The 144,179-nt window shown below is 31.6% G+C and overlaps 8 protein-coding genes and 5 long non-coding RNA genes across 18 annotated transcripts; 6 read left to right on the forward strand and 7 right to left on the reverse strand.

The window, feature by feature from the left end:
- Nucleotides 1–26,514: 26,514 nt before the first annotated feature.
- On the forward strand, nt 26,515–29,698 carry LOC107894256 (uncharacterized). 2 transcript variants are annotated; one of them, XR_005907385.1, is made up of 5 exons: nt 26,515–26,758; nt 26,881–26,958; nt 28,287–28,343; nt 29,167–29,221; nt 29,683–29,698. It is a non-coding gene; the product is annotated as an uncharacterized lncRNA (long non-coding RNA). The 2 variants fall into 2 exon arrangements; XR_001683201.2 differs by lacking the exon at nt 29,683–29,698 and having other exon boundaries at nt 26,517–26,758; nt 29,167–29,222.
- A 4,815-nt stretch (nt 29,699–34,513) lies between these two features.
- LOC107894257 (uncharacterized) lies at nt 34,514–35,932 on the forward strand. Its single transcript, XR_001683202.2, has 5 exons — nt 34,514–34,758; nt 34,839–35,039; nt 35,108–35,200; nt 35,278–35,379; nt 35,541–35,932. It is a non-coding gene; the product is annotated as an uncharacterized lncRNA (long non-coding RNA).
- Nucleotides 35,933–38,166: 2,234 nt separating this feature from the next.
- On the forward strand, nt 38,167–40,806 carry LOC107894255 (cell number regulator 1). The gene is made up of 4 exons (XM_016819520.2): nt 38,167–38,466; nt 38,564–38,635; nt 39,835–40,047; nt 40,298–40,806. The coding sequence occupies exons 1-4, from the start codon at nt 38,418–38,420 to the stop codon at nt 40,372–40,374; spliced, it is 411 nt and encodes a 136-aa protein (XP_016675009.1). The 5' UTR covers nt 38,167–38,417; the 3' UTR covers nt 40,375–40,806.
- A 5,100-nt stretch (nt 40,807–45,906) lies between these two features.
- Nucleotides 45,907–47,846, forward strand: LOC121212204 (pentatricopeptide repeat-containing protein At2g15690, mitochondrial). Its single transcript, XM_041084567.1, has one exon. It carries the CDS (start codon nt 45,907–45,909, stop codon nt 47,662–47,664), a length of 1,758 nt encoding a protein of 585 aa, XP_040940501.1. The 3' UTR covers nt 47,665–47,846.
- A 194-nt stretch (nt 47,847–48,040) lies between these two features.
- LOC121212205 (calmodulin-like protein 30) lies at nt 48,041–48,694 on the reverse strand. The gene has a single exon (XM_041084568.1). It carries the CDS (start codon nt 48,692–48,694, stop codon nt 48,140–48,142), a length of 555 nt encoding a protein of 184 aa, XP_040940502.1. The 3' UTR covers nt 48,041–48,139.
- On the reverse strand, nt 48,041–51,500 carry LOC107894260 (protein disulfide-isomerase SCO2). The gene is made up of 3 exons (XM_016819523.2): nt 50,790–51,500; nt 50,569–50,695; nt 48,041–49,223 (listed from the first exon to the last, which is right to left on the reverse strand). The coding sequence occupies exons 1-3, from the start codon at nt 51,162–51,164 to the stop codon at nt 49,150–49,152; spliced, it is 576 nt and encodes a 191-aa protein (XP_016675012.1). The 5' UTR covers nt 51,165–51,500; the 3' UTR covers nt 48,041–49,149.
- A 9,703-nt stretch (nt 51,501–61,203) lies between these two features.
- LOC107894261 (ethylene-responsive transcription factor ERF109) lies at nt 61,204–62,362 on the reverse strand. Its single transcript, XM_016819524.2, has one exon. It carries the CDS (start codon nt 62,244–62,246, stop codon nt 61,389–61,391), a length of 858 nt encoding a protein of 285 aa, XP_016675013.1. The 5' UTR covers nt 62,247–62,362; the 3' UTR covers nt 61,204–61,388.
- Nucleotides 62,363–65,389: 3,027 nt separating this feature from the next.
- Nucleotides 65,390–66,677, forward strand: LOC121212206 (uncharacterized). The gene is made up of 2 exons (XR_005907386.1): nt 65,390–66,298; nt 66,577–66,677. It is a non-coding gene; the product is annotated as an uncharacterized lncRNA (long non-coding RNA).
- Nucleotides 66,604–71,939, reverse strand: LOC107894263 (LAG1 longevity assurance homolog 2). The gene is given in 6 exon segments (NM_001326827.1): nt 66,604–67,050; nt 68,258–68,436; nt 68,525–68,710; nt 69,448–69,603; nt 70,436–70,644; nt 71,615–71,939. Coding segments are annotated over 6 exon segments (870 nt in total). The 5' UTR covers nt 71,735–71,939; the 3' UTR covers nt 66,604–67,030.
- An 8,461-nt stretch (nt 71,940–80,400) lies between these two features.
- Nucleotides 80,401–85,092, forward strand: LOC107894264 (uncharacterized). 4 transcript variants are annotated; one of them, XR_005907388.1, is made up of 7 exons: nt 80,401–80,578; nt 81,665–81,747; nt 82,932–83,000; nt 83,156–83,912; nt 84,007–84,121; nt 84,237–84,399; nt 84,547–85,092. It is a non-coding gene; the product is annotated as an uncharacterized lncRNA (long non-coding RNA). The 4 variants fall into 4 exon arrangements; XR_005907387.1 differs by having other exon boundaries at nt 82,932–83,912; XR_001683203.2 differs by lacking the exon at nt 82,932–83,000.
- Nucleotides 85,093–85,661: 569 nt separating this feature from the next.
- Nucleotides 85,662–89,016, reverse strand: LOC121212207 (abscisic acid 8'-hydroxylase 4). 2 transcript variants are annotated; one of them, XM_041084570.1, is made up of 9 exons: nt 88,563–89,016; nt 88,121–88,445; nt 87,662–87,811; nt 87,284–87,532; nt 87,096–87,185; nt 86,931–87,009; nt 86,726–86,832; nt 86,470–86,591; nt 85,662–86,033 (listed from the first exon to the last, which is right to left on the reverse strand). In XM_041084570.1, the coding sequence occupies exons 1-9, from the start codon at nt 88,766–88,768 to the stop codon at nt 85,928–85,930; spliced, it is 1,434 nt and encodes a 477-aa protein (XP_040940504.1). In that variant the 5' UTR covers nt 88,769–89,016; the 3' UTR covers nt 85,662–85,927. The 2 variants fall into 2 exon arrangements, with proteins under 2 accessions (XP_040940504.1, XP_040940503.1); XM_041084569.1 differs by having other exon boundaries at nt 86,470–86,588; nt 88,563–88,947.
- A 35,567-nt stretch (nt 89,017–124,583) lies between these two features.
- On the reverse strand, nt 124,584–125,860 carry LOC107894266 (uncharacterized). The gene is made up of 2 exons (XR_001683204.2): nt 125,331–125,860; nt 124,584–124,984 (listed from the first exon to the last, which is right to left on the reverse strand). It is a non-coding gene; the product is annotated as an uncharacterized lncRNA (long non-coding RNA).
- Nucleotides 125,861–139,622: 13,762 nt separating this feature from the next.
- LOC121212208 (ferredoxin--nitrite reductase, chloroplastic) lies at nt 139,623–142,144 on the reverse strand. Its single transcript, XM_041084571.1, has 4 exons — nt 141,493–142,144; nt 141,047–141,401; nt 140,674–140,962; nt 139,623–140,586 (listed from the first exon to the last, which is right to left on the reverse strand). Exons 1-4 carry the CDS (start codon nt 142,088–142,090, stop codon nt 139,846–139,848), a joined length of 1,983 nt encoding a protein of 660 aa, XP_040940505.1. The 5' UTR covers nt 142,091–142,144; the 3' UTR covers nt 139,623–139,845.
- Nucleotides 142,145–144,179: the final 2,035 nt, after the last annotated feature.

Below are 144,179 nucleotides of genomic sequence, written 5' to 3' on the forward strand. Positions count from 1 at the left end.
AGAGATAAGAAACTCCAAATCAAGTGCCGTTAATTTTCCCTGAAAATAGACTCATATATCTTCTATCCATAAAATTTTCATAATTTTTTGTTTGACCAATCAATACGAGATTTTTATTGAAGTTTCCCCTATTTCACTGTTTGACTATTCTGACCACTCTTCACTACGAATCAATTTTCTCATTATACAGAATTCAAAATATGTTATCGTTTATTTCATTTGAAATTAGACTCATTAAGGAGTCTAAGAATATAAATTTTATCTTATAACCATTTTTGTACCATTTATAATGATTTTCTGAAAACAGAACAGGGAACCTCTAAGTCATTTTGACTCTATTCCACACCACTTCAAATATCTCATTATTGGCAATTCTTTTGCTTACACGGTTTCTTTTATAAGAAACTAGAGTCATTAAGATTTCGTGAAATAATTTATTCAGCCTCTAACTCAACTCCCACAATTTATGGTGATTTTTCGAAATCACGTTACTGCTGCTGTCCCAAGCAGATTTATTACCTATTCTTTGCATTCATATTATTTAACATGTATATCACCAAATCAATCTCATATAACCTTTCACCATAACCGAATACACACATACACATATGATATTTTCACATATACTTCTCATTTCGCATTCATGATTCAATTCCGATAAATCTAACATATAAAAGTATATAATACATACCTGACCAACTTAATGTATTGAACATATTCAATGGTAGTTTACTATGAACATTCGAAATCAAAATCTTACTCCAATCATCGGAATTAAGTCTGCTAGGTTTAAAACCCAAATCCAATCACCACCACAAAGCATGCGGGACTTTAAGCCCGGATATAATACCAGCACAAAGCCTGCGGGACTTTAGCCTGGATATAACAGCAGCACGAATGCCTTCGGGGCTTAATCCAGATATAACACCAGCACGAATGCCTTTAGGACTTAGCCCGGATATAATTCTCCATTATCATGCACATATATATATCATAACACATTAGCATTTCATTTACATTACTTGAACACAAGCACAACATGCTTATCAACCATTCCACTTTGGGCTCAATAGCCACATACAAAGAACACGATTTCGTTTCGCTATCCAACATGATTTCTATAACCATTCGGCTACAAGTCATATGCACAAATTATTTATCCCACTACGTAATTCAAGTAGAACCAATAGGTCACAATTTATTTATTATGCTTATATACCATGATTTTATCAAATCATAGGCTAAGCTTCATTACTCAAAGACTTACCTCGGATATTTTGAACAGTTGTGGATAGGCTACTCGATTGCTTTCTCCTTTCCCCTATCTGATTTAGTTCCTCTTTGCTCTTGAGCTTTAAATTTAAACAAATGAATTTGTTTAATTACTTACTCAACTTTAATTCTATCTACTCGATTGCTTTCTCCTTTCCCCTATCTGATTTAGTTCCTCTTTGCTCTTGAGCTTTAAATTTAAACAAATGAATTTGTTTAATTACTTACTCAACTTTAATTCTATAATAGTCACATTTGACATCATATAATTTCAATGCATATTATGTTTTATAAAATATGTCATGACTCGATTTCATGCTTATTATATCAATAGCTAATTCGCATACACAAACAAAGATTCACATAACTTACCATGCTACCTTATACATGAATTCAACCATATATACGAATATCAACTTATTAAACATTTATCACATTTCCACTTGCTATTTATCAATAATGCCCCGCACACACAAATACATACATACTCATATGCATGCAACCCATTTTGATTAATATATATCCCATTCAGCCCTAACTACTCAATTTAACCTTCATATTCAAATTTATAGGTAATGCCGAATGCCCAAACTTAATCAATCTCAAAATTTAGCTTTCATCACTTTAATTAACTACTACTTATTCTTCCAAAACCTCAAATACAAGGTATTTAGCACCTATACACTTATACCGAATTAGCAAGCACATATGATCCTTGGCCGAATGTCATTAAACACAAGTCATCAAAATCTTATTATTTAACATCTTATATATTATTAGATAAATGGATTAATTATACATATATACTACCAAAGCCGAACATAAAAATTTTACCTATGCATAACATTACTCATATTCCAATACTCATATTATTCAAAATCATACTCTAAAAAAAATCATGTACAATGCCGAACACTTAGATGATCAAACATTTAATTTATTCATTTCAAAACACCCCAAACGGCATTTGTTCAAGACATTAAGCAAATCCATGTTCGGCTATTACACATATGAGTATTAGCAATTTATATTTTTAACAAGATCAACTTCTTTCATCAACAATTCTTCATCAAAACTTAAAGGCAATAATCAAATTCCTTCCTTATCTACCATAACCGAATGCTCAATTCATCACTCAAAATTCAAAGTTTTGGCATGGGCTAAGTAAGAAACATGATAATTAACTTAAAACAAGCTACAATTTCAAAACACTAACATAATTTACTAACCTTCCTTATGTTTCAAATGACCGAATGTCTTGCTCCTCTTTTTCTTTCTTTAAGTTCGGCTAAGAAGAACAAAGATGAGACTTTGTTTTCTTCACCATTATTTCTATTATTATTATGATTTTATTCATCTATATTATAAAATATAAAGCCACTTAACTAATAAATAATACATATATTTTATATAAACCATTATCATGGCCGGCCACTACTAAAAAAATGGATATTTGACATGCAAGTCCATCCTCTTTATTACATGCATTAATAGACCACTTTAAAATTAACCTATCACATTTCACAATTGTCTCACATAAGTCCTATTTAATAAATTTCACATACAAATGACAAAATTAAAGCATGAAACTTTTCACACATGCATTATCTCATATAATAGACATGAAATTTAACATTTAATTATTTTCATGACTCGATTTTGTGGTCCCGAAACCACTTCCCGACTAGGGTCAAATTAGGGCTATTACACCCACATTTAATAATTGCCTACAAAAATTAAATTTTTATTATATAATCTCGAATTTTCCATGCTAAGCTTAAAGCAAAATAAAAATCATTGCAATTAACAATTAATTAAATTAATTACTTGTTCTTAGTTTGGGTAAAGAAATGATAAAAAAATTTATGAGTTTTGTTTACCTTGGATAAAAATAATTAACTTAATTAATTACAAGGATTAATATTCTTTGCTTTTAGCTTGGCATGGAAGACTCAAGATCATATAATCAAAAGAATTTTGTGTCTCATAGATAATTTATTAAAGATGAGTTATTTGAGTTGATTTTTATTTAGAAACATAAAATAAATTTTAAAATTTTAAAATGAGATTACATTAATTAATTTAATTAATTTTAATATTATAGTAATAAATCAGTTGACACTATCAAGGGATAAATTTTTTTAATGATTTATTTATTTATTTTTGATATTTTAAAATTCAAAATTTCAATGTTACAAGCCCAATTTGACCGGCCCGTTTACAACCCCAAAACCTAATCCCGTTTACAACCCCTAAACCCAACACCCAAAACCAAACTAAATTAAAACAAGCCCACCACCCGTTTACAAGCCCAAAAAAATAAACCCTAGCCCATTCCCAACATTTTCTGAAAACAAAAAACCTAGCCCCTATTTCCCTTCAACGCCGCACTTGCTACAATATTAGTAACACATATTAGGCTAAAAAAAGGGGTCTTCAAGAAGTTCATACAGGGGAGTTTATGCGGCGATATTTAGGGCACCTATTTTCCTTTTGTTTATTTTGTCTTCCAGCAATGTTTATGTTTTGTGATTAACCTATTCCTTTCCAAATTTTCTTTCTAATAAATTTCTGTTCTATCCATTGTTACGATCTTTCTCAAGCATTTTTGCATTGAAATAACGACTAATGGACTAATGACACTTTTGCAAAAGGAGTTCTGTATATTACTCTAAAAGTTTCTAAATAATACAGGAACCTGAAACAAGACTATTATTTAGAACTAACCAAACCTAAGGATCGGAAATATTTGAGAAAGTAGAGTTAAGTTGGGACTACCACTTCAGATTTTTCGCCCAAAATCTAATATGAACAAGAAGACAGGATACAGTTTCGGTGACAGAACCTTGATGAACAAAAAGCAATGACAACCTAAACATTAAAAAGGGGATTCATGCTCACAACATGCTGCACTCATGCATTTGTAGATTATTCACAGCGTAGCTAGTTATAAACATTTGATTCATTTCGATCATAGCATCCTAATTCTTTGGTATAAGCATAAATACATGGAACTGACTCTACAGGTCTTGTCCCTAGAATCAGTGAATTCACAAGCCTTAAACCCCTAAGTAGTAGGGTAACAGGCTGAAGATTTACAGATCTTAACCCCCTAAGCAGTAAGGTAACAGGCTGAATTACCAATCACTTCTCCCTAAAATGGTGTTGGAGCGGCCAGAAGCCATAGCAGATCTCCTTGAAGTTTCAGTGAAGTAGATTAAAGTCACAAGTCTTATCTCCCTGAAGTTGCAGTGGAGCAGACTAGAGATAGCAAATCTTATTTCCCTGAAGTTGCAGTGGAACAGATTGAAGCTATAAACCACATATCCCATCTCTCTAAAGTTGCAGTAGAGCAGATCAACACAAGTCTTATCTCCCTGAAGTTGCAGTGGTGTAGACTAAAGATAGCAAATTTTATTTCCCTGAAGTTGCAGTGGAACAGATTGAAGCTATAAACCACAGATCTCATCTTTCTGAAGTTGCAGTAAAGCAGATCAATACAAGTCTTATCTCTCTGAACTTGCAGTGGAGCAGACTAAAGATAGCAAATCTTATTTCCCTAAAGTTGCAGTGGAACAGATTGAAGCTATAAACCACAGATCTCATCTCTCTGAAGTTGCAGTAGAGCAAATCAACACAAGTCTTATCTCCCTGAAGTTACAGTGGAGCAGACTAAAGATAGCAAATTTTATTTCCCTGAAGTTGCAGTGGAACAGATTGAAGCTATAAATCACAGATCTCATCTCTCTGAAGTTGCAGTAGAGCAGATCAACACAAGTCTTATCTCCCTAAAGTTGCAGTAGAGTAGACTAAAGATAGCAAATCTTATTTCCCTAAAGTTGCAGTGGAATAGATTGAAGCTATAAACCACAGATCTCATCTCTCTGAAGTTGCAGTAGAGCAGATCAACACAAGTCTTATCTCCCTGAAGTTGCAGTGGAGCAGACTAAAGATAGCAAATCTTATTTCCCTGAAGTTGCAGTGGAACAGATTGAAGCTATAAATCACAGATCTCATCTATCTAAAGTTGCAGTAGAGCAGATCAAAACAAACCCTATTTCCTTGAAGTTGCGGCGAACCGATGGAGCAGAGCAAAGCGACAAGATGCAGTGGGTTGAATGAGGCTGCCTAAAAAAGAGAGGCATCAAAAGTCGAGGCTTAGCGGGACTGGTCAAAATTGGTCTTTCTTAAAAGTCTTTGCTCTGTTCTCATTACACGACAACGAGCAAAGAGGGGTAGCTGTTACAAGCCCAATTTGCCCGGCCCGTTTACAACCCCTAAACCCAACACCCAAAACCAAACTAAATTAAAACAAGCCCACCACCCGTTTACAAGCCCAAAAAAATAAACCCTAGCCCATTCTCAACATTTTTTGAAAACAAAAAACCTAGCCCCTATTTCCCTTCAGCGCTGCACTTGTCCCATCACCCCATACTGTCTGCCTCCACCAACCCCTCTGTCACCGCCGTTGACCCTTAGCCTGCAAACAGATCAAAAAAAAAGGGGAGAGAATGGAAACGATAACATGCAAATGGTAGATAACAGAGACCAAATGGGGATAATATCATGTATTCGGCTATATATAGCCAAGGAGAAAATGTAACTTTACACACACAGACACAGATATTAGAAAGAAATAAAAAGCAGGAATTGAAAGATTTTAAAGGAAAAAGAAGGTTGTTTCTTCATTTCGATTGACCTGTTCTTTATTTTGCAAATTGCTTCAATCCTCTCACACATAATATATATATGCATATATATAAAAAAGAGAAAGGATATCGTTACCTTTTTAGGGTGATAGGAGAAGTCAGAACCGAATGGTTCCCATGGCTCGATCCGGTCCCCTAGGTCCCCTTTGCTTGTTTGGAATTCAAATATGGATAGAGGGGGACTAGAGGAATCGATTCGGGGCTCCTTTGCATCTCTGGCCGTCGTGCATGGCGGATGCCGGCAATGGACGGGTACCAATCCGGCGACCGAAAATCGCCTAGGCCGGATTCCCTTACACCTCTCTCTTTTTTTTTCCTCTGCACTGACGAAATGAAAATTTCACAAAAAAATTGTTGCTTTTATAGCCCCTTGGTACGGCGTCGTTTTGGGGCAAATACCCAATACCCAAAACGGCGTCGTTTAATCGCTTGACCCAGACTCCGACTCGAAAATCGCCTAGGATCCACGTGTTTCTGGACTGAAGGTCTATTTGCGCCCTCAGTCCCTCCGCTTTTGAGGCCGTTTTCAATGTTGTCCCATTCTCTTTTATTTCTTTTTAATTTCGCCCAGGAATTTCATTACTGTTTCATCTGGGTCCCTGATCGAACGGGGCGTTTTGAATGGAAGGGTTTTATTTCCCATTTGATCCTCCTTGGTTACTCGCGCATTCGTCCGAGTCCCTATTTTAACCCCAACAGCTTATTTTATTCATGAATTAGCCTCCTTATTTTAATTTGATTTCAATTAGGTTTTGTTTAAATTCCCTTTTTTATAGTTTTCTCTATTATTCGTGTTTATTGATATTGATTGTATCATTTGTATGATTTTGTTTATTTATTGAAGCCTGATTAATTGCAATCTCATTTGTTATATATTGTTCTATGTTTTATGCATTATTATATATATGTATGTATATATACCTTAAAAATGAAATTAACCTTATTTTATATCTTATTAGTATTATATTATTCATACATATAACCCTTGTATATATTTTAAATATATATGCTTGCTGATTAAAAAGAAATCATACGTTTTGCAACTTATTTAAATTATTATTTATGTACATATATCGCTAAACCCATGTATTATACCTATATTTTTGTATATATGAATATGTTTCTAAGTCCATTATAACTTATGGTAAAACACATCTAATTTTGCATACATATTCTTTTATTCTAAATTAATTTATATAGATATATATACGATTTGTAAATCCAATATGTTTTTAAAATTATTATATACTTGTATTATCTTTGCATATATATATTTTATTATTAAGATTGTTAATTTTAAACCGATATTCTTTAATACTTCGTATATTATTCGATTTAAATATTCATTCTATAAAATATATTTTAATGGTCATATGTGTACCTTCATTTTGTAAAAAGTTTCTAGTTTAATAATTCATACAATATATAATATGTCACTACAGGAAAATATGGCTTTAGCGGCGTTTTATCAAAAAACGCTGCAAAAATTGTAAAACACAGAGCAATAGCGGCGTTTTACCAAAAAAGCCGCTAAAAACTGAGCAATAGCGGCGCTTTTGGTAAAACGCCGCTAAAAGACAGATCTTTAGCAGCGTTTTAAGCTAAAAGACAGAGCTTTAGCGGCGCTTTTGGTAAAACGCCGCTAAAAGTCATATAACTCTTAAAATCTTAAACCCCCAAAAAATCATAAGCACTACTTTATAAACCCTAAAATAGTAAACCCCTAAATATTAACAAACCCTAAACACTAAACTATAACCCTTAAAACCCTAAACGACACAATAGGTGCATTTTTAACGGCGCTAGGTTATAAACGCCGCTAATGTTAAATTATTTTGTTCAAAACTTCGTCGTTTAGTTATCTTATTTTTACCCACACCTGATACACTTAACATTTTCTCCATTTTTCCCCAGTTCTATTTCCCCCTTCTTCCTCATCCTAAATCCCTAAAGTATTATTACCCATTCCCAAATTCGACATCCAAATCCCTAACGAATTTAATAATAATAATAAAAGTAATTTTAATAATTAAACTTAAATTCAGAAATTTGAAACATAGAGGAATTAAATTCTTAAGAATAGAAATATAATGACTAAATTTTAATTTTACAAAAAGTACAAATACTTATCTCATATTTTAGCTTTTATAGATTAAGTGGTTTAGTATTCAATTTGTTAAAGTATGTTAAGAGAATTACTTTTTCTTTTTTAAGATTTAACACTCCTATGTGAGAAGATATTATTTAACTTGTATATTTATTAAAGTTTATATAAAAATTAATTTAAAAGTCTATATAAAAATTAATTGTTATTTTAATCATAAAGTTAATTGTGTTTCGAATTTTTATTGTGGAGAAATATTTGTTAAAAATGAAAAAAATTAAAATACTATTATTTAAAATAATTTTAAAGCTTTTTGGGTATATGACTTATTGTTTTTTAATTTATATATTAAATAAATTCTTATATAATAGTAAAAGAGATAGCCTTAATTAATTTTAAAATATTGAATTAATTATCATTATAGTTTAAGATTTATGGCTTAGGGTATATGATTTAGGGTTTAAAATTTAAGAGTTACTATTTTAAGGTTTATGGATTATGGATTATGATTTACAGTTTATGGTTTAAGGGTTGGGGTTTAAGGTTTATGTATTAGGGGTTAGGGGTTATGGGTTTAAGGGTTATGTTGTATGATTTAGGGTTTAGGGGATAAAAGTTAGAGGTTTAGGTTTAGATTAGTTAATTAGTATTTTTTAATTTATATATTAAATAATTTCTTATATATTCGTAAAAGAGATAATATTAAATTTAAGATATTAAAATTATGATTATAGTTTAATTTATTTAAGAGATAATAGATAAACTTTATATATATTTAGGATTTAACTTGAGATTTGTTAAATGATGAAATTTTATGTAATCAATTAATGCTTTTATATTTAGAAATATTTAATCTAAACAATTTGATATATAAAAATATATAAAAAAATTAAAATTTAATCTAATTATTTTAAATATTACTTAAATTTTTTAAAAAAATTATTTAAAATTAATATAAAAGATATAAAAATTCAATATAAAAATTATAAAAAAGTCAAACATTAGCGGCGTTTATGATAAAAATGCCGCAAAAGACAAGCAATAGCGGCGTTTATATAAAAACGCTGCAAAAGGCAATCAATAGCAGCGTTTATGATAAAAATGCCGCAAAAAGTAATTTATTTTAAATAAAACGGTACCGTTTTGATAAAATACGCGGCTAAATTTTAGTTATGATAAAACGATTTGTAAATCTAATATGTTTTTAAAATTATTATATACTTGTATTATCTTTGCATATATATATTTTATTATTAAGATTGTTAATTTTAAACCGATATTCTTTAATACTTTGTATATTGTTCGATTTAAATATTCATTCTATAAAATATATTTTAATGGTCATATGTGTACCTTCATTTTGTAAAAAGTTTCTAGTTTAATAATTCATACAATATATAATATGTGTTCATCCTTTTAAATTTGCCTTATACATATATACATATTTTTCTTTAACTTTCGTTTTGTTTTGCATTTTTTTGCATTTGAATGTGTTGTATTAGGTTATATATATTATTGTGGTATATTATTTTTGTTTTGTATTGCCATCATATTGATTATTCTTCATCAATGATTAGGAAATTGATAATACTTTTAGATTGGTAGAATTTGGTTGTTATCTTGTTAGTTGATTAAACGAATTATATTATCTCCATTCATTCATCATAATATTTCATTTTATCCCGTGTTTTTTTATTTCCTTTCCGATTTACAAATGTCATTTTATAATTTCTAATTCTTTAAACTAATTATTCCATTTTATTTCAAGTCAAATTAGTGTATTTCAAGTTGTTTTTTATAATTTTTAAAAATTATTTAAAACGAAGGCGATGTTCGATGTTTGGCAATTTGGGGAATCGTGCCCTACCGTACTGGGTTGCAATTTCTCGTTTGCTCGAAATAATCGAGTGTCTCTTTAGAATTTCACTCATGTTTTCTAAAAAAATTTTAAAATGAAGGAAATGTTCGATGTTTAGCAATTCGGAGGATAGTGCCCTATCGTGCTGGGTTGCAATCTCCCATTTGCTCAAAATAATCGAATACCCCTTCGAAATTTCACACGTGTTTTCTAAGGAAGGCAATATTCAATATTTGGAAGTTCGAGGAATCGTGCCCTACTGTGCTGGGTTTCGATTTTTCGTTGGACTAAATAGTTGAGCATCCTTTTGTAATTCCCAAATTATGAATTTTTGGAAGTCGAAATCTATCGTATTCTCGAGGATATAAAGGATCGTGTCCTACCGTGCTGGATGTGGTGCTATATTCCTTTGAAACAAGAAGATTTTGACAACCAATTCGGGATCATTCAAATGTAATAAAAAAGGAACCTCATTTCAAAAACATTTTAAATCTTAGACACAAGGACAGTTATTTAATCGGTTTGGTACCAATTTTGGGCGTTACGGGGGTGCTAACCCTTCCTCGTATGTAATCGACTCCCGAACCCTTGTTCTCAATTTTCGTAGACCTAAAATTATTATAAATCAAATGTTTTATTCAAATGATCAACCTCAAGGTGATCCGATTACACCTAAAAAAAAAGGTCAGTGGCAACTCCATTTTCGCTTTCCAAAAAGTCGATCCACCGTTTTTAAATCAAAATAAAAAAATGGTTTTGACAGCTTGACGACTCCGCTGGGGACTTCAATAAGAGAGTCTAGCCATAAAATTGATTATCTGCTGTCCTTTTGTCAGTTGATTGAAAATTTGTTTTGAAAAATCATGATTTCTTCAATTGCATTCGATTGTATGATTGTTGTGGCTCGGGTCTTGTAGAATAACATTGCATTATATTGCATGACCGCTATGGTCGCACCTTCTAAGTGGGAGTAAGAAACTACGCTTTCGTGAGGTTTTCACCTCCGCATGGGCTAGTGGATTATTTCCGGGATACATCCGTACCTATGATTTCGTGAGATTTTCATCTCCGCATGGTCATAGGGAAATGTATTCCCCTGAACTGAACTCGATCCATATGAGCCTATAATGGGTGAGGATCGAGGAATCTGCTAGTTTGGGTACCCTTACTCTAGAACCAAACCACATATAGGGAACCCTAAGAGCCTTCATTAGGTGGAGCTAGGTTAAACTGTAGTGGTCGCCCATATAAGTATGCTTTGATTATCTTTATTTTGCTTGCATTTTATTATTAACACTTGATACTGACTCGTCTTGTTTTTATTGTATTTTGCATGACATTGCATACTAAAGGAGGTGTTGATTCGTATTCGATTACTAAGTTAGAAAGTTTAACATGGAGAATGAATTTCTTAGTAAAGTTGAGGATAATGCGGCCGTCCGCACATGGTCAGAGAAGTTACAATCGGAGAAATGGGATAGCTTGACAGAAGGATATACATCTGAATTGCAGGAATTAACTCGCGTCAATGTAGCACAGAATGAGTTGCAGGAATTGAGAGATATCTGGGCCGGTTGGGATGAAGAAACCAAACAGTTGTTCTATTAAAGCTATGGCGATATATCTTAGTTGTTAGATATTAAGGTGAACAAGTACCTGTTCCGAGTTATGGTTCAATTTTGGAATTCTGCTTACAAGTGCTTCACTTTTGGGGAAGGGGATTTAGTGCCTACCGTGAAAGAATATACTACCCTGCTCAGGTGTCCAAAAATGCAAGATAGAAAAGCTTATGCCAAGGTTTTAACGGTCAAACCTTTACGAAGAAGTTGATGAATATTTCAGGGATGAACGAGCTTTAGGTCACTACTCGGATTCAACAAAAGGGATATAGTAAATGTATCCCTTGGGAGAATTTGAGAGATTTGGTTTTAACACATCCAGATGAAAGAAAGAGGGTCGATATCTTCGCCTTAAGCATCTATGGATTGGTAATTTTTCCTAAGGCTTTAAGGCACGTAGATGAGGCGGTCACTGACTTATTCGATCGTCTTGAGAAGGAAATCACACCGGTACCGGCAATATTGGCTGAGACGTTCAGATCCTTGAGCACATGTCGGAAGACAGGCGGGGGACGGTTTATTGGATGCGCACAACTGTTGATGGTGTGGTTTCATGGGCACTTTTGGAAAGTAGACAAGGTTTCTTATCGGGTCTTTGCCGAAGGTTATTCCCCATTGAAAGAGGAGGCAGCCATACAAAGGAGAGAGGATATCTCGGATGAGAAGTAGATGGAAATTCTTCAAAACCTTAAGGAGGGGGATATCGAGTGGAGAGCATATTGGATGGTTCCAGATGAGATGATGTATCGATGTGGTAACTTTGATTGGGTGCCATTGTTAGGAATTTGGGGAGCTATCAGGTATACCCCATTACTTGCATTAAGAAAATATAAATCGAGACAGTTTTTACCCACGACCTACGGACTTGCTCAGTGTGAATTATCTTTTAAAGGTGCCTACTATAAGAAAAAAGTTCGGGAGCTATCCGATGCTTGGAAGCAAACTCGTTGGATGAAGAGGTTAGCTGTCGGTTCTATGGTGACGCCCGAGTACGATGGATGGTTTAAGAAGAGGGTTAATGATAATGTTCTTAGGCCAAACTTGGAGAATACTCAACCTATGGTAGAACAACTATGAGTCGCCTTGTCAGAATTGGAAATTATAAAACAAGACTTTGAGAAGAAGAGTTCAGAGCTTGGGAAAAAGATCGAACAATTGGAGGAAGAGAAGATGCACCTAAGATTAGACGTTGATGTCCAGAGGTCAGAGGCTGAAAGGTGGAGAAAAGGGAAAACTAAGGCCAAAGAAGATCTAGACAGTTTGAAGATTGACTATAAGAAGTTACACCTGTCCATGAGGACTGCGGGGTTAGGTAAGACTTCCAAAAAATGGCGTCATGAAATTCAAGAAGAAAAGTCCAAGGCCGATCGTTGGGAAAAGAAATTTTGAGAAGCTCAGGCACGAAATGAAGATCTAGAGAAGAGCCTGTCAGAAAGCAGAAATGAATGAGGAGAATTAAAGGCTAGAGTGGCAGAACTCGAGAAGTCTCTTCATTAATACCGAAACCGCAACACCGTAATGGAATTAAGGGCGAGCTTGAGCAAGATAGAAAAAATGAGAGGGAAAATAGAAGAATTAGAAACGTCACTACAAAATTGTGAGATGCGGATTCAGTTTTTCAAGGCAAATGAGGACCGTTGGAAAGAGTAGTTTCACCATGCCCAAGATCAAGTCAGAAATAGAGACTATATTATGGGAGAAGCCATAACCCAGATTCGGGAGGTAGCTGATTACTTGCAAGCTTTGGCAGTACAAGCGGACTGAAAGTGAAATACGAGTTGGAGTCAGATCGGGGGCAGGAGCTAGCCTCATTAGTTAAGAAACTTAAGGCTCTGAGCATTAGGGCGAAGTCTTATTTGTAACTCAATTTTATGTAAAGACTTTTATTTTCTAGTCAAGTTTTCTAAATGGAATTGAATCAAAATTGATACCTCATTTGCATTTATGCATTTGCATTACATTACTTTATATGCATTAAAGGCCATAAAAAGATTCTAATTAATTAAAAAACGTTTTAGTAATCTGGAAACCAATGAAAATCCCTCAAGTGCACATCCCTATAGTACAAGAAGAAAAACTCAAGCAATGGATAAAAAATTAAAAAGACTGGAACAAATGCAGGAGCAGATGCAAGCACAAGTACAAGAACAGTTAGCTAAAATCTAGCACGAAATGAGGGATCAAATGCTGGAATTGCAAAGAAGTATGATGGAAGAGCTAACCCAACTACTAATTAGTAGGACGGATAAAGAAAAGGGTCCTATGACCAATGTTGGAAATAATAATGAAGATTCCCTTTACCCCCTGGTTTTAATTTGGAAAACGCTCAAACGCAACATGAGAGGCCAGCCGTTACTGAGGATCCTCTCTACCCCACTGGTTTCACTCTGATGAATACTCAAATGCCACCCGAACCGTACATACAAAGGCCGTCTATGACAATCAGGCCCCAACAATTACAAGTCGATACCTCGATACCGATGAACTATCAGGCTGGTTCAGGTTCTAATCCAGGGGATAACCCGACTAACCCCGGTGTCCCCGATCTTCATGATGTAGCAGAGGCGGAAAAGACAAGGGTAGAGCTTCCGAAAGAACTCGAAGAACGGTGTAGAGGGTTGGAAGAAAAGTTTAAAGAAATAGAAAATGCTGACTATCATGGTGGAATTGATGCTAAGGAGTTAAGTTTAGTTCTGGACTTGGTGCTTCCCCCCAAGTTCAAAACGCCAGAATTTGAAAAATACAATGAAACTAGCTGTCCAGAGGCTCACATCACTATGTTTTGTCGAAGAATGGCAGGATACGTTCACAATGATCAACTGTTGATCTACTGCTTTCAGGATAGTTTGGTCGGGTCTGCGGCCAAATGGTACAACCAACTAAGCCGTGCTCAAATCCATTCATGGAAAGACTTGGCACAAGATTTCATGAAGCAATACAGCCACGTGACAGACATAGTACCCGATCAAATCACGTTACAAAACATGGAGAAGAAACAAAATGAAAGTTTCAGGCAGTACGCCCAAAGATGGAGAGAGGTGGCGACATAAGTCCAACCACCTCTTCTGGAGAAAGAAACGACTATGCTCTTTATCAACACTCTGAAAGCTCCATTTATCAACCACATGCTGAGGAGTGCTACTAAGAGCTTCTCAGACATAGTAATGTCAGGAGAGATGATAGAGAATGCGATAAGATGTGGGAAGATTGAAACAGGGGAAAATGCCAAGAAATCAACTCCAATGAGGAAAGAAAATGAGTTGAACAACGCGAGTGTATACAATAAAAGTTATAACAAGCCAGTTACCGTGAGCCAACCGAGGACGGTGACTACCAGCCATCAGGGCTCCGCAAGACAAGATTCCAATTCAAGGCCTAACACGGAAAGAGTCCAGTTTACGCCTAACCCGATGTCCTACAAGGAATTGTATCAGAGCTTATTTGATGCCCATCTGGTGTCACCTTTCTACTTGAAGCCTTTACAACCCCCATTCCTAAAATGGTACGACACAAACGCCCAATGTGAGTACCACGCAGGGATAACGGGGCACTCAATTGAGAATTGTACCGCGTTTAAAAAGTTAGTGGAAAAACTCATCGAAATAGGTGTCATAAAGTTTGGTGACTCATCAGGTCCCAATGTGGTAAGAAATCCGTTACCCGACCATGCTAATAAAGGGGTAAACGCGATAGTCAAAAGTGGGAGCAAAAGAATCAAGATAGATGTATCAGAGGTAAAAACCCCTCTTAAATGGGTTTGGGAGAAGATGGTGGAAGCAGGTTTAGTCATACGATATCCAAGGGAAAGGCCCAGAGAAACGAGAAGATACTGCAAATTTTATGCTAATGAAGGCCATGACATCCAAGAGTGCAATAAGTTCAGGTCCATAGTGCAAAATCTGATGGACAATAAGGAGATGGAATTTTATGAAGAAACCAGAGGATCAGAGGAAGAAGAAGTTTACGTTGCAGAGGAGGGAACAACAGAAGGGGTCCAAAGAGTTAATCATCCTGTAGTGATCATTTCGCGACCTAGGAAGAATGAAGCAGGAGTGCAACTAGCGCCGAGAGTTATAATTCAGAAGCCGATATCCTTCCCATACAAGGATAGCAAAAAGGTTCTTTGTAGTTACGATTGCAACGTGACAATTCCTGGGGGGAAAAGTACGGCAAGTGCTTCACAAGGGAACTAAGATATAGGTTTCTATACACGCAGTGAGAGACATTATGATCCTGCGAGTACAAAAAATGAAATCGTTAAAGAAAAGGCCCCAATGGTTGAGCAAAGGAAGGAGAAGACAATCAGGTTCGAATAACCAGTCAACGAGTCGGTAACCGAGAATGAAGCTAGGGAATTTTTAAAATTTTTAAAGCATAGTGAGTACAGCGTCGTTGAACAGCTATGCAAGCAACTGGCTCGCATATCGGTGCTAGCCTTACTTTTGAGCTCGAAAACACATCGGAACTCGTTAATGAAAGTGCTGAATGAGACTTATGTCGTGAATGACATCTCTGTTAACAAACTGGATTGTCTGGTCAACAACATCAGAGCTGATAATTTTATTTTCTTTAACGATGATGAAATACCACCGGGAGGTATGTGGTCCACAAAGGCTCTGTACATTACCACACATTGCAAGGGATTCAGATTGCCGGGGGTATTGATTGATAATGGATCGGCGCTGAACGTCCTGTCTCTATCCACATTAAATAGGTTGCCCGTGGATAGTTCCCATATGAAAACATGCCAAAATGTGGTGAGGGCTTCGATGGTACCAAAAGAAAAGTAATGGGGAGGATCGAAATACCCCGTTTAATCGGCCCTAGCACGTTTGAGATAGATTTCTTGGTAATGGACATCAAGCCCTCTTACAATTGCTTATTGGGAAGGTCTTGGATTCACTCAGCGGGGGCAGTGACGTTATCGTTACATCAAAAGCTCAAATTTGTAACGGAAGGTCAATTGGTGACCATAAATGCGGAAGAAGATATCATTGCATCCGTTACCAGCAATACACCGTATGTGGAGACAGATGAGGAAGCCATAGAGTGTTCTTTTCGGTCATTAGAATTTGTAAACGCGACCTTTGTTGTCGAAGGAAATAAGATCCCGACGCCCAGAATCTCTAAAACTACAAGAATGGGCCTACAACTGACGGTTGGGAAAGGAGCTTTGCCAAGAAAAGGGCTTGGAATAAGCCTACAATGAAGGGTTGAAGCACCTATGCTCATGGATAAACGATATCACTTTGGCTTAGGATTCAAGCCAGATGCAAAACAAAAGAGAAAAGAGGAAGAGAAAAAACAAGAAAGGAGAAGAGCGCGTTTAAGCAGGAAAGAGGTTAAGGGGGAGCTGATGACCTTTCCTCACATATCCAGAACATTTGTGTCGGGAGGGACTATTCACGCTGAAGGAAGATCGACAAGAAAAGGATCTGTCAAAGAAATGTTGGAAAACTTAAGCATTAATGCCACATACGAAGAGGGAGCTGGAGTAGAGAATTTGTCGGGCATTAGCCCTTACAAGCCGGGGAGTGTTCTGAATAATTGGACTGTGGAAGAGATTCCTATAGTCTTTAGAACTAACATAGAGTAATGCTCAAAACACACCTATTACTCCAGGCCTGGAAGTAATAAGTGTCCTTTTGTGAAATAGGCTTGTGTTCAAAATCATTATTTCAATGAAATGCATCATTTTGTCTTATCTTGTGCAAATATTTTTTTATTCTTTCATTCATAATCATCCTATACACATCATTATTCTTAGATTCTTTTTTTCTTTGTATTTTCCTTCATGTCTACAACAGGTCTCTAGATATTAACGATATGAGCGACGTTGCTACTAACTCAGAGTCTCCTTTTGAGCGGGATATGTGTTTAGAGGGATCTCAGGACTTTGAAGATGACAAAGACTGTAGCTTTTCCCCTGATTTGTTAAGGATGGTAGAACAAGAAGATAAATAGATTCTACTTCACAAAGAGTCAGTAGAAGTCATGAATTTGGGAGATGAACTAGAAAAGAAAGAAGTAAAGATCGAAGCTGACATAGCCACAGAAACAAAGCGGGACCTTATTGAGTTACTCCAAGAGTTCAAGGATGTCTTTGCATAGTCATATCAAGATATGCCTGACCTAAATACTGATATTTTGGTACACAGGCTCCCTATTAAAGAAGAATGCAAGCCAGTCCAACAAAAGCTCCGAAGGATGAGGCCAGATATTTTGTTAAAAATAAAAGAGGAGGTCATGAAGCAATTCGATGCTGGATTCTTACAAGTGGTTAAGTACTCGGAATGGGTAGCTAATATCATCCCTATTCCCCAAAAAGATGGAAAAGTACGGATATGTGTAGACTACAGGGATCTGAACAAAGCCAGCCCGAAGGATAATTTCCCGTTGCCTCATATTAACATCTTAGTAGACAATACGGCAAGTTACTCACTATTTTCCTTCATGGATAGTTTCTCAGGGTACAATCAGATTAAGATGCATCCTGAAGACATGAATAAAACCACATTTGTAACCATGTGAGGAACCTTTTGCTATAAAGTGATGCCTTTCGGATTGAAAAATGCGGGAGTAACATATCAGAGAGCCATGGTAACCCTGTTCCACGATATAATGCACAAAGAAATTGAAGTCTATGTTGACGACATGATCGTCAAATCCCAAACAGAAGAGGAGCATGTGCAAGTCTTGAGGAAATTATTTTTGAGGTTGAGGAAGTTCCAACTGAAACTCAATCCAGTAAAATGCACCTTTGGGGCTAGGTCAGGGAAATTGCTAGGATTCGTAGTCAGTGAAAAAGGAATTGAGATTGACCCAGATAAAGTGAAAGCCATACAAGAGTTACCTCCGCCGCGTACTCAAAAGGAAGTTAGGGGATTCTTAGGGAGATTGAATTATATCGCTCAATTTATTTCACAGCTAACCGAGAAATGTGACCCCGTATTCCGTCTTCTTAAGAAACATAACCCTGGTGTTTGGGATACAGAATGCTAGAAAACTTTTGACAAGGTTAAACAATATTTGTCTAATGCCCCAGTGTTGACACCACCTAATCCAGATAAACCACTGATACTATATTTGACAGTATTTGAAAATTCTATGGGATGTGTACTTGGCCAACACGATGAGTCAGGAAGGAAAGAAAGAGCGATATATTGTCTCAGTAAGAAGTTCACCGAGTGTGAGACGAGATACTCGCCAATTGAAAAGTTGTGTTGTGCATTAATTTGGACAACCCGAAGGCTGAGACAATACATGTTGTACCACACAACTTGGCTGATTTCTAAATTGGATTCTCTGAAGTACTTGATCGAATCAACTGCTTTAAATGGAAGAATGGCCCGATGGCAAATTCTACTTTCTGAATTTGATATCGTCTATGTGAATCAGAAAGCTGTAAAAGGGAGTGCAATAGTAGATTTTCTAGCCAGTAGAGCTCTAGAGGACTACGAGTCTCTGAACTTTGATTTCCCAAATGAGGATCTAATGTACGTGGCAACCACTGAAGAAGACCTTCAAGAAGGTCATCCTTGGAAACTAAGCTTCGACGGAGCATCGAATGCTGTGGGTAACGGGATTATAGCAATCTTGGTATCACCAGACAGAGATCATTATCCCTTCACTAGTAAATTAGATTTTGACTGCACGAACAATATGGCGGAATACGAAGCGTGCATCATGGGCATCTGTGCAGCCATAAAACGCAAGATCAAAGCACTAGAAGTATATGGAGATTCTGCGCTAGTGATTTATCAACTCAAAGGTGAATGGGAGATGAGAGATCCCAAATTGATCAATTACAGAAATCTTGTCCTTGAATTAATTAAAGAATTTGATGATATCGTCTTCTGCTATTTCCCTCGAGAAGAAAATCAGATGGCCGATGCCCTAGCAACTTTAGCCTCTATGATCAAGGTGAACAAACAAGAGGATGTGAAACCGATCCAAATGAGTATTTACGAGGCTCCAGCTCATTGTTACAACCTCAAAGAAGAAGCAGAAAATGATGATCATCCATGGTACCACGATATCCTGCGGTATATAAAGAATCGTGAGTACCCCGACCAAGCTACTGAAAACGACAAAAGAACGTTAAGAAGACTGGCCAGCGACTATGTCTTGGACGGGGAGATCCTATACAAAAGAAGGAAGAATCAATTACTGTTAAGATGTGTAGACGCTGTTGAGGCTAAGAAAATCTTGGAAGAAGTTCATGAGGGCATCTGTGGGACACACGCTAACGGCTTCACAATGGCTAGGCAAATTATGAGATTTGGTTATTATTGGTCTACTATGGAAGGAGACTGTATTAACTATGCCAAAAGATGTCATAAGTACCAAATCTATGGAGACAAGATTAATGTGCCTCCCTCACCTCTGCATGTTATGACTTCTCCATGGCCTTTTTCGATGTGGGGCATGGATGTAATCGGGCTAACTTCACCAAAAGCTTCAAATGGGCATTGATTCATCTTTGTGGTTATCGATTATTTTACCAAGCGGGTAGAGGCCGCTTCATATGCTAATGTTAGAAAATCAGCAGCTAGCAAGCTCCTAAAGAGGGAGATTATCTGTCGATATAGAATGCCAGAAAAGATCATATCTGACAATGCATTGAATTTGAACAACAGTACAATAGCAGAAGTTTACAGTCAGTTCAAGATTAGACACCACAACTCGTCGCCGTATCGCCTGAAAATGAATGGTGCAGTCGAAGCAGCCAATAAGAACATCAAGAAGATTGTGGGAAAGATGACTGAAACTTACAAAGATTGGCATGAGAAACTACCGTTCGCCCTCTATGCTTATCGAACATCCATCAGGACCTCTACTGGGGGGACTCTTTTCTCATTGGTCTATGGAATGGAGGCGGTTTTACCCATCGACGTTGAGATTCCTTCCCTTAGAGTTTTGGCAGAAGTAAAGCTGGATGAGGCAGAGTGGATCCAGTCTCGATACGATCAGTTGAATTTGATCGAAGAAAAGAGGCTAAAGGCAATCCGTCATGGTTAAATGTACCAAAAATAGATTATGAGAGCCTACAACAAAAAGGTTCATCCCAAAGAATTCCACGAAGGAGACCTGGTATTAAAAAAGATCCTGCCTATACAAAAAGACTTCAGGGGAAAATGGATGCCAAATTGGGAAGGACTTTATGTGGTGAAGAAAGCTTTTTCCGGAAGAGCATTGATATTGACTGAAATGGATGGCAAGACTTTGCCCAATCTTGTGAATTCAGATTCGGTCAAGAAATACTTCGCCTAAAAAAAAGAAAAAAAAAGAGGGAGAGGCCAAGGTGAAAACTCACAAAGAGCACCTTGAGACCAAAAAGATTTTCAATTGAAAAACCGTAAAGGGCGATTCAAACTTGGATCAGAGGTTGAGCCTGCGGTACTCTTGTAATATCTGAATTAGAAAAGAGGAGAGATGTTACATCTTGGGGCATCGACGAGAGTACTCTAGATTCCCTAAACACATATTAGGCTAAAAAAAAGGGTCTTCAAGAAGTTCATACAGGGGAGTTTTTGCGGCGATATTTGGGGCACCTATTTTGTTTATTTTGTCTTCCAGCAATGTTTATGTTTTGTGATTAACCTATTCCTTTCCAAATTTTCTTTCTAATAAATTTCTGTTCTATCCATTGTTATGATCTTTCTCAAGCATTTTTGCATTGAAATAACGACTAATGGACTAATGACACTTTTGCAAAAGGAGTTCTGTATATTACTCTGAAAGTTTCTAAATAATACAGGAACCTGAAACAGGATTATTATTTAGAACTAACCAAACCTAAGGATCGAAAATATTTGAGAAAGTAGAGTTAAGTTGGGACTACCACTTCAGATTTTTCGCCCAAAATCTAAGATGAACAAGAAGACAGGATACAGTTTCGATGGCAGAACCTTGATGAACAAAGAGCAATAACAACCTAAACATTAAAAAGGGGATTCATGCTCACAACATGCTGCACTCATGCATTTGTAGATCATTCACAGCGTAGCTAGTTATAAACATTTGATTCATTTCGATCATAGCATCCTAATTCTTTGGCATAAGCATAAATACATGGAACTGACTCTACAGGTCTTGTCCCTAGAATCAGTGAATTCACAAGCCTTAAACCCCTAAGTAGTAGGGTAACTGGCTGAAGATTTACAGATCTTAACCCCCTAAGCAGTAGGGTAACAGGCTGAATTACCAATCACTTCTCCCTGAAATGGTGCTGGAGCGGCCCCATAGCAGATCTCCCTGAAGTTGCAGTGGTGTAGACTAAAGATAGCAAATCTTATTTCCCTGAAGTTGCAGTGGAACAGATTGAAGCTATAAACCACAGATCTCATCTCTCTGAAGTTGCAGTAAAGCAGATCAACACAAGTCTTATATCTCTGAACTTGCAGTGGAGCAGACAAGAGACATCAAATCTTATTTCCCTGAAGTTGTAGTGGAACAGATTGAAGCTATAAACCACAGATCTCATCTCTGTGAAGTTGCAGTAGAGCAAATCAACACAAGTCTTATCTCCCTAAAGTTACGGTGGAGCAGACTAAAGATAGCAAATTTTATTTCCCTGAAGTTGCAGTGGAACAGATTGAAGCTATAAATCACAGATCTCATCTCTCTGAAGTTGCAGTGGAGCAGATCAACACAAGTCTTATCTCCCTGAAGTTGCAATAGAGCAGACTAAAGATAGCAAATCTTATTTCCCTGAAGTTGCAGTGGAACAGATTGAAGCTATAAACCACAGATCTCATCTCTCTGAAGTTGTAGTAGAGTAGATCAACACAAGTCTTATCTCCCTGAAGTTGCAGTAGAGCAGACTAAAGATAGCAAATCTTATTTCCCTGAAGTTGCAGTGGAACAGATTGAAGCTATAAATCACAGATCTCATCTCTCTAAAGTTGCAGTAGTGCAGATCAAAACAAACCCTATTTCCTTGAAGTTGCGGCGAACCGATGGAGCAGAGCAAAGCGACAAGATGCAGTGGGTTGAACGAGGCTGCCTAAAAAAAAGAGGCATCAAAAGTCGAGGCTTAGCGGGACTGGTCAAAATTGGTCTTTCTTAAAAGTCTTTGCTCTGTTCTCATTACACGACAACGAGCAAAGAGGGGCAGCTGTTACAAGCCCAATTTGCCAGACCCGTTTACAACCCCTAAACCCAATCCCGTTTACAACCCCTAAACCCAACACCTAAAAGCAAACTAAATTAAAACAAGCCCACCACCCGTTTACAAGCCCAAAAAAATAAACCCTAGCCCATTCTCAACATTTTCTGAAAACAAAAAACCTAGCCCCTATTTCCCTTCAACGCTGCACTTGTCCCATCACCCCATACTGTCTGCCTCCACCAACCCCTCTGTCACCGCCGTTGACCCTTAGCCTGTAAACAGATCAAAGAAAAGGGGAAAGAATGGAAACGATAACATGCAAATGGCAGATAACAGAGGCCAAAGGGGGATAATATCATGTATTCGGCTATATATAGCCAAGGAGAAAATGTAACTTTACACACACGGACACAGATATTAGAAAGAAATAAAAAGCAGGAATTGAAAGATTTTAAAGGAAAAAGAAGGTTGTTTCTTCATTTCGATTGTCCTGTTCTTTATTTTGCAAATTGCTTCAATCCTCACACACATATAATATATATATATACGCATATATATAAAAAAGAGAAAGGATATTGTTATCTTTTTAGGGAGATCGAAGAAGTCAGAACCGAATGGTTCCCTTGGCTCGATCCGGCCCCCTAGGTCCCCTTTGCTTGTTTGGAATTCAGATATGGATAGAGGGGGCCTAGAGGAATCGATTCGGGGCTCCTTTACATCTCTGACCACCGTGCATGGCGGATGCTGGCAACGGACGGGCACCAATCCGGCGACCGAAAATCGCCTAGGCCGGATTCCCTTACACCTCTCTCTCTTGTTTTTTTCCTCTGCACTGACGAAATGAAAATTTCACAAAAAAATTGTTGCTTTTATAGCCCCTTGGTACAGCGTCGTTTTGGGGCAAATACCCAATACCCAAACGGCGTCGTTTAATCGCTTGACCCAGACTCCAACCCGAAAATCGCCTAGGATCCGCGTGTTTCTGAACTGAAGGTCTATTTGCGCCCTCAGTCCCTCCGCTTTTGAGGCCGTTTTCAATGTTGTCCCATTCTCTTTTATTTCTTTTTAATTTCGCCCAGGAATTTCATTACTGTTTCATCTGGGTCCCTGATCGAATGGGGCGTTTTGAATGGAAGGGTTTTATTTCCCATTTGATCCTCCTTGGTTACTCGCACATTCGTCTGAGTCCCTATTTTAACCCTAACAGCTTATTTTATTCATGAATTAGCCTTCTTATTTTAATTTGATTTCAATTAGGTTTTGTTTAAATTCCCTTTTTTTATAGTTTTCTCTATTATTCGTGTTTATTGATATTGATTGTATCATTTGTATGATTTTGTTTATTTATTGAAGCCTGATTAATTGTAATCTCATTTGTTATATATTGTTCTATGTTTTATGCATTATTATATATATGTATATATATACCTTAAAAATGAAATTAACCTTATTTTATATCTTATTAGTATTATATTATTCATACATATAACCCTTGTATATATTTTAAATATATATGCTTGCTGATTAAAAAGAAATCATACGTTTTGCACCTTATTTAAATTATTATTTATGTACATATATCGCTAAACCCATGTATTATACCTATATTTTTGTATATATGAATATGTTTCTAAGTCCATTATAACTTATGGTAAAACACATCTAATTTTGCATACATATTCTTTTATTCTAAATTAATTTATATAGATATATATACGATTTGTAAATCTAATATGTTTTTAAAATTATTATATACTTGTATTATCTTTGCATATATATATTTTATTATTAAGATTGTTAATTTTAAACCGATATTCTTTAATACTTCGTATATTGTTCGATTTCAATATTCATTCTATAAAATATATTTTAATGGTCATATGTGTACCTTCATTTTGTAAAAAGTTTCTAGTTTAATAATTCATACAATATATAAAATGTCACTACAGGAAAATAGGGCTTTAGCGGCGTTTTTAGCGGCGTTTTATCAAAAAACGCTGCAAAAATTGTAAAACACAGAGCAATAGCAACGTTTTACCAAAAACACCGCTAAAAACTGAGCAATAGCGGCGCTGTTGGTAAAACGCCGCTAAAATACAGATCTTTAGCGGCGTTTTAAGCTAAAAGACAGAGCTTTAGCGGCGCTTTTGGTAAAACGCCGCTAAAAGTCATATAACTCTTAAAATCTTAAACCCCAAAAAAATCATAAGCACTACTTTATAACCCCTAAAATAGTAAACCCACAAATCCTAACAAACCCTAAACACTAAACTATAACCCCTAAAACCCTAAACGACACAATAGGTGCATTTTTAACGGCGCTAGGTTATAAACGCCGCTAATGTTAAATTATTTTGTTCAAAACTTCGTCGTTTAGTTATCTTATTTTTTACCCACACCTGATACACTTAACATTTTCTCCATTTTTCCCCAGTTCTATTTCCCCCTTCTTCCTCATCCTAAATCCCTAAAGTATTATTACCCATTCCCAAATTCGACATCCAAATCCCTAACGAATTTAATAATAATAAAAAAAGTAATTTTAATAATTAAACTTAAATTCAGAAATTTGAAACATAGAGGAATTAAATTCTTAAGAATAGAAATATAACGACTAAATTTTAATTTTACAAAAAGTACAAATACTTATCTCATATTTTAGCTTTTACAGATTAAGTGGTTTAGTATTCAATTTGTTAAAGTATGTTAAGAGAATTACTTTTTTTTTTTTTAAGATTTAACACTCCTATGTGAGAAGATATTATTTAACTTGTATATTTATTAAAAGTTTATATAAAAATTAATTTAAAAGTCTATATAAAAATTAATTGTTATTTTAATCATAAAGTTAATTGTGTTTCGAATTTTTATTGTGGAAAAATATTTGTTAAAAATGAAAAAAATTAAAATACTATTATTTAAAATAATTTTAAAGCTTTTTGGGTATATGACTTATTGTTTTTTAATTTATATATTAAATAAATTCTTATATAATAGTAAAAGAGATAGTCTTAATTAATTTTAAAATATTGAATTAATTATCATTATAGTTTAAGATTTATGGCTTAGGGTATATGATTTAGGGTTTAAAATTTAAGAGTTACTATTTTAATGTTTATGGATTATGGATTATGATTTACAGTTTATGGTTTAAGGGTTGGGGTTTAAGGTTTATGTGTTAGGGGTTAGGGGTTATGGGTTTAAGGGTTATGTTGTATGATTTAGGGTTTAGGGGATAAAAGTTAGAGGTTTTGGTTTAGATTAGTTAATTAGTATTTTTTAATTTATATATTAAATAATTTCTTATATATTCGTAAAAGAGATAATATTAAATTTAAGATATTAAAATTATGATTATAGTTTAATTTATTTAAGATATAATAGATAAACTTTATATATATTTAGGATTTAACTTGAGATTTGTTAAATGATGAAATTTTATGTAATCAATTAATGCTTTTATATTTAAAAATATTTAATCTAAACAATTTGATATATAAAAATATATAAAAAAAATTAAAATTTAATCTAATTATTTTAAATATTACTTAAATTTTTTTAAAAAATTATTTAAAATTAATATAAAAGATATAAAAATTCAATATAAAAATTATAAAAAAGTCAAACATTAGCGGCGTTTATGATAAAAACGCCGCAAAAGACAAGCAATAGCGGCGTTTATATAAAAACGCTACAAAAGGCAATCAATAGCAGCGTTTATGATATAAACGCCGCAAAAAGTAATTTATTTTAAATAAAACGGTATCGTTTTGATAAAATATGCGGCTAAATTTTAGTTTTGATTGAAACGACGTCGTTTTATTTCTCTCCCCCCCAATTCTCTTCTTTCCCGATTCCACTTTCTTTCTCAGCCATTCTCAGCCTCTACCTTCTATTTCTCTCCCCCGATTCCCTTTTCTTTCCCAATTCCCTTTTCTTTCTCAGCCTTTCTCAGACTAAGCCATTTCACCCCATTGCAAGCCCGAAACCCTCATTTTCCCCCAAATCATAGTTCCCCCAAAACCCCAAAATTTCCCCAAATCAAACCCATTTGCTATCTCCCTCTCTCTTTTCGATCGACAGGTATTATAATTTTCTAATCAAACCCAAAGCTCCTTCTTTCATTTTGATTTCATTGCAGCAAGCAAGCCGTTTATTTTTTATTTCATTTCGACTTCGATTTCACTTCTGTTTTATTTTTGCAGCAAGCAGAAAGATTAAGGGATTTCATTTTGAAATCAAACCCGATTGAAGGCTACCTTTGGTGAGTCCATCAAATCAAGGTACTCTCATTTACTTGTTCTTTTGAACCCTAGACTTTAGCATGCTGACATTTATATATTTTTTTCTTTTGTGTTCTTTAGTATATGCCATCTATTAGGAATTTTATTGTTGTTCTCTTTCCCTCTGCGTATGTAGTTAGTTTCCTATTATGGAAATTTATTTTGTTGGTTTTGATTTCTGCGTTTGATTTTGGCTTTTTGGTTCTTTAAGTCGGAAGATTGATGGCCTTTTATGGGCTAGTTTGATTTATATTGGCATTTGATTATACATGATTGGAAAAAACTTTAATATGTATAGATTCTCCAAGACTAGAAACTTTATCCTTGATGTTTCAATACCGTAAACATGTTTTCGGTTATCAGTTTAGTGTCTTCTCATGTGATCATTGGTAGAAGCAATTCCTTGTTGGATTAGATAGTTTAGGTTAGATAACCCGACCTATATTGAATTGCTTGCTCTATTTATTGTGTTTTGGTTTCAAGGTCAATATTCTGGGCTTATTAAACTCTAAAAATGCGTGTCACCAGTCATCCTCATGAAAACATGCCTCAAAAACACTCTTTACTTCTGCTGTTGTGCTTGTGCTGCCTTACACTCAAATATTTATGTTACCAATCTTAGCTGGTCCAATCACCTTTTCTTCCATGATCTTTTGCATATTGTGTAACGTTAATACATCCTTCCTTATTCTGCATTGCTTTTACACTGTTAAATAGTGGGTAGTAGCTATCCCTGAAGTTTTCTAGCGAACTTTAGAGTCATAAAAACCCTGGCTAAAGACTTCCTGATTCTGAAATTTGCTGCCTTGCATTGGAGGGCACCTATTGAGCTTGATGGTCTATATCTTTTCACAGAAACTGTAGAAATTTCAAAACCTGTTACTTTTTGGAGAGAAGTTATCTTATCGTTTCCTTCTGTCTTGGTAACTGCATATTTGTTTTATTTTCTCCTTAATCCTCAAGTCATGCTCTAAGAAATACACTCAATTGAAGTTTGGAGCAACTCTATCCTCTTTTAACTCTATGATCTTATGAATGTGCAGAGCATGTTTGTAATGTCTCTGTCATAGTGGCTTCATCATATGATATCAATTACTATGTTACACATTGATGGTTAGGAAGCTGTAATTAATTATTTTTTATTCAATTTGATGGCTCGGAATAAATTGTTTGTGGTGACGCATGCATATTCACGTAACAGATGATGTGATTGTTATACATAGCTATTACATGAGTTGAGACCTGATGAGAGTAAGTTGGAGAATAGCCTGTGTTATACAAAAATTAGTATTTTGTTCTAACAATCACTCTTTTGCATGCTAACTCAGCATATTACAGTGACATCTGTGTCGGATCAATTGCTTGCCGGCTGGAAAAGAAAGAAGGTGGGGCTATCCATTTGTACATCATGACATTGGGGTTATCCATTTGCCAGCATATTACCCTAGACTTCTGTGATGAGTTAAATGGATTTAACTCAATTGAATAATGATTAATTCACTTGTTTTAAGTGTTTTTTTTTCATTTTATATTTTTTATATAAAAAATATATATACTTAAATCACAAAATGATAACTAAACTATACTTATTTTCCCAAATTGATATTTAAACTTTTTTGTTGTCATAAGTGGTACTTAAACTATACCACTTACCCATTTTATTCTGTTGTTAAAGAAATTCCCTTAACCAATCATTTTGTGGCACGATATAATTTTTAACTAAAATATCCAAAAAAAAAAGATTAAATATTATTTCCTTTATAAACATATTTATCTTTTTTTGTTCTTCACCTAAAAGTTCTAGTGACAAAAAATTCAAGAACTAATCGAGAAACACATTTGAACCTAGTTTTCGACAATAAAGCTTGGATTGCGATGAGTTTTTTTTTCTTTTTAATTTTTTAATATATTCTACCGGACACATCGCAATTCCAAGTATCTATGTTAGTGATTTAGTAGCTCTTCTTAAATTTGAATCTCGATGATAATTAGACTGGAGGATACCATTATTGTAGTGAGGATCCTTTAAATATTTACCTTTTTTTAATAAATTTTGAACTAGAGTGAACTGGCAAAAGTGTTGTTAAGAAGCTGAGGGTGTTACCGTAGCTCAACCAATTTAATAATTTAGGTTGATGCTATAATGTTATTGAAAGGCACATTTGAGTCAGATTATTTTTTTATTTTATGGCTGTTTATTGTTTGCAGGTGTAATTTAATTTGCTAGAATTGACTCTTCCATCCAATTTATAATTTTTAAGAGGTATGTATATTTAACTTGCTAAATCTTTATTTCTAGGAGATTATATTTGGTATGTATTCCATGAGCTAATTACAAGGTAATTACAATTTCAAATAGGTATGTATATTTAATTTGTTAAATTTGTTTTTAACTTGTTTTTTAATGGATAATTAATGGATCATGTTTTTAACTTATTTCAAGTCTGTCCTTTGATTATTTTTTTTAATTTGCTTATGCTGTTTATCCTTAGAGACTTGTTATGTTGTCTTTAATTTTTTTTAATTTGCTTATTCTGCTTATCCTTTGGATCTCTTTGCTACTAGTTCCAATGCGTATCTTCTTCTCATTACTACTGGTTCCAATGCGTATGTTCTTAAGTATGAATAAGTATGAATTAATTTTATTACCATGTAGCTTGCTTGTCCATTAAAATTACAACAATAGCTGACCTTCTCTCCAACCTTTTTTTAAATATTTTAAAGATTCAAAGTATATAGGCTGGAAACCTGACGGGTTGCCTTATATCGAGCTGTAAGATATAATGGATCCTCCCTAGGTGTAACAACGCCACGTATGATGAATCTTAAAAAATTCAAAAAGACTTGAAAAAAGTTCTATCGAGCTCATTTACTATTGAATATTTATTACCATGTAGCTTGCTTGTCCATTAAAATTACAACAATAGCTGACCTTCTCTCCAACATTTTTTTAAATATTTTAAAGATTCAAAGTATATAGGCTGAAAACCTGACGGGTTGCCTTATATCGAGCTGTAAGATATAATGGATCCTCCCTAGGTGTAACAACGCCACGTATGATGAATCTTAAAAAATTACTATATTCAAATTACTATTTTTTTATATTAATAATGTTTGATTTTAATATTTAATAATTTTAAATGTATTTAAAAGTTATAACTAATTTTTATCAAAATAGTATTAATATTGATCATTACTTAAATAAATTACATAACTTACTTAACTCATATAACTTACATAATTTACATAACAACTTACATAACTCACATAATTTACATAACTCACATAACGTACATAACAACTTACATAACTTAACTAATACATGTAGTGTAATCTAATAATTTCCTTAAAAGCATATAGTTTAAATTTCAAATTTCAAATTTCATAACTTACATAATCTACATAACTTACATAAAACATAAAAATATATCATATCAAGACTTACATAATAAACAGCTTACTTGTGTAATTTATTGTCAACTTTAGAATTCAAGAACTACGAAATGGATAGGAGTTGGATGAAATTGTCAAGGGTAAGCAACGCCTATCGAAATGGAGTACAAACTTTTATGAATTTTGCATTTCAAAATGCAAGCCAAGAGAATATGATTTTTTCCCCTGTAAGAAGTGTGGCAACATCAATTGGCATACTCGTGAAGTTGTCTACGAACATCTAATTGTTGATGGCTTTATTCGGGGGTATAAAAAATGGATTTTCCATGGAGAGTGTACATCTAGTGGAACTTCTTCAACGATTAATCCGACTTATCCTGATACTGATTTCCATCAGTATGTTAGACAAGATGACATGGAAGGTATGTTGCGGGATGCATTTAATATGCACAGTCATGGTGAGCAATCGTTTCCACCTGACTTTATTGCATCCGATGATTGTAATATTGGTGGAAATGTTTTTGGCGAAACGGGAACAAGTGCACCTTATGAGGAGCCAAATGAAGAAGCCGCGAAGTTCTACAATTTACTTAATGAAATGAACGAAGCACTTTACGAGGGATCAAAATATTCGAAATTGTCCTTCTGCATTCGTTTATTTCACTTAAAATGTTTGGGAGGGTGGACTGGAAATTCTTTTACAATGCTGCTACAGTTTCTGAGAGAGATGTTTCCTTTTGCAAAAATCCCCCAATCTTGTCAAGATATGAAGAGACTAATAAAAGATTTGCGCCTTGGGTACGATAAAATTCATAGTTGCCCAAATGACTGCATGTTGTACTGGGGTGATCAGAAGAACCAACAGTGTTGTAATGTTTGCGGCAAGTCTCGTTGGATGAATGGGAATACAGAAGATGTGAATCCGGATGAAGGTGGGGCACAATTAAGAAAGAAGCCAGTCAAGGTTTTGCGATACTTTCCCCTAATACCAAGACTTCAAAGGCTTTTCATGTCGTCAAAGACGGTCGAATCTATGAGGTGGCATAATGATCAACGGACCGATGATGGATTATTAAGACATCCTGCGGATTCTTTAGCTTGGAAATCATTTGACTTGAAATTTTCAAGCTTTGCAAGCGATCCTCGAAATGTGAGGCTTGGGCTAGCAGCTGACGGCTTTAATCCATTTAAAATCATGAGTACTTCTTACAGTACTTGGCCTGTAGTGCTTGTTCCTTACAATTTGCCTCCATAGATTTGCATGAAGCAATCTTCGTATATTTTATCAATGATTATTCCTGGAGAGAAAGGTCCCGAAAATGATATTGACATCTATTTGCTTCCACTTATTGAAGAGTTAAAACAATTATGGTCGGGTGTTGAGACATATGATGTATTAAGAAAAGAGAACTTTTATTTACGTGCAGCTTTATTGTGGACAATTAATGATTTCCCGGCTTATGCTAATTTATCGGGTTGGAGTACTAAAGGACGTTATGCTTGTCCTTGTTGTGCTGCGCAAACTTGTTCGAAGTGGTTGTACAATGGGAAGAAGTTCTCTTACATGGCCATCGTCGGTGGTTAGATGGAAATCATAAATTTAGATTTCAGAAGACTCTATTTGACGGTACTGAAGAGTACAGAGGAGCTCCTCAGCAGACCGTTGGATCTGAAATCTTGTTTATATTAAAAGATATCAACTTTAGTTATGGGAAGATGAATCAACCACCTAACACGAAATCAAAGAGAATATCGAGGGATGAATCTGATGATGAATCTGACGAAGAGGATGATCCTAATGAGGCAGACTTGTGGAAAAAAAGAAGTATTTTTTTTGAGTTACCTTATTGGGAGCATAATATTTTACGCCACAATCTTGATGTCATGCATATTGAGAAGAATGTTTGTGAGAACATAATTGGGACAATTTTGAATGTCGATGGAAAATCAAAAGACAATCTTCAAAGTCGACTTCATTTAGTTGATATGAGAATTCGACGTGATCTTCATCCTCAAGTACTTCCGAATGGGAAATATCGGTTACCGCCTTCTATTTTTTCAATGTCAAAGGAAGAGAAAGAGGTGTTTTGTATGGTGTTGAAGGATATAAAGGTCCCAGATGCGTATGCGTCAAATATATCTCGATGTGTGAGTCTTAAAGATCGAAGATTATATTCATTAAAATCACATGATTACCACATCTTAATGCAAGATTTACTCCCAGTTGCTTTACGGTACTGCATGTCAAAAAATGTGACGTCCTGTATAATTGAACTATCCAATATAACGAAAGCTATTTGTGGCAAAGTTTTGGATGTTGAAGAACTTAAGAAAGTGCAGGATCGAGCTGTTTTGACTTTATGCAATTTGGAGAAGATCTTTCCACCTTCCTTCTTCACTATTATAGTGCACTTGGTAATCCATCTCCCTCACGAAGCAATACTTGGTGGACCGGTTTTTTATCGATGGATGTATCCAATAGAAAAGTGCTAATTTATTTGTCAAGTATTTATTTATTCGCGTCTATACATTTAGTTACAACTTTTGATAAATATTGTATATCGTGTTTAGGTTCCTAAGCAAATTGAAATCTTATTGTCGCAATAAGCGTTATCCAGAAGGATCAATTGCTGAAGGCTACTTGGCAGAGGAGTGCATGACATTCTGTTCTAGATATTTAGAAGATGTTGAAACACGATTGAATAGACCAAATAGAAATGCTGGGCTCAATGATCATAACTTGGCCGAAACTTATTTATTCCAAAGTTATGGAGAACCAATCGGCAAAGTTGAAATTGCAAAATTAGATGATATATCGTGGATACAAGCACATCGATATGTACTTTTTCACCACGATTTAGTTGAACCGTTACGCAAGTAAGTTCTAAAATTTCCTCACATATTTTTCGTTTTGATTTGTTTATCTTCTAACCAAATACACTTGTTTTTAACATAGTGAGTACAAACAAATTTTGAGATCTCGTGCACGCTCTCGAAGATTGCAACATCGAGAGATTAATAAGTTATTCACAGAATCTTTTCATGAATGGTTAAGTCAAACGGTATGTAACTAAAGTTAATAAGTTACATATAATCCCGAAATTTAGTTAATTATTTAATTTACTTTCGATTCAATAGGTTTGGAGTGGAAAGGACGTCAATGACGAAGTTAAATGGCTTTCCCAAGGTCCGAACAGAATAATAAAAAGATATAGTGCCTTCCTCATCAATGGATACAGATTTCATACAAAGTATCGTGAGAGAATGAGGAGAACTCAAAATTGTGAAGTTGTTGTTAATTCTTCAATTACAAGTTATGCTAGTGCTAGGGACAGTAATCCGGTTGAGGGTAATGTAGAGTATTACGGACTTCTTACCGACATTATTGAGTTGGATTACTACGGCAGATGGAAAGTTGTCTTATTTCGGTGTGATTGGGCTGATGTTAATACTGCTCGAGGAATTAAAGAAGATCAATTTGATTTTACAATGTTGAATTTCTCTCGCTTGATTCACACTGGACAACAATTGATGGACGAGCCATATGTATTTTCCTCTCAAGTGAAACAAGTTTTTTATTCGAAAGATCCAACTGATGAGGGTTGGTATGTTGTACTCCGGAACGCCCCTAGAGACTTGTTTGAAATGGGCAATGGAAGTAGAGATGACATCGTCGAAAGATCAGAAACATTACCTTTTCCAAAACAAAACTTAGATGAAAATATCCCTAGTACTAATACACAACATTAATGGGTTCGACCCGATGTGGATGAAGATATTTACGAATAATGATGTAGTAAGATTTTACAATTTTTTAATTATATGTAATATTATAATTTTAATCTTTGTCATGTTATATAATTTAACTATTTTATATGTACTACTATTGTTGTAATTTGTTACTAAAACTTTAATTATTTTATGTGTATTGCAGGAAAAATGCGTAGAAGAAGAGTACGAGATTTAAGTATTGTCCAGAATACTCCAAATTCGGAAGAAAGAAATAGTGAATAGCAGACAGTTGTTGGATCTTTGAATGTGCCGGAGACACTTGATGAGCCTGAAGAATTTCAAAGTAATATTATGTTCATTTTACATGTGTTGACTTTTATTATTGAATTATTTGTCAATTTTAATATAATAATAGTATATCATTTTTCAGCTGAAAGTGGTGGGACGCGCAGAGTTCGAGGACGTACGCTACTTAGAGATTTATACGACTTAGATCCTGTCGAGCGTGTTAAAGTAAGTAGAAATACTCATGGTCAGCCTGTTGGATCTGAAGCTCGACTTTTAGCAGGCTATTTGGGCATTTTAGCACGAAATGCAAATATGTTGCCCATCAACTACGAATCATGGCATCACATGCCTGATAGCAACAAAAACTAGGCTCTCGCTAATATTAAGGTAACAAAATGTGAATGCAATTTATAATACTTTGGTTTAAGTTTCATTTATATTTACATTCTAAACTTATGTTTTTTTAGGAGAGATTTGCTTTAAAAGTCTCCGATGATTATATCAAGAAGGCATTAGGTAAAAGATGGAGAGACAATAAAAGCACTTTAAAGAAACAATATTTTAAGAAAGACAAAAGCCTCGAGGAAAAACTGAGAAATGTTCCGCCAGGAATGCTGAGGTATCAATGGGAAGATGTGGTTAGATTTTGGAATTCAAAGAAAGGAGAGGTATTGCGTATTTCCAAACTCTTATATATAGTGTTTACTATATACGTAATAATAATTTTATTATGTAGGACCGTGAGCGAGTTGGAACAAGCAGCAGGCAAAAACAAAAATTCACGCACACGACAGGGTCGAGAAGTTTTGCTTCTGTAGCTGAGGCCGAGGTATTATGAATTTATTAATTCTTTCAAATATTAATAAATTTCTATTATTAAATAATATTCTTACTACTATATTGTAGGAAGTCAAATCCGGACAAAAAGTTAGACGCCTTTAGCTTTTTGAGATTACGCATAGGAAGAAAGATGGATCTCTTATGACATCCGAAGCTGGAGAAATTATGGTATATTCACTTAATAATATTTGATTTATTCTAAATATTTATAATCTTTAATTATAATTGTTTAATTCAATTCATCATTAGTAGTTTTAAATAATGTTAAGTTATGTTGCATTTCTTTTTATTTATATATTTCGTTTCTAACTCTTTAATTGATTTTTTAGGAGAAACTAAAGGAGAAGAAGGCGGAATATGAAGCGATTGCTTCGAGTGATAGTTCTGTTAATCTTGAGAACATTGATAACAGAATTATCACTGAAGTTTTGGGTCCTGAAAGGTACGGTCGGGTTCGATTTCAAGGATCTGGTGTTACCCCGACCCAATATTTTGGATCCGGCTCCCAGCAATACATGCCTTCCGGAAGTCAAGCTCAAGCTGAAGTTCAGAGGTTAAGAGACCAGATAGCTCAGATGCAAGCGAACACGGTTGAGCAAATTGCCGAGGTTCAACGAAAATATGAAGAACTCTAGCAACAACTTAGAGCGGAGGCAGCAGAGAGGGAGGCAGCGGCTGCAGCGAGAGAGGCAGAGGCACGAGCGATGGTAGCAGAACAGAGCAAAAAGTACGATGACCTCCAGCTACAGCTTCAGCAGATGATGCATATGTTTCAACAATCGCAAAAGCCGCCGTCTTAGACATTAGTTTTCTTATTGTAAGAATGTTTTTAAGTTTTGTCACGTTTAACATTATAGTAAAAATATTTTAAATTATACTTTATTTATTAATTATATCATATATCTTTAATTAAATTTGAAGTATCATTTAGAATTAATGTCTTTGGTTGTATTTTTTATGTTAAATTTGCTGTTTTTGGCTGCATTTTATATTATATTTGTTGTATTTGGTTGGATTTAATGCAGGAAGGGCTAGATATTGGTGAAAAAAATACAACAAATCTGCCAAAATTAGCGGCGTTTGTAAAAAAAGCGCCGCTAAAAGCCTTGACCTTTAGCGGCGTTTTTTTTCTAATAAACGCCACAAATTTTTGTGGCGTTACCTATAGCAGCATTTTTTGTGGCGTTTTAGAAAGCGCCGCTAAAAGTTTTAGTGGCGCCTAAAAGCGCCGCTAAAGGCTAAAAAATGCGCTGCTAAAAGTCTATTTTCCTGTAGTGTGTGTTCATCCTTTTAAATTTGCCTTATACATATATACATATTTTTCTTTAACTTTCATTTTATTTTGCATTTTTTTGCATTTGAATGTGTTGTATTAGGTTATATATATTATTGTGGTATATTATTTTTGTTTTGTATTGCCATCATATTGATTATTCTTCATCAACGATTAGGAAATTGATAATACTTTTAGATTGGTAGAATTTGGTTGTTATCTTGTTAGTTGATTAAACGAATTATATTATCTCCATTCATTCATCATAATATTTCATTTTATCCCGTGTTTTTTTATTTCCTTTCCGATTTACAAATGTCATTTTATGATTTCTAATTCTTTAAACTAATTATCCCATTTTATTTCAAGTCAAATTAGTGTATTTCAAGCTGTTTTTTATAATTTTTAAAAATTATTTAAAACGAAGGCGATGTTCGATGTTTGGCAATTCGGGGAATTGTGCCCTACCGTGCTGGGTTGCAATTTCTCGTTTGCTCGAAATAATCGAGTGTCTCTTTAGAATTTCACTCATGTTTTCTAAAAACTTTTTAAAACGAAGGAAATGTTCGATGTTTAGCAATTCGGAGGATAGTGCCCTATCATGCTGGGTTGCAATCTCCCATTTGCTCAAAATAATCGAATACCTCTTCGGAATTTCACACGTGTTTTCTAAGGCAAGGCAATGTTCAATATTTGGAAGTTCGAGGAATCGTGCCCTACTGTGCTGGGTTTCGATTTTTCGTTGGACTAAATAGTTGAGCATCCTTTTGTAATTCCCAAATTATGAATTTTTGGAAGTCGAAGTCTATCGTGTTCTCGAGGATATAAAGGATCGTGTCCTACCGTGCTGGATGTGGTGCTATATTCCTTTGAAACAAGAAGATTTTGACAACCAATTCGGGATCATTCAAATGTAATAAAAAAAGGAACCTCATTTCAAAAACATTTTAAATCTTAGACACAAGGACAACTATTTAATTGGTTTGGTACCAATTTTGGGCGTTACGGGGGTGCTCACCCTTCCTCGTACGAAACCGACTCCCAAACCCTTGTTCTCAATTTTCGTAGACCTAAAATTATTATAAATCAAATGTTTTATTAAAATGATCAACCTCAAGGTGATCCGATTACACCTCAAAAAAAAGGTCGGTGACGACTCCATTTTCGTTTTCCAAAAAGTCGATCCACCATTTTTAAATCAAAATAAAAAAAATGGTTTCGACATTCAATATTGAAAAAAAAATTTACAACTTTCGGGACAGAGGTAAACAAGTACAATTTGATAATTTTTTTAATACATTATCTTAGTTTCTACCATTTTTCACTTTAATCCTTAATGCTTTTTTACCTCGATCAATAATTTAAAAGAAGATATTTTTTAGTGACCAAAATGAAAGTTAGCGTATACGATTAACCGTCATTAAAGATTTAGTGCTTGAGTGACTAAAATTAAAACGCCTTAAAAGTTGGGTATCGAAATTATAAGGATTTCATTTTGGGTGACCAAAATAAAAGCATCCTAAAAGTTGGGTGACTATTTAGGTAGTTTATCCTAAAAAATTGGTCACTTTTTGAACATTGTTGATGCTTTTCTTGCTACCAGCTAGCATCAAACGCAAACAGAATCAATGCTTAAATAATCAACTTAGATTTACGTCGCAAGGCAAGAGATGCCCAGAAAGCTTCCCACTTTATATTTATATATATATAATATTTAAAAAACCCATGAAAGAACCTGCGATATAATCATCTGCTTTAATACTTAGAAAAACAATCAAACCAACAAAAAAGTAAAAAGAAAAGAAAAGGAAAAATTCACAGCCTATATATCCTAACATGCAGGGTCGTCCGACCATTAGGAACCCGGCTTTCAGCCATCCGAGTCCCATCCCAACTCCAGCACCTTCAGATACTATCCCTACACAGTTACACCATGCACCTGGACACTGGTCTTTGCCACTGCTTTGATGACCCTGCAAATTGTAAGCTTATAAATACATTCACCATCTTCTTCATTTTTTGTGTTTTTTTTTTCATTTTCAGATGAATCCTTTGGTTTGATTTTTTCGAATTTTTCAGGTGTGATTACTTGCGCATGTCCTTGCATCACCTTCGGACAGGTAGCTGAGATCGTCAGCAGAGGATCCAAATGTAAAGTTCACATATTTTGAAATGGTCTTTAACCTGATTTTCATTTAGATTATGGTTTTTATCTTTCAACTGTACTTAAATTTGGGGTTCAGTCCCCTCCTCCCTCCGAATGGTAATTTTGTACATTTCAAAATGTAGGTAAATATAGTGGAAAATTTGCATTTTGACTATCCATTTTTTTTATAATTCAGTCTTAATTAGGCCAATATAATATTAATATATTTTTTTAAAAAAAATACATTTTTTATTGGGATAGTTTATGTGATAACTATGTGCCTTGTCAATTGAGTTTTAGCTTTATTGATATTGATAATGTTATCAGTGCAGGAGGATGCAAGTTTTGAATGCGTTCAAGCACATTTTATCCTCCTATTTATGAATCTAAAAGAGTTATAAGTAGTTTTAAGCATTATCTATCTATCTATCTATCTATCTATCTATATATATAAGATAATATTTTATAGACTATTAACATCACATCATTCATGGCCTATTTTTAATTATTTAATGATATTTCAGTAAATTTTTTTATATCATTGAAACATAATTATGATAATTTTTTATCCCGAACCTCGAACCCTAAACTAGAATCTCAGGTTCTGAGTTCGGGGTTTAGGGTAAAAAATTACCACAATTATGTATTAATGACATGAAATAAATTATTAAAATATAATTAAATAATTAAAAAGAGACCATGAATAATATAATGAAAATAATTCATAAAATAATTTCTCATATATATAAACTATTTGGCTTAAATCATGATTTTTTTTAATTCCATTCTGGTACTCGGATTATAAGTTCCCTCCCATTTACCCCCAAAATTATGGGAGTCCAAGATTTATGTTTAACATATAAAGGGAACGCTTTTACCAGTGCCATGTCATGAAACGTGCCCCAATCTTTCCTGTTCTCTTTTTTGGTCACTATAATATAATGGTCAAACTACATGTTTGATCTGCTCATGTGCTTTTTTAGTTATTATAATATCATGGTCAAATTTTAGTTTTTATCATATTTGAAATTTAGTCTTTAAATTTTAATTTTATGTAATTTGATATTCTATATAATTAGTTGAAATACTTAATATTCTTAGCTATTTTAATTAAATTAAGTTTGATAAAAAGACCAAAACCATAATTTGATAACATTTCAACTGGTTTAAAAATTTTGATGTTAATTTATTATTCATTTTGCAGCTTGTTTTTCAAGGGGGTTGCTGTACGGGGTGTTGCTAGGTTTCACTGGTTGTGCATGTTTTTATTCATTCTTATATCGCTCGGAACTAAGGGGACAATACGACTTAGAAGAAGAACCATGTAATGATTACTTAGTTCACTTCTGCTGTTGTCCATTGGCTCTTTGTCAAGACTACAGAGATCTCAAAAACCGTGGCTTTGACATGGAGATAGGTAACGCGTATTTTGATAAACCCCCTCTAATTTTATGAATATCATTATTTAGTCTAAAAAATATGGTTACCTATTTCAGTTAAAATGTTAACATAAATTATTTCTTAAAAATTATAATAGTAAAAAGCATAAATGACTAAACCCCGACTTCAACTGTAGTAGGACAAAAACTAGAATTTGACCTTTCAAAAATCAACACCATATTATTAGCATAAATTAAGTTGATGAAATTATATTTTGGGGAACGAAGGTTGGGAAGCCAACATGGACAGGCAAAAGCGTGGGGTCGCAATGATGCCGATAGTGATCCCTGGAATGACAAGATGATTGATTAATTGTATCAATCGTGTGCCTTCGGTCGATGAATATGGTAGAAACAGGCACTGAAACTGCTGCAATTATGCTGCCTTTGATGCCTATGTTGTGCGTGCTTTGGTTAAATCTAGGGTTTGGTTTGGAGACTTTTGCGTTTGATTATCCATATGATATTTGCTAACCAGAAAGATATAGAAATCACGTGTGTGGTTAAAACATGTTGAAAGTTTTCACCCAAAAAAATGGGTATTTCACATATGATGTGTTTTAGTATATGTGTTCAATTATTCGTTCGTGAAATACTTTTTAGGTCACTTTTGAACGTTTAAAATGAAATACTTGTAATTTCGTCACTCAATTGTTATGGTGTTTTCATTTTAGTCATCTAAGCATTAAATATGTAATGGCATTTAATTTTACACGCCACATCACGTTTACACTTTTATTTTCGTCTCCCAACTTCTATGTTGCTTTCGTTTTAGTTATCCCAAAAAATATATTTTTTCAAGTATTGATTGGGGTAAAAAAATCAAAGATTAAAGTAAAAAGTCGATAGAAACTAAAATAATGTACAAAAAATGTCAAATTGTATTTGTTTATCTCATTGACAAAAAATTCTAAATTTTTTTAATATTAATTTTTAAAATTTCAAAGCATCAAAATATATTTAAAAAATTATTGAAAACATTTTATCACTTGATAATGTCAATCAATTTTTTTACTATAATATTGAAATTAATTAATTTAATCTTCTTTTAAATTTTAAAATTTTATTTTGTATTTTCAAATTAGCCTTAACGAAAAATCAACTCAACTAACGCATATTTAGTAATTGCTTACAAAAATTAATTTTTTATTATATAATCTCAAATTTTCCATGCTAAGCTAAAAGCAAAAGAAAAATTATTGCAATTAACAATTAATTAAATTAATTACTTGTTCTTCGTTTGGGTAAAGAAATGATAAAAAAAATTTATGAGTTTTGTTTACCTTGGATAAAAATAATTAATTTAATTAATTACAAGGATTATTCTTTACTTTTAGCTTTTATGGAAAACTCAAGATCATATAATCAAAAGAATTTTGTGTCTCATAGATAATTTATTAAAGATGAGTTATTTGAGTTGATTTTTGTTTAGAAACATAAAATAAATTTTAAAATTTTAGAATGAGATTACATTAATTACATTAATTAATTTAATTAATTTTAATATTATAGTAATAAATCGGTTGACAGTATTAAGGGTTAAAAATTTTCAATAATTTAATTAATTAAATTTGATATTTTAAAATTTAAAATTTCAATATTGAAAAAAAAAATTAAAACTTTCGGCAATGGGGTAAACAAGTACAAGTTGATAAATTTTTAATACATTATTTTAGTTTCTACCATTTTTCACTTTAATTCTTAAATTTTTTTACTGCAACCAATAATTTAAAAAAAGATATTTTTTAATGACAAAAATGAAAGTTGGTGTATACAATTAACCGTCGTTAGAGATTTAGTGCTTGGGTGACTAAAATGAAAGCGCCTTAAAAGTTGGGTGATGAAATTATAAGGATTTCATTTTGAGTGACCAAAATAAAAGCGTCCTAAAAGTTGGATGACTAATAAGGTAGTTTACCTTAAAAAAATTGTTGTTACTGGATTTTGCCTTAGTCCTTTCAACATTCTTTAATCCAAAAGACATCACAAAGAACTCATACGAGTCATATCAAGTCACACACGTGATCTTTGGCTCATCCCTTTCGGCTATTCTAACTTGATAGTACCCCAATCACAAATCTAACTTGGTAAACTATCTTGCACTACCAAGTTGATCAAACAAATCTACAATGAGGAGAATCGGGTACTTGTTCTTCATAGTGACTTTGTTCAAGGCCCGATAATCGATGTGCATCATCAACGACCCATTATGCTTCTTTTGAAACAACACTAGCGTATTGAATGGAGACTTAGATGGCTTAATGAATCCAGCATCTAAAAGCTCCTTCAACTGTTTCTGCAACTATTCTAATTATGCCGAAAACATACAATACGAGGCCCTAGCCTATGGCTTCATGTTGAGCACTAGCTCAATCATGTGATCCACCTCCCTCTTTGGTGGTAATTTCTTAAGTAGCTCGCCAGGCATCACATCTCGAAAAGACTACAATAATTGTCCCACTTCTTTTGGAATCTCACCAATGGATATATTTAAGGATTTCCTCAGCCTTCAAAGTGGCTAAATAAGAGACTTCATCTCTACGTATTTCTTTAGCAAATTGGATAATGCCTTTCCTTCCATGCCTCCTTTCCTTTTCATCCGCACCATACATTGATGGTTCAGGTCTGAGATCACCATGTAATTGCCAGAAAAAAAAATACCCACATTAATCCGATCAAGAAAACTTAATCCAACCATAAAGTCAAAGTTATCAAATGGTATTACCTTGATGGTGTCCTTACCGGTCCAATCGCCAAGTTGGAGTTCCACTCCTTTCATCACACCCTCTATTTCAATGCTTTTCGAATTGACCGTCTTGATCCAACCCGATTCTTTCTCAACCTTGAGCCTAAGGTCACAAGCAGTCTCTTTGGACATGAACAAATCTGATGCACTTGTATCAACAATTGAATTCAATCTTCTGCCAGCAATAGTGATGTATACGAACATCAACCCATGACTCAATTTGTCTTCGGCATCATCCAATATCTAGCTAATATTTTTTGTTGCATTGTCTACCCCATCGTCCCCTTACATGGTAGAAAGTGTAGCCTTATTCGAACAATCCCTTACCATATGCAGACCATTACAATGGAAGCAAGATAAATGCTCTATCTTCTTCTTTTCCCACTACTTATTAGACTTAGCTTTCTGAAAATTTTGAGCCTTACTATCGCCATTCTTAGCGGGTTTGTCTTTGTCTCCCCCATCATTGCCCCTCGTTTTGAATTTGGGCTTAGAAGACTCAAGTTTGTATTTCTTCGAGCCAAACTTGACAAAAGATTCTGCTACGGTCATGGCTTTAGTAAGCTCTTGAATTCTTCAGCGTTGTAAATCTTGCTTCGCCCATGGCTTCAATCCATCCATAAAGGAAAAGAATGCCTCTTTCTCACCCATATCAGAAATCTGGAGCATGAGTTCACTGGCTCCTACACATACTCTCTAATTATGCCTTGTTACGTAAATTGACGTCAATTTGCTTGAGCCTTGTCCTCGGCATACTCCGGCTAAAACTATACTTTGAACTCATTTTGGAAATCCTCCCAAGTCTCAATTTGGATTCCACCATGTCTCACATCTGTGGACCTATGACTCCACCATAACAGGAGTAATGTTATTGAAATACATAACAATAGTATTTACCTTAGTAGCATCTTCCATGATGCCTTTGGCACAGAAGTATTACTCCATTCCTCATAGAAAGTTGTCCACATCTCTCACAAACCTTGTCCCTTTAAATTCTTTGGGCTTGGGAACATTCACACTGAGTTGGGTATCGCAACAAACACCCCATTACCCAAAGTAGCCTTGTAGATTATGAGTTCACCCTTGAGCTCCGTAATCTCCTTTTTTAAAGTCGTCACCATAGCATCGAGGGTATCATCATTTCCTGTCATCTTGTTCTCAACGGAATTGAGATATTTTAACACATAGTCCCTAAGTTGCTCTTTCATTGATTCCAACCTATTATTGAGTCCTCCTTTAACTTCCTCGAGTTTCTCTCTCACGTCCCTCATGGACTCCTCGAGAGTGACCACTCGCCCTTCTAAAGTTGACAACATGTCCCTCGATTGGCTTACTTTTCTGGCCCTCCCACGGGTCTCCATTGGCTCAACTTGCTCAACAACTTCTTTTGACATCTTTCAGCGATGCATTTGAAATCTTAGCTCGGATACCAACTATCACGAGGCTAGATTTTTAGTCTGGCAATTTGTGCGGCCTTAGGCGATTTCTTCGCTTTAAAAATGCCTAAGTCAGCCTAATTTCAAGTAATTGAATATTCACACAAAATTTCTCTAAGGCACTAACGCAAAGAAAAAGCAACACAAAAGATGAAATAACTTGAAAGAACAAAAAAGCCACAGAAAAGCAAAAACACAAGAGAGTTGTTTAAGTGAATGCTCTCAAGAATTCTATTATTTAGTGAAGTGAAGTGATTTACAAGGAGGAGGAGAGACCTCTATTTATAGTTGAGCCTCCCCAAATTCAATAGTACAGATTAAAGTACATCAACGGCTAAGATTAAAAGCTATCTACAAAATCAAATCTCTAAGATTTATAGAACCATATCTTTTAAGATTACGAGTCATCCAATATTGTATACCTTTGAAGATTACATTCCTTATTTTTCATGCTTTATAGATGAGTCTTGAATCTCTCCAAGCAATGGATCAATCCTGTTGGGCCATGTGATCCCTCGCGAACAAGATAGAACAGCCAAATGTGTCATGATTGTAGGCTCCCATGCCCAACCCATCACAATTAGGACATTTACCAAAAAGAAAAAGAGTAAGTTGTAGTGTAATATAATGGTAAATGTTGAAAGATAAATTGTGGATTGGATTAGAATAAGTAAAAGTGTTGTTTTGTGGGGTTGCATGTGTGGACTTAGAGGTGTGAAATGATATGGTAGCATGGCCAGGGAGACATGTGTTGGAGGGCGAAGAGCAATGTCGTTACTTTGGATTGAAGACTCAAACAAAAGAGCTTGTTGAGTTCAAGTGCAGTAGTCAAAAGGAACACGATATGTAGACTTGATGTGTGTTGAGGTTGGTGTCTATCATTGCTGAAACAAATCGAAAGCGGCAATGCTCAACTACTTGGAATCATGGCTGTGGTGGCAAGAGTTTGGACTAATTCCACTCATCTCTATATACAATCTTTCAATTTTCCAATACCAACGTTAAGCATAATAAGTTGCAATAAAAAAAGAAGTAGGGTGCAGACCAGAGTTAGAAGAGGAATAAAAAAATTTGGCTAATTATAGAAGTCCCTAGATTAATTAAAAGTTAAAATTATCATATTTCAATCACTTAATGAGTTAACGTGCCACGTCAACAATTTGTTAGACAATTAACAAAAAATTTAGTAGTAGTGACTAATTAAAACAATTATATTAATTAAAATAATTAAATTTTTTGCTAAGATAAATTTTATTTTAAAATCATGATGAACTCCTCGGCCAAAGTTGACTTTCCATTGGAAAGTAACAAAAACGATATGTTATATTCTTTCTTTTTTTTAAAAAAAATTTTACATACTAAATATTTCAATCACATTCCGCAATTAAATTAATTGAAAAATAATAACTTCTATCATATTAAATGCCCTTTCAGCACAAAAATAGGAATGTTGTATTTGAAGAGTTAGAATAAACCCGAATATAAATCCGACCCGGTACCCAATTGAAAACCCAAAAGCATACCCCTGCTCGCTTTTTTTTTTTTTTAATTATCACCCAAGCCTTTTGTAGTTCATCCCTTTGCTTCCATTTTAGGGTTTATCAGTGGTTTTATATTTTTTTCCACTTCGGAAAACAACGAAAGAAAACAATCATATGGCGTCTCTAATGGCAATACGTCGTGGACGGAGCTCAACGCCAACTTTCACTTCTCTCTTAACCAAGGTACGCCTTAACTTCTCTCACTTCACTTCCAATCGCCACTTCGATAGAACCCAGATTTTATCCCTGAGCTTAAAATCTCTTAGCACCTCCGCCATCCCAAATGAGTACCAGAGACCGCCGCCGCACCACCAAAACCAACAACCGCCCCCGTCGTCTGATCCCAGGGTCTTTCATGGCCAGCGAAACCCTAATTTTAATAACCAATGGAACCCTCAAAACCAGGGCTACCATCATCCGCAACAACAGGGCGGGGTTTCTGATAACAATCAATGGAATCCCCAGCAAAATCAGGGTCAGGGTTACTCCCAACGAGGAAGGCCTAATCAATGGAATCCTCAGCAGAATCGAAGTTATCCTCAGTATCCAAATGCTAATCCGATGAATACGCAAATGCCCAGAAGCCCAAATCAATGGAATAACCAAAATCAAGGCCAAGGGTACCACCCTCAAGGTAGAAATTTTAACGAAAGAGCCCCGCAGACTCAAAACCCTATTCAGTTCAGCCGCGAGAGAGGAAATCAAGGGCCAATGGTAGAGCATGTGCAGGCTGAACCTGTTCCTTCATTGGTAGATTTAACGCGGTTGTGTCACGAGGGTAAAGTGAAAGAAGCTATCGAATTGATGGATAAAGGAGTTAAAGGCGATGCTAGTTGTTTTTCATCTTTGTTCGGGTTAATCTGCAATCCCAAATCGCTCGAGGATGCGAAGAAAGTTCATGATTACTTCTTGCAGTCGACCTGTCGAGGCGACCTTGGATTGAACAATAAGGTGATTGAAATGTATGCAAAATGCGGTAGCATGATGGATGCACGGAGAGTTTTCGATCACATGCCTGATAGGAATATGGATTCTTGGCATTTGATGATAAATGGGTATGCAGACAATGGCTTGGGAGATGATGGGTTGCAGTTGTTTGAGCAGATGAGGACATTGGGGTTGAAACCGAATGAGCAGACTTTCCTCGCGGTTCTTTCGGCTTGTGGTAGCGCGGAAGCTATAGAAGAAGGGTTTATACATTTCCAATCTATGGAGAGCGAGTATGGAATATCTCCAGGGGTTGAGCATTATGTGGGGCTTATAGGTGTTCTTGGAAAATCTGGTCATCTTTATGAAGCTAAAGAGTATATAGAGAAAAAATTGCCTTTCGAGCCAACTGCTGAAGTTTGGGAGGCATTGAGGAACTATGCTCGAATTCATGGAGATGTGGATCTTGAAGATTATGTAGAGGAGCTGATGATTGATCTTGACCCGTCAAAGGTTGACGCGAATAAAATCCCAACACCGCCACCGAAGAAACGTACTGCAATCAGCATGCTTGATGGAAAGAACAGAATCAATGAGTTTCGAAATCCAACCCTTTACAAGGATGATGAGAAATTGAAGGCCTTGAAAGCAATGAAAGAAGCAAGTTACGTCCCTGACACAAGATATGTTCTTCATGACATTGATCAAGAGGCGAAGGAGCAAGCACTGCTGTACCACAGTGAACGATTGGCGATAGCATTTGGTCTAATCAGTACCCCTGCAAGGCAAACCCTTAGGATCATCAAGAATCTCCGTGTATGCGGTGACTGTCACAATGCCATCAAGATCATATCGAGGATTGTCGGGAGGGAATTGATTATTAGAGACAACAAGCGCTTCCATCATTTCAAGGATGGCTTATGTTCTTGCGGTGATTACTGGTAAAAGGTCTTGCATCACATTTGCGAATTCTTTCCATTTGGATTTTGACATGTAAAGTCCCAGAATATTAGGAAATATGCATTGCAGTGAAACGGTAGAACTGTTGTTGACTCGTTGCTTGTGTTTTCGAGTGAACGGTTCACTATTAGGCTATACATATGCCCTTGTGCTTGTTCTGATGCTTAGTATGATATTTTATCTGCTCTTCTACATAGCCTTTATTCTGATGTTTTATCTTTTATAGTTTTGAGTTTACTTGCGTGATGTTACCCGTCGGCCTATGAACCCGTAGTGCTCTTGGCCTAGCTGAGGCACATCAACAATGTTAAAGTTGCAAATGATGCCCTTGTTTGACAGTAGCACACACAAATTGTTGTTATTTGACAAACAAACCTTTCACTCTCTAAACAGAGAAATCAAAAGTTACATTGGGATATTAAAGAAACAATCAGACCCAAACCGAAATGAAATGCCTCTTTTAATCTAGCTTCATAGTTCGAGTCATCATGGTTATAAATTCATCCATGTCGACCATACCGTCACCATTGGTGTCCACTGTTTTCACCATTTTCCTGGACTCTTCCAAGCTGCAACTCTCTCCAAGCCTCCTCAACATTTCCATCACTTCCTCGGCACTTATTTTGCCATCGCAGTTGAGATCGAATGTGTGGAAAGCATTCTGTATGTCCATTATCGTCACCCCACCGCTCCTCTTGTGTACTTCCACAAAGTCCTTGAAGTTGATAAACCCATCTCCGTCAATATCGGCCAACTGAAAGATCTTGGGTACATCTTGAGTCATAGTTCCTTGCCCTAGTGCCCTCAACATGGCCTTGTACTCCATCTGAGAAATCTTCCCATCTTTGTTGGAATCAAGCTTATCAAAAACTTTCTTTAGTTCATCCAAATCAGGTTGGTAAGCAGTTAATAACCCAGAGTTTTGCCTGTCCCTGGAAAACAAGCGCGACGGTTTCTGCAAGAACTTGTTTTGCGAAAGCTTGTATTGGAATTCAAGAAAGCCAACGTTTGACATATCTGCTGGTATTTTTGTCCTGGAGATAGCAATTAACAAAACCCTGCGAGTGATGCAGGTTTCAAGCCTCGATGCTTGAATTTTGCAGCTCGCAGCTCGGATGTCGTTCAACTTTATATAGGATGGTCATGGCAGATGAGAACAAAGTTATTCTAATTTCCAAAGCAAGAGATGAATTGCATTTAAGGTTACTATTTCATGCTTTAATGAGCCATAGGATTAGATTCTTTAATAAAGTTCCAAGCAATTCCTTTTTCCCTATTTAAGTCTCAACAAGACCAATCCCTAAACCCTTTTTTTCCCTCTCAAGGAGGCTCTCTTTCACCCTCTATCCATGTAAAAGAATATATTTTGCATGACATGTTGAAAAAAGGTATTAGAAAAATACAACTCAGGGAAGTTGTTAACAAAATATTCCAAAAAAATAAAAGAAGAAAAAGAAGCCTTCTTCATGTTCAAGGTGGCTTTCCATTATCCAAATCCTCCATCACTTCAATATCCTTCCGAGCTGTTATCTTTTGCACGTAACCTGCAATGAACGATAATGAAGACATTGACAAATGCCAAAAACTAGTTACTTTAGGCATTGAACAATCAAAAAGAGAATGACTGACTCATCATATTCATCACCTTTGTTCAGTGTCTACATTCAAAACCACAAGTTAAAGAAACAATTTATCTTAACAGGAGTAAGTAAAGACTTTTCTAAACAAAATAAACAATTACAATTCAGGAAGGTAAAGCGTATTGACATGTGAGGACCGAATGCAGAGCTGGAGAATAAAATGCTGGAATGAAAAGCTTTCAAAGCAACCCTATAGATAAAGCTTCTTTATTATAAGCTAAAGTAAATTCTCAATGGCTGCTATATCATCAAGTATTGAAATCTCTCATAGAAAGAATACTGGTAAAAGAGATTAGCTTTACTCCTTAACCATTAAAGAAACGCTCAAAATAATAGCAAAATCTCAGAAAACAAAACCATATGACTAAATTTCTCAAACAGCATCTAAATTCATTAATACATATTTTAAATTAACCTAAAAAGAAAAAAAAGTCATCAAAACCTCATAAAGCTTTATTTTCACAACCAATACTTAAAAAAGGAAGCAGGATAGGGGAGAAAAAAAAAAGGAACCAGATTTCTACTCAGGGAGTGACCAAAAGCTTAACCAGCAAGCTCATAAAGCTTCATTTTCACAAACAATGCCAAAATTGAAAGCGGGAAAAGGAATAAAAGTGGACCACAAAAAAAGGGGTTCCTAGATATACACTCAAATCTCTAGTCAGCTAGTGCTTGAAGCTGGACCGGGATCTAATCGTTGAAACCATGAAGAACAAAGGTTTACTCAGGGAATCCACATATATTATTTACATGTTGAATTATGCTTACTATTAAAGTTAATCAAGTTATATCATAATTGCTATCGATATTGCTTCAACTCTTCATTTTTCCTAAAGTACTTTTGTGACATTTGTGTTTGATGCATATCCGAACATGTGTATTGGAATATGATCCCCCCCAAAACCCTTCAATGCAGGAAAATTTTGAAAAAAAATGAACATATGCATGTTGAACACATATCTATACATATCCATGTCCGACTTTGTTACCGACAAGTGGTTAGAAGAAGTGGAAGTGGATTTCTTCCCCAGGTATTCGAACTTGGTTCAAATACTGGAGTGTTAATTGTTGGGAGGGCTTTACCTGCATCCTGGCCCAAACAGGACTAGTCTCAGAACTTAAAATGGAAGAGGACACTAGACATTGATACTCAAAATCCTAGTAGCATACATTGCCGTTCATAAGAAAAGGCAGATAGTCCATACACACTTCCAAGTAGAAATTTGATACCAAGAAGAAGAAAATTTACCAATTCCAAGGCAAGGTATGCATTTGCAAATAATCTCTTTCCCTCTTTTATTATAGTAGCTTTGAAGTCCAGTCCCTTGACAACTCCTGCACTTCCCAGTCCATTCATAAACCACTTCCTTACAATCCTACAAACAAAACCCATCAAAGATTAACCAATTCTAATCCCTAAAAACTGAAACATTTCCCTCGAACTGAATTCAAAGCTTATAAAGAAAGGACCTGGATTTCAGGGTCACATTGTAGTCGCTTATCGATTTCTTCAGGTCCAACAGGGGAAGTATCAGGGTAAGTCATGGGAAGGGGAAGAGGTTCATCGTCGTTAGTCAAATAACTCTCTGTGTCCCTTGACCATTTCTTGACCTTGATGCTACTCCCAGCCGGAGCTTCGTAGCTGATTTCTTGCCCGATTCGCGCACCACCTCCGTAAACGTTGTCGGAAGTTGTTGTCGTGTTTGGGAATTGGAACCACTTACGGAATGTTGGGCCGGCAGGGGCGTCTCCGGTGGCGGCGAAACAGCGGAATGAGGTCCGGGAAAGGAGAGGGAGGAGCGGAGATGGCTTGGCGTGGAAAAGGCTAGGGTTTGGAGGTAACATTCGAGTAAAAAGAAAACTGAAAAAAAGGAATTGAAAAGATAAAAAGGGTTGAAGAAGAAGAAAGTAAGAAAGGGATAATGGGGAATTTGATGAAGAACAATGAAAAAGGGAGGGAGATTTTTGCAAAGCTCAAAGCTCCCTGCAATTTTCTTCTCTTTTTTTTTTTTTTGGCTATGGACTTTCCAAAGAGGATTTTAGTGGCCCACCACCACCATGTTTTTAATCTTAAAATCAACATTGTCATTTTCTCATTCAATCATCTTCAAGACATAAATTCATACATCTCTTAAAATCAGCATTATCAGTTTACTTATCTGCTAATTACTCACTCTTCCTCTTCTTCTTCAAATTTAATTCACAGAATGGTTTTAGTTAATGTTCAAAAGCTGTTTGTAGTTTCACTTTCTTGGGTTTAACACTACTAACTGCTCCACACACCATAAGTGGGAGAAAGTAAAAACTTCAGGGTTCTTTTTTTCTATAACCCATTTTGAGTTTTTACTATTTCAATATATAAAGGATAAAGCTGTAAATTAATATACAGCAGTCTCGCTCAGGAAAACGCACCTAATTATATACACTTTATTTTCTCTCTCTTCGGCTAAAAAAAAATGTGTTCAGCTTAATGGTCTTTCTATTAAACTTTCGTACCAACTGTACAATAATTGCGTCCAGCACTCCTTCTTTATATGACATGATAACTCTTTTACGAGCTAAAAAAATTGATAATGTCATGATATATAATTAGAGTATATTTATTATTCTTAATATGATATAATTATTTATTTAATTTTTTTACTTATAATTTAAATTTTTTTATTTTAATTTTGTACATATTGCATATGCGTTATTATTAATTTCAAATCATACTTTTTATTATTTATTATATGTTATTTTTAAACGTATACTTGTAATATAAATACGTGATTTTCACGTGCATATGTATATGATAACATTTCTAATTTAAGCCTTTGATTGAGTTGGTGTCGTGAGCAGACCAGACACCAACTTAGTTGTGAGATGATAAAAAGATCATACATTTTATAAAATAAGTTATCTTGTTATTACGGTGTTTTTGTCTTTTCATATTTTAATAAATCAATAAAAAATTACACATAATAATATTTGAACCAAGAATAATATATATAAAATTTAAATCTTCAACTTTACCATCTCATCTAATATTTTATTTAACTCTTAATAAAATTTTATTAAATATTTTTGTTTACCGATAACGATATAATTTAGTACCTAATAATATATATTTTTATATTTTTACTATAATTTTCTTATTGAAATTGGTCTCATTAGTTAATTCTTAAGTCTATACTAAAATAATTTTATGACTTTATTTAGGTAACACCAATGCAATTAGATTTATAGTATACTCACGATGTAATTAAAAAAATAATATAATAAGTAGATTTATTAAAAATTTATAAAAAAATAATATTTTAATTAAAATGATAAAATTAATTTAAATTTAAATCTCATCATAATATTATTTTTATTAAAAAATGAAAAAACAAAAACAATTTCATATTTTAAAGTTTTCATTTATTTTTTAAAAAATATAAATTTAAAAGAATGTTGATTTTTCACCACAAATTGGGTGTGATCATGGCCCAATGATTTGTTGCATAGGTGGAATTGTCCCAAGCCTTTGGTGTTGGGCCCAGACCTTTTTCTTTTATCCACTTATTAATTTTGTTAAAATTCAGATTAACTAATTGGGCTTTCTAGGCCCATTAAACCTAACTAGTAACTGCCATTAATAGTGATTTAAAAAAGAAAAAAAGAAAGTAGTATGACTTGAATATAATTTTGATCAATGTCTTGGAGTTTAAATTTAAAAAGTAAGTAATTTGTGTGTTGGTCTAATGGTTAGGATGTTTATCACTTTAAGTGTGAATTGAGTTCGAGTTATATTATTGTTATGACTTTGTCCTCTTTTTATAATTCATCAAAATAAAAAATAAGAACAAAGTACCAGGACATAAGTCATTTAAAGTATAATAAATTATGGTAGAGTGAAAATTTTACAAATATAGTGATAAGTAATTAACATAATATACAAAAAGTCAGTTAAAATGGTAAAATTAATATATTAAATATAATAGTTATTACATCATCTGTAATTTTTTAAACTTTAAATAAAAATAGAAAATGGAAAATACTTTATTTTATAAAAATATATTTTTTTAATAATTTCACTATTTAATTAAGACTTGATTGATAAGTGTTATCGAGTCAATCAATCATTAAAAAAATATATAAATTAAATAATAAATAAATGAAACATGTATTACCTCATTAATTTTATTTGAAAGGTTTTCGCCACCCAGCGTCATTTAAATATTATTATCATATAAAATTGGGTAAATTATTCCGTTGGTCACCTAACTTTTAATACACTTTTATTTTGGTTACTTAAAATGAAATTTTTACAATTTGATCACTCAATATTTAGGGTGCTTTCATTTTTAATCATCTCAGTATTAAATCTCTAACGGCGGTTAATTGTACACGCCACATCGTGTTTACACTTTCATTTTAATCATCTAGAAAATATTTTTTAAAGTGTTGATTGGAGTAAAAAATCAATAATTAAAGTTAAAAAGCAATAAAAACTAAAACAATACATGAAAATTGACAAATTATACTTGTTTTATCTCATTGCTAAAACTCTTATTTTTTCTTTTTAATATTAAAATTTTAAATTTCAAATTATCAAGATAAATTGTTGAAAATTTATCATCCGTTGATAATGTCAACCAGTTTGTTACTATAATATTAAAATTAATTAAATTAATCTTGTTTTAAAATTTTAAAATTTATTTTATGTTTCCATATTATCCTTAATGAAATCAACTCAATTAATTCATATTCAATAATTGTCTATGAAACTTATATTCCTTTTGATTATATAATCCCGAATCCATGCTAAGCTAAAAGTAAATGAAAAAAATACTTGCAAGTAATTAAATTAATTGTTTGTTCTTCGTTTGAGTAAAGAAGTGATGAAAAAGATACGACCTTTGTTTGGAATGGAAGATAAAATTAATTAATTTCCATAGTTTTTATTTGGTTTTAGCTTAGTATGGAAGATTCAAGATCATACAATCAAAAGAAATTTGGTTTTCTTATACAACTATTAAAGACAACAATTTTCATGGGTGATTTTTGAAAATAATTTCAAAACATCACAATAAATTAAATAAATTGTTAAAAAAATTATCCATGGATAATGTCAACCGATTTGCTACTATAATTTTGAATCTTAATATTGAAAAATTTATAGTTCAAAACCCAAATTTCAAATTTTCGACTATGTGATAAACAAGTAGAATTTGATAATTTTTGTGTATTATTTTAGTTTCTACTGCTTTTTTACTTTAATCCTTAATTTTTTTACCCTAATCAAAACTTAAAAAAGATTTTTTGGGTGACCAATATGAAAGTGACCTAAAAGTTGGGTGACCAAAATGAAAGTGCAAATATGATATGGGATGTACAACTGTCAGTAAAGATTTAACGCTTGGGTGACTAAAATGAAAACTCCTAAAAGTTGAGTAATCAAATTGCAATGATTTCAATTTGGTGACCAAAATGAAAATGCCCTAAAAGTTGGGTGACTAACTTGACCTGATCATGGGCCGGGCCACCCGACCTGGCCCGAAGGCCCGTCCGAAATTTGGAAGGGTTTCGAAAAAATATAGGCCCGAAAAATGGGCTCGGACAAAAAAATAAGGCCCATTTAAAAAATAGGCCTAGCCTTGAGTAAGGTATTTTTGGCCCGGGCCCGAGCCCGAGCCCGACCCGTCCTGGCCCAAATCCACTAAAGAACAAAAAAAATCTAATTTTTTAAATATTATTTTCTTATTGTTTTCTCCTTATTTTGCTACTATTTTGTTGTTATTATTTGGATATTGTATAAAACTTATTTTATTGTTAATTTTGTTATTATTTTAGAGAATTTGCTTGTTAAATTGCATCTACCTTAGTGTTATTTAAGTATATATTTTTTTAAATTTTTTTCAATTTGTTGGGAAATATTTATTTTGATGTTTTTAATATTTCTGATGTATTATATATATTTTTTAAATTATATAAAAATTAATATGGGCAGGTCGAGCCCAGTTTTAGTATTTTTATTCAGGTTGGGCTTGGGCAAAATTTTATGCCCATTTTTTGGGTTGGGCCTAGCAAACGGGCCTGAATTTTTAGTTGAGCCCGACCCGGTCCATGCTCACCTCTATGACTAACTAAGTGGATAAAAAGTGGAAGGGTTTGGGCAAAAATATAAGCCCGAAAAATAGGCTCGAAAAAAAATGAAACCCATTTTCTAAATCGATCAGGCATCGAGTAAGCTTTTTTTGGCTCGGGCCCGGCTTGAATTTGAAAAAAAAATGTTATTGTTTTGCTATCATTTTGCTATTATATTGCTACTACTTTGTTATTATTGTTTTGATATTTTATAACTTTTGTTTTATTTTTAATTTTGGCACTATCTTAGAGAAATTTATTTTTAATTTATTAGGAAACATTAATTTTAATATTTTTAGTATATTTGATGTATTGTATTTTTTAAATTTATTTTTATATAAAATAATATTATAAAAAATGTTAATATGGGTAGGGTGGGTCGGGCTCGAGTTTTAATATTTTTTATCTAGGTCGTGCTTGAGCAAAATTTTAAACTCATTTTTTTGTCATATGAACTAAAAAAAATGATTGTGTTTATTTTTATTAATATTAACAATGTGAAATCATACACTGAACCGACTTCGTTGCACATACATAATATATAAGATAATAAGACCCCCAACACTCCAATTATTGAACCAACATTTTTATATATAAAAGTGAGACCCAAATTTATCCCTTCTCTCTATAATAGTAGAATCAGCACGTGATGAATTCATTTCACCATATGTCAAACGTGATTTAAAATCTTTTTATAATAAATTAAGCACTATTATTTTTTAAGCACTATTATTTTCTCTTCTCTTTTACTTAAGGAATAAATTTGTTAACTATTAAAACACTTATAGAGAATTTGTTCAATGATAAAAATTAGCGGAGGCTACTATGACAATTCACCTACTGAAACAAGAGTCGTAAGTGTAGTGTCATGAGAGGAGGGGAGACCTTAAGGAGTTGGAGTGGAGGAGAAGAGTGGGTAAGATGTGCTGTCTTCTATCACGATTCACGTACTTAGGAGATAGATGTTTAAGGGGAGCACTTATAGATAATGTGTTCTCTTTTAATTGTTGAGCTATATTCAATGTAAGTCTATTTAATTATGTGACCTTACGTAATTGAGGGTGTGTTAATGATGAGTGACAATAATCTTATCTGAGTGACTAAACTTGATGTGACTTTAATCTTAAGCAAAATACGGTATCAAACGAAGTAATCTCTTTGATAGGTATTTTGACGAGATTACGAGTTAATATTTTTAAAGTGAACAATTTTATTTTCATACATTTAATGATGAAATAAAAAACTTCGTAAATGAATATAAAGTTGAATCTAAAAAAATTGTGGTCGTGCTTAAAAAAAATTGAATTTTGGTTTTTTATGTCACAAGTAAATATATTATTAACGTTGAATATTACCCTTATTTATTGTACCAAAAAATAAAAAAAGTGTAACACCCCTTAACCCCAAACCGTCCCGGAAGAGAGTTATGGAGCATTACCGGAGTTTACAGAATAATTACACACAATTTCATTTACTTTCTTATGTTCATGTCAAAACTGTCTTCTTGAGTAACAGTCACTAAAATATTTATATCTAGAGTTACGAAACTCCAAATTAAGTTCCGTTAATTTTTCTTAAAACTAGACTCATATACCTTTCTACCATAAAATTTTCAGAATTTTTTGGTTTAGCCAATTAGTACAGTTTATTCTTCAAAGTTATCCCTGATCTGCTGTTTGACAGTTTCGACCTTTCTTTACTAAAATTTAATTATCTCATAGCACAGGACTTGGATGATGTTCCCGTTTATTTCTCTTGAAAATAGACTCATTAAAGATTCTAAGCATATAAATTATAGCCTGTAATTATTTTTATACAATTTTTAATGATTTTCCCAATTCAGAATAGGGAATTCCAAAATCAATCTGACATTGTCTCACAAAAATTCAAATTCATACCAAATTAGTCAAATCCTATTTTATACCATAACCAAATCTAAATTTATTTATTTCATCCTTACATTTACAATTTCAAAATGACATACACATAAGACATCCTAGGTACATGCCATTACCAATAATTAACACACTTTACCTTAATGAATTCGGGATCGGACTGAGATGCTGATTCAACGTACTATCTTTACTTAACCTGCGCACGGAAACAAACCGTACGCTGAGTATGGTATACTCAGTGGTATTTCTATAATCCGAACACTTGATAATATAACAATTAAACTTAAAATCACAATGATAAATATAACCATTCATTTATTTATTTTATAGATAAGTTTCATTTACTTACCATAAAAATTCTATACAAGTCATATAACAAACACAACAACATATTTGCTCAATTCTTTTCATTTGCTTACTTTATAAATTCTTTCAATATATTCACAATTCACTTGTATTCACACTTTACTTCTTAACAATATACCGTTTTAATTCATTCTAACATCAATCATCATCCATTTGAACTTCACTCATTTCATGAACCTTTTGGTTCATGTTTTCAATCTCATATCTCAATTTCAATTCTCAATTCAATTTCTCATTTCATTCTAATAGTTCAATCAATCAAATTCACTCGATTTATCTTTTCACTTATTTACCCCTATTAACAAACCCGGACTTTGACGGATACACGGATTCCAACCCAAACACACCAATACGGCACATTGTGCCTAAAACGGTACACAGTACCTGATCAGTATACGACACATAAAGTGTCTGATACGACACACGAGGTGCCTGATACGACACACGAGGTGCCTGATACGACACATAAAGTGCTTGATCGATAAAGCCTGCAAATCCTGTACACTTCCAGATCCTATGGCATGCCAATTATATCCGACTCAGCCCGACTAGTTAATAGGGTATTTCATTCACTTTCTCAATTAATAATTCTTTCATCAATATCTCATTCCGATAATTACACATATTTACCCATTTTCACAATTCATACAATTTCATTCAATTCAACAAATATATTTCAATTACGCACATTAATTCATAATTCAATACAATTCAATTCACTTTTCAATACCAAATATTCAAATATGACAATCTCATATATTCATATCAATTTCCTCATATTTCCAATCAATATATTTTTCAATATAACATTCATTCAATATTCAAATTTCTACATAAGTCATATATATTATATAATTCAATCAATATAAATTCATCACATACCAAATTAATCCATTTCCATTATAAACACAATAATTCTCACTTCAACATTTATTAAATGTATTGAATAAAAAAATATAACAATTAATAACTAGGTTCGGATTATAGAAATACAAACCGTATTTTCTTGAGCTAACTCCCTTTGTCTTTGCCATTTTTTCCCTTGCTTAGCCGAGGTTTCCCGAGACAACATTAGCTACGGGAATTAAAACAATTCATATTCGTTAATTCACTACTAATTTATAATTAATACAATTTTTATTCAATTTCTACTTTAATTTCAATTTAATCTTAACTAGATTTACTTACTTTTTCTATCTCAATTCATACTTCATTTCTATTCAAATTTTGTCCAAACTCATACTTAACTATTAAATTTCCAGCATATTTTCATAATTTCGAATTTATTTCCATTTAATCCCTAAAACTCAAAACTTATAGCTTAGTTTACGATTCAATCCTTTATTCAATTCCAATCAAAATTTCTATAAAATAAACCCCCAATTCCATCATTTTATTCAACATGAACCATACTTAGAAATCTAATGACTTTCAAAATTTCTACTTAAAACAAGTAGTATTTATTTCTAGGATTCCAAAAACTCAAAAATCATAAGAAAATGGGCTAAATTGACTTACCAATTTAACTTGGAACCTTTAAAACCTTATTTTTCCCTTTTTCTTTTCTTCCTTTCTCCCTTCTCTGTTTCGTCCCTTGCTATTCTGTTTCTTTCCTCTTTTTATTCTTTTGTTTCTTTTATATATATATAATGACAATAATAACTATAATAAAAATCTATTTAATAACAAATATTTATTTAACACTTGTACCAATCATTTTTATACACTTGTTTTTCTTCTTTGTTTTATATATACATATATATTTAATAATTTAATGATATATATAATTCAAGAAAAATCTTGATTTTTCTTCCATTCACCGCCTCATTTCATGGGTATGGCTTAATTGCCATTTTGATCCTTTTATTTTCTATTACTTTAAAAGTAAACTTTCACATTATATTCAATTTAATCTTTTATCCAATTATCCTTAATTAAGCTAAATTTACTTAATTTAACTTTAATTAATCACTCACTTAACTTCATAAATATTTTTACCTTTTTTTTTATAATCTAATCCATTTTTCAGAAACGGTGACCCGAAAATACACTTTTCTATAACCTTAAAGTTCAGGTCGTTACAAAAAGAATATTTTTTTTAATTCTAACATTTGCTTCAAAAATAATTTCTTATTGAAAAATAAAATTCTTATTGAAATTGGTTCGTGGATTTAATTATAAAACAATTAGTCCTATTTATGGACTGGACTGAGACCCGTCTTAAAAGTGGGAGGATTTAGATAAAAATATAGGTCCAGAAAATGAGTTTGGAAAAAAATAAGGCTCATTTAGAAAATAGTTCAAGTCTCGAGTAAGGCTTTTTTAGCCCGGCCCAAATATACAAAAAAAAATTTTTTGCTTTTCCTTGTTTCTTAATGTATTTTTTGCTATTTGGTTGTTTATTTTTTCACTATTTTACTACCATTTCACTATTATGTTGGTACTATTTTATTGTTATTATGTGGAAATTGATTAACTCTTGTTTTATTATTAATTTTGTTACTATTTTAGAGACATTTACTTGTTAAATTGTACCTATTTTAATATTATTTAAGTATACATATATTTTTATTTTCAATTTGTTAGAAAATATTTATTTTAATATTTTTAGTATTTTTGATGTATTATATTTTTTAAAAAAATTATATAATAAATAATATAAAAAAATTAATACAGGCAAGCCAAGCCGGTCCCAAGTTTTAACTTTTTATCCGGGCCGAGCTTGAGCAAAATCTTAAACTCATTTTTAGAGCCAGACCGAGCCCAATTCTAACAAACGGGCCCGAAATTTTGTTAGACCCAGCCTGGATCATGAACACCTCTAAAAACAACCCTTTCACTCTTTATAGAAAACTACATTATTATATAATTACTCTAAACCTCAATTAATTAATGTAAAAGATATTATCTGTAACTTTTATATCATTATAATAGAAATGATGTCAATTAAGCTAATATTCAATCAGTAAATTTTATATTATATATACTGAAACATGTTTATAAATTTATATTATATTATGATTATTATTTATATTATATTTTATCTACACTATTCTTTAATTTTATGATTTAGTTACTATCACCCATAAATTGAATTTTAATTCAATTAAAAAGGGTGCCGAAAAATTATATATTCTAGGAAGCAAGTTATATCATTACCGTAATATTTTTAATTTTTATATAAAAATAATAAAAATTTAAATCTCAATTCAATCATATTTCATTTATATTTACATGAATTTTAAATAAATATATTTTTTAATTTAATTTTTTTATTCGAACAACATAGTGAAGTGATGAAAAATTTACTACTTACCAATCAAGCCTTAGTAGACGTGAGTTTAGGAGAAATGACTTGAATCTTATCCTTTTGAGGGTCCCAAGTTGTCGGCTGAGTGAACAGAATCTAGCTTTTCTGCTGACTTGCTTTCTTCAGGTGTATCAAATTATACTTTCCCCTATTTTCACATCTCTTATTATAAATTTATAAAAATTCTGGATTGAGGGCCTTCTTTAAATTCTGAATTCTATGAATTTATTGGTAAAAATAAAAAATTGATTCTTCGTTTACCCCACTAATGGGAGAACCCTTTCTTGTAACTAATACAACGTGAAAGAGCTTATGAAAAGGAGTACAGTTTTAGCTTCCAGTTCTTTACTGGAACAAAAAAATGAAGAAAAAAGAATCGCAGACTGATCAAAAACTACTAGCATTTCCCATGGTCATAGCAGAATCCGAGAAATATTTTTTATTATTATTGTCCCAGTCAAAATCTGTCGTCATCATCTTCATCCATTCTTGAATCTCATCTTCGCCCATTCCATCCCAAAACTCACTCCCTATTCTCATTTCCGACTCCTTTCCTATGTTCAAATTGAACGCGCCGGAATTTTCTTGATCGAAGACAACCACACTTGTTGTTGTTGTTGTTGTTGGTGCTGCTGCTGCTGATGTTGTTACGTAGCCGTCGCTGTGGGTACTATCGGGGAACGGGAAGTTAAGTTTCGCTCTTGGTCCACGGAAATCGATGGCTGCTTTATCGTAAGCTCGAGCCGCTTCCTCCGCCGTGTTGAAGGTTCCGAGCCAGACCCTGGCGGCGCGTCTCGGATCTCGAATCTCCGCCGCCCATTTCCCCCACGGCCGTTGCCTAACTCCCCTGTAGTTTTTCACTCGTTTTGGTTTACTAAACATCGTCGTCGCCGTTGTGGTTACCGTTTGGTCTTCTTGATGACTTGGCGGGAAAAGATTGCACCCCAAACAGCCGTCAAATCTGCACACGTGGCACCTATCCGTAACTTCATTCGCTTGAAACAACGCGTCGTCAAAATCACGGCTGATCCCAGCAGTACTAACAGTGGAAGTCACCAGGGAAACGAAATCGGAAGGAATATCAACGGCGGAGACAGAGACTGCGGAGGTGGAGGTGGGTGTATAACCAGCGACGACGTTTTTTAAGGCGGCGACCATGATGGAGATTTCGTATTCAGGAGACAGACGATGAACCGATGGCGGCGGTACTGGGGTAAGTCTCTGTCTTTTCATGGGCTTCTGCATAAGCTTTGTAGGGACTTGTACTGAGATTTGTCCTTTGAGGATTTGGCTTCGCTTTTTCAGGTTTTCTTTTTCCTCTGAGTTTCAGAGGTTTCAATTTTTTTTCTTCGGACAAGGAAGTGAGCAAAGCAGCGTTTTTATACGGAGACTTGTACCAAATATGACGTGGCATGCCAGTTGGGAAAACTAGGCAGACGCGGGACGCGAGTTGTAATAATAAAGAAAGTATTTGTAAGTACACGCACGTGTTATTACTGTTAATTAGAATATAAAAAATTAATTAATTGAATTAAATGAGGTTTAATTTTGAATTTTATTTCCGTTAATTTTTGCTATTAATCTGAGTTGCAGATTTAATTTATATATTTTTTAATTTATCAAATTTAGTTATTATATTAACAAATAAGTGAAAACATTTTTTTTCCTTTTTTTTGTAAAGTAAAACAACGAAAGTTATCATTAAAAATTTATTAATATATTATTTGGTACGAGTTTTTTTAACCCAAATTAAGGACATAATTATGATTTTAATGTTCAATTTAGTATGTAAGTTTTTTTTGTCTCAATTAAGTACATGTACTTTTGTACTATAGTACACGTGTCAAATATTCATTGTACCACATGATTCTATTTGATATGGGTACCAAATTAAATGTTGAAGCCAAACTTAAGTACCTAATTTAGATGAAAACTCATATATCAAATTGAACATTGAAATCAAATTCAAATACTAAATATTGAATTAGTGTTATTTGGAACAATACCAATTGGATTGAGAATTGGGGTTAGTATACTAGTTCGAACATAGGGGTTGAATTGACTAGGGGCGAAGCCAGAACAATATTTTAAGAGGGGTCGAATGAAATTTTAAATTTTTATAGTCCATACATTTATAATTTTTATAATTTTAGGGAGGTCAAAGTGCAATTTTACTTTTACTAATTTCAATTTTTAAAATTTTTTAAAGGGCCTAAATAATAATTTTCATTTTAGGGGGGCGGGGGCCCCTGCTAGCCCCCTTAGCTACGCCTTTGGAATTGACCTCTCAAAATCAGTAAAAAACTAAAAACCAAAACTAAAAAAAGCAATTGGATCATTTTTATGAAATTTTAGTTATTTATTTAATTATTGTTGAACTAGTGATCAAACTAATTAAATTGAGAAAGTATTTGATTCATTCGGTTACCATCTAGTTATTAAAATGTTGATATTAACACTAAAAAAAGGATAAATTATACCCAATGTCACTAAATTATTAGTAAGTTTACGTTTTAGTTAAATAATTTTAAAAAGTTACAAAATTGTCAAAACTTTCAAAAGTTCTCATTTAAGTCATTGGGCTATTAAAATCGTTGTTATATGGCCTTTTCTGCTCGTAACTCCTTCATTAATTGAAAGCTCACATTCTCTTTTCTTTTATAGTTCAGTTTTTGCATAAAACAACTTTGAAGGTCACAAATTTGCAAATCAAAATTCGTTTAGTTTTTATTCTTCGACCTTCAACACTGATTGTCAAACTGACTTGAATCTAAGGTATATTCTTCTTCTAGTCGATGGGTATTGAACCACAGTGTCGATCGCCAAATCGTCACTTGGAGCTCACTAGCCGGAGTTTAAAAAAAACAAAATTAATAGCCTAGTGACTTAAATAAAAAAATTTCCAATAATTCAGTAACTATTTTGAAACTTTTTTAAGTTGAGTGACTAAAACGTAAACTTACTAAAAGTTTAGTGATCTTGAGTGTTATTTACCCTAAAAGAAATGGTCCATGATGTTAACGTCACTAATGTGAGAGTGACACTGAATACACGCGGGATTTTGAAAGAGTGGGGACTGTGAAGAAGTCAAAGGCTCATTGGTTCAAATTGCATGAAGTTTCGTTTCAAAATCCCTTTTGAGTTTCCACCGTAGGTTTTTTAGTGTAACAATTTTTATGTATTTATTATCATGTTTCACTTTCGCGTATTAATTTATTAATTAAATAAGTATTAGTGTTAATTTAATTTTTGATGACGATTTTTAAAATATATGTTAATACTTTATATTTACTTCTATATTTCTATTTTCGTTTTTTTATGAAATTGAAGATGTTAAGAAAATGAGTTTGATTTAAAATTTTAAAAAATATTTTTTTTCATCGAAATATATAAAATTTTAGAAATAAAAAAAATATTTTCATTAAAAATGTTTGTAAAGCTTAAAAAACTGAAAACCAAGGTTTTTTCAATATTTTTTTAATAGATACTAATCATGTGTTCATATTTTGATTATTGAAAACAAATTTTTATTTCTATTTACCAAATGAAATTTTCAATTTTTTAAAAAATAAACTAATTCTAGTTCAATTTTTCTATTGGTAGTAAGTAAAACACAAATGTAAAAAAAAAAAAAAAAGGGTTCCATTGTTTAACTAGATTGCGAACCATAAAATGAAGAGTGGTTGACAGTTTAATGTCATTGTCGTGAAGAGCTACCATAAATGATAAAAGTGCCTTCATCCGTACGTAATATTTGACTGCTTACGGTTGACGTAAGTAGCTGGTAATTTGCAAGGAAGACGACGGCGACAGGACCGATGGAAAACATCAAAGCCAATAGCCACCAAAGCCCTCAATCTGAAATAACGCACTTTAAAATTGTCAGAAGGGATCAAATATCAAACGCCCATTGTCAATGTGTATTACACTTGTTTATCACTTCTCACTTGAACTCCAAAGTCCCGTATAACTAACTTCAATTTTTAACTCGGTTTAAAAAAAATCAACAATTCAATTTTTTTCCCTATCTGTTTAACCGAATTTAAATTATTATTATTTTTTATAATCAAATTGAATTTAAATACTCGGAGCAGACAATTCATAATTTGCGTGGTGTTTCACACCAATTTTACTTTGACAAATAATGAATGACTCAAACATCCACTATCAAATCTTTATTTTTGCTAATAATAAATTCTAAGTCGTACATTCATTGCATAAATTATTTGATTTCCAAAGGAAAATTCTTTTATTCTAGATTCAAATAATAATTTTCGAATTTTAATACGGATAATAACTTTGAATTTTAAAACAAATTTGAAAATTTAAATATTATAAAAAAGGTTAATCGGGGAAAATCGGTTTTGATGTCATATTTTTTTCCCCAAAGCACGTGTTTTAAATTTATAAGTTGTTAAAACGTTTTTCTTTTTGGTGGAACAAATTCTACTTTTTAAAAAAGAAAAAGAAAAAATGGTACTAATTACTAAATACACGGAAAACAACTAAAAGAAATAAAGGAAGAATTGATGCTAAAACAATGTTCATTTAAAAGGTTTGAACTATTCCATTCCACCACCAAATAATGCCATTTTGTAGGAGTAGCTGCTCTAAAGAACGCTCATTTATAATTGTGGCAGAGCCTTAAACGAGAGAGTAAACAGAGTCCATAGCAAACTAAGAATGCCCATTTTATAATAATTTTCCTCTCCTCCACACCCTCCCCCCAATTATACACAATAAGTTTGTACAGCCCGCATGCCATTCCATGTCCTTTCCCTAAAAGAAAAAACAGAAACAAAAAAGGCAACAGAAACGTTGTCATTCAATTCCATGTCTACAAGGCATTCACTATCCAACCTCACATCAAAACACAGCTAGTGCTTCCTCCTGAAAGGTGCCATAGTGTTTGAGAAATTTCACCGAACATAAGTCAGGTACAGACACGTTATCACGACCCGTGTCTGGGTACTATCATTTCCCCGCACCACAATGTGCCCACTATCGGGTATTTATCCCCTTTGGACACCTACAAATCCCGCAAGACTTTTGTCACCTGATGTCACACGTCCCCAAAGTTGCAAACAGAACTCTATTGGAAGGTCTTAGAATCAAACCATACGAGGTGCACCTTCAGGTGATAGTTTTGAGAGATATGTAGGTGTCTGAACAATACCGGATTATGAGCATGATGTGTGGTGCGGGGAAATGAGTGTGCCCAATCGGCCAGTCATGACATATATAGATGAAAGGAGTATAAATACTAGAACAATATATGGTAGATATCACCTTTACAGGTAGCTGAATTAAGCTTGAGTATTAAGCTTTTGTCACCTGATGTCACACGTCCCCAAAGTTGCAAACAGAACTCTATTGGAAGGTCTTAGGATCGAACCATACGAGGTGCATCTTCAGGTGATAGTTTTGAGAGATATATAGGTGTCTGAACAATACCGGATTATGAGCATGATGTGTGGTGCGGGGAAATGAGTGTGCCCAATCGGCCAGTCATGACATATATAGATGAAAGGAGTATAAATACTAGAACAATATATGGTAGATATCACCTTTACAGGTAGCTGAATTAAGCTTGAGTTCACATATGATCGTCACACGTTGATGTGTTACTAATTCAAAACGGACTTAAATATGGTATTGCTTCCAATGTTAATGCTAGCAGAGAGAGTAACAAATTCAACAAAAATACGGTGTTGCTTCACTTTAGCCCTTGTATTCATTTCTCCTTATGATGATTAATAATCCTAAAACATGAGTTTATCCAGCGAAAATTATACAGTAATTTGCCTATTAAAAACGAAATCAAGACATGGATTCATCGTCTACCGTACTTCTTCAGCTGTACCCTCTGACCCCGAGAAGAATCAATTAAAAAATCAAAACCAATAGGGAATTTTTCATCCAAAGTAACGACCAATCACAGTGCGGAGACGAACCTAAAACAGATGATCTCCTCAGGGCTTAACATCGCAGGCAAAAACCGAACCAAAAAAAAAAATGAAATCTTCTGTCTAATCATCATCCTCAGAATCTGCAATTCAACAAAGAAAGCAAACACTTCAAAATAAATAACAGCATTTGTCAGGTAATAAGAGAGTGGAAATTTGCTAATTTGAAGCATATGTCTTAAGAATTTGCAAATTAAGCAAACAGAATTAGAGAAGTTTTAGTTTTATAATTCAAAGAGTTCTAATGTTATTTACTTATTTTACAAATCTCAGCATTTAAGAGAAAAACAGTTGGGACTTAGTAGAGTATGGTCAAGCTAACAACGAAGGATACAAAATCAAGTGGTATGTTTCCTTCTTATTAATTTAAGTCAAAGTATTGTACTTTATCATTTTCCTTTACTTTTACGTTGAAATGTTACCAGATGCATTTAGTATAGTTCATATACTTTCAAATCTTTTTATTTTAATTTTTAACAAATAATTAATATTTCTCTAAACTGCTCTAACATTGTCTTGCTATAAAGAATTTTTTAATTTTGATATTTTCATGCTTCCACCCTTCTCTTCCCTTCTATGACATAAGTTATCCTGGAGATAAAGAAGTTTTAGGCATAATAATTAATTTGGCCCTCAAACTTTACAAAAAAAGTTATTTTTTACCTTCATCTAAATTTTCACCATTTTTAGCCCTTAAACTTGCATTTTTTTGTCAAATCACCCCAACATGGATGAAAAAGTTAAACTTTTTTAACTTTGCTGATATCGCATACACTTGGATGACATATAAGCATTCAATTAATTTTTAAAATTCAAAAAGATCATAAAAATTATTTTTAAAAATTAAAAATCATTAAAATCATTTAAAAAGTATAACAATATCTAAAATAATTTTAATCTTTTTAAAATTTTAAAAAATAATTAAATGCTGACATGTCATCCACATGGCAATCCACGTGTATGCCACAACAGCGAAGTTAACATTTGTTAACTTTGCCATCCATTTTGGGGTAATTTGACAAGAAATGCATGTTTAATGGCTAAAAGAGGTGAAAAATTAAATGAATGGCTAAAATGACATTTTCTTCGAGGGCTAAAAAATTCATTATGCCAAAGTTTTAACAGTCCCCAGTAACAAATAACAACAGCAAAGAGAAGCTTTTACGATTTCCAAGGAATAAAAGATAAAAGGTTCAGACCAAACACCCAACTATCATAAAAACAAAGGCAATTTGATTTTTTCCCCTTCCCTTTCATTTTGAAAAAGGTTGGGGGGTGGGGGGGGCTTACCAGATCTAATGTCTTCTCCAACTTTTCCTCTATTTTTCAATTGTCTCGTGATCATTGAGCAAATGAGAAACCACCAGTACACATGGAACACAAGTAGCATCAGCAACATAGTATTGAAAACATAGTATAGGGACGTGGGATATGACTCCGAAAGATTTAAAAACTCCCGAACATCATAGCTGTGAGAGATAAACAATGACAGTAGATGCATGATCAGCCAGTATGCAGTAATGTACTAAAACCAAATCATAAACCATAAAGGCAAACCTTGAGGTTTTAATGACCCAAAATGGAAAGAATATCAGACGCAGCAAGAGCCAGGAGATGGCAAATAATCCAAAGCACACACTTGCTCCAAGCTCTCTCTCGGAATACTTGAAAACTTTAGCCGCTTCCAAAAACACATCACTTGCATCATGTAGGGCAAGGATAATTGAACCAATGCGGAAAAAGCTGTAAACAATGCAAACTATAATCATCTTCCAACTTGGATATCCACAAGATAATTTAATTTATCAAACTAACTCATACAGACAAAACTTTATAACTGTCAATGGCTATGTTCTTCCCTCACAAAAATTCTGTTAAATACTCTTCAATTCTGAATTCATATAATCCATAACTTGCAACACTAAATAAAATGCCGAGGATATGACTGGCATCAAACCAATGAAGAACCTAAGAATAACAGAGCAGAAAATGGCTGCATTTTCACCATGAGTTCATGAAAAACTCAACATATTGCATGATTTTTTTAAAAGAGTGCATAAACTTTCTTCTTATGTCATAAAACAGCAAACCTTCTAGGGTGCCTTTTGCAGAGGCTACTAATGATCCAAAGGATGGCAATACACCACAATATTTAAAACCATAACAGAATAACAGTGGGATGTAGCAATCTACCAGCTTACAGAGGACTGCTGACAGTAAACTCAAAGAAAGACGAATCATATAGGGATATACTAATTTGACTATGTGATACACCAGACTCTGTATCTACACTACATGAATACACAATTACACATTTTAGACCATATGTAGTATGCAATCTGGAGATAAATGGTCCAATGATGAGATTCCAGAAAATGCCCAAGAGGTAGGCAACAATGACTTCCAAATGAATATTTGCCTGTCTGCTATGTGGCAATGACTGGGAATTTGGAGCACTTCCACAAAAACAGGCAAGTTACCTTGTAATGTATGAGTATCCTATCAGGATTACAGTAATTACATGATGGGACATCATCACAGCAAAATCCTTCCTTCGAGTCTCCCAAGTAAGGAGTGCAGCAATGCTATAAATGTAGAACCCACATTGGCACATGTAGAAAAGGCTTAGGGATAGCCTGAACAAAAAGAAAAAAGAAAGAAGTTAGCTTTCAAGTAGGTTGCAAGCAGGTATAACAAACCTTATCCTTCCACAATGCAAGACCCAGCAATTAAAGAAAAAGGAATATTTAAAGAGAACAGAATATAGGCGTTGGAGCATGTATAAAGGGAAAGCCACATGTTTCAATAGAATACTCATAAAGCAGATAAAGTCCTTGAAAGTAGAATAAAATGCCCACAGAAATTGTTTTTTCTCAAGATGGAGACCAGCATGATACTCCAGAATCAAGACTGATACATTCACTTGAAAGAGGGAATGGGAACATATAGACCCAACCCAACACCAGTGCGAACTAAAGGATCAACTAAAAGCACAATGAAAACATGTGAACAAAATTGCTTTAAGATTACAAGAACAAGAGTATGATAGGCTTACCGGCTAATAGTGAAAAGGTTAAGATTAGTATCATATAGGAGGACAAGGGAGCTAAAGACTAGACAGGAATGACAAGAAGTCAACCGTAACCATCATATATTGGATGCAGATTTGTTTTAAAATAAATTAATACAAGAATGACTTGGCATTCTCCATAGCTTACAGAGATGTACACATGATGAATACAAATACGTCCTTTCAAACACTAAAGACAAGAACAAAAATAGATTTGTCCCGTCTCTTAAGGAATGATTACAAACAGTAAAAGATACCTTCATGCCATGTGAATTCAGAGATCAGAAACACAGATCCTTGACATCCAAGAGAAACAATAACTTTCCGTCAATTAATAGAAAAGACTATTCACCTCATAAAGAGGTACATATATAAGTCCATGAATATAGGTTACTCACTTCAACTCTTGATCTGGCCAGCCTCTGAAGTACTGTTTTGTATCTGTGAACCATGGCTCATAGTAGGTTATTTTCAGAATATATGTTTCAACAGTAGCATAATATGCTAGCTTCCACATAGATTCTGAGCATTTTGCAATTTTTGCTTGTGTAGCCTCATTAATCTTCAAAGGAGCATATCCATTACTCAACAACCAGATGGCCAGCCTCTAAAAGGAACGTGAAGAAAAATTAAAATGTATTAACGAAAGATGAAGTCCTTTATGTACCAACTTATGAAGTGAAACAATTAAAAGGAGAAATTGATCGATTGTTTGTTACCACCGAAGGCACAAATATGGCAATAGGATTTAGAAAATAAACATATGGTAGCAGCACTCAACCCCACCCTCACGCAATTTCATTTCTCAGGACAAGTGAAAAAAATGAAGGTATGTACATTACACAACTACTTCCAGAAGATGATAAAATTTCCCTGCAATAACCCTATAGTGGAATCTTTTCCTTTATGACTAAAATGTTCTCATCTCATCCTGCGTATTCCTATCCATGTAGTATTTTACACTCCTTCCTACCTTTCACTCCATATGTTTGTGTAATTCAAAACAAATAGGATGGTCCAATACAAGCTGTGAACATTTCAACCATGAATATTCAAAATATATTTAATAAAATAAATGGATTGTTACTCCTCACCCATTCAATCCTGTCCTATTCGCAACCTAACGCATCAAAAAACAACCATAACTGGATTCAATTAACAAGCACATGCTTGTTCCACCATCTTCTACAAATTTTCAAGAGTTCAGCACAAATTCTCTGAATCAAACAAGACAAGTTCACCTAGGATGTGACCACATTATCCTGAAAACATTCAATTTTTTCGTTCTTTCATTTTATTTTTCTTTCAGATGCGACATACTTCCAACTTCTTTAACACATCTAGGCGAAGACTCAAGTCAACCCACTATTAATTAAGCTAAATAACCAAAGTTAACTTATCTTCCTGAAATCTCAATAAAAAAACCCTTTAATCCACCAAAACTGGAATCGCTCTTTAGAATACAACAAATTTCAGCCGAAGTCGATAATTTCTTAAAGCTAATACAAACAAAACAACATATTATAAAACAATAAATAAATAAATTAGGAATCAATAAGAGGCAACATAAATCTTACACGAAAAATGAATTTGTCAAGGAAGAACCTGGCGACAACGAAACCGAGCGCGAAGTGAACCGCCACAAGGAAGTGGCACACATCCGGCTTGGCATTACGGCTCCAAATAGATGACTCCATCGGACACCAGTTTTCGAAGAAAAGCAAAAAACTAAAATCAATCAATCAAAAGGCTCCAAAATCCGTCCAACGATTTCTTATTGCAACAATCCATTGCATTGAGCTTCCATTGATCACGATTGAGAGAGATCTGGTTTTTTTAGCCCTAAGTTGAGTTTTTTTTTAGTTAACAAAGTAAGAAGAAGAAGATGATGATGATGATGATGATGATGATGATAATGAAAAAGAGTTGGAGGGTTTTAAACCGGCTAAGATCTCGAGTAGTTTATTTAACAAACAATAGAATGTTTTTCTTGTGAGACGCTACTCGTTAGCTGGAAATTTTATTCATTTTGAGGATTCTCTTTTTTCATTTTCGGGGTTTTATTCTCTATCAGTCCCTGTACTCTTTAGTCATTTGAATTGTAGTCTCTCACTTTTTTAATTTGAAAAATATAATCCCAACTCTTTTGATTTGAAAATCAAAATCCAACCATCAAAGGACTTTCGTCATTCAAAAAATTTTTACTTGTAATTTTGATTTAATTTTAGATTTTTGAGGATTTAGATATAAAAAAAAGATTGAAATCTTTTTTTTTTTTGCGAATTTAGATATCTGAATATGATAGTATTTAATTTGTCAAATTATGGTATTTGACCTTGTACTTTGTGTAAATTGTGGAATTAGTACCTTTATTTTAATTTGGTTAATTTTTATAACTATACTTTTCAAATTTTGAAATTTTAGTATTGAGCCAATTGTAATAGTTAAATTTGTTTGATTAAACTATGACATTAGTCTTATATTATGCGTACAGTTATAGATTTAGTCCACATTTATCAATTAGATTATTCTTAGTGGCTACATTTTTTGAATTCTAAAATTTTAGTTTTAATACAAACATTAATCGTTAAATCTATTAACCAATTTTGTGTGAGTAATATGTGAAAATAACAAATAGATATAATAGTACACATGTGATAATATATTTGACATATCAAATTTTAAAAATAACCGAACTTAATTTAATGAAATTAATAATACATGAACTGAAAATGAAAAATTAAAATATAAGTACTAAATTCATAATTTATACAAAATTTAACCGATTTAATTTGAATTCGAATTTAGATAATAATTATAATTAACGGATAATAAATTGATTTAAAATATTAAGAGGAACTACGAATTCGGATTGAAATAATTTTAAAAAATAAAGATATTCAAAACTCACTTTTTGTTTATTGAAAGTAAATTTATTTGCTTGTTTGATATTTCTTGCGTGTAAGACTAATCATGTAAGCAAATTTTATATATTTTTAAATGTAATTTGGCAAAAGTTCACATAATTAATTAAACTTCAATTTTTTGCAAAGAGTATAGGGACTGAAAGTAGAATTTTACATTTGTTATTTCTTTCATATCTTTGATGGTGCAGAACTCGGCAGCCGCCAGCCATTTTTCATTATTTTGATTTGACTCGAAAATATTTTTCATTTATTATTTGGATTTTCTTTTATATTCAATATACTCTTTTATAAATTGAAATTTTGTAATGTAATAATTATTCTTAGTGCCAAGTATAGAGTTAATTTTTTTCTAAGTTCAAATTTGAATATTAGGGGTCAATTATCTAAAAATACTGTTTTTTTTATAAAAATTATTGAGTTAGGTCAATTTTTTCAAAATTTATCAGATTATATCGATTTTGGAGAGAGAAAATAAAAATGTATCCAGCTGGATGAGTTTTCAAACAATCTCTCTAGAAATTTTTTTTAATGATTTTTGGGGTTTTTTATGGTTAGAGTTTTGGAATTTTTGTTTTAGGTCCCAAAATTATTATTTTAAGGAATTTTTTTTAATTTTTAACATTTTTATATATTCTTTAGGATCTTTTTATAATATTTATATTTGGTGGAAAATATAAATTGTAAAATTTTTATAAATATTTTGAGTTTTAAAAATAACATTATTTTGAGACCAATTTGGTAATTCCAAAATTGGCAAGTACCAAAAAGGTATTTACACTAATCTATTATTCGAATTATTCAAATTGTAAAATTTAACTCGATACAAAATCGAAACTCGAATCACTCAATTCGATTAACTCCAAATTTGAATTTTTTTCGAATTTTGTCATCTGCAGCTTATGATAGCTAGAGGTCAACTCGAAATATTCAAAAAAATATTATCTCATGATTCCTATGATATCTAAAGGGTGAGTGACAACTTTGTAGGGGGTTGAATTTGAGAGAGTGAAAACACTACATACAAGGAGCATTTTTAGTGACATGTCAGTAAAAAATATTAAAAGAATTGAGAGAGCGTTTAGAATGAATTTAAAAGGTGGGAAATTTAGGACTTAAATAGGGAAAAAAGTTAATGTTGGGGGGAGGGAGCCACTGGAGTTCAACTGTTAGGGTAACTGTTGGCCTATTACAGGGTAGTTGTTAGGGAAAATGCGTCTAATTTGACGCATTTTCACATTCTCTCGAAAATTAACTTAATTCGACAAATTTTGAAAAAATCGACTTAATCTGATATATGGGCAATTCATCTGAATATTAGTTCTTGGATTATGTATAAATTGTTAATTTATTCCTTATACTTTAATTTGGTTAATCTCAATATTTATATTTTTCAATTTTTAAAATTTTAATTCAGATCCAAATATAAAAGCAAATAAATATATTATGCTATCTTATGCCATATGTCGGTTCTGGATTTAGTCTCTGATTTTTAATTTGATCATTTTTAGTTTTTATAATATTCGAACTTAAACATGACTTAAACAATAGTCATTAAATTTATTAACTAAATTAATATAGGATTTTTTCATAAATATTATGTGAAATAACAAGTTTATATGGCATTTCACATGTAATGATATATTTGTTGAATAAGATTTTGAAAATAGTGGAGTTTAACTTAACAAATTTAATAGTTGCTTTTTAGGTTAGGAACTTCAAAATTCGACAAATAAAATGATTGAATCCAAAAGTTGCGTTTACGGTGTATTTAGCTTACTTTTTGTCTCACGTTACAGTATCGCTATAGTATTTAATCTCACTGTCACCGCTGTTTTTACACTAACCGTAGATAAACATACCGCCCATCCAAACCTACCCAAAAACTGATAATAGATATTGATGTTTGAGCACCATTGTGTAGAAGTCGAAATGTGTAAGGAGTAACTTGAAAATTTGAAAATAAAGTAAATTTTAGATTATTTTATACAAACGTCAAAGAAAATAAAATAAAATAAAAATTATATTTTATTGTTCTAAAATTAATTGATAGGATCAGAAAACAATAGATACACTTGACTTAAATTTATTTATTATATGAAGTTCCTAGTGATAAAATAATGCAAACTTTTTATTATTTACTCTAATTTTTAAAACCTAATAATTAAAACTTATTTTGGGTATGAAGCAGTTTTAAAACTCGTGGTCAGCATTTATTCTTTTAACAAATTTACAGAATACAAAATTTTAGTTATTAGGCTCACTCTGATAAATACATTGAGAAATTAAAAAAAGCCTAATAATTAATGAGAAAATAAAATAATATTACTTGTTTCAATTTTCTTTAACAAAGCCTTTAGGGAGTTTTGGTTGGTAGAAATATAGAAGGATGGAAAAGTAAGAAGCAATGGGTGTTAAATTTTGTTTAGTGTACAAGAAAAGTTAGTGGAAAAAATAGAAAAAAAAATAATTATTTTCACTTAATGCCCCAAAAAATTTCTATTAAGGTGATATTAAGAGATAAGAGATATATGTATTTATAAGATCATTTATCATTTATTATTTAAATTTAGAAATGGTTTAATGGTAAAAATAGTATAATTTTCATTTTATTATTTCCCAAATTTCAGCTTTGTGGAACAATGAATAATAGAAATTACTAGTTTAATTTTGTCATTTTCTATACCAATTACCAAACACGCAATGTTTTCTTTCAAGAAAATTTTTAGATTTTTTTGATCAAATTTTCTTTGCATCCAAGCAAAACTTCAATATTCCCCTACCGAATTACCAACCGATAAAGAAGGGTTAATTCATCAAACGCCTTTAAACTATTACTATGATTTAAAAGTGGCCCCTAAATTTCAAAGGATTCTAATTGAGCTATAAAGCATTGGTATATCAATCAGGAGCGAAGCCAGAACAAATTTTTAGGGGGGCCGAATGAAATTTTAATTTTTTATAGTCTATGTCTTTATAATTTTTAAAGGATTAAATCAAATTTTTATAATTTTAGGGGGCCAAAGTATAATTTTACTTTACTAATTTAAAATTTTTAAAAAAATTCAAGGGCCTAAATATAAATTTTCTATTTTAGGGGGGCCAGGGCCACTGCCAGCCCCCCTTGTATCCACCTCTATATCAATTGAGTCATTTCGCTAATTTAATGTGTTTTAAGGCATAATGATTTTTTTAACCCTTTAACTTTACAAAAAAATTATTTTATCCTTCTTTTTTGGCTTCTTTTAATCATTGAATTTGCATTTTTTTGGTCAAATCATTCGAAATGAATGGAAAATTTAAGTTATAAAGCATTGGTATATTAACCGAGTCATTTTGCTAATTTAATGTCTTTTAAGGTATAATGACTTTTTTGACCGTCAAATTTTACAAAAAAGTCATTTTAGCCCTCCTTTTTAATTTTTTTTTGGCTTCTTTTAATATTGAACTTGCATTTTTTGTCAAATCACTTCAAAATGAATGAAAAATTAATTTTTGTTAACTTTGTTGACATGGCATACATGTGGATTGCAATGCGAATTATATGTCATCATTTAATTAATTTTTAAAAATTAAAAATATTAATTTTTTAATAATTTTTATACTTTTTAATAGTTTTAATGATTTTTAATTTTAAGAATAATTTTTACATATTTTTTTGAAAATTTAAAATTAAAAAAAATAATTAAATACTAACGTGTCATCCACATGGCAATCCACGTATATGTCATGCCAACAAAGTTTAAAAAAAATAATTTTTTTAAGTAATTTGATAAAAAATACAAATTTAAAAGTTCAAAAAGACAGAAAAATAAACAAAAGACTAAAATGGAATTTTTTTTTTATCATCAGTTTAGGCATTACAAGCCCAATTTACACTTCAAAATGAAACATATTAGAAACAAAATATTAAACCTATTGAGAGGAATTGGTTGATGTTCGATACTTCAAAAAAAATTTTAAACTCAGAAGTCAGAAAAATTATTTTATAAACCTTTTTTACCACATTATTCATGATTTTTATCGATTAAAAATAAACCTATTATATATACAGTTAATAAGAAAATATTATAAATGATGTGAAAAAAAGATAATATATTTATTTTTAATTGATAGGTACAATAAATAATATAATAAAGAGTGCTGATAAAATAATTTTTTCAAAAGTAATCTCCAACATTATTCAAAATGTTTATCATTATGGTAACATTGATAGCCTAGATTTGTTAAAAGTTTAATGTATAGATTTTCATTGTAAAAGGTACAAACAAACAAATTTACTTTTGAAATATTAAATTTTATTTAAAGAATAAACATTATATTATAAGTACTAAAACATAAATTTACATTTTTAAATATATAAGTTTTTAAATATTAAAAAAATTAAATTTGTTATTTTAATTTTTTTGAGGTAAATCAAATTGGGCTTTATTATATATAAAAAAATAAAAAAACGTTATAAACACCAAGTTCAATAGTAGCCAAACATAAAACAACCAACGACCCAAATATAGCCCCAAAACCTACCCAAAACTAATAACAGAAAGGAAAAATAATGAGAAAAAAAATAAAGAAATACTAAAAGGTGTGCACCACCGTTTCGTTGCCCAATCAGAAATCTTCTAGACGCTCGTCCTAACAACAATCAATCATTCTCCATTTCCAGTCGGTTTCATTCTCAGAAAAAGCCTCTGTCTTCCACAAAACTACATAAAATACAACTTTCCTCCCAAAACACTTCCAAAACAGTACACTCTTCCTTAATCTGGTTCCCTCGTCTTCACCGCAGCAAAACGACTTCTCGTAAAGGACAGAACACTCCCCACAGGTAAAACTCCCCACTCCTTTTCAAAGATTCTATTGCAAAAGTATGGGCTAGTCCATTAGTCGATCTAGGAACATGCCTGAAAACATCCTTTTCGTTGATAAATATCCTCAATGTAAGCCCCTATATGCGATTTATCTTGATATTGGGATTGACATTTCTTAATAATGGTTAATGCATCTCCCTCAACTTCTAAGTTCAACTTAAAAATTTCAAGTACGGAGTAGTGCTTAAAGTTTTTATTAGACACATATTTGACACGAATTCAAACCGTGCTACCCTATCCCTTACTTTCAAAATTGTATAAAAAAATTTTAAAGTATGGCTTTTTTCTAAATATTATAAATAAAAAAATAAATTATAATTAGGTTATTTTTATCATTTCCATTTGTTGAAATTGTATAAGAATAAAACTTTTAAAATGATATGTGTTGTTATGCCTCGCATTTTGGACTAAACAGTGTGTCCTCACAATGAGGAAGAGTTGGAAGAGTTCTTCGTCCCAACGAGCAGCTGGCATCACGACGAGAGGAAAACCCCTGTCCCAACGACGTGATCCTCCTTCGTCCCGATGACACAATGCCATGTCTCGACATGGCGACATGCAAATTAAGTTTTTCAGATTTTTTCTCTCAATTAAATTTTGTTTTTAGTTTCCCACTTAATCTTTGATTATCCTAGGGTTGTTATAGTCATTTATGGTACGAATTTCAACTTATAAGTAGGTCTTAGATATTTTAAATTTATACCAGGTTGAGAGAAATCTATTTTTTATTTTGAAGGGTTTGTTTTTGGGCTTTGAATTTTCCTTTAATTCTTTATATCTACTCTCTTTTATTACAGTGAAATTTTATTTTATTTGTGCTTTTTATTCTCATTTGTGGATTTTTTTTACGTAAAATTTACATATTCGATCATTTCAATTTTACTTTATTTACTTATTCATTGCTATTCATTGCATAACAAGGGTTAATTCCCAACATGATAATTTAAAAAATTAATGACTAATTTTAAAATAGTATATTATTTTTAAAAACATACTTTTTAAAATCTTTAAAGAATTAGAATATTTAACCAATATTAACTTTTAGAAAAAAAACTTCGATTATAACTTGTTAAATTTATCTATTTCTAATATCTTATAAAAATTTATAAGATAAAATTTAAAAATATAATACATTAAAAAACAAAAAACAAACTAGTGACCAAAATATGATCCTTCCTTTCCTTTTTTTCCACAAAAAACTCGTAGGTGCTCAAATTTTTCAATCTAAATCTTTGCTTTGTCAACGTTGGCCATTGAGTTGATTATTAATCTTGGTTTTTCCAATCGGATTCTCTAAATTTTATTTTATTTTTAATTTAGATCTCTTAATCATTATTTTTGTACACAAATTTGTAGTTTTTGTTTTGTAGCTCTATTTTCTCTAAAAGGAAGAATGATTTTAGTTCTAAATTTTTAATCATGTTTTGGCGTATATATGAGAATTGTTAGGTGAAGATACCATCAAATATGTTATGAGCCATTCTCAAAGGGTTTTATCATAATAGAACAATTTGAGTCTTGACTTTTTGTGCACCGTAATGGTGCAATGGATCTATTGGAGGCTCTTGGTAAGGGTTTCTTGACTGACCAAAGTTCATCGTTAAGTTGGTTTGATGATGACGGGTTAGAATGTAGTTTTTAGTGATTTGATAAATGTGATGCATCCTTGATTTGTTTCTGAATTCTTCTAGTGTCGTGGTTACTGTTGGTTTGCCTTCCTCCGCTTTTAGGATTATTCTACAGACATTTGTGCATTAATTTGTAGTATCTTATTTGTGGCTTGTACTATATACGTACTATACATTTATATTTTTGTTATTCATGGTTACTAATGATAATATTTTATTCAAAAAAGTAAATAAGATAACTTTAAATGTTATATTTTTTTAACAAATGAAATAAGTTTTAATTTTTTTAAAATTTTAATTTATGAAATGAAATATTTTTTAGAAAATATTTTTTGAATGATATATTAATTGAGTATAATTTTAGATATTTTTAATATTATAAGAATTATTATTTTTTAAAAATAAATTTAATTATTATTTTTCTAAACAAATCTTGCTAAAAAATAAGTGAGCACTTTTTGTCAATGACATATTTTAGGTTTGCATTTAATATTTTCAAAGTTAAAAGTGCTACATTGATAAATTTATTAAACATATAAAAGCGTTCATAAATTTGATAAAAAATTTTAATTTAATCCCTAAACTTTTTTTTCTTAATTAATCTTAAAATTTGATAACTTTTTTTTTAAATTGGTCTTTGTAAGACATAGTACTCTCCTATTGTGTCAATGTATCACCTAAAAATTAAAAATATAAATAAAATCTCGAAGCGCCATGACATCATATCTTAAGTTCTTTACAGAATCTAAGTATTGGGGCCAAATTTGAAAAATTTGCCAAGTAGAGGAACTAAAATGGACAAAAAAAATTTAGGGACCAAAATGAAAAAGTGGTAAAGTTTATCCCATTATCAAACTTCATTGGTTACTTACGATATTATCCAAAAAAAATATATATATTTGGGGTTACAAAGCCCAATATCCCTATGGTCCAAAAAACAGAAAAAATGGAAAATAATTAATAGTAATATGGGGAAATGGGAAAACACAGGATCCCAGACTTGGCGTTTGACTAAATTAGTTGTAAACGGCATGCCGTTAATAACGTCGAATGATTCGTGCTCTTCTTTCGTAGAATCTGGCTTCATGGATTTGTATCTATGATCGAGTATCAATGCTGTAAGGATACTGATTTTATATTCTTATACATTGCAGTATTGCTTCTTTTCTTAATCCACTTGGATTAATTTAATAATTAGTACGAATAACTTCTGGTATCATTCTTCTATTTTATTGGCAATTTGTGTTTGCGTTTGTTTTTGTTATATAAAAGATTCACTGTAATTTATTTTTGGATACGAAGTCGAAATTTATTCGTTGTTTATCGAATTTGTTAAAGCTTAAAAAGAAAATGCCGATCTGTGTTTTTCATGACGCGTCTAAGGAACTCGATTTTGAGAAAGAAAATAAAAAGGAATTATGGTTGGTGATGTGAGAAATTTGATTGACAATGCGGGATGGAGTTTTCATTTTCCCGAGATTTGTACATTCAAAATTGCAGATTTGTTTGGTAAAATATTTGCTGAAGAGACAACGAAGCACGTTCGATGATAGGAAGTGTATTTAGTTTTTGTTTTTTGTTTGAACTTTATATGTGCCATCATTTCACTGATAAAGACTAAAAATGAAAATTCAGATAATTGAATTGAATGCTTGTCTCGAGGCATCTAGAGAACTAGACTTTTAGGATATGGAATAGAGAAAGAGACTTTATGTTAGAAAATGAACATTGCCATCATATCATGATTTCGTACTTGAAAATGACAGATTTGTTTGATAACAATTTTTTTTTGTTCATTGTTTGATAACAATTTGTTCACGAGATAATAAATCAAGTTGATTTTAGGAAGTACATTTCCTCTTTCTGTTTTCTTTGAAATTTTTTCCGATATTTGTGGAATTTTTCCTATATGAAGATCAATTTTATAATGCCTCATCATTTTATTGATAAAGATTAAAAAAAAAATTGTGATCTTTGAATTCAATCTTTCTAAAAGGCTAAATTTCTGAGACGTGAAATAAAAAGAGAAATTATGATAATGTAGTGGAAATGCTATTTTTATCATGATTTGGTACTTCATAATGGCAGCTTGTTTGATAACAGTTTGTTCATGAGATAATAAAGCAAGTTGATTTAGAGAGTGTATTTGCTCTCTCTGTTTTCTTTGAATTTTATCAAATATTCAATGGATTTCGACTGTGCAGGTTCTACAGATAGCTTCCTTCTATACTATCTGAAATACGAATCAAGGAGAGCGTCACTTGCATGTTCATCTGTTTCTATAAATGTTTGCGCTTCTCACTTTACATGCTTTATCAATATTTCTTGCATTTTTCATTGCCAACAACATTTAATTGATTTAATTTACACGTTGTAATGATTCATACCAGACTGTATTTACTTTATACAGTACTTTTACTGATGAATTATTTGATTGTTCTAGTGTGAAGGAACTTGTCTTATTACCCACGTTTCCTTCAAAGAGTTTGTCTTTTGGTACAAGTTTTCCGATCTATAGCTTTTCTAAGACATGAGCAAGCACTGCCGTTTGTCATTGGAATATTTGGCCTATCTAAAATCAACTTTTCATATTCATTTGAGTTATTCGAATAATTATAAAAGGTCACAAGTATGATATATATATATTTTAACATGTTTGAATTTCTACAGTTGTATAAATAGCCTTATAAGATCTAGATATTCTGGTTTATCATTTTCATTCAACCAAAAGCTTTTGATTGTATCAAAAATTGAAAGGTATTTCATTACCGTACCAAGTCTGGAAAACCAGATTACAGCAAAATGTGTCCAACAGATGAAAATAATAGACTATGGTGATTAATCTTGAGGTTTGTGATAGTTATATAAATAGGAATTCATAACGCAAGACTGATTATTCCTTTTTTTCCATGCTCTTAACATAATTAGGGTCCTGATTTGAAGTCTCCCTTTGCGTGGATACAAAGACATGCACTTTTGTTATATGAATGCAATATCTAAACGTATATGCCGACATTAGATTGGTACAACATTGAAAGTTGTTGATGCTGTCATGATGTTTAGGAAAGCTGGGTAGGTCTGAAATGGACAGGATAGAAGGCTACTTGGGGTATTTGAGTAAGTAAAGGGAAAAGGCAAACCTGGTAATATTGATGGATAATTTTGTTTCTCAGATATATTTCCAAATTCGTCTGTTGGTGCTCAAAGGTTCATTCACATTAATGTAGATTAGCAATTTAATTCGGATAGTTTGAAAGGTCATTTTCTGTTTTTGAGCAAGAAATTTTTTGTTATAATAATTTTTCAACAATGACGTGATATACTAAAATTATCAAACCTAATGGGATTATCCCTTAACAATGGGATGATGTTGGTTGATAAGTGTGGCTATAGTTGCAATGGATTATGATAAAACTTGCAATATTTAAATTACTAAAACTTAACTGTATGTTTTTTTTTTTTTGTTCAAAGGGGATGAAGCCAGTTGAAAAGTATGGTTATACTGGCTATAGGAGTAGATCGATTGAGAATTCTCAAACTGTCAGTATCATTCTTATAATGAACTTTCTCGCCATTTATTTCTGTGATTACTCTAAATAGGAGTTGGGGCTTTCATAATGCCGTGTTATTAGCAATCAATACAACATTTCTGTGGATATCATACACATTATTACAGTTTCTGGTGAAATATGCAGGCAGTTATTTTCCTGGATTCAGAAGTGATACCATGCTCATGGCTGTGAAGATAAATAAAAAGTTAATCAGCATCTTGAGTTTTACCCTCCCATTTTGTAATCATGTTGGTCTTGAAAATTTATCCATAGTCAGTATTTCTGTTGTGATAAGCAGTCTATCTAAACATAGTGTCAGTATGTGATCGAGCAGCAGGTGGCACACGTGTTTGTGAATGATTATGAGGATGGAAATGTTTTAATCCAAACTTATGGTCATGATTTTGATGGTTCCATGTGAATAAATGTACACCTGTAGCAGTATGATTGACTAATGATTTTAATAGGATCCACTGTAACAGATCATGGCATGGTGTTGTTATGATTTGGTGACTGGCAACTGATAGTTGTGTTACTTATCATGTTTTTTATAAGATGGCCCTGTTTAAGGGATGAAGATGGTTACATTATATTGGATATAATGAGAAGATGGTTGAAGTAAGATTATATAATAACCTGTTACTTTTTCAGATATGTATGTATGTATGTATGATCTTTTACTGGTATTCTTTTTGGTTCATCTCAACTAGGTAGAAAGTACTTTAAGTTGTTGATTAAAATTATACTTGCCGCACAGGTGTATAACATGTGTGATACCGTCCTACTTTCATGTGGTCCCTCAACTGTTTGTTCTGAACTTGCACTGTTATGCAATGTGCTTTGTCCTTGGAGATAATTGATTGAACCTATGTTATCCGGACTTGATGAGTGTCAGATATAGGTAAATCTTTGACATGAGTATAACAAAATTACCATATGTTTGGAGTATCATATCTTATACAGCATACTCATGTCCATATGTGCCTTTAATATAGGTAGCCGGCACAGATACCTTACTGGAAAATAAAAGGTCTATGTTATATAATGTAGGTTTATCTTTAAGAGAATTGATCTCTAATGACCACGACGAAAAGCTTGACATTGTTTTTGGTACTGTTACTTTGCCTTTTGACTCTGCTTTTTCATTTTTCCAGAAGAAGTCTTATTGTTTCAGATGGTTTTACCTCAAATTTCAAGGTTTATAATTTGTTTTTGAACATTGCAGTTTGCATTTTTACTTTTGTCTGTTCGTGATCTCTACAACCTTGGAGAAATTTGATATGTTTTTCCTTACCAAAGCGTCAAAATTTTCTGATCTTTCACGGTTTCTCTAGTCGTTTGCAAATTGTATTCGAGCATTCCTTCCATCGTACTGACGTTCCTATAGGGTATCATTTACTGATTTGAATTTTGAAAAAAAAAATCATAGAATCGTGTTTTCATAAGCAACTAACATCGATTGAAGGGAAAGCTAGTTGGAACTGAGGGGACTAATATTTTGTATCGGTGCTTACTGCATTGCTTTTGTTTCTTAGGTCATTCCAGTAAGACTGCCCTCATTCGTAAGCAGATTCGGGCCTAATCAGGCATTGGGGCCACCGCCAAAGTCACCGGGGCTTCAAAGTTGAAAGTCATATATAGGTAAGCTTATTTGCATACCATTACAAGCCTGGTTGTAACGTACTTTGTTCTATATGGGGCTCTACCTTCCGCACTAGTCACCGATATGAGGATAGTATGTGCCCTTCAGCCAAGGGCACCTCTGATTTCTCACACGACCATGAATAGACACGTGGGCTTTAGTATGCCCACTTCTGCAGATTGCCACGTGAAATCATCAGTATGCACATGTTACACATGTCCCATATTCAGTTGATGGTGGTACATTGAAAACTTCCCATATGTCCTGTTAATTTCCCTATGTATTACTAGTTAAAACTTGTATAAAGAGGCAAACAACAGTGGTAGAACAAGATGGTTTGGTTAATTGGATCGATTAGATTAAGAATTCATCAATATTAGTTTGAATAGAGGGATTGAATTGATTTTTGAGTGAATCATTTAAAACTAGTAAAAAATTGAAAATAAGACAAAATTTGATGATTGAACTTGTTTATAAAATTTTAAAATATTTTTATGAATTTTAAATTGTTTGTTTAATTATTATTGAGCCGATAGTCGAATTGATTGCAATGAAAATCAATAGTCTAATAAATTTGACCATCGACCTGATTTTTAAAACATTATCAAATATTGTTGAAGGTAAGTTTAAAATGATACAATTTGATTCTCCATGTTATACCTTATTCTAAATAACTAATAACAATAAAAAGTTTAATTAGTTAATGTGATGTTTTTTCTAGAAGAAAAGGTAAAATTATGATTATCAAAATCATCATTATTTACTAATTTTTCATTTTAAAAAAATTCAGGATTCCTTCAAAAGAAATTTATACATCAAAACATTAATGAAAATTTCTAAAAGTGTTAATTAATTGTACTGAGATATAACATTAGTAATAATAGGACCAGTTAAATCAAATTAAAAGTAAGAATTAAATCTGCAACTTAATTGAAACTTTCTTCAAATGAATTAATTGGATAAAAATGGCTATGAGTTGATTAAATATTTAATAAAAAAACAAGGAAGTGCTTATATTGGGGAAAATTTTCCCCATTAATATATTTTTATTATAATTGATAATATACATACATATTTTAAAGAAAAGTTAACAGTTACTAGCTGCAAAAATAACAAGAAGTTAATAATTATAGTACAAATCCAGGTGAAATATGATATGATTGTAGAAACCCCAGATGAAAAATAGCAGGGTTTTGTTAGGGAGCAGGAAAGTTGTGGTTGCTGCATTGATGGATGGGCTTCTTTCCCAAATTTATAACTTAAGGGCACATATTTTAAGAAGGACAGCTGGATTGTTTCCAAAATCTGGCAGGGAGTCCTTGTTGAGGGACTGGGAATGGGCCATATTGGATCCCACTTTCAGAACCCACCACCTCCCACCTGCAAGTAAAAGATCACCACACTCGCAATTAGAAAGGGACTAGTCTTAATTCTTAATTCTTTTAGCACTACAAAATCTTTTGCAACTAAACATAAACTTCTTGATTAGGTTAGAAATGGCAATGGATACTAAACGAAATAGATGTCCATATTATCTGGTCTGTTCTTTTGTGAATTCAGATAGATTATTAAATTTACTATTTACAGTGGGTTTGAATATCTATTATTTTATTGCTTTAATTTTTGTATTTCGGATATTCAAATATGTTATCTTCATCTACTTCATTTTTGCATATATCCAAATTCAATATATCTTCACAAATCTAGCTATTAGTTGAATTTATTTCTTTATTCTTTAAAAAAAATAAATTAAGTGAATTTCTGCAACAATCCTTCTCCCATATTTTGTAACACTAGAATTCATAGTGCAATATACCTGAATTTTGTTACTAGATGATGGATCAAAATGAGAGCCTCCAGCTTGGCTAGCTCGTTGCCTGGACAAGCATGAACGCCGTTGCCAAACGGCATGAAGGTATTTGGTTTTGGAGCTACCTGCTTAAGTCCATTTCCAGAAAAGCAAAAATATTAAGTTCCGATTGTACTGCTTGTATGTGTACATATGTCTATTTGTAAGTGTAGTGAAACCAATAGAAAATTGCTATAATCTTCGTAAACAAAACAGTAACTACCTCAAATCTAGATGGATCAAAATCATGAGGATCAGAAAAGAATTCTGGATTATGATGAATATTCCTGAACAATGGCATCACTTTCCAACCCTTGGGTATTAGGTATCCTGTACATTTAAAAGTTGAAACAACAGCAATTAATTAAAACCCCTTTAAACCAAATAAATATAAAAGAATATTCCAGTTAAGCCTTTAATTTATTTACCCTTATACTCCACATCAACTACTGCTTCCCTGAATGTGAAAGATATGATGCTTGCCATCCTCAAGCCCTCTAGTAAAACCTGAAATTTCTCAAAAGATTAGAGGTTTCTTGAAAATTTTTCTTTTCTTGAAACAAACATATATGACTTTGAAACACAGTTCATACCCTATATGTAAGAGTCATTTTCCTTGTCTGTGCCCATGTTAGATGCTCCTTCCCTCCATTGTTCGACTCATACATCGCCTTTTGCTCTGCCTGCAATGATTTTGAGAACCATGAAGTGAGAAAAAAAATCAATTCTCGGATGATAAATTTGTTAAGTAGTCTTTAAGTGTCATGCTAGAATGATTTACCTTAACTGCTTCTAGAAGCTTGGGGTCGTCATGGAGGAATTTGAGAATCCATGTTATAAAACTGGCTGTGGTGTCCTGTGCAGCAAAAAGTATTCCAATGATGTTATCAGCAATTTGATCTTCAGTCAAAGTTTCCCCCTTTTCATCTTTGACGTTCAACAGATGGCCCAAAAGATCTTTTTCTACCAGCCTTTTCTCCTTTCTCTCACGAATTATTTCACTTAGAATCTGATTCAGCCTTTTCCTTGCCTTTTGAATAAGGGGAAAAAAACAAAAAAATTAATAAATCAGATTGCATCCATGTGATCATATGCATACATACATACATACATACATGAACATATGTTTCTATGATAAGGAGAAATGAAATGTTCTTACCTGGAGTGCTTTGTGATGTGCACTCCCAGGAATTTTTGTAGGAAAAGAGTTGTAACCTTTATCCACTATCCTGTAGTTCTCCTCCAACTTCTCTTTGTAGCCTCCATCTAAGTGACCAAATATGGAAAGAATGCCGACGTCGAAAGAGAACTGTAGAGAGTCAAGGAAATCCACATGTTAGAAAATCATGATCCAACACCTAAGGGGAATTCACATGACATTGAAACATGTCAAAAAGCCAGCTTCAATAAAAAGAAAAACAAAATTCTAAAGGGATTCCAATGTAGGAAAAGTGAAGAGTACTACAGGACAACAAAACCAGACAAGTCCTCCATTAAGTAATTTAGGTAAGTCAAAGGAGAGAAAGAAAACCCTTTAAACACATTAGAAACATGTTTAAAGATGTGGTCTAATCAAATCTTGTCTTTTAAACACATACATGTGCATATATTTATATACCTTCTTCATCTCATAAAAGGTGTTTATAACTTGTCCAGAGGCAGCCCATGAGTCCAAGGCAGAGAGAGCTATGTGTTCAATACCAGGAATTAGCTTCCTGATGGTATCAGGTGCTAGTGAGTATTGAACCAACTTCCTTAGCCGAGTGTGGTATTCACCCTGGTGAAAGAAGAGCGCCCAAGGGCCAATCATCATCTCCTTGCTTTTGGGGTAAGTTGGTTTGAACAAGTGAGCATGAGTCACCAGCACGAACCTCGCGGCTTCAGGGCTAGCCAACATGGCACAAGGACAACCGAGTATTTGCGTTTTGAATATTTCTCCATATCTGAACATCACAAAGGAAACAAACAATGGCAGCACCATCCAAGTTCAGAATACTAGACAAAGGGAAATTGAACAGCAACAATAACAAGAAGAAAGCCAGGTAAGAAACAGCAATAACCTTTTCTGTTTTGTAAGAAAGAAGATATTTGGGTCTTGAGAGTAAAGTTGAAGAGTTTCTCCAATATATGGCCAACCCATTGAACCTGGTGGAAGCTTATACCTTTCTATTGGAAACCCTCTTTTTTGCTTCCTAAGAAATGGATATGAAAGAAGAGTTGAGAGAAAGAGAATCACGTATAGTATAATAAAAACAATAGTTTCCATTGCAAAAAAAGAAATAATGTAGTCTCTCCCCCCCCCCTCTCTATTTCTCTCCCCTTGTCTTATCCTTAATTTCTCTCTTTAGCCAATGAGAATTTGATGTTGCAGCTAGAAATAGGTTATAGGAAAATAAAAATTGAAGGCTTAGTGAAAATGGTGCACAATGCTTTTGGTTTTGAGGTTGAGAAGGTGAGGGGGTTTGGGGGTTTATATAGAGTTGGCATATTTGTTAAAACTACACAAACGGATGTTGTATAAGTTCATAAACGGTCAATGAATTATATTATAACACCCATCAATAAATTAATTAATACTTTTAAAAATAATTTGAAAATAAATATAATTATTATATATTTTTTAATACGTGGCATCTTGTGATTCATAGATAGGTTATTATGATTATACAAAATTAGTGCATTACAAATCCATAATTTATTGCTTTTTATTAAATTTTTTAATGAAGCATTTGCTGTTACTTTGACTGGTTTTCTTGAGCACTGCTTAACAGTTCTTTGTATTTCATTTGTAGAGTCTGTTTTGATTCACAGAGAATGGAATTTATAGAGAATGGAATTTATCTTTTTGTCACTTTAAAATTTTTATTTTTATTTGCAAGATAATATCAGTAATTTACTGATCATATAAATTTTTTATACAAAAAATATATCAAATATAAATTAAAAAAAAAACGAATCACGTAAAGAACTGAAGGAGAGGCTGAGGTTGACTAGCAAATCTTGGGGAAGATTTTGTAGAGCTAATTTATTTTTGAATTACTTCTTATTGAAGAAAGTCAATAGTCGTTTATGAGTTGATTGAATTATTATTATTATTTTTATTTAACATTCATGCATTTCAAGGCTTTACCAACTCTTTACTGGTGCTTCAATTTAATTCTGAATTTCATCCTTTAACTTTACAAGAATTTAAAAGTTAGTCCTACTACTTTAATTTATTAGAATTCAATCTTTGCACCTTACAAAATCCGAGAAGTTAATAGTTGATGGATGAACTTAAACGGTTGATTCTTATTAATTTGTCGTATATAAATGATTGAACAATTGATTTTGTTAATTTTATGTATATAAATTGTTGAATTGTTGATTTTTAGATTAATGATTTAACAATTAAATTACTTTTTCGGTTTTCATAATGTATAAAAATTCAAATTATGATAAATTAAAACAAAATAAAATAAATTAACTTCTTTACTTTCATGAAGTAAAAAAAAAACAAAGAAATTTATAATTAGACATCAGTTTTAAGCATTAATTTTATAGTAATTGATTTGGGTTTTAACTTAAATGACCTTTAATATGAAAATAAATTATTCTTACACTAATATCTCCGATTAAATTCTAATTATTAAATTGTTATTTAGGGTTATTCATACGGACTGAACTTACGAGATGGTTTAATGTAGATTGGCTGAAAACGAAGTGGTCATAAAATTAATAATGTCGTTTAGCGTAGCTTACTGTGTACATGTGCATGACCATATATAGGTACACAAATGCATATAATGAACACTAACATGTAAGTAACGTTAATTATTTATCATATCAATTCTTCTTCTATATATATATATATATAATGAATATTTAAATTTACGATATAATCGTTAAATTTTTTTGGTTGAAAAAGACAGCACAAAATAATTATATCAAATCTTTAAATTAAATCTATATAAAAGCGTTACAATCAGCCAACAATAAATTAACTATATAAGATGATAACTCCTTAAAAAATTGTAGAAGTACTTTTTGCCATATAATTAGTCACTTTATTCAAAGATCTCGGAATGTATTGAATCTTTATTTTCCAATTCTTACTTAAAAGCTGATGGACTAAGCATAACTCCACTAATCCATTATCGGTATGTCATTTAGCTAAAAACAACTTGACCAGAAATGTATTATCACATTCCAATTCATTTGATTTAATAAATTTCTAATATACGTAAAATTTTAATTTTATTTCAATATTCAAAAAATCATTATCATTGCTTTTCACGTATGAAAAAAAAATTATTGCTTTTCATGTAATATTATTTTCCCATTTTTATATTGCGTATGCAAAATTTATATTTAACAAGAATAAAAACAACAACATATATTTAAATTAAAATAAAAAATTTATATGTATAATTACATCAACTTAGTATTCAATATTAAAGGGGCAGACACGAAATTTTATAATTTTGTATTTTTCATCTCAATCATTAATATAAAATTTCTTTTATGTGTAATTTTAAGATTTACCTTTTAAATATAAATATAAATATATACGACCATAACTTTTGTTTTTTTATTTTACTGTGTTGAACTGAGTATCTAGATTAATGTATTATTATTTGGAAAAAAGAACTTTGATTGAGACTTAATGAGAAAAAATTTTAAGCTCTGCTCTAAAATTTTACTACAACCATATACAAGTATTCAACCATACAAATTGCCTACGAAAAAAAGTCAACACCTCTGACCAAATAAATTCAGAAGATGGTACCAATTAATTTTCTATCAAGTAAGTATGGGCTCCGCTCATTAACCACCATTTTTTAATTTCAATTATCATGTTGTATTTAAAGTGTTTGACAGCATCTTTAATTTACCTATGAGAAGAAGACACGTGACATATCGGGATCAGAATTAAAGGTATATAAACCTTTAGTCTTGATCGAAAAAGGGCTCTTTCTCTTTGATCTTTTCTCCTCCACCCAACTTCATCACCGCTATAACTTGATCACCAAAACCAACGATTTTCCATCTTACCTTAAGCAAGATGAATCGCTTGACACCGTAATCATCTTTGACTTATTTAATCTCAACACCAACAAATTAGAATTTGAATAATCTAAGCCTACCTTAAATGCTTTGTATAGTATTTTAACATATTAGGATGAGTACCATACATTAATAAAGTTTTATTTTTAACAAATTATAAGAGGATTGGATCCCAATAAGTTTAGGATCTTTCTCAATTAAAATTTTACAGTCATTAATAAATTTACAAAGTATTTAAGTAAAGTAAAATAGAAAAAACTAAAATTTTTTTACATGATTGGACTTAACCTCATAATATATAAGTTTTAAGTTATTTATGAGATAAAATATAATTTAAATCCGTATAACTTTCGACAAACTTGAAGCACATCAACAAAATTTGATTTTTAAATTTAGAAAAAGAAAAAAAAAACTTCAAAATACATGGCTACTAAATAAATATTTTCATTAGCTGTGCCGATTATATCTTTCTTTTTTCTCTTTTTGCTTTTACTTTAAGAAATATTATTTTTGAATATTCCTTCAGATGCCGATAACACTGAACTCGTTAGTTCAATTAAAAATATAAAAATATTAGAGCATTTTATTTAATCATGAATATTTCCATCTCATTTTTTTTAAAAGATTTAAGGTTGATTTCTTTTTTAGGGTTTTAATATTAGCGGAATTCTGTCGAACAAATAATATAATATCAGAGTATTATATTATTGTACTTTTACAATTTTTAAATTCAAGGATTAAAAATTAATAAAAAATTATATTAATTTTTTTTATTTTGAAATCTTTTGATGTTTAATAATCATGAGAATTCTAATTAAGTCCTAGATTAAGTTGGATCGAATCTCATTTCCAAACATAATTTTTTTAATACTATTCTTTGTACTAACAAGACCCAAACTCAAAATTTTGCTTAAAAATCTTGAACTTGTTGAGTGTTTTTGTGTATTTGTCTCTCAAATACACTATTTTTCTATTTATATGATAAAAATCCTAGATGTGACGTCTTAGATAGGTCTTCGTTCATGTCAACATGTACTGTATTCTAAAATTAACATGTATTCACTAAGCATGGTGATGGGTGTCGAAACCACCAAATATAAATTCCTATGACAAAATAACAGTAAATTGAAATATAGAGTAGTAGGGTCGAATCCAAAAGGACTGATTGTCTAATTTCACCTTTTCTCGTGACCAAAATCGCTGTCGCGGTAATAGACGTGCCCACGACTAGTACGTTGCAATGCTAAAAAATAAAAATGGGGGTTTTAAATTGATTAAGATAATAAAATAAGGAAATACAAAATAAAATAAAATAAAAATAGATTCGAAAATGCAAAAATAAATTTAAGAAAATAAAATAAATGGATAAATGAAATATTTTTTAAGCTTAGCCTTGTATTCCAATCTTCAATGGATCCTTGAAATAGATTTTCCCTTCCAATCGATAAGCTGGTTATAGCAATCAAGGATCCCTCAAACCGCCAACTCTTCCTCTCATAGTCGATCCATGTATCACCTGCAAATCGACTCTTGTCAAATTTCCAACCACGTGGCACGTACCTGTAATTTAAGACTTCGACAGCCTTGCGATCTAAAAAGCCCAAATCGTATTAACAGTCTCAACCCTGTGGGTCGTTTAAATCTGATCACTGTCTCCCTTGACGGAATCCAACTAGCTTTTTTCCAATTGAACATGCCAATTTGTTCACGCGATTTTGAATATAGCACCGCCGACTCAACTTCCCAACTCTACGCCAAATGATTCCAACCCTACGTGCGCTTTTTGAATTAAAATCAAATCAACTTTGATGGACGAATTTGTACTATCCCATATACCGGAGAGATAGCGAATAATGAATTGCAAAGTATTTAGTGTGAGTTTATATCTCACAGTTATTTTGTCGAAGTGATAACCGGGCTAAGGTTAAAAAGGATTTAGTTAATCATGTAAAAAGTCATGCTTTGAAAGTGGTTTTGTGGAATTGTAGAAAGTGAGAAGGGAAAAGCCCTTGAAAGGCAATTAAACCAAAAGGTTAAAAATAAAAGAAAAAATTGAAATGGCTGAATATATCGCAGGTAAGGAAAAAATAAGAATTTATTAAATGCCAAAGGCCAAGTGTATTCAATTGGTTGTAGCCACTAGGTATTTATACACACTTTTAGTGCTAAAATTTAGCTAGATTTTTTCTAAATATTATCACTAAATAATTCTACATTTAAAAATCAAATTTAAACTAGAATTTAAACTAATTTCAGAGTTGTAACAAATATAAAACATCCTTCAATCTTTATCCAGCCACTTTAAAAAAAATCTTCAACCCTTCATATTTATCCAGTCATCTTTGAATCTTCAATCTTTCAATCAAGCCATCCTCTTTGCTTTTTGTTCCAATTTAGCCCCATTTTGTAAGAGTTTGAATTTAGCACACCAAATTCATTCATGATAAGAAAAATCCAAATTTAATAGCATTTTATTTGATAATTAGCAAAAAAATAAATATATAAAAAATATGAATTAAACTTGTTATCAAATTCGTCCTACTTAGTCGATGCTTGTCCTCAAGCATGATATCCACTAAAACTAATTTGTCAATCCCTTTCAAAATCAAAACCCCTTTTCCTAGTCAAGCATACATCAAACAATTAGGTGAATAAAAAATAAACAATTGCTAAACTAAATCAATAAGCATTTTATAAAATCTCAAACAGTATATCAAACTCAACTATTTCACTAAATTTGGGCTTAATCAAACATGCGAAACGGTCATACCCAATATATATTTTTATTTATATTTATATTTTTTTTTGTTTTTTTTCAAACGTAGTCAAGTCTTTTGACGCAAAGTGAGATGACAATCAAGCACCTCACCCCGGTTACTCAACTCGACACGTTTTCTTTATTTATTTATAATGAATTCGAGACATAATCAAACCTTTTGATGCGAAATGAGATGACAACCCAAGCACCTAATCCCGGTTACTCAACTTGGTCACATTTCCGAATCTTCACTCTTAACCAAGCTATTAGCAAACTTATTTTTTTTAACCAAGTACATTTATTAGGCAAGTTTAACAAAACCAACAATTTTCATGAAATATTGATTAAGGCATCACATTTTCAATTCTACAAAATATTCATTGATCAAGCTAGCAATAGTTATTCATGATTCACCCACTTATTTAAGTAAACTAAACATAAGAACTAGAGGTTAATTTCCGAAATGAATTAAAAAAATTATTCTTAGCAAAACACATGCAAAAAAGGAAGTATGGCATGATCCAAAATTCCCCTTACTTAGCCCACATTGCCCTTAATATGCAATTTTAAAACAATAATGAATAGAATGCTCAAGTGTACTCCCTGTGTATATTCAATGGATTAGAGGACGGTGGGAGGGATCACGTTGTAGCATGTTAAGGATGCTTGAGATGTTGGCTTTCATTGTTTCGAGGCGAGCTTCAATGCGATAAAGTTGTTTATCTAAAGTAGAAGGTGGTTGCTCATCTTGTTCTCTAGTTGTCGGATCGTGTCTTCGTCTAAAGACTTTATTGCTTCGAGCGGTTCGTGTACTTGAAATATAACGCGAGAAAATGTATTAAAAATATTTTATTTAATTCTAAAATTAAACTAGAATTCAAAATCAAATTAAATAAATAAAGATAAATCTGGGTTGCCTCCCATAAAATGATTTTGTTTAACGTCATTAGCTCGACGACTTGAGGAATATTTGTTTGGTTCCTTGATAATTAACTCTTCCATTACGCGCACTTGAAAGTTCTCATAGAAACATTTCAACCTTTGCTCTTTAACCTTCATCATCGGTGGATTGAAACATATTCGAGCTTCTTTGCTTAGGGTTTCCTTTTCATCTATTTGAATATTTAAATGTTCCAGTAACAGTTTGAGTTTTAATTCCGAGGCCAGCGAAATGGAAGGCAAAAGTTTAGTTTGAAAAGGAGACAATTCAAATTTTTAACCTTGACCTTTGGGAAACTATAGTGCCTCCACAAAAATGACAGTTTCACGAATTAGCTCTTTGAATGTCATTAATTCCTCCAGTTTATCCATTGTATTGAGGTCTAAATTCCTATAAAGCACAGCTTGTAACTCATCCTTTTCATCATACTCAAAATGAAAATTCGTTAGTGGTTCAATAATATCAACACTAGAAATATTTGACATTGTATTAGATTGGCCCATCGCCTCATAACTATTAAATTTCACCATATCACCGTCGAATTCCTTAGTGAGGGTTCCACTGCGAACATCATTCTTTGTACGTGCGGTACTTAGGAATAGCCTCCCGAATAGAATATCGAAAGTATTTTTTGAGTGGTCGTCTTCCATATCGATAATGTAAAAGTCTACAGAAAAAATTAATTAATTTATCTTTACGAGCACATCTTCCAACACCCCTTCTGGACATACGCAGGACCTGTCTGCCAATTGAATAATTACCCCTGTTTCTTTCAAAGAACCTGTGTTTAGCAATTTAAAAATAGATAAAGGCATTACATTAATAGATGCTCTTAAATTACACATGGCTTTCTTTATGCTAATATTATCTATTTTGCAGGATATAGAAAACATACATTGGTCCTTACACATAGGTGAGATTTTCCTTTGTAGCACTGCTGAAACATTTTCTCCCATATTCATCCATTCATTTCCTTGGAGCTTCTTTTTGCCGGTACATAGTTCTTTCAAAAATTTTGCATAGCATGGAACCTGTTTAATTGCATCAAGTAAAGGAATATTAATTTATACCTTTCATAATGTCTTAAGGATTTACTTTTCCTCTTATTCCTTTTTAATTTGGGAGAGCCTTCCAGGGTATGAGGGAGGTACAACAAATGGTTTTTGAGGTGCCGGTTTAGTAGAAGCTGCTGGTTCTGCTTCCTGTTCAATGTCATGGTCACGACTCGTGCCAGGCACTAGTTATGACTCTGTTCCATCTTTTACGATTACAGTACTTGTATTTTGACGTGGGTTTGGCTAGGTTTGAGATGGCAATTTTCCTTGGTTCTCAAAACGACTAACTGTAACTGCTAGCTTATTTGCTGATCTAGTTCTTGGAAATGTGCTTCAGTCTTTTGTTGGTACTCTTTGGTACTAACGGCTAACCTCTCTACTATGGTTTCAAGAGATGACTTTGGAGGTTGATACTGTTGAGGCGAAGGTGGTCTTGGTTGATATGGTTGATTGTATTGAGGGTTCGACCCATAGCTCAGGTCTGGGTGATCCCTCCACCCTGCATTGTACGTGCTTGAATATGGATCATAACGCCTTTGAGGTGGCCCTGGGAAGTTCCCAACGATGTTTACTTATATAGTTGTGTCCTCAAGTAAAATCGAGCACGAGTCGGTTGGATGATCAGGCTGAGCATAAATACCGCATAACCGAGTTGGGTTCGATTTTCTTACAAGTATACTTTTAACCACATTAATAAGTTCATCAATTTTATTTACTATGGAATGAGTACTTAGCTCATGAACCCTTCTCGTAGGTTCCATAGATGGTCGATACTGTTAAAAATTTACAGCCATGATCGAAATTAATTCTCTAGCTCTTTGAGAAGTCATGCTTACAAGAGCCCCTTCACTGGCTGCATTAATCATCTTCATTTCCATTGGGAGTAACCCTTCGTAAAAATACTGTAAGAGTGATTGTTCAGATAGGCCATGTTGTGGGCAACTTGCGTACAACTTCTTGTATCGCTCCCAATATTCATAGAGTGATTCTACTTCCTTTTGTTGAATTCTTGCTATACTTCTCCTTAATTCGGCTGCTTGAGTTGCTCAAAAAAACCTATTAAGAAAGTCCAAGTATTAACAGATCTCGGAGGTAAATAAAACAGTCATTCTCTAGCAGAGTCAACTAATGAAAAATGAAATGCTCGTAGTTTTATTTGATCCTCAGTTACTCCTTCTAGTTTCATGCTCAGACAAACCATGTGGAATTCATTCAGATGACTATGAAGATTCTCATTTTTCAAACCGTGAAAAGTAGGCAAATAAATGTATCAATCCCAACTTTAATTCGAACGGTGTTTCGTCCGCCGGATAAGTTATGCATAGCGGCTGTTGTTCATTTGGTGCAGCTGCAAGTTAGCGTATAGTTTGATTTGCCATGTTGTCTAAATCTTTGGATGAGTAAATATCTTCGGTGTAAGATCTTTCTTCAAAGTCAGGTTGTGGTTGTTTACCGCGTCGAATAGCTTCTCTTCGAAATGTTCGAGCCAACTTTTCTGTCTCCGATTCAAATGCTAGAGCCTCCGATTCTGACTTGGTCATAAAGAAAAGAAATAAAAATTAAAAATTTTCTCCAATCTCCGGCAACGATGCCAAAATCTAGTAGATATCGAAATCACCAAATATAAATTCCTACGACAAAATAACAGTAAATTGAAATATAGAGTAGTAGGGTTGAATCCACAGGGACTAGTTGTCTAATTTCACTTTTTCTTGTGACCAGAATCGTTGTCACGGTAATAGACGTGCCCACGACCAGTGTGTTGCAATGCTAAAAAATAAAAATGGGGGTTTTAAATTGATTAAGATAATAAAATAAGGAAATACAAAAAAATAAAATAAAATAAAAATAGATTCGAAAATGCAAAAATAAATTTAAGAAAATAAAATAAATGGATAAATAAAATATTTTTTAAGCTTAGCTTTAGCCTCGGTGTATTCCAATTTTCAATGGATCCTTGAAATAGATTTTCCCTTCCAATCGATAAGCTGGTTATAGCAATCGAGGATCCCTCAAATCGCCAACTCTTCCTCTCGTAGTCTGTAACACCCCGAACCCGAAACCGACACCGGAGTCGAACACGAGGTGTTAACTGACTTTAACCCCTTATAAAATTTATTTTCCAGACACTGCCCAATCTGTGTACTAGTCGTTTTAAAAATCATATCTTGAGTTTCGTAACTCGAAAATCAGTTTCGTGATTTTTTCCAGAAACTAGACTCATGTGCCCATCTATGTATTTTTTTCTAGAATTTTTGGTCGGGCCAATTAGTACAATTTATTAGTCAAAGTCTCCCATGTTGCAGGGGTCGACTACACTGACCTTTGCCCATTACGACTTGGATATCTCCCTGAACGGGGCTTCAATACTGATGCCGTTTGTTTCTATGAAAACTAGACTCAGAGAGGAATCTGTACATATATGGTACGACCCCTAATTATCTCTGGTTAATTTATAATGAATTTCCAAAGTCGGAGCAGGGAATCCAGAAACCGTTCTGGCCCTGTCCCACAAAAATCTGATTATCTCTTAATATACTGCCCATATGATCTTTTCGTTACTTCCTCATGAAAACAGACTCATCGAGATTCGATTACATAATTTATTCATCAACTAATTCCACTCCTACTATTTTTAGTGATTTTTCAATCTCATGACACTGCTGCTGCCAGCATCTGTTACGAAAGTAACTAGGTCCATTTCATGCCTACCCTTGATCCAACTCAATCGAACATTCGTGCCATTTTCGCATGGCTTAAAGTTTACATGCCAAAGTTCAAACACAACGTAATAGCTTATACATGCCAAAATGTTCTTCTAAGCCAACTAAGAAGAAAGTACCAAAACTTGCTATCCGGTGTGATGACTTCGATGACGACCTGACCCCGCAAAAATAGATGAGTCCAAGCAACCTATAATGGGTGACAAGGAAACACCGAGTGAGTTTATAACTCAGTAAGTCATAAGCAATGCACTACCATCCGTCAATAACATTATCACAAGAGGAAACAAAATGGAACGAGACAATTTACTCCATCCATACCGAACCATACCATAGTTCCTCCCACCTATCGATTCAGTTTCATATCAATTCATGCATTCACATTCCATATACTCATCAATAGGACATTGAAGCATTTTCATAAATCAATTTATTTTCGTTACAATCAAACGACTAAACGGCCTTTCACCCATCCTACGATAAATTTTATGTACGTGACTTCAAGTATATTTGTCACATAGGTTCAAACTTACCGAGCTCAACACCAAGTATAAGCATAGCACCTATTAGCCATGTACTCAAGACACTTACCCAATCCGCTGTCCGCGATCGACTCAATAGTGTCGCACACATAGTGTCCATAATGATTCACGAATGTATATTGAGTCCGCACACTCAGTGCTATATAATCAACTCGCACACTTAGTGCTACGTAATCAAATCGCACACTTAGTGCTACATAGTCAAACTCGCACACTTAGTGCCGCATGGTCAATTCGCACACTTAGTGCATCATATTCATTTCGCACACTTAGTGCAACATAGTCAAATCGCACACTTAGTGCTGTACAATTTAATCCCGCGCACTTAGCGCCAATCTCATGGTCATAAATGGTTATACCCGCACGTTTAGTGCCGAGATCAACAACTCAGTACATCTTACGTCTTTTCTTTTCATTCAACAATTTCATCATCACATACGTACATGCATATATATATATGTATATTTATTCATTCCATTCAGCATCAATACATAAACATTATGACCATTTGAAATAATACCAACTACATGCTTAATGACTTACCTTGTGTTGGGTAAGACGGTTCCAACTCGGCTACTCAGTGATCTTTTCTTTGCCTTTGCTTGATTCTCCTCCTTTAGCTCCTTGAGCTTAATCAATAATTCACTAGTTTAACCATCTTGTTAAACATTCATAATTCAATTACACATGCTTATGTATGTTTGTATATTCGGCAACCATCCTCACTAATTACTCATGTTGATGGCCGAATGGATGTATGTGTGTACAATGTCAACTATAACATCATGTAATTCCACATATGACTACATTTCTTAAGTTCCACATCTTAATGCCCATTATACATAATCAAATTTAACATCATATATATATTTACTCATGTGGCCGAATATACATACTCCCATATAATATCAAGTACTCACTTTAAGTATATTGCCGAATATACTTAATCATACACACACCTAACCAAAATAATTTCTAAAATCTTTATATCATTTATAATACATCTAATTATCCTTTTTCACATTATCAACTCAAATCACATACATTATTTACTATAACATCTTTACATTCGGCATTGGTGTCAACCATAGTAGCCGATTCTTCCTACTTTGTACCCATGCATCTATTAATCCTTAGTTGGTTCAAACACTTCACACACTAGGATTCATCAAATTTTTAACAAGAAATAAAATCTCTAATCCTCAAACTACCATGGCCGAACCTTCATGGAGTTGCTAAGACTCCTCATTTCTACTTCTCACACACTCTCACATCCAAACCCTTTTATTAAACACCCAAAGTCAACCATCTCCTTACCTCATCACCAAAGACATCAAAATACCAACCAAGAACGTAACATTCATGGCCGAATGTCATCTCCATCATTTAACAAAGTTTGAACCATGGCTAGGTAGATTTTGAACTTATAACTTAAAATATACATGAATCTCAAAGAATAACATTAAACATACCTCAATCTAGTTACATGCATGGCCAAACTTCCTCCTAATCCTCTTCCTTAGGATTTTCGGTCAAAAGAGGTTGAAAAAGGATGAACAAAACCTTTCTTTTCCTTCCTTTAGCTCACGGCAATGGGGTGTATGCATGAGACCATTATTCTTTTTTTTTTCATCACCCTTCCTTTCATTATTTAATTATCATGCTTATTATTTTATTTTCCTTACCATACATCACTAACACAACATGTTGGTGACATGTTTCCACCCATAGCATGGCCGGCCACTACATATTAGTGAGGGGGAATTTGACATGCAAGTCCCCTTTTTCTTCCACATGCACTAATAGGTCCTCATGCATTGACCTATCACATTTTAAAATTTTCTCATATAAGCCCTATTGACTAAATTCACATGCAATCGACTAAATCGAAGCTTGAAATTTTCACACATTCATGATTACATATTCTAGACAATAAACATCACATTCAAACCTTTCGGTGACTCGGTTTAGCGGTCCCGAAACCACTTCCCGACTAGGGTCAATTTTGGGCTGTCACATAGTCGACCCATGTATCACCTGCAAATCGACTCTTGTCAAATTTCCAACCACGTGGCACGTACCTGTAATTTAAGACTTCGACAGCCTTGTGATCTAAAAAGCCCAAATTGAATTGACAGCCTCAACCCTGTGGGTCATTTAAATCTGATCACTGTTTCCCTTGACGGAATCCAACTAGCTTTTTTCCAATTGAACATGCCAATTTGTTCACGCGATTTTGAATATAGCACCGCCGACTCAACTTCCCAACTCTACGCCAAATGATTCCAACTAAACGCGCGTTTTTGAATTGAAATCGAATCAACCTTGAAGGACGAATTTGTGCTATCTCATATACCGAAGAGATAGCGAATACTGAATTGCAAAGTATTTAGTATAAATTTATATCTCATGATCACTTTTTCAAAGTGATAACCAGGCTAAGGTTAAAAAAGATTTAGTTAATCATGAAAAAAATCATGCTTTGAAAGTGGTTTTGTGAAATTGTGGAAAATAGAAAGGGAAAAGGCCTTGAGAGGAAATTAAACCAAAAGGTTGAAAATACAAGAAAAAAAATTGAAATGGCTGAATATATAGCACAATTTTAATGCCAAAAGGCCAAGTGTAACTGAATATATTATCACTAAATAATTCTAAATTTAAAAAAAATTAAACTAGAATTTAAATTAATTACAGAGTTGTAACAATATAAAAAATCCTTCAATCTTTATCCAGTCACTTTTAAAAAAAAACTTCAACCCTTCAATATTTATCCAGTCATCTTTGAATCTTCAATCTTTCAATCAAGCCATCCTCTCTGCTTTCTGTTTCAATTTAGCCCCATTTTGCAAGAATTTGAATTCAGCACACCAACTTCATTCCTGATAAGAAAAATCTAAATTTAATTGTATTTTATTTGATAATTAACCAAAAATAAATATATAAAAAATATGAATTTATTTTACTATCACATAAATTCACTTACATGATGGTGCGATCCCTTCGCGTGCATACTCATATGAACAAACTATAAAAAAAATCAGATCTATCTCAATCGAATTACCGAGTAACAGATAAATAATGACAAACACCATCAACGTAATTTTTGTTTTTTTCCCCCTTTTCATGTACGGTTGCGTACAGAATCATATTACCCAAACCCAACAATGAAGTGTTATATGCTTCTCTTATCTTGTTTATATAAAATCAATTGATATTTACCTCACAATATATAAAAAAAATCCTAAAAGAAAAGAAAAGAAAAGAAAAGAAAGAGATATAAATTCCATTCAGAGAATGATGTAAATTCCATATCTTATTGGTCGGTCGATACTAACCTTATCTTTGTCTTCACATATGTTTGTTTACTTTTTTTCTAGGTAAAATTATACTATTAATCCATTAATTATGGATTTAGCCATTATATTTTAGTTCGATCATCTTTAATTTTTATATTTTTGAAAATTTAAAATATCAATCATAATTTTAATAATAACCATCAAGTTTATTAAATTAAATCTACTTATTTCATGTTGTAACCGTATTATCATATGTTTAATTCCGTCTCAACTTGCTATATATATATGATACAAAAATGTCAAGTTATTATAATTAACGGATCAAATTGCTGACATTTTGAGTTAGGATTGAAACTTCAAATTTTAAAAAATATAAAGATCAAAATTATTAATTTGGAAAATATGGATTAAATCTATAACTTATGTATAATATGAGATTAAGAACATAATTTAACCTAACAAATTTAAGTGCTACTCTTTAGGTTAAAGTCGAAATTTCAAATTTTGAAAATTAAAGATAAAAATCGATTAAATTAGAGTACAAAGTATTTATAGGCAACGGTTGCTTACTAACCTTGAACGCTTGTGAAGGGGAATTGGCCAAAATGCTTTTTGTCTAGTGTGTCACCATAATACAAAAGATATCTTGCATGTCGTTAGGCACTGTCAGGCTATTAAAGATGTTTGGTTGAACATAGTGCCCAAAGATCATCTATAACATTTATTCTTAGTCAATCTCTTAGAGTGAGTTAAGCGAAATTTAAGAAATTGAGAATGGGTGCCAAGAGCATAAGTCTTTTGGGCCACTTTCTTTGGCATGATAGCATGACGCTTATGAAAAAACAAAAATTTATTCATCAAAGATGATTATTTTGAATATTCAATATCTTGTCAATTTGCAGTTAACTAGTGGTAATGATTATTTTGATGGAATAAGTGACAATCAATTATTTACTAGTAATTAATTAAGTCTTACACTGATTTTTATTTAATTTAAATTTTTTCATTTATTTTTCTAAAAAAATATTTCATTAAAAAGAACTTTCAGTCTCGGGCAGCTCAGTGAGCTCAATCGGATTAACACGGCGGTGGCGGGACCCGTTGATGATACGGCGGTGGCCGGTCGTGCCGTTATGATCTTCTCGTTAAAACAACCAGATCAGCCGGGGTCCATGCCACGTCTGTCACATAGCTGGAGCGGGACCCAATAACACGCGCGAAAGCAAAACGTGGAACCTTCTCGAGTGTAGCGTGGATTAGAATTTCTCATAGAAGCATATGAGTCTAATTCTGATTATAGTCCCTCTACTATATTGAAATTTAAATATTTAATCTCTCTATTTTGATTTTGGTATTTTTGTCCCTTAATTTTTATAATGTTATTAGTAAATTCAAATTAGTAACACCCGTTGATTGCTACAGTTAAATAATTGGGCTGACATATAAATTTGTTTTAATTGAAAAATAATTGATTGGATGTCCATGTGGCCATGATGTATGATCAAATAATAGTAAAAATAAAAATAAAAAAATAACTTTAATAGAAGAAAACTAATGATTTTATCAGTTTGATAAAAAAAAACTAACAATCTTATAAAATAAGAGTGACCAAATTGTACCAACTTTAAAAGAAAAAAATTAAATCTCAAATTTAAGCATAGTAGAGGAAGTAAAAAGAGAGTAAGACCAAATATTTGAGACTCTAACATCAAAATCAGTGTGGGCATGGTACAATCAGGTGGTAATAATCACCTTCAAAGCACAGCTGGATTGTACACGTGTCGCTAACCTGGTGGTGGAGATGGAGAGAGTTCTGGGCCGGATCCAAAATCGCATCCAAGCCGTCTGATTGGTCCAATGTCGGTTACGTAATAGTAACCGCATTTATTATTATTTTGGCTTTTTTAAAAGAAGTTAATAAGTAAAATTTATTATTTGCGAATAATTAAAATTAAAATTAAAATTAAAATTAATTTTGTATGAAGAAAAAAAAATCAAAAGTTAAAATAAATATGAAGTAAGTTATATTCCACCTATTTCTGAAAGTATAAAAGAAAAAAAAATCTAAATTTATATATATAAAGTCAATATAAAAGTTAAATAGTATCATCCAATTAAATCTTAGTTTGAGTGGCATGTGTATTGTTGCTAATATAGGAGAACGTAAGTTCGAGTGCATTAAAACGCATTATCCTCTTATTTATGAATTGAGGAAAAATTAGGAATAATTCTAAGTATCATATAAAAAAATAGATATAAAAAAAATTAAATAGCATCGAAGAATCAATCATTATTGAATATTAAGCTTCGAATTCAACAATTACATGCAATGCCCATATATTCAATATAATTTCAAAACCTTATATAATGGCCTAATGATCAATAGTCTTTATAGTCTCAAATGTGACTTAAGTTCAAATTGTGTTAATCGTGTTTATTATTTAAGCTTTGCCCTAATTATTTGAGCAAATGAAATTATTTATTAGCCATAAAAATGTGCTAGAAAATTGATTAGAAAGATCAAGAAAGTATGTGGAGGAATATTTCAAAATCAAGCAGTCTTATCAGTCGACATGTCGGTAACCAAATTAATTACTATTATGTAATAATTCAAACACTTAATAAAAATTATTTTATATCTTAGTTTTTTCTTTTTCAACCAATTTTGTACCTTAGTTTAATAGTTGACCGGGACCAGCTAGGGCCTAGGGGCGACTCCCCTAAAATAAAAACAAAATTCATTTAAATCTTTTAAAGTTTTTAAAATTTTAAATTAATAATGATAAATTTATATTTTGATTCTCTTAAAAAAATTAAAAATAATTTAATCATTTAAAAATTATAAAAATATAGGCTATTAAATTAATAAAATTACATTTTTACGATAATAAAAATTATAGTTTAATTTCGACCCTTAAAATAATTTTCTAACTTTTTTAAAAATTATAAAAATATAGGCTATTAAATTAATAAAATTACATTTTTACGATAATAAAAATTATAGTTTAATTTCGACCCTTAAAATAATTTTCTAACTTTTCCCTTGATAATAAGTTAATTAATATAATATTAAAATTAATAGAAACAATTATTTTACACAGACATAAACTTATTTTACTTTATATATATATTTATATATTTTTCAAGTATTTAATTTATTAATTTTTAGGGTAAACTCCCAATTATAAAAAATTTTCATTTTAGGCATTTAAAACAAAAAGTTTATAATTTAGGTACCTACATTATATAGTTTATTCATTTTGGTTACTCTCGTTACAAACTCTAATGAAAATTTTATATGACATTTTTTTTTGACACATAGACCAATCATTGGATGCCGCATAACACAATTTACCATATCATAAGTATTGCATACTACTTTAAAAGACTAAAATGTAATTTTTCTAATACTAATTATTAATCAAAATAAAAGTAAAGATTGGAAAAAAAATAAGACATCCAAACCTCCTTCTTCCTCAAATTTGAACCTAGAATTTGATTTCGAACATGTGATGATCAGATTAGTGAAGGTGTTGCTGCTGCGGTTACTTCAGCAACGAGTTCGCCTAATAATGTTGGATTGGACCATTTCCCATCTGGTAATTCACTAATTCCCATTTTGATGAAAATTTCACATTTGTCAATAATGGGTTCTTTCACCATTGATCATGCGATCTGTTAATGCTGAGAAAGTTCTATTTCATTGCACATTTTGAGAAATTTATGACTATTTTTTTCCTTAGTTTTGTTTTTCTTTTTCTTGGGTAAACTACAAAAATAGTCACTTTTGTTTGCCTTAGATTACTTATTAGTCACTTAAGTTATCGTTTTGTTACGAAGTGGTCACTCTACTGTTAAACTCAATTACCTCCCTAACAATAGCCCTACGTGGCGATCCAAATGAGTTTTAAATGACAACTTGGGTGTCCAGTTGCTAGAATAAATTTAATTTAGACTGCCACGTAGGACCGCGGTTAGGGAGGTAAATGAGCTTAATGATAGAGTAACCACTTCGTACCAAAACGATAATGTAAGTGATTAAAACGTAACATTTCAAACAGAAGTGACTAATATGTAATTTGCGGCAAACAAAAGTGATTATTTTTACAGTTTACCATTTTTTTTTCTTTTGTAACAAAGAAGAGCGAGTTAACTGGATTTTAAGGTCTTATTAGAATTCTGGCAGATTTCTTATTTTATGGCAAATGAAGACTATTTCTTTTTCAGTGTTGTAATAATTTTAAATTTTTAGTCCTTGGAGGATTTAATTACACAAATACATTATAAAAATGTCTTCTAATTTTTAAAACTAAAAATTAATAGTGAGATTAAGGATAATTTGGGTTCAGTTAGTGAAATAGTAATCAACATCAGCTGTAGTATTGTTTTTGTTTTTTCAAATTCTAAATTAAAATTTGAGTAAGAAGATGAGGTTGGATTTCTGAGTTCTTTCCAACTTTTTAATTATTATTATTATTATTATTTTGGTTATTAATTAGTATTGGGAAAATTATATTTAGTCCTTTAAAGTCGTATGCAATACTTATGACATGATAAATTGTGTCATATGACATCTAATGATTGGTCTATGCGTCAAAAAATTGCCATATAAAGTTTCTGTTAGAGTTTGTAACTGGACTGATCAAAATGAACGAACTATATAAAGTTGGTGCCTAAATTGTAAACTTTATATTTTAAGTGCCTAAAATGAGAATCTTTAATAGTTGAGTGACTATTTTTGTAGTTTGCTCTAACTTAATGTTAACTATTAAAATAAAATATTTGAAAGAATATTTTGTTGTTAAATTTTGTTTTCAAATATCAAAATTAATGGGGTAGTAAAATTTAATTAAAAAATCAATATTGGTGAAATTTCAATAAAATTTAAAGTTTAGTGGCAAAATTTAATCACAAAATTAATTGGTAAATTTATCTAAATTTTCAAAGTATGACGGAAAACATCAATTAAAATAAATTATAGTGACAAATTTTAATATTTACTTACATGATGGTAAATTTGCTTTTTAACCCAAAATTAATAATGAATAAAGCATTTTAATTTCTTTCTCTTAAAACTAAAATGGTAGAAAATTTTATTTAAAATAGGTTAAAATATGCTATAAGTCCCTGTAGTTTTCATAAATTTAGAATTTAGTTTCTATACTTTAATTTCCAATAATTTAATCTTACTACTTTTTCAGATTTCAAATTTTAGGTCTAATTGTTAACATCATTAAATTTGTTGTTGTGACATTTTGAAATAACAAAAAGTACTCACTTGGTAGCCATGTATCTAAAAAATGATATTGTAATAAACTTGAATATAATAAAAGATTTTTAACGGTATTAACAATTGAACTTGCATTTTAAAATCTGAAAAATAAATGGACTAAATTTATTAAAATAAAAATAAAAAGACTAAATTTCAAATATACTAAAAATACAAGGACTTAAAAAATATTTTTAAAAAAGTTGTGGTCCCAATATATGCAAGAATAAAATGAGAATTTGATACAGTGGAGCGAGTTAACATAGAGTTGATAATTATCATAACCGTTCTATACCTAATATCTAAAAGAAAAAATCTAACCCATCGCATTTCATCTCACCCCACATCCAACTTTCAAAATAAAAAATTACTCCAAATAAAATGGATGAATTCGAAATCCATAGATTGATTCAAATTTTATGATCCCATTACTACTTTTGTCTTCAATTGATACCTTCTCTATACGAAGAACCCTACCCACACTCTCTACTAAAAAAAGAAGTAATTAACCCCAAACCACCCCCACATACCAAATTAAACCTGGCATCGGGTGCAAATTCCAAAATCTCTTTTGACGTCAACCAATAAATTCAGGCAGTATCTCTTGTCTGGTATTTAATATAATTCCATCAAATTTGCTGCATGTCGCATTTCAATTTACCTATGACCACCATTTTCCATAGCTTAACTTCGTCGACCCCCAGTTTTTGTAATATCAAGAAATTGAGGATACTAATTATAGGCAGTCTTTGACCTAAATCCATAAAAAAAAAAACTTGTTTGGCTTTTACCGATTTATTTGAAACACCCAACAAACTTTTTGAAGTTTCAAATTTGTACCATCCAAAATGCCAAATTATTGACCATATAATGGTGTCCTTGGACTGACTAATATCGACATATATAGTTACTAAGTAGTAATTAGCTGGTACAATGTAATTAAGCACATGTGGGAATAGTTTAATAACGGTTTCTATAATATTCACGACTTATTGATTTAGTCCCTATAATATGCATAATTTTAAAATTTCAGTATTAACCTAAATGGCAGTTGTTAAGTTTTATTAAGTTAGATTCTTTTTATTTTCAAAATTTTATGTTGCAAATATATTATTATATGTGCAGTGATATGTTAGGTTATTATTTTCATGTCATACTCACAGAAAAACCATGATATTTTAGTTAATGAATTTGATGACATCAAATTATGCATAATACAATATTAATAATAGAATTTAACCTTGTTATACAATTATAATGAAATATGTAATAGCCCGATGATCTGACTCGAAAACCCATGGTTAATCCATGATTTAAATAACCCTTATTTGGGAGAGGGGACTCCAGAAAACATTTTTTTGGTTCTTCCTCTCAACTTCTTAAAACTTCCTCTCCATTCTGATTTCTGTTGAGATTGTATATCAATAAACCTGTTAATCTAAATTATCGGATCTTAATAATAACTTCTTATATCTGGTGATTTGTCCCAAGTCTTTGTCTATAAAGTGATATAATATTTAATTTTGAGATAGAGGATATGCATCAATGCATTATAAAGATTTTGGTTAACACATCACTAAGGGGAATAACATCCTTTCATTTTTTATGGGATTAAATTGATAAGCAAGAACATTGCGGCCAGAGATTGGGAAAAACACAATTCAATTTATTCATCATCTTTTCTATAAGATGTTATTTACAAATTTGTATCTGAAAGGATCCAAAATAAAATCGGCATGGGATGATGAGAGTGCTTCAAATTATTCTCCATGCTTGCAATCATGCCCATGTTTACAATTGATGGACCACATTATTTTTATTTTTATTATAATAGGGTGACCTTCGAAGAGGTAATAAAAGATTCACAAATCTTCAATTAGATTTCATTCCAAGCTTGGCCAAAGAGAGAAAGGCCACACTAGTACGGCACTCAGAATCCATCCTCCTCAGCTTTTTGGGGTTCATTTTTTCAATTATTTCAACATATGATTTGTTAAGGATGGGCTCTCCTCCACCCTAAAAAACCATAGCCAAATATATGCACTATTTCTTCCACTTCATTCCATCATTGCTCTGACACATTGCAGATGTCATGCTGATGAATGAAACAACTAAGCAAATAATGTCGTTGTTAGAGATTGTGTGATTGGAATTTCGTTAGTTGTTGAAGAAATAAGAGGATCTGTGGGGGCTAAAGTTGAATCAGTATAGAACTATTCGTCTTCTATTTGACTTTGATTAAAATAGGATTTTTCAACCTTTAAATAGATGTAGTTAAAACTCCTCTTGTATCATTCGTCTTTCAACATTGGTGAATTTCTCCTCATTTGCTCATTATTTTTTCCCCGAAAGGAATTCCACATAAAATCTGTGTATTCTTAATTTTCTTTTCTTATTACTTTATGATCGTTTTACCACCATTACCGACGTTTATTATAACAACTGTAAAATTTATGAAATTATCACTTACCAAAGCTTTGTCCATTTGACTCAATACTTATTAACATTTTGGTAGCTATTAAGGTTTAAATTTCACCGGTAATCTCTTTTAATATGTGATATGTATCGCTTTCATCTCATTATGAGACCGGTGACATATTTTGTATCTAAAATTAAATGTACTCTCATTTTTTGAATTATTTGTAAATATCACTTTTAATGTTTTATGAAACCGATGAGATATTCTATAACCCTCTCACACTTAAAAGTATGCTTATGAAAAAAAAGGGATTATGGTAGAAATCATTAGTGCATATCTATATTGAAGCAACTTTTAAGCTTATATTGGATCCTAAAAGTTAAATACCATCACTATCAAGAAGCTTTGGTGTCGTACGCCTCTTGTTAATTTGCAAACAAAGGTAGAATAAATTCAATTAAAATTTGTTATTAATCCTTATATTATGTGTAAGTTATGGATTTAGTTCATGTATTTTAATTTGATCATTTTAAATTTTTGTATTTTTTGATTTTTGAAATTTCAAAACTGGCCAAACAGTAATTGTTAAAATTTATTAAATTCTACTATTTTTCAAAATCTTATACAATATATTATCATTTGTATAATATTATGTTAGTTTACTATTTCTACATATTACATACAAAAAAAGTCAATTAATGAATTTAACAGGTGCCATTTGTATCAAGACTGAAATCACAAAACTCAAAAAATATAGAGATTAAAATTGATTAAATTGGAAAATAGGGACTAAATGTATATCTTATACATAGCAAAAGGACTAATAGAAAACTTTGACCAATAAATTCAGGGGTTAACCACATTGTCATAATGCCATCAACACATGGTCTTAAGCCAGTGGTTTTTTCCAAAAAGAAGAGGTGACTGATTTGCAAGCTTTGAAATTCTAGCTTATCTATATAAAGCAGCCCTAAGAGACACAAAGAGAGAGAGATGCCCCAAATTAGGCAAAAGGTAATCAATTTACAGTGCTTGAAAATAATTTCCACCAAGGTCAATTTTTCCATTTCAAGACCATTGCAAAATTTGCAACATAGAAGATTCGATATAACCCACCATCACGTTGTCGCTTTCTTTGTTTCAAGACTTCACCATTTTTTTTTATCTCCATCCAAAAAAAAGAAAATAATAACAACTTTATTGCTGGCTTATTTAATCTCACTCCATGTGTAAAATATTAGTGGTGAGCAAAAATCAGTTTAAATTGACTTCACGTATAGTTTTCAGTCAAGTTGATTCAATCAAATTTATTATGATGGTTAATTCAGTTTTGTGTACACTTAAAATAGGTTAAATGTGAATTCCAAATTGTGACTTATTGATTAGGTGTTCATTTATCTTAAAATTAGTCTGAATTTAAATAATCTTTGTACAAAAAAAAGAAAGAAAGTTAAATGGGTTGATTATCTGTTATAAATTTTATGACTAAAACCAGAAACAAGAGAAAAATAAATATTTGTTTAACCGAGTTACCTGTCGAACTAATTAATGTTAAATTAGTTAATCGGTTAAAATATGAGATCGATAAGCTTTTTTATTATTATTACCAAACCGACCTATTATTACCCTAAAAACTATAAGCATATAATAATTTTTTAAGAAATAATAATATTTGATGCGCGTTTTATGCATGAGTCTCATGCATCATCAATCAATATAGTATCATGATACTTCATCATTACATAGAACAAAAAATTATCGAAGATGTATAAATAAATACCGATAATAGTATTTAAACATAATTAAATATTAATTACAAGTATTATAAACAAATATTAATAACCCTTAAATTCAAAGTTTTAAACAATTTACGGTTTAGGGTTTAAAACTTTAATATTTATTTATATTTAATTATGTTTAAAGGAAATTATTTTTATTTATTTAATGATGATTTGTACAATCAAATATATATATTTAATTGATATTGCGTTTACTTTTTGTAATATTTTCTCTTGCTTATTAATTAGTTTCCCAAATTGAGACTTAGAATCATTGTTTTGATGTTCATAGACACATGGTTCGCATGAGTTTGCTGATTCGATTTCATTCGATTACAACTTTAACTTTTCCAATGTGTTTTCCCCACGTATGTTGGAAAAGAAAACTCCTTTATTTATCTTTTGTTTTAATGTTCAATTATTAATCATCACTTTCTTTTTCATAGTATGTATAGTGCTAAGAATTTTGTTAATTTCACCTTAAGGAAAGGAATTTTGTTACTTTCCTCAATACTAAAACAATATTATTTGTTTTATGGTTAAAAGTTGTTATATTTTTATAATAAATGGACACGTGGCAAAAATAAAATAATTCATAGATGACCTTCTGCTGAGAACGGTTTGCATACAACTCCTCACTGAAAACCACCCCTAGTGATCTGTCTACAATGATCCCTTGCCGAGAACAGCCTGTAAGGAACCCTTTGTTATGCATCCCCGTGAGGATCACTTTTAGACCACTCAATGCGTACCCTTTGTTGAGACCATTGAGATACAACAACCTCATACATCACTAGAAAGAAAAATTTCAATGCAAGATCAAACAATATACTATACGGCGACAATTGACCCGTAACGACCCTATTACTTGGTCGACCATGTGATCATGTCTACCCCCATACTATTGGCTACGTGGCACTAGAGGACAAGGGTTGACCCCTTATATATATATATTCTAAAGCACCAGTGACTAAGGACCTCCTTCTTCCCTAAGAAAATCTAAGTATAAACCCAATTTCCTTCTCCTTTTCCCTCTTTCTTCTTAAACACTTGAATCCTAACTTTCTACTTGTCATAGGTGAACCAGAACTCCTGTCTCCACCATCGCTTCCTGTTTGTTGAATACTTGTATCAACAATTGGTACGATAACTGTAGATTGAACCAACATGGCTCATTCTTCTAATGTTATCCTTGAACAACCAACCAAAACCTAGAATTCCCTTCAACCCAAACATAGCCCCAACAACCACCACAATCTAGTCAGCAACCACTTCCCAACCTAGACCAGCAACAAACCACCCAACATCACTTGTGACTCAATTACTTAAAAAATTAAAAGAAATTGAAAAAATAAAATAAGTGACCAAAATAAAAACTTAGGCTTAGTTTACCATTGCTTCTCAAAAATTTTCTAGACTAAAAAGTACTTTTGAGTAAAAGCTAAAATTTTTTACTTTTGCTTTTGGTTAAAAAAGTGTTTTTGCAAAGATTTTTTTATCCCCAAAACACTTTTGAAAAGCTCAAAAGCCTCTTATTTAGTAATGTTTTTATCCCAAAAATGCTTCTTAGAAGCAATGTTAAACTAGCTCTTACTAAAATTAGATGATTAAAATGAGTGTATGTAATGGCAATAAAAGCATGTAATAATAGTACTCATATTGTAAACTTTTTTTGATGCCCAAAATAAAAATTTATAAAAGTTGAATGTCTAATTATTTAATTTACTCAATATAATAATATAAATAAGCAAAGCTTATATACATCTTTTTCTATCATTACTTGTATTACATTAAACTTGGTAATCTTATAGTGACACCGACTTCGTTTTGGAAAAAAAAATTGTGGCTAATGTAAATTGCGAAATATTTTTATTTTTAAAATTGAACTAAAATCGTCGATTGAGTCTTAACTCAATTGGTATAGATATTATTACCACTGCAGGAGGATGTGGGTTTGAATGCGCTGAAATGTATTCCTCTCCTATTAATGGGTTGGAGAGGAGCTATGGGTAGTTTTAGATATTGCCTCAAAAAGAACAAATATAACTAAAACCTATAACCAGATTGTTTAAAAAAATAACTAAAATCAAATTGAATAATATTTACAGACTATTCGAATTGAATTTTATTTCTAAATTTCAAAAAATTGTATATTTTAAATAATCTTTTCACTCGTTTAGAAATAAAATACTTGATTTTTTATTTTAAAAATGAAAACTAATTAGAGATTAAACAAAATAAAACATGGCTCGAAATAGTTGCTAATTTTTTTTTTATCTTAAGAGCAAAAATTCAAATCAAACAAATGTTAATAATTTTCAAGGTTAGTAATTTCATGATAAATAGAATACAAAGAAATTTTTTTAGTTTGGATAATTGAGTCAAATTATTAGCCCATTAGAAAAGTGGGTTATTTATTGGATTTATTATAATATAGAGTTAAAGGATAGACACTTAACATATAGTTACTTTCTTAAAAATTTAAGCAGTTTGAAAGCATTTTAATGTTTGATATCTCAAATTTTATTTATTTTCGTTGGAATTTAATTTTTCGTTAGGAGTTACTTTCTCATGAACATAGCAATGTGATTCTCATGATAAAATGTATGAATGTTACTTTCTCATATAGATTAGAAAGTTAAAAATAATATTAAGACAAACTTAACCCTATTTTGTATTGATTTTTAGTTGTTGTCTACTAATAAACTTTAAAAAGAAGAAGAAGAAGTAGCTATTGCCTCCTTTCTTTTTCTTGAACTCCTATTACTTGATTTTCTTTATAGCTTCAAAAGATTCTTCGCAAGTATTATATCTATAATTTTTTTTAAAATTTATTCCAAAACAAGTATGTGTGCCTTATTATATTTAGAAAATATATGTAGAACAAATTTAAAGCTAAATAGGTAATATATGCCAATTTTTTTTAATTGGTCAAATAGACAGTTTATTTTCAGGATTCAGGAAAATAGGTCAATTTTGGAGAGAGTGTCAAAGCGCATCCAGCTGAGCGCGCTTTCTACTAACATGTCAAGGAAAACTCGTCTAGCTGGGTGGCTAGACGAGCTTTTTGCACAGTTGGCACGAAAGCTCATCCGGCTTGACCCGTTTTTACACACTCTCGCCAAAATCTGCTTATTTCCTTAAATCTTAAAAAAAGGACCTATTTGGCCAAGTAAAAAAAGTCGACATATTTTGCCTATTTAGCTCAAATTTGTAATAAATTTCCTTTTAATTAATATTATAAATTTAAAAATTAAAAATTTCCTCGTATTTTAATTAATACCTTCCAATGTATATCAAACGATGTAAAGTAATTTTCTTTGCAATCACATTCTCACCAAATACATTCCAAAAGAATCACATTCTATAACATGAGAAAGTACCAAGCACTACCTTAGGCTTATGTTTGGTGATGCTTTTTTTAAAGCTTTTTTTTTATGATGATTATTTTTTATTATACTATACGTTGATAATGGCAGTAGGAATGATCGTAAAACAATAAATAAGAACACGCTGATTTTACGTGAAAAACCTTTATTGGGAAAAACCATGCGCAGAGGGGAAAAATTCACTAATCAATAAGTTTTCGACTATATACATTTTAAGGGTTAAACAACCTCATTATAATCAATGTCTAATTTGTTTCTCTATTTGTTTCTTTAATAAGAGAGTTGCACCTCGAACTTTTCAAGTCGAATTAAATGGAATTCAAGCCACACAACTCTATTTTCTTATAAATAAATACACCCAGGTGGATTACGATTTCTATCTCAATTTATGAATTTCTGAAAGTTTCTCATAGGTAGATAGCAGATTCATAATATCTACCTAGACAAACAACCAGACATAAGTGGTTGCCTTGAGAAATCAGTGTTATGAAATAATACATTTAACTTCAAAAATTATTTGTCAACTGACATAGTAATTTAATTGTAATTTTACATTGCTTATACAAATATTGTTTTGGCATGCTAATTTCACTACTATGATATGATTGATTGTAAATAATATTATTGAAAGACAATTATAGATCTTAAAAAAATTAATATTCATAAATTATAAAATTGATATAAAAAATATAGAAATCGTATTATATATATATAAAGTTTGAATAATTACATTGGAACAAGTGGCCCTCAACTACATTAGAACAAAAAAATATAAGGTTCCAATTACATTGGAAAAAGTGGTCCTCAATTACATTTTGTTTTGCTCCAAATTTTTTTAATATGTTTGTTTTTATGATACAAGGAAAATGATTGTTTTTTAATAGAAAAAAGAATTGATTTATTTTTAAAGTAAATTTCGGTTGTTTTGTTAAATTCAAATAATTAATATTAAATTCAAATTCTTAAAAGTTGTAAATGTCAAATCTAATACCATCAAGAAAAAAAAATTGATAAAGAAGAAAAAAACATAAGAAATGTTTACACACTTAATCAATGTTTATGGAGCTTTACTCTATAAATTAATTTGTGGTGTATATCTCATATTTCATCAAAATAAGGAGTGATGTTGTAATATTCTTGGCTTGAACATTATGGTCGAATTCTGGCGAGTTATTTTAATTTGCTTGAAAACTTAAAGATTTACTTTGAAATAATGCGATTTAAACAATATTCACATTGATAAATCATTTTCAGTTTTAGGAAAAATTCTTGTTAAAATCATTACTTTATTACAAGAATACTTTAATGTGATTATAACGTTTTGCAATGAAATTTGTTAAGCTATAAGGTTTTAAAAACCGTGGTTTTGTTTACAACAAATCATTTTACATATAGAAATTTAGTACTTTTTAAATTGGAAAAATATGCTAAAACGAAAGTAAAGTCCAAAACAATTTACAGTTTAAAAGTATGAAAAGTCCAAATTAATATATAGTCCATTTAAACCACTTTATCAAAATAATCCTATTCCTAGCTCTTGCATATCGTCCGCTCCTAGGTTTGCTAATTATTTGAGAGAATTAAACAAAAGGGTGAGCTTTCGAGCTCAGTGTATAACTCAACTCACATGACAGATCAGATGCATATAAAATAACAAATATATACAATTGATGTTCACATATAGAATTGGATGCATGATCAGATACAAAATTAGATGCATACTCAAATACAGAATCATATCCTATCCCCACTACGCACCAGTTAGGGTATTAAATACTCATCCAACCTCACACACCTATAAGTGAGCGAATGTCACTTTTCAGAATAGTGTAGGCAAGTTGCCAAAAACAGATAAGTGTGGCAATGCCACCATAACAGATATGTGGTCTTAACTACCAGATAAGGCAGATTATTAAACTGCCAACACTTCTTCCCTTTTATCAATACCCCACCTGAATGCTCATGCAATACTATTTAGATATCTGATACATTCATGCTACACATGCTAAACACATCAGAACATAAAATCATACTTTCAGATGTCATCTAAACAGAGACAGAATATCAGTTTTCATAACAATATATCATACATATTACTTATCTGAGCCTATGAAGTGGCTAATCTCAAATAGCACTTCAAATCCAGCCCTAACTAAATTTACAAAAAAAATTGGGCCCACACGCTCATATAGCCCACATAACCTAATTGGCCTAGCCCGTGTGGCCCACATGGCCTAACACACGCCTGTGTGGCCTATACGGCCTGACACACGGTCTTGTGGCTTACACGATCTTTCACACTGTCGTCTGACTTCGACAATCCACTTTTTGGCTTTGCGTCGTTTACTATTTTTCAGGTTTTGCGTTACACTCCTAATCGGTTCTCAATGCAAACACCATAAGAAGAATTCTAGTACATAAACTGACATTTTAGAACATAAGAATTATTAGTGATACGCTAAATCCAAGTCATTAATTCGATCGCAATTGTTAAAATCTAGGCCTAAACAACCGTATCAGCCCCCAATTGTAACTTTAATCACTTACCCTTGCAAAATCAACATCTAACAGAAATAGCTAAATCGCTAGAAGGTCAAACATCTCGAGATCTTCACCTAGAACAAACCAACACAATTAAAACGAGGAACATAACACCACAATCTTCAACTTAACAAAAAAGATAACGAAAAAACCCTGATAGCGGAAGAAGGACCTACAATACTTATATAAGAATTGAAGTGCAATCTACTCAATCAAAACACCAACTGCCGAAATCTAGATGATACATAGAATAATGATTAAGAAGTGGGGAACGTGTGATGAATGTGGGAGAATTTTAGGGAAATCTTTTAATTTTAATTAAAAAGAAAATAATATCAAGTAACCAGATTTCCTGATAACTTATCAAATTATCTAGAGTTTGAAATTAACCTAATCTCTACACAAGGGCCGCCCAAAGTATGGGAATAAAAATATTTCCACTTTACACTCATGGGAGTTCTAACACAAGACCAAAGGGTAAGCTAAAACCTTGCCATTGAACCAACAGTCTCATTCTATCATTAATTGAGTGAAAATAATATACAACTCTAATATCCAAAGTCAGGGGTTGGGAAAAAATTAACAAAATTTGAAAGAAGAAGGTTTGAACCCAGAACCTTATACACACTACTCACAATGCTTAACCACTAAATCAAAATAAATTACTTGACAAATTTTAACAATTCAAAAACTAAAATTTTGAGACGCTGCAGACGTCACAACGAGAGAAGACACAACATTGCCATAAGCTGTCGATGTCCTACGAAGAAGAAAACCGTCCTCCAAACGATGTGACACCTACTCGTCACGATGACATGGAATTCCACGTCACAATATGGCAACGTGTTCCTCAAGTTTCTTAGTTTCCTTCTTTCAGTTAAATTCTAATCTGGTCTCTCACTTAACTCTAATTAATCTAGGGATATTCTAGTCATAAAAGCTACGAATTTCAACCTGTAAAAGGACTATAGTTACCCTAGGTTTATACATAGAAAATAACAAAATTAAGAGATAATTATGTGTTTCAGTTTGAAGGGGTTATTCTTCTGAGGTTTCAGATTTAACTTTGTTCATTGGACAAAACACGTTAGCGAACAAAATATATAGATATAAATAAATAATTATTTATATATATAAAATAAAATATAAATAGAATAATTTATATTGAAATTTTAAAATACGTAAACCAATAAAAATGGTAACAAAAAGTTAATATTTAAAGAAGAATAGAGATTTACTAAACTTGAGACCTGTTTAACACGGTTTCTTTAAGACAGATTCGACTGCTCCTACAGTACTTGGAGTCGAGTGTCTCACAGGATACAACAACACAATGATCAAATCAGTAGCACCTTTGTAATGATCAACAAACAAACGTTTCATTTTTTTATAACCGAAACGTTGGGAAACATGGAGAAGAAAAGAAAAATATTGAGAGAAAATAATCTCGGTGTGAAATAGTGGAAATTGAGTAAAAAATTCTGAATAAGTCTTAGCTTTTTATAGCAAAGTGGAGGAATTTTTGGAAATATCCATGTATAAGGAGACAAAATTTTGTATTAAAGGGGCAATTAAATCAATTTTGTTAAAATTTTAATCAAATTGATTAGAATAAAATAAATCAAGACATATGTCCTTTTATATCAAATTTTGTATACATTTGCTGAGGAAAAATAAATTTTGTGTTGCACTAAAATATCCGTAGGCCCATTTTGGGCCCAACTGGTCTGGACATTTCGCATCACCCACGTCTTACGGGTGCACCACAACTCCGACGGGTTTGGACCTGCACCCTCCTTGTGTGCGAGGCAAGGTTCCAAGCTTAGTCATTCAATGGGTTCTCATATATATATACACATATCACACTTGGTATTTAACCAATATAAGATTCTAAGCTTTTCTTTTCCTCAACAAATATTTTCAAGTAGCTTACTTTGAGCAATAATTTCTCATTTATCACTCAACCATTTTGAGCATATGATATACCATTGTAAAGGTATCATGGAGTAGAATATGAAATTATAATTTTATGATTCAACTCTCAACCTTTACCTATTGAGTATATGCCTCAAATTTCCCATAAAATACAATTTTTCCAACATGTTTTACTCTCTTCGTCTTGTACTTTTCTCTTATTTATTTTGACTCTCTCTATCTTGTACTTTTCTCTTATTAGTGAAATCTCCTTTTGCCCGTGGTTTTTATCCTCTTTGGAAGAGTTTTTCTATGTAAAATTTGTGTGTTATATCTTTTCAATTTCTTCGTTATTATTCTTGTTCATTGCTAACTCGGGTTTATCCCCAATACAATTCATAAAAAATATTACAGTACAAAGAACAATGATTTAAGCCAACTCATTTCATTCAAGTTACAGTCTCACATTTGTATGATCTAGTTTGATTCTAACACTTTGCTCTATCAGTCACCAACAAGTGCTTACAATAATTGTAGAAACAATGGTGTAATTGCTCTGCAAACAGAAATTGTGACTAAAATAGTGTTTGGAACAGTGGTCACAATTTCAACAATGAAATCAAAAGTGTAAAAACGTAAAGATGAACACCGAGATTGTTTACACAGTTCAACCATAGTCTATGTATGCGGGGCTTTGCCTAGAGTAATGATACATTATCTTTCTCACATTATAACCAACGATTTAAGTCCTAACATCAGTCTAACACTCACCAATTTAGTGAGCTCATCATTGTACAAAGGCTAGATCACTCACCCACTAAGCTTCCCCCTCGAAAGTTATGGTTTGCAATCAAATAAAGTATCTTGATTGCTTACAAAAATAATGCACACATAAAATGTTCCTAACTTTAAAAAATTGTACTATTCTCTATCTCTCTGTTACTCTCGATTTCTCATTAACCTAGACAAAACTTAAGTTTATATATTACTCATAATCTAATCACATTTCTATAAAGTAAAGCTAAAAATTAACATAGGATAATAATTCCATAAGTGTCTTGGTGAAATTGAAAGTCTTCAACTATTGAAAATGATTTTACTTGTTCTGTGTGTAACGAAACTTAAATCGCAAAAATCAATCTTCAAGTATTCAATTTTAACTCAATTGATCTTCATGGTTTAGGCTCTAACTCGTCCAACTATCTTTAAAATAGATAGTTTAATACTTTTGTTCTAAAATTTGCTAACTCTCAAAATAGTCAAGTATGGCAATGAAACAGTGCCTGAAGTTGTGGCAACTATTTTAGCCACAGAAATAATCACAAAATTCACCTTACCTTTAAATGTGTTAATAACAATCATCTGAAAATGATAGATAAAATCCTCCCACATCAGACCTTTAGATGAACAAATATTTTCTCTCGAAAACTCACTTTCGAACACTTCAATCATTATGCATCATATATAGAACAACAGTTTTATCAATTTAGTTCAAAATACACTGCCATCCTACAAATTCAAACATGCCATCTTATCTTATCTTATCATAAGATATCAAATAAGTCTTCAAAATTGAGAATATCCTATAGAGGGAGAAATTTTGGAATTCATCATTTGTCATTTTTTTATCTCTAATTAAATTATATTTAATTAATTAAGAGATAAATAAAAAAAATTTAAATCCTTTTAGAAGTATTTTATAAAGAAAGCATATTCTTTACAGGTTATTTTATCTCTAATTAATTAAATTAATATGGGATGAATAATAAATAAAAGAGTTTAATCTTGTAGAACATTCAAAATAGAAATTAAATTCCAAAAGAACTCTCTTCTACTTGACTAGCTAGCACTATAAAAAGGGGTCATCTCCAAACCATTTGACACATTCACAAGTTCAAAAAAATATAGAAATTTTCTATAGAAATCTATGAAGAAATTGAATAATTTGAAAAACTTGCAATGACACCACATATATTATGAAGAAAAGCCGCATTTAGATCTAGTTCTATCAAAGAGAGGAGGTCAAAAGCCGTTTTTAAAGAAAGTCGTCTTTTGATCTGATTCAATCGATAAAAAGGAGAAAAAAAATTATTTTCAAGATCAAGTCTCGGTGACCCTTAAAGCAAACATCATTGATTTAATATCAGGTCTCGGTAACCCTTAAAATAAACATCATTGATTTAAGATCAAGTCTCGGTGACCCTTGAAGCAAACCACATCCTTTCAAGGTGAAGTTTAGATGACCCTTAGATTGAAACTCAACCAAAGAAAAGAATCAAATGAACTTTATTTATAATTAAGAAATCCATAGATTGTAACTTATTTTCGAAGTTGATAAATAAAATTTGACTCCAAAACTTAAAGTCAAATTTTGACTTGGAATTTGTATGCACATTTTTCTTCAAATCTTTATCCTTTAGACATAATCCCCTCTTTTATTGCGGTCACTTGAAAAAGGTTTTATTTGTATTCGGACTTAAATACATTCCATTTTGTTGATGATTTACAATGACGAAACACAATTAAAACAAAAGTAAAAAAATTATCTAACAAAAATAGATTAAGTTGTGATAGAAAGTTGTGTTTCTAAAAGTGGTCAGAATAATTCTCACCATTGTCTCCACAACTCCATTCCTAGCAGCATCTATGAGTACATATATAATTAACTATACTATCCTCAAACTAATAAGATTAATCATATTACGAAAGAATAAATTTTAATTGTGGTTCAAACGAATACATAAACTTTAATTTATATTCAATATGTAAATGTAAAATGACTCTATATTAATAATAACAATGTTATTCATCAAATTATGTATAACAATTTTTTTAGAATAAAATCAAAGCCATGGCCTGTCTCAACCGACAGACAACTCTATTTCTGACCTTAAATTATGATCCCAATTCTTTTTCTCCCTGTCATTCACTTTTTCTTTAAACAGTGATTGATGTTTCCCCAGAAGTGGGAAATTTCGTGAAAATGCAGCAAATAAGATGGTGATATAACATGAAAATGCAGCAAACAATGGGAGAGCATATATTACATCAAAGACCAAATGACCAACTCTCAAAAATTGGCAACCAACGTTAATTTAACACATAAACATTATACTCTGACAATATGTGAAACTAAAATTCAACAATAATGCAGGCTCTGATTAGCAACATATGTTGACCATTCGAAATCGTTACGGTCTGATTCCGAGGACAACAAATTGGTCGATTCATCATTTTCGAGTGGTCGGTTATAGGGTCACAATGTATATGAACCCCTAAGATTGGGTGATTTTACTTTTGGGCGAGTATTGTTCTATCAAAAATATGTAAGTGACAATTTTGGGAGGTCTTTGATGCTAACGAATCTAGCAATGGAGCAATTTTGTGGGGTTGTACCCATTGAAATATATGAATCAAATGCCTTTGTCGCACAAACATTTTTTTAATGCAATTTACCTTTCACATAAAATCCAGCAATTATAATTTGTTTTTTAAAAAATTGAATTACAATTTTATAAACTGAAACTTTTACATTTTTTTTATTATAATATAATTTTATTATTTAAGATTTAATTAAACAAATGGGGAAATTATTATGGAATCCACCGATTAAATAAAAATTTGGATAAACTATTAAAATAATTATTTTTATTTATCTCAAGTTATATTTTAGTCATTGAGCATTGATTTCTGTTAACGGGTAAGTTGATGTGGCACGTTAAATTATCATTTCAAATGAAATTTTTGGGTTAAATTATATAATTGGTCCCTATATTTTTTTTGAGCAATTTAATTTTCTTCTTTTATGTTCTTTGAACTTTCTTTCTTTTTTCTTTATTTTCTCTTCTCTTCTCATTCTCCCTTTGTTTTTCTCTTTATCCATTTTTTAATATTTTTCATTTGTTAAAACTAGTCCCTATACTTTTATTTGTTTGAACAATTTAATTTTTTCTTTTTATTTCTTTATTTTCCTTTTTTTCTTCCTTTTTATTTTTTTCTCTCTTCTTATATTCTTCACAGCAGAAACATAATCTTTGCCCACCAAATATCAATCATTCTTAAATTGAATTTTAGTCAAAACTAAATATCATTCTTAATCAAATCTCAATTTGAATATAACATAATTTTGAAATTAAAATTGGATCTAACTAATCAATACAAAAAAAAAGCATATCATTAATCAAATATAAACATAAATTGAATTTTTTATATTCAAAACAATTTTTTTTCTGTTTCCAAACTTTTACAAAATCATGTAGATTATTCATTTCCTTTTCTTTTATTTACTAACGAATAAAATTAGACAAACGACACAATTGATCTAAACCTTCTTGGATATTCCCAAGTAAGCTTGATTGAAAGCTGAGCATTGATGAATCGAAGAGAGAAAGGAAGCATGAAACCAAACTGGTTTAGGGAAGGATGACGGTAAGTTTCATATTGTGGTCGTTGTAATGGCCCATTTTTGCCCGGGCTTACATCAAGACCCAAAACCAGAATAAAACAAAAATAATAAAAATCCAAAATTAAAAGTCCAATACAAATATTTGGGCCAAAATAAAATAAACCTATTTTTTTTAACCAAATACCCCAAAACTCTGACCCAAATTCTAAATTTCCAAAATCCAAATAAAATTAGCCTAAATAAGCCCAAAACCCGAAGCCCAACATACCCAAAATTGTTTCAGCTTCTTGTGAATTCCAGAAGAGTCTGGAACAAGCTAGAGAGGCACCAGAAAGTTGGTCTCACACGAGAGACCCTTCCGCCCAGCCTCCACATCACCCGGGGTCTTCTTCTCCGTACGCCCAGCTCTGCAAAAAGAACACACGAGAAGGAAAAATTAACAGAATACAACATATGACAGCCAGTAAATATATTTGTACTTATTTTTTTATTATTTTCCTTTGTTAAATCCGGCTATAAAAAGCCAAGAAATTGTACCTGCAAATTTACGCAGACAGAATATACACACACACGCTATGCCATACGCATACTAAATACAGAAAAAGCATTCCAAAAAGATTTTTGCAGAGGTGATTTTCATTTTTTATTTGCTTTAGTTCTTTCAATTGAATCATTTTATTTTCGTTTTTTTGCTTTCTTCAACCTTTCGTTACTGTATTTGAAAATAAAAAAGAAAATGAAAGGAGATCTTACCTTGCAAATTCGCCACGGGTTCTTCTTTGCTTCGCTAAATTGAAGTTTGAGGAGTGGTCTTGAGGCTGCAAACAGGCTTTGGAGTTCTAAGAGCTTCATTTTCGGCGGTGATAGGCTAAATGAAACCCTAAAATAAGGGGCTGATAGCATAATTTATTTCAAAAGGGGAAAAGGAATGATGTTTTACGTTAAAAAACAATTGAAAAAAGGAGTTTAGCAGCAGATCTAAACGGCGCCGCATAGGAGGGGGCAGGGTCCGCGTGTTAACCCGCCTGGAGCCCCGGTCTTGTGCCTTTGAGCCTGGAATGGTAAATTTCACGGAAGGTCCCTCTTCGTTGTACTGCGGCGCAATTTGCTCCCATCTGCATTTAATTTACTTTATTTTATTTTAAATTATCCCTAAAATTTGAAATACTTTTATATTTTAGTCCATATTTCAACACAATGTTTCAAGATCAGGGATTACTTCAATGTTGATCCTTGTAAATTTATGTGTGTTATATAGTATTTTATTAGATTTATGTTATAAATTCGGGATTACTCACTTGTATATTTTCAATTTTTTTTATTAATGTTGTATATTCATTCTTGTTTTATTTTCATTTTATTTATTACTGTTTATATTATTTCTAATGTTAATATTAATGGTATTATTTGTATAGTTAGTTACTTATTTGTTGTAATTTGGGATACTTGAATTTCCATGTTGTTGTATATTATTTTGTGTAATGTTTTATGTGTTATTATACATGTATATACCTCATAATAATTGGTTTTTATTCCGTGAACCTTATTACATTAATTTATTATGCATATATTTAACTATTTTTTTGGTCTACATGATATATATATATGTATTTGTTTTTTTAAAAATAAAATCACATGTTCTATACATTAATTAAATTTTAACTATACACATACAAAAATTATTGGTATATATGATTTTTAAACATTATTACTTTTATATATATATAATTTCTTTTAGATTTATTCGCATATTTGTCTTTTTTAAAAATCTCACGTATTTTGTATTATTTAAATTATTAGTAATAAACATATATTTTGTATTTATAGTTAATTTGTACCTATTATTAAAGTTTTGATATCTTTATATATATAGATTTTAATAAACCTGTAATTAATTGTATCTTTTTATTATATATATATAATTTATAATAAAATTAAGTTAACCTTATTAATTAAAAATTATTTTGACATATAATTATTTCTAACATTTTTTCACATGTATATGGCATGTTTTAATTTATTTTTACCATAGCACATGTTATTATTTTCATATAACTTTATGTAAATATTTTTCTATGTATATATATCCTCTTTTAAAATTATTTATGTGTATAATATTTTTTAAGAACCCTTTTAAATCATATAATTTATTGTATTTTATATTATCCTTATGTTTTTTATATGTATATTTTGTTACTTATATAACTTATATATTTATTTCATTTTTTTACATTATTAGTTTTATTTTTTTTTAAATAATTATACCCAATGTTTATTTGTATATAAAGGTTTCATGAATTGACTTTGTATATTATTTTATATTATATATTGTTGTTTCTTCATATTTAATACTTTTTTTAAGTCATCTTGTGAACTATCAATTTTTGAATAAATTTGTGTTTTAAATATTTTGTATAATTTGATTTGAACTTTGAGATTTATAATAACTATTTCAATAAATATATATCCTAAGTTTTATGCAAATATGTTAACTTAGATATATTATATGGCCATTAATTCTTCGTTTTGTTTCATACATATTTTTGTACATCATTTTATTTTGTGTTATGACCATGTATATTATTTTTATTATTCATTATCCATGCTTAAAGAATTTTTTTTTGTTACATTATACCTAGAATGATTGTTAGACATATCAAGCAAGGTTTATTGTATTTTGAGTGTATTATTTCATATTTATTATTTATTACAAAGCCATAAATATTTCATCAATTTTAAAATAAATAAACATGTTTTTAAGCAAACTTCTAAATTTCAGTTATTTAAAATTTTTGAAATAAGGCAATATCTAATATTTGGGGAATTTAGAAAAATTGTGCTCAATCGTACTGGGTATGACTTTCCCGATGAACCAAATATTTAGATAACCTTTTACACTTTTAATGTATGAGTTTTTTTTTTTAAAAAAAATCGAAAATCGATCGTATCTTAAAGGTATAAGGGATCGTATCCAACCATACTGGGTATGAAACCATATATCTTTGGAACGAGAGATTTTTGACAGCTAATTTGAGCTATTCAAACATTTTTTTATATACTTCGAAAAATATTTTTTTAAAAAAACTTTTGATATAAGGACAGCATCAAATCAATTTGGTACTAGTTTTTGGGCGTATTGGGGGAGCTAACCCTTCCTCATGCGTAACCGACTCCCGAACCCGTTTTTCTTTATTTTACCTAAACCAAATCTATTTTTCATCGAATAAAACGTTTTAATAGGTGGTCCAATCACACCTAAATCAAGAGATTGGTGGCGACTCCACACTCGGTTTTAAAAGTCGATCTCCATTGTGTTCAAAATAAAAAAAAAGGGTTCGACAATCGTTTTAGTCATTGAGAGTGTAAAGCTCATTTGAAGAATTCGTGAAACAACATAGTTTCGAGAGGGAAAGAATGTTGTAAGTAAGATAGATAAGGTGATCGTGGGGATTGGTTAGGAGGTTAAAGGAATGGGCTCGGGAAACTCTGTTGAGGGTAGATTGTCATAAGTCACAACTTGCAGGGTCTTCAAGTGAGGCAAGCTTGTGGACTAGGTCATTGAGAGGTCCAATTTGTTTTGTTAAAGCAATGATGGACGATGAGGGTTTGTAATCGTGGGATGAGAATATGCGAAGCAAGTTTTATTTTGGTTTCAACTTTCGCCTTTTCTTTTTTCATAAACATAAAAAAGTTTTAACAACTGAAAAACATAGAAAAACTATGTTAAAATATATGGAGAAAGGAGGAAAACAGAGGGAGAAGGAAAAGAAAATGGAAACTAAAAAAAAAAAAAAGAGGAAAGTTTAAGGAACATAAAAGAAAAAAAAATTTGCTCAAGACAAAAAAATATTGGGACCAATTGTATAATTTAACCTAAAATTTTTGTTTGAAATGATAATTTAACGTGTCACGTCAGCTTACCTTTACACCATTAGCGACTGTCGAAACCATTTTTTTAAATCGAGTTTTGGAAAATAGGGATCGACTAAAAAACGAAAACGGGAGTCGCCACCAATCTTTTTTAGGTGTGATTGGATCACCTTTAAAACATTTTGTTTTAAAATCATTAGTTTTTTTGGTCTACGAAATAAAAAATGGGTCCGGGAGTTGGTTACATACGAGGAAGGATTAGCACCCTCGTAAAGCCCAAAAATTGGTACCTAATTGATTATCAAAATGTCTTTAATGTCAGAAATTTAAAAATTTTGAGATGCAATCCTCTTTTAATATTTTTGATTTTTGAAAATTAGGGTTTACTTGTATCAAATAAATCAAAATATTATATCCAATAAGTTAGGACACAATATTTTTAAGATATTTGACACTAAGTTAGCCCTTTTTTGAAATCTCTATCTTGAAACGACAAAACGCCACATCCAGTAAGTTAGGACACAACGCTTTGAAATTCCAAAACAGTTGCTCGTATTTTGAAAATTTTTTAAAAACTTAGAAGGGTACTTGACTATTTGAACTCAACATGAAAAGTCGCAACCCAGTAAGTTAGGGCACTACTTTTCTCGAACCTTCCAAACACCAAGCATTGCCTTTTTATTTTTGAAAACTTGGAATCTCGTTTTTTAAATTGATGCATGAGGAATCGTATTACATTATAAATCATGTATGATAACATATTATCGTAATAGGTAAATAAAACATGCATTTAAACAATATGATAGCAATAATATAAAAACCATGCATTAGATACATACATATAAAAATAATAATAAATATAGCAAATCTTAACAACATACGTACAAAGATATACATAGCATATATTGAAGATGAATAAGCAAAACATACAAACATACAAAGTAATAAAAAAAATGATGTATGATATACAATTCAATATATATATATAAAAAATAGTAATAATATCAATGTACATGTTCATAAAATATAACATCAAATTATAAAATAACATTTAATACATAAATGATATATATACAATATAAAAATATATAAAAGAATATAAATATAAATAAAGTGAGTAATTGTTAAAAAAATATACTTATAATAAAAATATGATATTTAATAATAATTTTAAAATAGTATTTAATATATAATATATAATAACAAAAAAAATTATAAAAGAATAATAATTATATATAAAATAAAAATATATTGGTTTAGAAAAATAATGTATAAAATATCAAATATGTGAAATAATTTATATTTATAATGAAATAATTATATAATATGTAGTAGCCCAAATTTGACCGGGCTGAAAACAGAATAAAAGAATTAAATAAATATTTATTTATTTAAAATGTCCATTTAAAAGTCCATAAATAACCAGCCCAATAGACTCATTTAGCCTAAAACCCAACTAAACTAACCCATTAACTTGTAAACCACTTAAAACCCGGTTACACCCAAGCCCAAATACCCAAACAGACCCAAGACTAAAGTGGCCCAACTGGCCCAAATTATTACACCAAGGCAAGAAACCCTAGGGTTTCTGCCTTTCCCTCCTGGTGCCGCAATGTCTTCTGGAAGCTTCGGGGAGTGTCTGTCCAGTTTCCCGAATCAAGACGGCCATCAATGCTGTGTCTCAGGTTTCCAATGCCCCATCAGTGCCTCGCCGTCTCAACAGCCACCGATCGTGCCCCCATCAAGGCCATGATTCCAGTCCCTGAGTCACGCCGTGATCAACGCCTCCGGTAGACCATCGTCAGGCCTTCGTCACCGCCGGATTTCTTGCAAACATCTGCAGGAAAAGAAAAGAAATCAAAGCAAAATTGCAGCAAATAGATTAGAATAGATTTTGGAAAGAAATCTTTCGATTTCTTTTCGAAATAAGCAATAAATTAAGGCTATAAAGCCTTTTCTCAAAAATGTAAAAGGGGGAATTTCTTTTTTTTGAGAGATATACAACAAATATACACGCATATTTACAGAAGGTACAAAAAGTACTTATTTACTTAAAGGTGATTTTGCTATATCTTTTAGTCTCTCTTCAATGCATAAAAATCATTTTTTTTTAAAAAGGAAAACAGTTAAGTTTAAAAAAAAAGGAAAGCTTACCTGCGATTGGCCGAGAGAAAAGAAGGCTTTTAGCCTTTCAGCCACCGTATACATCGGCGCGTATAGCGCGTGGGCACTCGTGGTTTAGTGGTCGGAGGCCTGAGGCCAAGGCCAGTGAGTCCCCCTCCTGTCTCCTCATTCAGAGGATTTTAGATTTTTTTCTCTAAACTGATTGCTAAATGAGTTTTAGGCTTAAGTTTTAACTTATATAATCCAACAAAAACGATGTCGTTTTGCTTAATTCAATAAGCACTAAAATGGCACCGTATTAAAAGAGGATCCGCGTGTTGACCCGATTACCCGGGGAGGATCCGCGTGTTTTTAAAGATTGGGTTAATTACCCAATTGGTCCTTCCGCCTTTTTTGTATTTACAATTATGTTTTATTTTATTTATCCTAATACTTTGTTTCAGTTTTGATTTAGTCCTTGCAATAGTAATTTTAAGTCCAGAATTAAAACGCTGCCGTTTTGGGAATAGGGCGATTTGCCCAATGGGTCCCTTTTGTTTTACGCGTGTTTTAATTAGGACCTTAATTCAGCTTTATTTTTAAATTCGCCTCTGTAATTTTATTGAACTTCTAATTTAACCCTATATATTTATTTCTATTATTATATAAATATAATTTTTTTATTGTTATTTGCTTTATTTTTATATTATATATTATATAATTGTTTTATATATTATTCATATTATTTATATATATTATATATTATTTTCACATATATACTTTTATATTATATATTATATTTATTTTATATTATTATGTCATTTTATACTATTATACATTTTTATCTATATATTGTTATCATTAAAAGTTTTAACTTGTATTATATACTTATTTTTATTTATATGTTAATAATTACTTTATTTATATTCTATTATTACACATTTTGAAGATATTATAATATAATAATTTGTATAATACGTATATTTCATCATTAATTACTTATTTCATATTATTCTAAACTTATGTTTATATATATTATATAATTATTTCATTATAAATATAAATTCTTTCACATATTTGATATTTTATACATTATTTTTCTAAACCAATATATTTTTATTCTATATATAATTATTATTCTTTTATAATTTTTTTATTATATATTATATATTAAATACTATTTTAAAATTATTATTAAATATCATATTTTTTTATTATAAGTATATTTTGTTAACAATTACTCACTTTATTTATATCTATATTCTTTTATATTTTTATATTGTATATATATCATTTATGTATTAAATGTTATTTTATAATTTGATGTTATATTTTATGAACATGTACATTGATATTATTACTATTATATATATATATTAAATTGTATATCATACATCATTTTTTTATTACTTTGTATGCTTGTATGTTTTGCTTATTCATCTTCAATATATGCTATGTATATCTTTGTACGGTACGTATGTTGTTAAGATTTGCTATATTTATTATTTTTTTATATGTATGTATCTAATGCATGGTTTTTATATTATTGCTATCATATTGTTTAAATGCATGTTTTATTTACCTATTACGATAATATGTTATCATGCATAATTTATAATGTAATACGATTTCTCATGCATCAATTTAAAAAACGAGATTTTAAGTTTTCAAAAATAAAAAGGCAATACTTGGTATTTGGAAGCTTCGAGAAAAGTAGTACCCTAACTTACTGGGTTGCGACTTTTCATGTTGAGTTCAAATAGCCAAGTACCCTTCTAAGTTTTTTTTTTAAAAAAATTCAAAATACGGGCAACTGTTTTGGAATTTCAAAGCATCGTGTCCTAACTTACTGGATGTGGCGTTTTGTCATTTCAAGATAGGGATTTCAAAAGAGGGCTAACTTAGTGTCAAATATCTTAAAAATATTGTGTCCTAACTTATTGGATATAATATTTTGATTTATTTGATACAAGTAAACCCTAATTTTCAAAAATAAAAAATATTAAAAGAGGATTGCATCTCAAAATTTTTAAATTTCCGACATTAAAGACATTTTGATAATCAATTAGGTACCAATTTTTGGGCGTTACGAGGGTGCTAATCCTTCCTCGTACGTAACCGACTCCCGACCCGTTCTTTTATTTCGTAGACCAAAAAACTAATGATCTTAAAACAAAATGTTTTAAAGGTGATCCAATCACACCTAAAAAAGATTGGTGGCGACTCCCGCTTTAGTTTTTTAGTTGATCCCCATTTTCAAAAATCCGATTTAAAAATGGTTTCGACATAATATATATATAAATATAAGTTTAGAATAATATGAAATAAGTAATTAATGATGAAATATACATATTATACAAATTATTATATTATAATATCTTCAAAATGTGTAATAATAGAATATAAGTAAAGTAATTATTAACATACAAATAAAAATAAGTATATAATACAAGTTAAAACTTTTAATGATAACAATATATAGATAAAAATATATAATAGTATAAAATGACATAATAATATAAAATAAATATAATATATAATATAAAAGTATTATGTGAAAATAATATATAATATATATAAATAATATGAATAATATATAAAATAATTATATAACATATAATACAAAAATAAAAATAAAGCAAATAACAATAAAAAATTTATATTTATATAATAATAGAAATAAATATATAGGGTTAAATTAGAAGTTCAATAAAATTACAGGGGCGAATTTAAAAATAAAGCTGAATTAAGGTCCTAATTAAAACACGCGTAAAACAAAAGGGACTCATTGGGCAAATCGCCCTATTCCCAAAACGGCTGCGTTTTAATTCTAGACTTAAAATTACTATTGCAAGGACTAAATCAAAACTGAAACAAAATATTAGGGCTAAATCATAAATAAAATAAAACATAATTGTAAATACAAAAAAGGCGGAAGGACCAATTGGGTAATTAACCTAATCTTTAAAAACACGAGGATCCTTCCCGGGTAATAGGGTCAACGCGCGGATCCTTAGTCTTAATACGACATCGTTTTAAGCTTATTAGATTAAGCTAAAACGGCGTCGTTCTGTTAGGGCTATATAAGCCAAACCTTTAGTTTTAAATCATTTGAAATTTGTTCTAAAAAAAAAAGGGAAAAACTCTCTGAAAGAGAGTTGGGGAGGGGTACTCGGAGGGTCACCGGACCTCCATCCGGGGGTCTGCACACGCTCACGCGCCCTCGTCGTCTCCACCGTACACGGTGGTCGGAGGTTTAAAAAACCTCCCTTTTCAACATCGATTAAAGGTATCGTTTTTCCTTTTCATTACTTGCAGTATATATATGTACATATATTTAAAATATTTCACCTTTGTGTATCTCGATCAACTGTAGTACCCCGTTTTGTATACGTATGTAAAAATAAAATTTTATTGAATCTGTGTATGTATTCCAGAAACGTAAGAATCGGTCCTTTACATCTTCTCGATTTGGGCTTTTTATAGCCACTGAAAAAGAAAAAAGAAAAAATATTTACAATCTTTGATTTATTTCCTGCCATATTTGTTTTGTTTCTGCTGTGGTTCTTTCCTTCTTTTACAGGTATCAACGGAGAATCTGGCAGTGAACGTGCTGGTATGGATTCGCACGCTGATTACGGAGGCAGAGTCACGACGCTGATGACGTGAGAGATGAGCAGACGCGTCCGTTGGGATGGCTTCTGGAAGCTTCTGTTTGCGGCGCGAGGAGAAAGAGCTAGGGTTGGAAACCCTAGCTAGTAATTTTAAGTTTTGGGCCTCTGCTACTTGGGTTTGGTTTAGTCCTGGGCTAGGTAGGGTGCAAACGGTCTGTTTGGGTGTGTGTATAACGAGTCTGGGCTATTTTGGGCCAATAGTGTTTTAGGACTTGGGTTTGATGTGGGGTTTGGGTCAGTCCATTATGTTTAGACGTTGGGCCCCATTATTTTGGGCTTTGTAACCTAGAGCTTTAATGGACTGTTTGAAATAAATATTTATTTATTTATTTTCTTTTGTTTTATTTAAGCCCGGTCAAATTTGGGCTATTACAGCGACAACGGCTCAATGACTAAAATGTTACAACATGTTAATGTAAGTGACTAAAAAGTAACATTTTAAACATAAATAACTAAAATGTAATTTGAAGTAAATAAAAGTGACTATTTTAATAATTTAGCGTAAATATTTTAGTAAGTTGTTGATTTATTAGGTAAAATAATGGAAAGCCAATTTGATGAAATCTGATTATTTATTTTTGGAAAAAATGGGGTTAATTTTGAATTATTAACCTATCAATAACTATCTATAAAAGCTATTCCTTTGTGATAGCTGAATTTGAATTGTTAACTCATGACACCTAAGCTTAGGAATATTAATTAAGGTAATGTCTTCTTTTCTTAAGAAATAAAATAAAGAAAAGAAGAGAAAATAAAATATATATATATATAATTACTTATTTAGCCCATTAATTGTATAAAAAGTATAAAATTAAAAAAAAACTATAAAATTTATTTAACAAAAGATTTATAATAATATTTTAGATTTTTTTAAAAATTAATTAATTATACACGTGAACTGTCACATCAGTAAAGTTAATAAATGTTAATTTTTCTATCCATTTTAAGATTTTTAATTAAAAAAAGCACTAGTTTAAAGTTTAAAAGAAACAAAAAAAATTAAATAAAAGACTAATTTTTTTTTATAAAGTTAGAGAATAAAATAAATTATTATGCCAAATATATATATATATACGCCACATGCTCATGTGTTTGTTTTTACATGAATTTTGAAAATTTATAATTCAATCTTTTAGATTTGGACAAATTCATATATTTAATTATTTATGTTATGTTTTTGGTTTTTTTTTCTCATTTTGTATTCGTGTAATATAAATATGTTGTATCTAAAATTTTGGGTTCAAATACTCTTATTGTTACCAGTTTTAATGTCATGTTCCATGATTTTATGTGTTTATTTTTTAATTTGTTAAATAATATTATTTTACAGTTTTAATAAATATATATTTACTAATTAAATTAGGATTGATTTAATTTATAATAAGCTTTTGATAAATAATTAAGGGGATAAAATATTTTTAAAGTTATAAAAATAAAAAAGTGAAAAATAACCGATACTAAGATATTAAGTAATTAGATAAATAACATTAAATTAATATTATTAAAATTAATATAGAAATTTGGAACTACAATTTTAAAAAATTATAATATTAAATTAAAATAATAAAAAAATACACATAATATTATATTACCTTATAATCAATTAAAATAATCTTTCATCTCTCTCCAGCTCTCGAGTGTCTTTGTTGTTCCTATATGATTCGATATTGTCTTTTTGAAGAACCATTAGTTTAATGCTTCATGCTTTTTGAAATATTTCTAACTTATTACTGCTAACAATCTCCATTTATTTACCGAAAATTGATATATACCTTTAAAAAATAAACTTTTGGTAATTTTAAAATTAAAATCTAATGAATGAATGACACCAAATCAATCAAACACGTATAGCATTAATATTAAAATTCTACCCTAGGCCCTAATTGAAGGTATTCTAATTCTTTTCCTCTCCCATCTCTCAAGGCAAATTATTAGGATTTATACTTGGAATAGATCTTAAAATTATATATATAATTGAATAAATAATGTGTGAAAATTTTGATTTAGTATATTTTACATACGTAAATTTTAATTTATTCTAATATGTTTGGACACCACAGAATAATTAAATGAAAATGTATTTACTTAGATAGTAATTACACCTTCTTGTAATTTTTATGTAATTCTAATTCTCTAGATGTGTTTAACTGATATATTGCAATTAGATCATAATTTCCAATATTATGTTTGGTAGTAAGGGGCGAAGCTAGAAAATTTTTTTAGGGGAGCCGAAATGAAATTTTAATTTTAATAGTCTATATTTTTATAATTTTTAAAGGATTAAATTAAATTTTCATAATTTTAGGGGGGCAAAATATAATTTTACCTTTACTAATTTAAATTTTTAAAATTTTTTAAAACGCCAAAACAACAATTTTTCATTTTAGGGGAGGCGAGGCCCCTTGCAGCCCCCTGGATTCGCCTCTGTTGGTAGTATAAATTGTAATTACATAACTACGTAATTTTAGCTTCTAAAAAATATATTAATTTATTATAAAAGTTACCAATAATACTTGATTAAAAAATCTCAATACATGTAACAAAACCTAAAATCAAATCATTATATATAATAAGTTAGTCTAGCATTCAATCTTCGTAGGTTATTTTCTCTCTAACATTGAACATATACTTTTTGTTACCATAGATTGGTCTTTGATCAAATATAAATAATTAATAATAAATACTATGTAATTTAATTAAATTATTTGGTAAGTCAAAATGTATAAAAAATTATTGTTACTCAATAAAAAATTTAAATTATTTAAAGGAATATTAGTAAAATAAATAAAACATATTTCTTAAAATTAAAATATTATTATATAAAAATAAAATTTTAAACATAACTGATGTAGAATGATATTTGGAAAGCCATAGAATAATTGAATTTAAGTGTAATTGCTTGTAATTATTGCTTGTAATTATGCGCATAATTACTTCAATTTTCACATTCTCTCGTACAAATTGGAGAGTGTAAATTGGGTACTTCAATTGCACTCTAATTACGGTGGTTATTCAAACATGCCGCAAATGTGTAATTACAAGTAAATGCATTCCAAACACACCGTAAGAGTATTCAATTATCATATATCACTAATACAATTAGTAATTGGATTTGGATACTCCAATGACACTCAATTCAGTGGAACTCAATAATTACATTACTAACTGGCTTCCTTAATGCATTAAAAGGTGATTCAATTATCATATATCATTAATATCATTATCATTGTGACACTATTTTGCGCTTATTATTATAAAAAGGAATAAATATCAAATTCGTACATGAATTATTGTTCAATGTGTAATTTGATATATAAACTTTGGTTTGGTACAATTATACTAATGGAACTTGAATTGAGGTCCATATGTATACATGAATATTTGATTTTGATTCAATTGTACATATTTAAAGAAATTATTGCATACATTTATTTTCATATTGGATTGTCATAATTGTTTGTATATGCAATATATCAATGTAAAACAGTGATAATTAGATAATGTTGTTAATGATTTGTGAAAACTGAATCAAATCACATCAAAATTTTATGTATAAAATAGTGTAAAATCAAAATTCATGTATGATATTACAAATTAGATCAAAGTTCATATATAATTTTGATATTTATCCTTTATAAAATAATTTTATTTATCCACAAAGATAGTTGAATTTATTTTTCTTCTAAAAATATACAAAATCAAAATTTTATTCATACAACTACATAAAACCAAGTTTTGGTACCACATAGCGTATTAAAAGAAATTTTATGGACAACTGCAATATTCATCCTTCTAAACTAGTGCCCAATTAAAGGGAATCCTGGGCTTGTGAGCCCACAAAACCCACGAAGAATATTTTTAATAATCTCTTTTTTTTTTATACAATACTCGAAAATACATATAACTCCTTTCAACCTTTAAATAAAATGAAATAAGAGAAAAAAAAAAATTTTAACGTGCTCGAATTTAGGTTTTTCTACATTATTAATCTCCATTCTATTAAATGAAACAATTTTAATTTATCGGGCAAATTGTTATTTTCATCCTTATTACTATTATTAATATCATATTGTAATTCAAATTACTACCATTTAAAGACTTAAAACAATTTTGTTACTCCGCTGATGTAAAAATAATAATAATAATAATAATAATAATAATAATTGAGCTAGATTTCTTCTTAAATGATAAATTAGTGAAAAATAATTATTTTGATAAGGATAATTTTATCATGAATTTGGAATTTTAAGCTTTTAAAAATAATTTTATATTGGTTAATTAATATGTTAAAACTAACGTCAATAATGATAATAAAAACAATCGTTAAACAATAAGAAAAGAAAACAATAAAGAAACACATAGATTTTATGTGGAAAACCTTTTCGGACAAAACTACGGGCAGAGGAAAAGAAATTTCACTAATGTTGAAAATAGAATATACAAGAGGAATTTCAACTATATCTATTTAAAAGTTGAAAAACTCTCAACCTTGAGCCCTCTACAAATCCTTTTATTTTGTTACTATATTTTATTTCTTTGACAATGATTCAAGTCACACAACTCTAATATAATATTTTCTTTTAGTTGTGTTTGTTATTTAATTAAAACATTAACATTAATAATAATAGAAGCATCAAATTATGTCAATAGAAAATATAGAGAAAAATAAATTTTAAAATTCTAAGTATAAATGAGATATCGGTGCTTGCGAATTATTCGAGTTTAACTCGAAAAAAACTTGAATTCGATTGAGTGAATTACAAGCTATCGATTGAGCCGAAATAGAACATCATTATACTCAACTGGAACGACTTACAAGTTTAATTGAGCTTTTCATTTTATTATATTTTTATACTATACATTTGTATTATTATTATTATTATATAAATAAAATGAACTTAAGTACAAAAATTGATAAAATAACTTAATTGAGTTTGAATAGTTCGATTAAATCTTGAGTCGGACTCAAGTTCAATTATTGATGTTCAATAGAGCTCAAACAAAATATTGAGCCTTGAATTTCAAGCTAATCTTAAACTTGTTACTATTTGAATTTAACTTGACTTGATTATGCTGTCTAAAACCAAAAAAATAAAGGTGAATTCAAATAATAACAAGCTTGAGATCAACTCAAACTTTTTTTTCTTTTTTGGTATGTACTACATTTTTACCGTTCGAATTTCAGCTTGAGTATTGCTATTAGAACATAGTTTTTCATTTTTTTTTCATGAGATTTTTTTATAGTTGATAATTACATTAACTTCCGATTAATTTCAAAATTAAACAAAATCTCGAAGTAAAAATCTTTAATGTTATTTCCACCCATAAAATTCAAACTTGAAAGCTTAAACAAAAAACAGGGGAAAAAAGCATTTTTTCAAACATGATCATCTCTAAATTTTAACTGAAAATATATCACCAGTAACTTTATTCTAATACATATGCTGAAAATGTTACATATTTTATCGTACAAAACCCTTCATCATCATGTCATTCATCAATATTCTCCAAATTTAACCCTCCCAAGTATCTTTCAAACCCCTCATTTTTCTTGCTTATTAGAAAAATAAAACAATAAAACAAATATAGAAGTAATGTAATGAAATGAAGTTGATTTTGAATCAATCTTCCGCTTCTTCCCTTTGCCTAGGGACAGCTCCAAAGTGTTCCACCAAAATGTCAGCAACTACGGGTACCAAGTTCTTACAAGGGACACCCTTCTTATAAAGCTCTCCTAAATGCGAGTCACTCCCAATTCTCCCTCCCAAGAATATGTCTGCCCCTTCACATGGTTTCCCATTCTCATCCCTTGCCATGCACCCCATGAAACCTATATCCGCCACTTGGACTTGACCACACGTGTTCGGGCAACCGGTCCAATGCATCCTCACCGGCCGGCTCACCGACACTAGCCTTTCAACCTCTTCCGTCACCTTCAAGGCTCTAGCTTTTGTTTCAATAATGGCTTGTCCGCAAAACTGGTTACCAGTACAAGCTACTAGCCCTTTCATGAGAATACTTGGTTGGGGTGAAAACCGATCTTTCAATAGAGGCTCGTTGGGTAATGCTTCTAGTTTCGAGTTCTCAACGTTGGGGATTATGATGTTTTGCTCCACAGTGAGTCTGAGTTCGCCCGAGCCATACATGTCGGCTAACCGGGCTAGTTCGTCCATGTCGTCAGCTTGGACGCGACCGACTGGGATGTGAATGCCAATGTAGCTGAAACCTTCTTGCTTTTGCGGATGGACACCGAGGTAGTCTCTCCTTTCCCATTGCTTTTGAACCAAACCTTCATCAGATGCTCTCTCCAACTCTTTCTGAGGCATTCTTTTGGCTACCTCTGATCTGAACACTTCAATCCCCTGCATTTCGAAATAAAATTTTTGAGCCTACGATTTCTAAAAAACAATCGAATATGAACACGAACACGAATACAAAAACGAACTCACCAGTTCATCAATCAGCCACATCATTCTAGTCTTTTGCCTATTGCCCCGGTATCCAAGATCCCTATAGGCTTCTAACACAGCTTTGCACAATGGGATCACATCATCAGCTGAGACCCAAGCATCAAGAGGAATGGCCTCATCACATCTCTTGGCACTAAAGAACCCACCAACCAGCAAATTAAACCCAAATCGTCCGTTTTTCGTCGCCGGCATGTAAGCGAGATCATTGATATGGGGATGTTCATAAAGATCATGAGACCCCACGACACAGACATTCCATTTCCTAGGCCTATATTCGAAAACGAAAACATGTCAAAAATCCAACACATTATACTTTCCAAGGAACCATGGCTAGTAGTGTCAAGGAACTTACAAGTTGGCAACAGCCGGATTGCCGCGGGAATTGGCGGTGATGAACTGAGATAACAAGTTGGTATAAGGTCGAGTATCGACAATCTCTTCGGGGTCGATGCCGGCAAGAGGATTACCGACAGGGTTCCTCACATTGTCCATGCCACTCTGTAGGCTCGTCAAGCCTACTTCGTCGAGACCCTTAAGTATTTCAGGCACATCAGGCAACACCGCTCCACGGATTTGCCAGTTTTGCCTTGTCGTAACATCGGCACACCCTTCTTTGCCGTATTTCCTTATCACACTGGCTAAGTACCGTGTTTGTGCACTTGTTGTTACACCATTTGGTAGTTTTAGTCTCATCATAAATCTCCCATCTGACATAAAAAAAAGACCAAAAAAATAGTCAATAACAAAACTAATACAGGTCGAACAAACAAGGTCCCGAGTTGAGTCTGAATTTCTTACATTGATGTTTTCTCCTATGGAACAAGCCGAGCCATTTAAGTCTAACATCAATGTCGTCCTTTGTAGCCTTAGCTTTATCAAGATCCTCGAACGACATCTTAGCGAGTTCATCAATCCCAGCTTCCATGAAAAGCTTCAAAGGGTCTTTCTCGATCTTTATTTTCTCCTGAGGGTTGATGCCATCTCTGAACTTCTCTTTCAACACGAAGTACCCCTCTCGTTCTTCAACTCGGGGTTCCAACCTCCCCCCGTCGACATCCACCGAAGTCGCCGGCGCCGTCGTGGGAGCTGCCATAACCCATGTTTTGGGCTTGAAAGAGGAAGCTGTGGACGGCAGTAACGGCTGTTGTGGAGCAAAGAAACGGACCGACAAGGAAGACATGTGGGGTTTTGTTGTTTGAAAAGAAGCTTGGAACTGGTGGAATTGTGGTGGTGGAAAGATAAGTGAAGGGATATCAGAGTTCGGACATTTTTGTAATGGAATGAAGGGGACTTTAAGAGCAAGGGGGAGGGTTTTTTTTTTTTTTTTCTTTCGGTGGGGGGACTCTTCGATGATGTTAAGGGTCAGCTTGGGTTGTAAGAAAGAACCGAGAAACATGACAATGTTTGGGTTTGTCTTATGGACTTTCAGTTAAAAATTCGAAGGTAGATTATCTAATATCGTCTATAAATAGATATTCTTATTTATGCACTTATTTATTTACCCAATTTTCTTTCTATATTTAGTTTAGAAAAGGGTAATCTAAATAATTTTATATTTAAATTATTTAAATTGGAATATTAATTTTCGTAGGGTTAAAATTATTTTTTATTTATCAATATTAATTTCTTAAATTTAAAAGTATAGGTGAAATTCTAATAAATTAAACTTGAAAGTACAAAAATCAAATCAAATCAAATCATATTTTATTTTATTTTTATTTAATTTATAATTAACTTTAATTTTTATTATATAAATTTAAATATTTCATATTTAATATAGTGAAAATAACTTAAAAATTATATAAAAAATTACTTTTAAAGAAAATATTATATAAAAATTATTCCTTGTTTTTTATTTACTGAAAATTTATTTCTTTTTAAATATTTATGATTTTTTTCCGAAAATTTATCAATTAATGTTTAAAAATCATAAGACAAAATTCATTTTATAAAATAAGTCAATAACTCAAATTCTAAAATTAGTATGAAAAGATTAAAAAATAACCGAATTATCATAAAAAGTTCAAGAAATTATAAAAAAAAAAGTTCTTGAACCAAACTCACCCTAAAAGTAAGAGTTTTTTTAGATCAAATTTTGTTATTGGTCCTTATACAATATGTACGTTACGGATTTAATCATATATTTTAATTTGATTATTTTTTTTAGTCACGTGTTTTTTAAATTTTGATCCCAACTTAGGTGATAACCATTAAATTTGTGAAATTAAATTATCCTTTTGCAAGAAACATATTATCATCTGCATAATATCACATGAGCTTATCGATTCTACATTATACTCACAAAAAATCACATTATTTTACTTAATGTATTTAGCAGATATCATTGAATCAAGCAAGAAACTAATATCAATATTTAATCTAACATATTAAAAAGCATTGACTAAATTTATAATTTATACATAACACGAGATTGGTAACAAAATTTAATCTAACGGATTAATTACTACCAAATTTAAATTTTAAAAATTATAAAAACTAAATTAAATTACACAACTTAGCAAGTTTTTATTTCTATTTTTACTCCTTCTAAAAGCTTGTTTGTTAGCATTTGACTTTGTTTGAACAATAATTGAATAAAAGGGTATTTGATTGGCTTTTGGCTTCTTGTTTAAACCGTGGAAACCACACTTAAAGGCAGCGTAAGGCCAATTGGTTCGGCCTCTAGTTTCTGCACTAGGACGGTATATTCCCACCCTAGACCCCTCTAATTTTTCTCATATATTTTATTCAATTTTACCTTTCAAATGTCAAAGGGCAATATATATATAATCACTTCTCATAATATCTTATATTAAAATTAACAAAATAACCGATAAAATAACGTATATTCGAATCTTTATTTTTATAATATTTTAATTGTTAAAACTTATACTTTAAAAGTGTTTAATTATGCTCAAAATACATGTGCTCTTTACACATTTAAAATATGGTCCCTATATTATTTTTATGTAATAATTGGTTCAATTAATAACACTATCAAAAAAATCACTAAATTAGATTATGTGACATTTTTAAAATAAAAAATTCAATAGAATTCTTTTTACAATATTATCAATTAGGCTTCAATTATATATGTTTATTATAATTTAATATGATACAGTTTAACTTTTAAGTATTGACAATGACTTCATTTATTAAATTAAAAGAGTAAAGAGTCTAAACATATTGAATTGAAAGTTAAAAAACTAAAATTTAAATGTGTAAAAGAGTATAGGGACTAAAAGAAGAATTAAACCTGTTTTTTAGTAGAAGGAAAATAACAAAGGAGAGATGACCACTCACTTTTTTTATTGTGTGTAAAGGGAAGGGGCGAATGGAAAGAGTAGGAGAAACATGTGGGTTTTAAATATTTATTTATTTATTTATTTTATTGATATTAACCTTTAAAATGAGCCAAGAGGCACCTTTTGTTTGACTCACCGCCACTACTTAAAGATCATTCATCCATTTATTTGCTTGGTTTC

This window comes from Gossypium hirsutum, chromosome A13, assembly GCF_007990345.1.
Source record: "Gossypium hirsutum isolate 1008001.06 chromosome A13, Gossypium_hirsutum_v2.1, whole genome shotgun sequence".
NCBI classification, from domain to species: Eukaryota; Viridiplantae; Streptophyta; class Magnoliopsida; order Malvales; family Malvaceae; genus Gossypium; species Gossypium hirsutum.

Excerpts from the sequence above, each read along its gene's own strand:
- LOC121212207 (XM_041084570.1), bottom strand. The coding sequence starts at position 88,768 with ATGGAAACTATTGTTTTTATTATACTATACGTGATTCTCTTTCTCTCA. Across the intron at positions 86,592-86,725 it reads TTGATCCATCTAGATTTGAG|CAGGTAGCTCCAAAACCAAA; the intron begins GTAGTTACTGTT and ends AATGGACTTAAG. Across the intron at positions 86,034-86,469 it reads CATCTAGTAACAAAATTCAG|GTGGGAGGTGGTGGGTTCTG; the intron begins GTATATTGCACT and ends TTTTACTTGCAG.
- LOC121212205 (XM_041084568.1), bottom strand. The coding sequence starts at position 48,694 with ATGTCAAACGTTGGCTTTCTTGAATTCCAATACAAGCTTTCGCAAAAC.
- LOC107894255 (XM_016819520.2), top strand. The coding sequence starts at position 38,418 with ATGCACCTGGACACTGGTCTTTGCCACTGCTTTGATGACCCTGCAAAT. Across the intron at positions 38,636-39,834 it reads CGTCAGCAGAGGATCCAAAT|CTTGTTTTTCAAGGGGGTTG; the intron begins GTAAAGTTCACA and ends TTCATTTTGCAG. Across the intron at positions 40,048-40,297 it reads TGGCTTTGACATGGAGATAG|GTTGGGAAGCCAACATGGAC; the intron begins GTAACGCGTATT and ends TGGGGAACGAAG.
- LOC107894261 (XM_016819524.2), bottom strand. The coding sequence starts at position 62,246 with ATGCAGAAGCCCATGAAAAGACAGAGACTTACCCCAGTACCGCCGCCA.
- LOC121212208 (XM_041084571.1), bottom strand. The coding sequence starts at position 142,090 with ATGTTTCTCGGTTCTTTCTTACAACCCAAGCTGACCCTTAACATCATC. Across the intron at positions 141,402-141,492 it reads CCATAGGAGAAAACATCAAT|ATGGGAGATTTATGATGAGA; the intron begins GTAAGAAATTCA and ends TTTTTATGTCAG. Across the intron at positions 140,587-140,673 it reads TGTGGCTGATTGATGAACTG|GGGATTGAAGTGTTCAGATC; the intron begins GTGAGTTCGTTT and ends TTCGAAATGCAG.
- LOC107894260 (XM_016819523.2), bottom strand. The coding sequence starts at position 51,164 with ATGTTACCTCCAAACCCTAGCCTTTTCCACGCCAAGCCATCTCCGCTC. Across the intron at positions 50,696-50,789 it reads AATGTGACCCTGAAATCCAG|GATTGTAAGGAAGTGGTTTA; the intron begins GTCCTTTCTTTA and ends TTTTGTTTGTAG. Across the intron at positions 49,224-50,568 it reads CATACCTTGCCTTGGAATTG|GTTACGTGCAAAAGATAACA; the intron begins GTAAATTTTCTT and ends CGTTCATTGCAG.
- LOC121212204 (XM_041084567.1), top strand. The coding sequence starts at position 45,907 with ATGGCGTCTCTAATGGCAATACGTCGTGGACGGAGCTCAACGCCAACT.